General features: G+C 40.6%; 2 protein-coding genes and 1 long non-coding RNA gene across 3 annotated transcripts; 1 reads left to right on the forward strand and 2 right to left on the reverse strand.

The window, feature by feature from the left end:
- Positions 1-2,089: 2,089 nt before the first annotated feature.
- LOC122664737 (probable acyl-activating enzyme 17, peroxisomal) lies at positions 2,090-101,098 on the reverse strand. The gene is made up of 14 exons (XM_043860702.1): positions 100,797-101,098; positions 100,052-100,181; positions 99,707-99,975; positions 92,692-92,896; positions 77,056-77,096; positions 76,850-76,975; positions 67,544-67,617; positions 13,949-14,169; positions 7,227-7,321; positions 6,843-7,059; positions 3,067-3,192; positions 2,885-2,983; positions 2,586-2,798; positions 2,090-2,486 (listed from the first exon to the last, which is right to left on the reverse strand). The coding sequence occupies exons 1-14, from the start codon at positions 101,048-101,050 to the stop codon at positions 2,376-2,378; spliced, it is 2,181 nt and encodes a 726-aa protein (XP_043716637.1). The 5' UTR covers positions 101,051-101,098; the 3' UTR covers positions 2,090-2,375.
- On the forward strand, positions 62,597-77,812 carry LOC122664738. Its single transcript, XR_006333372.1, has 3 exons — positions 62,597-62,607; positions 65,786-65,800; positions 77,577-77,812. It is a non-coding gene; the product is annotated as an uncharacterized LOC122664738 (long non-coding RNA).
- Positions 101,099-115,189: 14,091 nt separating the features above from the next.
- LOC122665322 lies at positions 115,190-115,858 on the reverse strand. Its single transcript, XM_043861440.1, has 2 exons — positions 115,741-115,858; positions 115,190-115,621 (listed from the first exon to the last, which is right to left on the reverse strand). Exons 1-2 carry the CDS (start codon positions 115,796-115,798, stop codon positions 115,302-115,304), a joined length of 378 nt encoding a protein of 125 aa, XP_043717375.1. The 5' UTR covers positions 115,799-115,858; the 3' UTR covers positions 115,190-115,301.
- Between the last annotated feature and the right edge of the window lie 28,321 nt (positions 115,859-144,179).

The raw sequence follows: 144,179 nt of genomic DNA on the forward strand, positions 1-144,179 counted from the left end.
AAGGAACTTGGTCTTGCACTCTCTCAACCTCCAATCCTGTTGTGTGACAACATTGGTACAACCTATCTTTCCACCAATACTGTCTTCCATGCTCATACCAAACCCGTCAAAATTGACATTTAGTTCGTACAAGACATGGTTGCCAAATGGGAGCTCATGGTTCAATTCATTTCCACTCAAGATCAGCTGGCAGATATCATGACTAAACGTCTCTCTACTGCACGTTTTTAGTTCTTGCGTGACAAGTTGAAGATCTGATGCCTTGGATCCTCAACTTGAGGGGTGTATTGACAATATTGGGTTACCTAATGTAGTAGTCAACCAATATTCGGTAGCCCATTTTAGTCGAGATATATTTGGAAGTATTTTATATGTATCCATCTTCTATCTTTGTAAATCCAACTGATCATTAGGTTTTATTAGATCTCCTCGCTTTACTGTAATGCAAGATCAATACAATGAATCATTAGTTCCATCAGTTGGGAGACTCAATCTTTTTACCGAAAATTTACAAGCTGTTTTGTTTCACTCTAACTCTCTACTTAACTGGATTCCACAAAGCTCCAGTCTTAGCCTTCATGGGATTCCCAGAGTTGTTAATAGCGGATAGACAGTGAGGAATTGAGGATCAAAGCTATTCTAACATGACACGAGTGATCAGAGGTAGGGCAGCAGTGAAATCATAATTTTTGCTGGTATACTAATTGATGTATGCTTGTGTTCTATTCTGACATAGGAACACACCTTGTCTACAGATCTGTAACTAAGAACACTGGGCACTGAAAACAAAATTTCAAAGTAAATCTAGTTTCCACAAACCGTAATAATTAACTTTACCTCATCTTGTCGACTGTTGATATTAAGTAATTAACCCTAGCTTCCTGCAAATGCATTTAGTTCTGATTCTATCATGTATAGTCTTGACAGTAATCCACCTCATATTTCTCAAACAAAATTTTCCATTCAATTCTAAGGGTATGCATCACTCTAGAACATGGAAACAAATCTCAGTTGAAACTGAAGGTTTCGACCGAGACAACTTGGTTTTGCCGCTGACCGAGACGAAACCTTAGGGGAGTTTTAAAAAATATCAAGTTTCGACACTATTTTGAAAATTTCTATAGTATCGACCAATTTTAACCAATTTTGGCAGTTTTGACCAGCCCATCACATGTGAGTTTTACCAAAAAATATACCAGGTTCCGACCTAGTTTCGGCCATTTTTGACCAAGTTTCAGTTTTTGGCTGGTCGAAACCTAGGTCAGCACCAAATTCTATATCCTTGCTCTAGAAATACTCAATATTTAATGTCTACGCCAGGTTCAAACTAAGGCCCTCTAATCAAGTGCATGAAACTAGCATGATAACCAACTAAATAATTCAGAGGTGCTAATTACTAAATCCAATTGTTGGATTAATTTGATGGTGATTTTCTTTGTGGATGTTCCTTTGGAGCATAACCATGTCCTGTTCATGCATTTTAGTCTCCAAATTAATTTGGTAAACTTTTACTGCTCCTAACATACTTAAAAATCCTCTCCCCAAAACTGAATCCACATCAAATAAATCCTAGAGCACAAAGACCACCATTATTAAGAGTTCTGCATTATATTTCACATAAATCCAAATTATTCTCATAGCGGATGTTGAGAAATCTGATTTAAAGTAATATGTTGCAGCTTCAAATAGAGATTTAATAGATAATGCCTTAAATCTTCAAAAGGCTACAATGGATACACATGATCAGACATTTAAAAATCATCTGATACAGTAAATTTCTGATATAGACAATCTTTTAGGTTGCCTTCTCAGAACCAAATAGTGATGGGCTCATAATTCTTTATTTGCTTCCCTGGGCTTCAAATTCTATCAAATAGTCAAATTACTGTTGAACCACTGACTGCGTTTATTGAGTTCATGTTCAAAACTTCTCTTTGATAAATGCAGAACTCTATTGGAGATGACATTCTTTTACTTCCCAATGACAATTCCTTCGGTTGTCATGATCTTTACTTACAAACATATACCAGAAGAACTATTTATCTGATGGCACAAAGATTATCAAGACCTTTCTTTCCATTATATACAAGAATTAAATGGTATTATATTTCACAAAATTATATATTTTTCCTTCATCCAAAGCATTTTTCTGGAAATAAACTGAAGACCTACAGGTTGACAATAAGAGACAGGTTCTGCAAGCATAAATGCATAACATCATACACGAAAACTCTCTTTTATTACCCGAGGGCAAGGCGGTGCAGATATTTGGAGAATAAATCAGGCCTTACATATTTATTTGACAAGGTAGATAACAAAATGACAACATATTTTGAGTCCAAGGGCCTAGTCAAGAATTGTAGGAATATTTTCTATCATAATTTAGCACCTTTTTTGAGCTGGGAAAATTGCTTCCGCAAAACTCTTCTCATGACCTTATTTGAGGCTGTCCTTGGAAGAGATGGAACAGGCACAATACTTGAAACCTAAATGTATCACAACCTAAGGTCAATATATACATGCATACATAAAATTGCAACAGCTTCAGTTTTTATGCTACCTTGTCAAAAATCAAAACTCTTTACCTTGAACAAAGGATTCAGTCTTCTCTGCAGTGATGAATTGAATGACATTTTTAATTGATCCAATTTGGGCATTGCATTATTTGGATCCTTGAAAACAACAGCAATGACCAACTGCTCAGGCCCACCTCCTAAAGGTGGCACCCCAATGGCTGCAGTCTCAAGCACAGAATCATCAACTCCGTTACATATACGCTCTATCTCAATGGAACTTACCTGCATGAATCAATAGTAAAAAATTACATCAATTTTCAAGTACTATTTTGACAGAAAAGAACAAGTCCGATTGCTTAGATGCAGGCCTTGATGCCACCAAGATTCATTGTATCATCTGCACGACCGTGTGCCCGATAGTAACCCCCAGATGTTCGCTCAAACTCATCCCCATGCCTCCGGAGAACCTACAACAGGAAATCTTTAGTGGAACTTCAACTATTAAATGAAACCTCATTTTGTGTGGAGATGAAGAAGAAGAAATGTTTACCTTCCCATTCCAGATAGGCATTCCTCTGAAGTAGACATCATAATGATCTGCATTAAGTAGCACATGTGAAGCTCCAAGCATGACAGGACCAAGAGCCAGCTCACCAATTCCTGGTTTGTCTAGTGGCTACAATTAAGAGGAAGTTAATTTAACTTGTATAATTCATTAATTTATGTTACAATATGATCCAAGTTAAACACACAAACCAATGTCAACCAAAAATATTCTGCCAAAACCTAGTAATTCAATTCTTGTAAAGCAGTGTAGCATATTATAGTATTCTGCCTTGACTAGACATAATATTATAGTGATGTATCAGAAGAAAATGAAAATGCAGCAAGAAAGTTCAAAATCCATTAAAAAGCATTCAAAACAAATTTAAGTATTTTTCTCTACTGCAGTCGTCTAATAATTTAGTAACATCCTTGCTGCAACTCCCCGGGTTGGGGGGGGGGGGGGATAAAAATTTTCTGCCTGAAAGGAATATTTTGTCAGTATCCTACAAAGACAGGTTATGAATTTGCCAGTGTGGGAGAAGCATCGTGCCTCTGACCCAAATGGCAACTTCTTGGAAAAGTAAATGATAGAGGGACAAGGTGAATGTTTCCTGGTTGGCCCAAAATATCTATCAGATGTATGTTGAGGATGGGCCTCAAATTTTTTGCAGAACTAGGCCTCAAGGTTCCCTTTTGTCACATGCCAAGTTTCAGCCAATTGGAATTGGCCAAGTGGGAAAATAAAGCTTTGAAGATCCAGGACTACAGAGGGTGCAGTGGTGCACAAGCCATGGACTACAGCGAGGGTGCATGCAAACAGGGCAGGGGGGGGGGGGGAGGTATATAATTGATTTTGACTCTCAAATTTGAGACATGGCGAATCCAGATTACGCCTTGTTCATTCAATGGTCAAAATTGACACATCATCCTGCCACATGGTGCAACTAGGTGGGCCACAAGAGACCCTTCTCTTTACAGGACCATGAAAAAGACATTATGCAACCTGGTGATGTGCGTTAAATCATTTTCTTTGTATTTTGTTGCATAAATGGGGCACAATTTTCATCAATGACACTAGTAAATAATTGTTGAACTGACATTCCTACAGCTAAGACTGAGCTGGAAGCATTCAATGGAAAAATAACATATCCATTTGCACAGGGATCCACAATTTCAGTTTATATCAATGGTCAGATTTTGAACCCTTTATGAGTTTAGCAAAATGAGAGGATTTGGGATTATGCTCTAAAAGGCGATGCATATAGTAAATGTGTGAAACCCGCAATAAATTTGAATTTTCGGAACCTGTGTGATTTCGGGTTCTGGTTCAATGCCCATGCTAGCCTTTATATTGTGGGCTGTCTCAGTTGAAAATTCAGACCAATCTCGTGACCCGCCTATATTGGCATTTCGAACAGCCAACTAACTTAGTCTCTAATGAGTCTGAGGTGTCTAGCGGAGGACAACACATAAGCTTGGCATGCTAGATTTATAGCCTGCGAACCTCACTCTATTCTAGGCTGAATTATGGGTGAGAATTCCATTTTGTATGTATATATATTGTATTTCTACTTAAATAGCATTGTAGGGGCAGAACGGTAATTTTTTCTTATGGGACCCACATCCCCAGTGCGAAATCCAACTTCCCGCAGTTTACCCCAACTAGATTCCCGCTTATGCCACATGACATCACTAATATGACTTAAAAATAGGTGATTTAGTAAGTTAATTCTATGAGAATTAGTTTAGGAAAAACACTTTTATCAAACTACTTCTCTATGGACTGAACCAAATAGCCTCTAGTCAAGGCTTACTATATATACAATACTTAGTCTTAGGATTCATTTTACACCAGAACAGAATTCGATTTCAGCTTAGGAGCTCCAAAGGAAAGAAAGAAAAAGAAGAGAAAGGAAGGAGAAGGGCTTGGAGCTTGGAGCCTAGCATTTGGGGATCATAGTTGGAGCTTGCAATTAGGAGCTGCCATACCATTTCTACTCCATATTCAGGTAGGAACCTAAACCTAATTTCTGTTTTTAACTTAAATTCCTCCCTTCCCCTTCAATCTTTCGAGTTTACAACTATATTCAGCCCAAGACTTAGATAGCCTAACAAATAGACGGGTAATCCCCAAATTCCAAATACATTTGGGATCAAACAACCCAATTTATGGTTTCCCTCTTCCCCTAGACTTCTTTTCTTCAAATTGGGGTTGTGTATGTGAGGATCCATGACTATACAACTCAAAAACCCATTCTATTTTATGGACCGGATGGAGTTGCAGGTCTGAATCCGGTTGACCGGTTGGATCAGATCCTGAATCCGATTCACTATTTTATGATGGTTTTGAACCTAATTGCTAGGGGTTTGACCTAGGGTTTCTTCTATGTCTAATTTATATTATTTAATGTCTAAATAGGGTTGTTTACCCTCTCTCTGGTGAAGTCTGTGTTTGAGTTTGGTTTCTCTGTTGTCCAGTTTGTTCTACAACTTGAGGTACGGGAATTTGACTTTAATTTTGATGTGTTTATGATATTTAATTTCTGTTTTGTTGTGGCTGCCATATCATGCATTATTCTAATAACTCTAATCATGTATTTTTATTAGCTTTAACTTCTTTGCATTTGATGTACATGATTTTAGGTTGCGTATCCATGTTGCAATTGCATTGATTACTTGTTCTTAAAATTTATGATTTATGGTGATGTTACTGATAAAATTGCTTAATTATCTAATAAAATTCATTTGCCATCATGTTAGTTACATATGGTTAGGATTGGCATGAACCCAGTGCTATGACCCTTGCTATGACCCTTACCAACAGGGGTTGAGGTGTTGGATAACCGTGGTAGGTCCGATGTGTTCATACTAGGATGGGAATAAAGAATAGGGTTATCATTGGGGGTTCGCTAGGGTCCGATGTGTTCATTCCAGAACTGGCGGGTCCCCACCGTGGTAGAGTGGTATCGCTTGGGTGACCGACATCTGGTTATGTGTTTCCGGGACCGAGGATATCATACCTACTACAGTAGCACTTATACCTCATGAGACTTAGTACTGTTGTTAGAAGCATACTTAGATTTACAGTACTGTTGTTAGAAGCATACTTAGATTTAAGTCATTCATCATGAACTATATGCATCTGCTTGCGTGTTTCCCTTGCTGGGCTCAGTGGAGCTCACCCCTGTGGTTAACCTTATTTTTCAGATGATTCTGCTACTGTTGCCGGTATATCTGTGAGAGCTTCATTCGCTCAGGATCCTCCTACTACTCTTAGAGTTGAGACTCCGCTTCTTGTGGAGCACGATGTCTCGTGCTCGTGTGACGACTATGCCTTCTCTTGACTATGTCTGACAGTCCAAGCTATCTCCCCACTCTTTTGTTTTATAAAACACTTTTGTATACTTAACTTTATATAGATCTTGTATCTTTTTGTTTTGGGTTACTGTGTAAATCTTTCAATGTAACTCAAACTTCAGTTTTGTATATATAAATGCATTATCACTTAGACTTCTCTATTATTGCCATTATCGCTAGTATTTAAATTGCTTCCGCTGCGTTTAAATTCTGTATTGTGATAATTATTGTAAATAGGGTACTGCATTTGCAATCCTTGGGGATTGGTTGGATGTCAGAGACATCTAGTCACACTTGGCCCTTATGAACCGAGCCGGGGTGTGACAAAATGAATGTTCATAAAAATTTGCAGTTCAAAATTGGAAGTATACCAGCCTAGCTGCACATTTTAGACAACTTGATAAGCATATCCACAATACTTACAATAGGATTTCCATCATTGCCAAGGATAAAAAGGGTGCAACCCATAACAGGTGTACTAAATGCAGCCAAAGACTGAGGCTGCAACAATGAACCCGAAACAAATCCACCACCAAGCTCGGTACCGCCACAGTACTCAATGACAGGTTTGTAAAATGCTCTTCCCATCAGCCATAGGTACTCGTCTATGTTGGATGCCTCCCCAGTGGAGCTAAAGCATCTATGAGATTTCAAACATGAGCATAGATTTTATCAATCACTTTAAGAAGCCATATCCACAATTCTCATGCAATTTTATTGATCAAGCATAAAGATATCTATGCACTTACATCAGCAACCACACACTTCCAGGTTAATGGAAAAGAAATGATTGTTAGGTTGACTTACCGAATGGAAGACCAGTCAAAGCCAGCTGTGCAATTGGTATTTTTCCATGTTCTAACAATGCTTGGAACCACTCCCAGCATTGTTACTTTAGCATCCTACAGACAGTGCAGAAGAGATTCAAAGAAATTAAGGATTAAATGGATAATAAGGTGTCATAAAATCTCAGTAGAATACAAGATGAATAAGTGACTATGTAGAAATGAATGAATAAGATAGTCTCCAAGTTTCTTAGCATGTTTTCTTGAATAAAAATTCATTCTGTATGGAATTTGAATAATTGGAAAAGAAGTGCAAATGCTATTGAAAATATTAAAGGTTGAGTTCCAAATTTCCTTGATGACTCTTTTAGTTAGGGCATGTAAATCTGGTGAAAAGACCTGTACTCCTGTAGTATTATATAAATAACGGAGTGAGGTTTAACAAAAAAAATAGGTCTTAGATTTTTCCCAACAGGAAGGATTGCAGAGACCAATAGAGACAATATTATAAAGAAAATTAATATTTCAAAATCCACAACTCAGATCAAGCTGGCTTTCTGGCCCTTCAACAAGATGTACAAAACTTATAAACTCAAGGGAATCCAACAGCTGGATTCTTGTCTACGGATCTGTTTCAGAAACTAGAAACTTTGGATCCTAAATGCTAGGTACCCAGATATCTACAGATCAGGTCTGATGGTGATCAAACCTTGGTTGATTATCACACCCCAATAGTGAATAACTCCACAATAGTACAGACAGATCTGATGACCAGATTCTGTAGAATGATATATTCCAAAACAGAGCAGGAGAGCCCTACAACAGAGTATCCCCCGAATATAATTCTGCGGAGAAATCTGATTCTCATGATACTGATAAATCCCTTGTTACCACTGTTATATTACCCACAGATTACTCCAGCAAAATTGAAGATCAACAGCAGATCAGAAGCAGTAATTGATTGAGGATTAAATCAGAACTCAACTGTAGTTTCAGGAAATTAAAGGAAGAAATATAGTAGAAGAAGAAGATATGACTTGAGCTTCTCACCCAAGCCTGGATCAGCATCCCACTGACCTTGCAAAGCATCCCTCCTTGCAGAATTGCATCTCACAGTCACGGAAATCTGAATTTCACAGATTTGGGGCTTCAAGCCAATTTTATTCAAATTAATCGACCAGTAGGGCTTATGGCCTTACATATAAATAAAGCTGAAAGGATACAGAATACGATTGGTTTTAAAAATCTAATAACCTATCAGATTACTGTCTCATAACGAAATAAAGAAAATCTGAGTGGGAAAGCTCCATACGTGTGCTGGATGGAGATTTCCTAATCAGACCATGAAACTTAAAAAGACTCCTACTCGATTTATATAGTAACCTAATCTGATTACACTAAAAGCAAGGTTCGAGGTCTTGCCGAGATCTCGGTAAAAAACTTGGTTTTTCCATGTTCTGATACAAGACGTGCCACGAGTCAACAATAGTGCAAAAGCTCCGCCGAAATTTTGTTATTTTGCCAACATGACACAAAGTCAGTTATATAAATACCATGTTTCGACTTTTCTCGGTCAAAATTTCGACCTATACTTGGTAAAATGAATTGTTTCGCCAATTTGTGAAGAAAACAGCTCTAAATCACTTATTTGCTCCAAATCTTACCAAAAAAAGCTTGGAACACTTGGATTTGATGCTCCAGAACATTTGGAGGAGATTTGCTGCCCAACAACCTTCCTTGGAGGAAATTTGAACTTGAAGGCCCGGCACTCATTCAATATTAGAATGAGCACATAGGGATAGGGGTGGCTTGGTACTTGGTAGTTGTTGGCTTGTAATATTAAATGTTGACCCAAAATATATTTGACTATATAATAAACAATGTTAGCTGAATGATTTATGAAATGGTTCATAATTTTATGTCTTTCATTCCTGTTGCTTATTTAAGTTGTTCTACTTGAATTATGTGTTCTAATACTAAAGATTGTGTGTAATAGGTCATATTAATATATATATACAGCGTACACTACCAACGTAGGGTCCTAAGTCAAACTACCATTTTGGGTGTCATTTTTGAAAACCTAAGGGTTCCACCATGTTTATAGGGGTCTAAAATAGGCAATCTTGCAAGTTCCATGACCTAATTAGGTCATATGGCCCCGAAACCAAGGGACGAAATTTGTAAAAAAAAAAAAACATTAACTCAGCCGAGAACTTGGCAAGTTACCAAGACAACTCTGTTTTTGGGCTGACCGAAACCAGCCGAGATACCGAGACCTCGAACCTTGACTAAAAGACACAAATAATAACTAAACTATGACCCCACGTCTTCAATTGAATAAGATCCTAAAATATAGAAATCTGACCCACGAGCAATCACAACTTCAACAGCTGGGCCCCACAAGAAGATCTCCCACACAAGCTGCACTGGAATTCATTGATTGACAGTCTTCTAATAAATTCCCATGAATGGCTGCTTCCCTGGACCAGAAAACCAAATGGTAAGGTCTGGTTTAAGTCTACTTTGGCCCAAGAACTGGTCCAAGAATAACCCAGGCCCACCATAGGCTACGCTTCCTTTTGTTTTCTAATTTCAATCTGCATCAATAAAGGGTCTGGGTCTCTCTAAATGACATCTCTCTTGAACTTTGGTTGTTCATTCTTGTAATGACTTTATTTACCCATCATTTATTCACTGCAGCTAGGGGTGGCAATTCCTGACAGAACATGCCAACCTGACATGAACCCGACCTGTAAAATTCCAGTTCAGGTTGAGTAGTTTTGGGCTGGGATCAATTTCAGTTCAGCAGACAAATGATACAAAAAAGGGGTCATTTTGTGTCAAACCCAATAACCAAAAATAACCCGTGTAATCATTATATCATTTTTTATGTTGTTCCATGCCATTCAATTTCAGATCACTTCGTATTGTCTCCTGTCATTTCTTGTCAAACCGAACACCACCCATTCCTTAATCATGTTGTGTAATACAACCCATTCATTAGTCATGTCGTGTCTGCATTAGTAGGTACCCTTTTTTTGTTTTCGTCATGTTCAGGTCTTTAGGATGACCCATTTAATTTTCAGTTTGTGTTATATTCATGTCTTCAACACAATCTGATCCATTGCCACCCCTATCTGTAGTACCTCAACTCAAGGGCAAAAGTGATCATTTAAGGCAATGAACAATGAACCAGGATTGATCATCTTCTCCCTCTCCAATATCTTCTCCTGCCTTGAAACCTTAAACTGTGAAAGTAGTCATCTTCCTCATCTCTTGTCCTCTTTGCCAGCCACTTTAAATCTTTACCTTATTCATGAAATCGTAAACCTCAAATCTGAATCTCCACCCAAGCAGGGTTTTAAGTATCAGTAGGTATCGTATCAACTGATATGTATCGGAATCAGTAGGCATTGATACAACACCTACATGATACGCTATGTATTCCTATAAAAGGTCTCATACCATATTGAACTGGAAGATACAATACGACACCCATCGGTACTTGAGGATACCATCGACACTAGCCTGAAAAACTTGCAAAACATAAACCAGAAACAGGTGGAGGAGGAAGAAGAAGGTGGAGCAGCAGCAATGGTAGCAGCCAAAGCCATCAGACTGGAAGAAAATTAACCTGCGGCCAAGACGAGCAGTGGCAACGACCACGACGGCGAGACGGCAGCGACCACGGGAGGTGGCAGCAACAATGTCACAACTTGCAAGGATGAAGAGAGCCTTTCTGTTTTTTAACCTTCACCACTCAATTGAGATACTTATAAATTATAAGGGTTCGGTCCTATATGTGCTCATGCGTAAGGGGATCAGTGCACCAGCACACCCACTTGGCCTTAGATTGGGATTTTTTGAGCCCTTGAAATTGGTATCAACTGATCAACTGATTAACATCCCTTGGAGATAAACTCATGGATCACGGGTTTAAACTGCCACCCAAAATCTAATATTTTTGGCCCTAAGCTAGGTTTAAAATCACGTTTTGTTTCGGTGTTTCGGTCTGACCGAAATTTCCAAGAAACCGTCATCGTCAAAATATGGTATTTTTCTACAAGTTTTGGTTGGCCTTTTGTGGGTGTAAAATGCCAAAATGACCGAGATTTCCAAAATTTCCGAAATGAGATGACTGAAATTTCCGACCAAAATTTTCAAAATAATGCATTTTTTCAATTCGATGTTGCATTTCGTTTCAACTCGACCGAAATACTCAAAATATTCGAAATTTCGACCGAAACAAAACGAGTTTTTGAACTATGGCCCCAAGTACTTATTTTAATAGTTACATTACTACACATGGCCAACTTTGATTGAGTATAAAACTGATAGGTAAATCAAGGTATCATGGGGTATACTTGTACACAGAATTTGGGCCCTAAATGATCTGTCGCATGGAGGATATTGGGTTTGACCACCTCACCACCCTACGTCCTATAATCGGATCATAAATAAGTTATTTATGGTGTTATACTTCAAAACTGCATTTTGCATGTATCCTAAGCATTTCCATGTGTTTCTTGACCATTTCTATGCGTATCTTTAGTGTATCCTGCGTCTCTTTGATGCGATACGTTTCTTAACTCACACTTCCAATATGATACCTAATACCAATACTTTAAACGTTGGTCCCAAATGGATTAATCCTCTCTGTGAATGGAAAGACTGATGTAGAGCTCAAGCAGTACCAGGACAAGTGCAAGGTGGCCCAACAGTGATGACTTGGGAATAGGCAGCCCAACAGTGACCCATGGTTGTTGGCCTAATTCTACCGTTGCATGGTGGGCTTGGTTCAGTTTCTAAAAGGCATATGTGGACCCTAGTGTGGAGACAATGTGTGCCAGTATATCTGCTAAGTAGCTATCTATATTATTATTTTTTTTTTTTGTAATAGATTTAGTTGCTAAGATATTAGCAACCAAGGAGTTTCAATTTTGGTTTTATTTCTTTCCTTTTTGTGTTTTAGCTCTAGATCTTCTAGAAAGTCAATATTTTATTGAATTGTAAGCTACTTAGTAGCAAAGCCTTACCATTCTTGTAACATATACTACTAAATTTATGGCTAACGGGACCTTACTTATTCTGGGGGGGGGTGGTAGAGTGGAGCCTCGAGAAGCACTGTTGAGAGGAAGATCCTTGGCCCCTCTTCATTCTCTACAGGGGTCTCTGCCCACATGGAAGCGGGGCAGAGATGGAGGAATGAGGGTGAATATTCCATTATGATCGACTTCCTGCCGTCACGATGGACAGCAGCAAAGGCTGGAACAGCATCATTAATACAGGCAAGGGCCTCTACAGGCCACGATTTTTGGCTATTCTCTTGTGTTCTTCTTTGAAGAATGCTTGCTACTGTGGTCATACAGCAGCTCCCTTGGTGATGAAGCTAAGGAATAATTGGTGGTGAATCCATTCACAGGACAGAGGTGGTGATACCCTGGTCATATCCCCTTCTTTTTTCCTTTATTCTTCAATTTTTCCTGCATACCCCTTGCTGTCGTGGGAGATTTCTGCTGCCATTTGAACTTCTGTTTGAAAAGTGCACATCAGTCCTTCCAATACCACCTCTAAGGAGTCTTCCATATTTGATCAACAGCCGCTGTCAGCTCTGCCCAGGTACAGCAGGTTGCGGTTCTGGTTTCTCTTTCTATTTTGTTTTCAAGTTGGTTCTTCTGTACAGCACCTTCAACCCATTGATTAAGAGCAAACTTGGTGAGTATATTCCTTCCTACCATATCTTCCATCGACCTGAATTTGGAGTCAGTATTGCTGATCTGAAGTTATTCAAGTTTCTCTTACTAATTTAGTGTTCATCTTAGTTTCTATTTTCTCTCCACCTACACTACTCAACTTGCCACCATTGGTTTGTGAAGATATTTTAAACGCAAGATCAGCAGTCTTAGGCCATCCTTTAACCAGATTTTGAGCCCCATCCACATGGCTGGTTAGTGGTTTGTGATTTATTGTATCTTCTATGTTCTGCGGTTCTGCCCTATTGCTACCTAAGCTAGGAACACTGCAATTCTGTCCTGTGGTTGTTTCTGTTCTTCTTAAAATATTATTTTGATTTACTAGAACTCATCATAGACCTTTGGGGATGAAATAGATGCTGGAGGGATGGGAGGTTGCTAGAGCATTGCAAGAAGAGAGATAGACCGCCAGAAAAGAAAATAAAGAAATGGAGGACAACCCAAATCACCAGAGGGCAGGTGCAGAGGCTGCGTAGCTGTTGAAATTGGTGTTCCTAACAAAATCATCAAGAGATGAGATGAGAGGGAGTAATAAAGATGCCATCGGGGAAGTATCGTGCACCTAAGAGGGGACGAAGGGGATAAGGATAAAATCATGTTATCCCATCACATAAGAGAGATTGTACAGTGAGCAGGAGAGTAAAAGGGTATAACCAAAATCAATATGACACTCCCAAGGTCCCAAGGTACCAGAGAGATAGAAAAAAAGGCACAAAGTCTAGCAGGTAAATTAAGAGGAATAAAGTTAAGCTCCAAGCATAAGCATATTTTTATTCTTTATCTTATATGCATTTTGTGCATCAAATTTAGAATTAAGAGGCTGCCAACTGATTGGTATTTACCCCACATCTACGAGTACATCAGCTGGCTGCCCATTGAAAACGACTGAAAAAACTTCGTATTGCAATCATCACCATAGTGCTCCTTCCGTAGAAGGTCAAACAGAAACAAAAATTAAGAGTACATTAACAATAAGAAAAGAAATTGCTACCTGTACAAATTTCGCAAAACCAGCACCAAGTGGGGAACCATGATATAAAGCCATGGAAGCCCCATTCAACAAGGAAGCATAAACAAGCCAAGGACCCATCATCCAGCCAAGATTAGTAGGCCAAGCAACAACATCACCTTTACGAATATCCAGGTGGCACCACGCATCAGCAGCAGCCTTGAGAGGAGACGCATGTGTCCATGGGATTGCCTTTGGTTCACCTACACACCAGGAAAAGGATACTGTTACATTGGAACTATAACCAAGGTTCCCCACAATAAACTAGCATTTATTTTCAGGTTCTTGTTACCGCCAGCGCAGTGGCACGGTTTCGAGTCCTGGGAATCAGCCTCTACGTGAAGGGGGTAAGGCTGCCTACCATCTACCTCTCCCAGACCCTGCGAAACGCGGGAGCCTTGTGTACTGGGTACGGCCCATTTTTTTATAGTACACTAGGATTGATGTGCAAAGATCTAGAATACAGTCTTTATGACGCAGTTGCCTTAGCCTGGCTGGACTGAAATGACCCTCTTTAGAGACCTAAGCCGAGATGCAACCGGCCCAATCCCGTTTTTCCAGTCCAAAGGGGGTTGGCAGTTGACATAAGATGTAATATTGCTTAATTTATTTTATTTGGGTGGAAGGATTATGTAGGAAATATTTTGGTAGTTTCTTTATTTGAGATGTTGCCTAGATTGTTTAGTTTCCATTTTACTTGGGATTCTATTATCATGTAAGGTAGTTTTCTTTATATTGATGTAATACAATGCAGAGAAGAGAATAGAATGAAATTGAATGAATTAGAGATTAGCAAAGAGTCGTTGTATCGTGCGAGCTTGTTGTTGGCATCAGGGTTTTAGTAATCGGTCCATATCGGTCTAGATTGGTCAGGTTTACCCCTGTTTTCATAAAAAACAATTAGGTTTTTTACATTTTTACCCTTGTCCGTAACGATCCACTGACACGGATCGGCCAGGAATTGGTATCAGTCTCCACCAATATCGATTCCTCAAACCATGGTTGGCATACATCCTCTCCCCCTAGTCCTTCCTCGATTTCTTCCATTCTTCTTCTTCTTCTTCTGCTTCTTCTTCTTCTTCTTCTTCCTTATGTTTGAGTGTATGCAATAATGGTACTTTAGGAACTAGTTTGTTGCCTAGTTGCCTTATATTGTAATTTCTCTTTTTTACCTTTTACCTCCCTAGGGAGGTGTATGTAATTCCTTTCATCTTATTTGAAGTAATATAAGTGTGGTAAAGACAACTCTCTAACATACAGTTCAAAATCTCACTGAAATTTCGATGGGTCCGAGACGAGATGGTAGGTCTAAGAGAAAAAATGCAATATTTCAGAAATTTCGGTCTAAAAAATGCACCGTTTCGTCAAGATTTCGGTCATTTTGTTTCAGTATTTCGCTCATTTTGGCATTTTGCACCCCAAAATGGCCAAGCAAAACTCCTAGAAAAAAAAAACAATGTTTTGGTGAAATTTCAGTCTGGCCAAAATGGCCTTCCGAGATGAGATTTAGTACTATGCTAATACATAAAGTCCCACCATCTTCTTTTCTTCTCTATCTTCATCAACCTTCTTCCTCCATCTTTCTCCTTTTTCTTTACATTCTTTAACTTCCAACTTGGTATCAGAGCACACTTTGTTGGTTTGAGAGTCGAGTTATCTTCTTGTTCCTTCATCTCTCTTTGGAACCCTAGGTTACAAAGGGGTTCCAAGGAAGGGATTCTTATGTGAAGTGTTTGAAGAAATCTTGCAAGGAGCATGAATGAAGACCATGAAGACACCAAAAGAACATCTTATTTGAAGAAATAAGCATTTGGAGCCCACCTCAAACAACTCCAGCAACTACCACGTTACCGCCAGCCTGTTTTGGTATATTTTTTTCTCCTTTGTTTGGCCAGTATTGCAGCTGAAATTAGGCTCATTTGGATCGCCCTAGGGTGTTCTTTAACCCCCCCATGGTCTTGCACCATGTTTTAGTTAGAATATGTAGGAGGTTTGATAAACAATGGTTTGCAGCTGAACAAGGAAGAAGAAAGGAAGAAGAGAAGAGAGATGAGAGAATCGTGAGTTAGGGAGCAATATCTCATAACACCTATTTACTTCACTGATAATTCTTTTGGAATTACAAAGGATGCCCTGAGGAGGTAAAAGATAAAAAGAGAAAGAAAGGTCAAATTACAACTCTGACTTATAATAGAAACAGAGACAAATATACCCCTAACACATAAACTCTAACACTCCCCCTCAAGCTGGAGACTAAATGTCATACATTCCCAGCTTGTATAGAAGAGTACTAAACTGGTTAGGGATAAGACCCTTAGTGAAAATGACTACCAGTTGATCACCGGTCTGCACAAATGGAGTACAAATACGACCTGAATCCAGCTTCTCTTTAATGAAGTGCCTATCAACTTCAATGTGTTTTGTTTGGTCATGTTGCACGGGGTTATGAGCAATACTTATAGCAGCCTTCTTGTCACAATAAAGCCGCATAGGTCCCTCATAGTCGAACCCCAATTCTTGAACCAATCACTTCAACCAAATGAGTTCACACACCCCATGAGCCATGGGCCAAAATTCAGAATCCTCGCTGGATCTAGCAACAACTGGTTGTTTCTTACTTCTCCGTGTAACAAGATTGCCATCCACAAGGGTACAGTAACCGGATGTAGATCGTCTGTCAAAAACAGAACCAGCCCAATCTGCATCAGTGTAGCCCTCTATCCTCATATGACTATGTCTGCATATAGGAGGCCTTTTCCTGGAGAGGATTTCAAGTAACTGATGATGCGATAGACAACATCTAGGTGTCCACTTTTGGGAGCATGCATAAACTAACTCACAACTTCAACTGGATAACTGATGTCTAACCGAGTCAAGGAAAGATAGATCAATTTCCCATCCAACCTCTGGTATTTCCCTACATCTATAAGAGGAGAACCACAGTCTTCAATGAGTTTGTGATTCGGATCAATTGGGGAGTTGGCTGGTTTGCATCCCAACATTTCTGTCTCTTTCAATAGGTCCAGAACAAACTTCCGCTGGCAAATATTGATCCCCCTCTTTGACCTTGATACTTCAATTCCCAAGAAATACTTCAGAAGTCCTAGATCCTTAATTTCAAACTGTTCGGCCAGATAAGATTTCAATCTCTTTATCTCATCTTTGACATTCCCAGTTACAAAAATATCATCAACATAAACAATAAGAGCAGTGACTGTACCATTTCATCTCCGGATAAACAAGGTGTGGTAGGCCAGACTCTGGGAATATCCATTCTTTAGAATGGCCTGTCGAAACCGCTCAAACTAAGCCTTGGGAGACTATTTGAGACCATAAAGTGCCTTCTTGAGGAGGCACACTTTCTCTTTTGCTGAAGGAGACTTGAAGCCAAGTGGAGGTTGTATATACACCTCTTCCAGACCACCATGAAGAAAAGCATTCTTCACATCTAATTGATATAATGGTAACTCTTTGTTGGCTGCCACAGATAGGAGGACTCTGATTGAGTTGTGCTTGGCCATAGGAGCAAAAGTCTCTTGATAATCAATGCCATAAAGTTAACTGTACCCTTTCGCTACCAACCGAGCTTTATATCTGTCCATTGTACCATCTGATCGGTACTTGATTGTATAGACCCACCTGCATCCAACTGGAACTCTCCCCCTGGGGAGATCAACAAAAGTCCATGTACCATTCTTCTCAAGAGCCATCATTTCTTCTGACATGGCCTTCTTCCATTTCGGGGCAGATATAGCCTTAGTAAGATTCTTGGGAATAGTGGCAACTGAGAGAGCAGTGGTACAGGCAAGACCTGTAGGGGAGATAGCATCATAGGAAACAAACTATGTAATAGGATTAGTGCAAGCTCTTTTTCCCTTTCTAGTAGCAATTGGGAGATCTAAATCAGAAGGAAGATCACCTGACTAAGGAGGATGGAGCTCAGGATGTGGCTCCAAAGAGGACAATTGGCAGGTCTTCTTCCCTTTACTCTTCAAGCATTCACCTTTTTTGTACTGAATGTAGTAATCTTTTCCATTACCAGAACCACTTCCAACAACAGCCCCTTCTTTAGATTTCCCAATATCAAACACAAATGAGGAAGTAGGCAGAGGTGGGAGGAAAGGGATATCAGCATTCTCTTCATTCCAACTATTCTTCCCTTGAAGAGGATGTTGATGAGAAGCAGTAAAGTAGGGTATAGACTCAAAGAAGGTGACATCTTTGGAGAGGAAGCGCCTTCGAGAAGAGGGATGGTAGCACTTATATCCCTTGGTGGAGGAAGAATATCCAAGGAAAATACATTTGAGTGCCTTGGGGTTGTTAATGTGCTTTGGGTACTGTTCACATGAACAGTGTCGTGAATAGTACCGTACACTGTTCACATGAACAGTAACTAGAAGATGAGAGTTGTTAGTCAGGGGTAGTTTGGGAATTTCTCTTGTGTGTTAGCTCTACCCTATTATTAATAATATTGGTGAAGAGGGGAGAACAATTTCATTCGATAGTTCTCCCCAAAGGATTACAGCCACTTCTCTTCTTCATCTTCTTCCTCTCCATCTTCTCCATTAAATCTGATTTTATTTACATGGTATCAAAGCTAGGATCTTAGGAGTCGATTCTACATCCTAGGACCTACTCGATTACTCTCAAATTGATCAAGACAGTGATGCGATTTTGAAGGCTTCACGTTTGAAGGTTTTCGTGACCACAGTTTGAAGGGGCTGCAGCACCCTATGCTTCGTTTTGGTGGATTTTGCTGAGACTGGTTCATGATTATATAAAGGAACCTAGTCTCGATTTTGTGGTGATTGCTTGATATCGATTCAGGGTTTTGGGAGGTGATTATTTTTTCGATTTCAGTTCTTCTTTTTGGTGGTTTGAAGGTTCTTTGTAAGGTTTTCCTTGAATCGATCGTTGCTGGATATTGAGATTGCATCAATTTTTTGTTCTAAAATCGATCTCTGAATTTTTCGTTGGCTGTTGGCAATCGTGTTTGCTTGCTGGTTCATCACTTTTGCTCAGTTTTTATTAGTTGTTGGTGAATTTCTGCATCGGTTTGCTTGATCGAGATGGGTGACCCAATTGAAGATTCTAAAGGTTTTATCTCTGAGGTTGTTTCGGGCTCTTCCAAATCTATTACAGAGAAGAGATTGGAAGGGGTAAGTAATTTCCAGCAATGGAAGAAAATTGTGTGGGTTGTTTTGACTGGTCGTGGCCAACAGAAATATCTTACAAAGGCCAAACGAAAGGATGATGAAGCGTGGGAAATTGTAGATGCATGCATTCTGGGACAGATGTTGAATAGTATGGATTCACAGATTGTTGACCTAGTGACTCACATAGATACTGTGAAGGAGTTATGGGATTACTTACATGTTTTGTATTCTGGACAGAATAATCTATCCCGTATATATGAGCTGTCACAGGAGTTCTATCGTGCTGATAGGAAGGGACGTCCGTTGACCCAATATTTTGCCGATTATAAACGAATGTTCGAAGAGTTAAATGCATTGCTGCCCATTAGTTCGGATGTGAAACAGATGCAAGATCAACGTGAACAACTTGTGGTCATGGGATTTTTGGGAGGACTGGGCCAGGAATATGACTCAGTACGCTCCACTATTCTTGGAGGAGATAAAATTGCCTCACTTGCAGAAACTTTTTCTCGCGTTCTTCATGTTTCTCGTGACAAATCCCATGAACCAGCAGCTGCTCTTGGTGAGAGCTCTGCCCTTGTTGCTTCTAGTCAAGGGAGAGGTAATGGTGGACGTAATGGGGGCCGTGGTGGTGGTATAGCTGGCCGTGGAGGTGGAAGAGGCAGTGGTAGTGGTAATGGTGGTGAAAATTCTGGTTCTGTGAAGACTTGTAATCACGGTGGTCGACCAGGACACATCCAATGCTTTTGTTGGAAACTTCATGGGAAGCCACCGCAACAGCAGTATGCTAATCCAGCAACTAGTACCGAGTCTCCTGCTACACCTTCTGAGGGTAAGTTGGTAAGGTTATCTGATGAGGATTATGCTCAGTTCACACAGTTTCAGATTTCTCGGCCTTCTACATCTTCCTCCACGGCTACTTTTGCCCAGACAGGTAATGCCACTGCGTGTTTCTCCACTTCTCGTCCCTGGATCATTGATTCAGGTGCTTCTGATCATATGTCTAGTGTGTCAGGTAATTTTTCTTCCTTTCGGTCTTCAGAGTCTAGTGTTACATTGGCTGATGGTTCCCTTGCCAAAGTCACTAGCACGGGTACTGTCAACCCAACTAAGTCCTTGTCCTTGTCTTCTGTTCTCCATTTACCTGACTTCCCTTGTAACCTGCTTTTTGTTAGTAAAATTACTAAAGCCTACAAGTGTTCAATGACCTTTTATCCTGATTCCTGTGTTTTTTCAGGATCTTATGACGAAGAAGATGCTTGGTAGGGGACGTGAGCAAGGGGGGTTGTATCATCTTGAAGACTCTCCTTCAGTTGCTTATTCCAGTGTTTTGTCTCCACACCAAGTTCATTGTCGGCTGGGCCATCCGTCTTTGCAGAGTTTATAGAAGTTGGATCCTCGTTTTAGTTCCCTTTCTAGTTTAGAGTGTGAGTCATGTCAGCTTGGAAAGCTCCACCGTGTGAGTTATCCCCCCAGAGTCAATAAACGGTCTGCGTACCCTTTTTCTTTAGTGCATTCTGATGGATGGGGGCCTTGGCCTGTTACTTCTAAGATGGGATTTACATATTTTGTTACTTTTGTTGATGACTATTCTCGAGTCACCTGGATTTATTTAATGAAAAGTCGTTCTAAGCTGTTTGCCATTTTTTGTGCATTTGTTACTGAAATTCAGACTCAATTTAATAAGAATATTTGTGTTTTACGTAGTGATAATGCCCTTGAATATTTTTCTGCTCCATTTAATTCTTTTATGGCTGACCGTGGCATGTTGCACCAGTCTTCTTGTTCAGATACACCCCAACAAAATGGTGTACCTGAACGGAAGAATAGACATTTAATGGAAGTGACCCGTTCAATTCTTTTTGAGATGAAAGTACCGAAAATCTTTTGGGCTGATGCTGTCTTGACTGCCTGTTTCCTTATAAATCGTATGCCATGTTCTGTGTTACAGGGTGGGATTCCTCATTCTCTTTTATTTCCTACTGAACCTCTCTTTGTTTTACCACCTAGAATTTTTGGGTGTGCTTGCTTTATCCGTGACCATCGTCCAGGTCTGTCCAAATTAGATCCCCGGGCTATTAAATGTATTTTCTTGGGTTATTCACGCACTCAAAAAGGTTATCGGTGTTATTCACCAGTTCTTTGAAAGTACTTTGTCTCTGCTGATGTTAACTTTTTTGAGTCCATTGCTTATGATGATACATCTTTTGTTTCCTCGGAGTTGGATGAGGATCTTCCTTTATATGTGGTGCAACGTACTATTTCCCATGGTCAACCGGCTGTTGCTCTGTCTCTGCCACCTCCGCCTCCACCTCCTCCTGTTCGGCCTGCCCATCCTCCTATTCGGTTTACATTTGTTTGGCGTCCTCGAGATGATACAACACCCCCGGTCTCTACTGATCCTCCAACTTCAACTTCGCCTGTGGATCCTACTCCTCAATTAAGTATTCCTTCTTCTGATCTTGATATTCCCATTGCTCTTCGTAAGGGTGTTCGTAGTTGTACTCAACATCCTTTGTCTCATTTTGTTTCTTATACAGGCTTATCTGCTAACTTTACTGCTTGTCTCTCTACTATTGAGTCTTATCCTACCCCTAAGTCTGTTTCAGAGGCATAATCCCACTCTGGCTGGAGGATAGCTATGGAGGAGGAATTGGCTGCCTTGGCTGAAAATCACACTTGGGACTTGGTACCGTTACCTGCTGGTAAGAAGGTTGTTGGTTGTCAGTGGGTATATGTGGTTAAAGTGAACCCTGATGGTTCTTTGGCTCGTTTGAAGGCACGCTTAGTTGCCAAGGGTTATACACAGGTTTATGGAGTTGATTATCTTGATACCTTTTCCCTTGTTGCCAAGCTTGCATCTGTTCGTCTTTTGATCTCTCTTGCCGCATCCCATCATTGGCCTCTTTTTCAGTTGGACGTGAAGAATGCTTTTCTTCATGGTGATCTCCATGAGGAGGTTTATATGGAGCAACCTCCTGGATTTGTTGCTCCAGGGGAGTCTGGTTTAGTGTGCAAACTTAAGAAGTCGTTGTATGGTTTGAAACAATCTCCCAGGGCCTAGTTTGGGAGATTTTCAAATGTTGTTCTGGAATTTGGGATGACTCGATGTGGCAGTGATCATTCGGTGTTCTATCGGCATAGCAAGGCTGGCAGGATATTTTTGGTGGTATATATAGATGATATAGTCATCACTAGTGATGATGTTGAAGGCATTAAGCAGCTTAAGTTACATTTGCAGTGTAAATTTCAGACCAAGGATCTTGGTAAGTTGAAGTACGATCTTGGAGTTGAGGTAGCTCAGTCTAGTAAAGGTATTTCTCTCTCCCAAAGGAGATATGTTCTTGACCTGCTTTCCGAAACAAGTATGCTTGGGTCTAAACCTTTGGATACTCCAATGGACCCAAATTTGAAGTTGACAGCTGATAGTGGTGATGCTCTTGATGATCCGAAAAAATATAGAAGACTTGCTAGAAAATTAAATTATCTCACTGTGACTCGACCGGATATTGCCTTTCCGGTTAGTGTAGTAAGTCAATTTCTGTCCTCTCCCAGGACGTTACATTGGGATGCTGTGATTCGAATTCTGAGATACCTCAAGAAAGCTCCAGGTCGTGGTCTACTCTACACTGATCATGGTCATGGACGTGTTGAGGGATTTTGTGATGCTGATTGGGCTGGTTCTCCTGTGGATAGGAGGTCTACCACTGGGTATTGTGTCTTTGTGGGGGGAAATTTGGTGTCCTGGAAGAGCAAGAAACAGCCAGTAGTAGCAAGATCTAGTGCACAGGCAGAGTATCGGGCTATAGCACAGGTCACTTGCGAGCTGATGTGGATGAAGTAGTCGTTGATTGAGTTGAAATTTACGAAGGAGTTACCTATATAGTTGTGGTGTGATAATCAAGCTACTATCCATATAGCTTCCAATCCTGTGTTTCATGAGAGGACGAAGCATATGGAGGTCGATTGCCATTTTGTTCGAGAGAAACTATAAAAAGGTTTTATTGCTCCACAACATGTTCGTACAGGGGAGCAACTTGCTAATATATTTACTAAGTCCTTGGGAAGTGTGAGAATTGATTATATTTGTAACAAGCTGGGCATGATTAACATCTATGCTCCAGCTTAAGGGGGAGTGTTAATGTGCTTTGGATACTGTTCACGTGAACAGTGTCGTGAACAGTACCATATACTATTCACGTGAACAGTATCATGAACAGTACAATACACTGTTCTCGTGAACAGTAACTAAAAGATTAGAGTTGTTAGTCAGGGGTAGTTTGGGAATTTCTCTTGTGTGTTAGCTCTACCCTATTATTAATAATATTGGTGAAGAGGGTAGAACAATTTCATTCGATAGTTCTCCCCAAAGGATTACAGCCACTTCTCTTCTTCTTCATCTCCATCTTCTCCATTAAATCTGGTTTTATTTACATGGGTCAAGCTTAGTCCTAGCAGATTTATTGATATAGCAGACACACCCAAATACCTTGGGAGGAAGAGGGAAGGCAGATGTTTGAGGAAGAAGAGTTCCCAGAGGGGATTTGGAGCCAAGAAGCAGAGTTGGCATCCGATTAATAAGAAAGGCAGCAACAAGAAGAACATCACACCAAAGGTCTTGGGGACATGCATCCAAAAAGAAGACTCCTGGTGACCTCTAACAGATGGTGGTTTTTTCTCTCAGCCACTCCATTCTGTTGAGGTGTATCAACACAGGCAATTTGGTGGATAATACCATTATCAATGAAAAACAGTTGGAGCCCCCCATACATGTACTCCCCCCCCCCCCCCCCCAATTATCAAAACGAACTATTTGGATGAGGGTACCAAATTGAGTAAAAATCAACTGATAGAAGTTCTTGAAAGCAACATAAACATCACTCTTTTGTTTCATAAAAAAAGTCCCAGTAGTCCGGGAATAGTCATCAACAAAGGAAACAAAATACCGATATCCAAGCAAAGAGGTAGTGGGAGCTGATCCCCAAACATCAAAATGCACAATATTAAAAGGAACAGTGGATCTATTACCACGATAGGGATAAGATATACCACAATGTTCAGCAAAATACATGGTTCACACTGAAAAACATGAGAAGAAAAAAAAATAAACAAATGAGGTAACTGTTTCCTCATAACAACAAAAGATGGGTGGCCTAAACGTTGATGCCAAAGCATCACAGATCCATAGTACTCCTGTCAGTCTGGCCACAAACATAGGACTGAGTAGCAGGCAAAATAGGCAAGACAGATGTCTAGGACTCAAGCAAGTAGAGTCCTTTCTCCTCACATCCACTGCCAATAACCCTCTTCATTACCAAATCCTAAAAGAGACAATGAGATGGAAAGAAAGTGACACAATAGTACAAGGATTTGGTTAGATGACTTACAGATAGTAGGTTAGTGGCAAAATTAGGAACATGAAGGACAGAATCAAGAGAAATAGAAAAAGTAACCCAAACATTACCCTTACCAGAGATAGAGGAAAGAGAACCATCGGCAACTCTAACCTTATCTCTAGCAGAGCAAATAGAATAAGAGTCATAAAACTAAGACATACCAGTCATATGATCTGTGGCACCAGAATCAATGACCCAAGTAAGAGCAATAGAGGGGACAGATGTAGGGCCTGTAAGGCTGAGGATGAATCCGACTCTGCATGAACCGTAGAAGAATGACCAACTCGGGACATCATCCGACTTAGTGCTGCAATATCCTCTCTGGAGAGGGAATCAGGATCAGGCTGTAGGGCAGGTGACTCAGTATCAGCTATCACATAGTAGGCTCTATCTCCCCCTGTCTTACTACTTCGGGTACCAGATGATCCACCACGCACACTAGGAGGCTGCCCATGAAGAGCCCAACACCTATCCTTAGTGTGCCCCAACTTTCCACAATGGTCACATTTAAAACTATCTCGATGTTCTCCCAGGTTTGGCCTTGGCCTCTCCCTCCACCTCTCTAGGAAATAGAAACAAATGCAGATCTCTCCAATGAGGGAGCAGTGTCCATAGATCCTCTTCTAGTTTCCTCACTTTGTAAGTACCTACACACTTCATCCAGAGATGGAAAAGGAGATCTCCCTAAGATTTGCAAGCGAAGAGGCTCATATTCTAGGTTAAGACCACCAAGCAAAATAAGGATCCTTTCTTTTTCTTGTTTCTTGTAGACCTTGGCCTCACCATCAGAATTGAACACTTGGAGATTGCTATAGTGATCATATTCCTCCCACAAGCTGATAACAGTGTTGTAGTAGTCAGATATGCTCCTATCACCTTGTTTAATATGGATGATTTTTTGGAGGATTTGATACACCTTTGCCGCATCACCAACTCTATCAAAAACCTTGGAGACACTGTCCCAGATATCTTTTGCAGTTTCCTTACTCATAAATCTCCTACCTATCTCAGGTTTCATGGAGAATATCAGCCAGGTCATAACAGTGGAGTTCTCAGTCTCCCACTTGAGGTAGCTTGAATCAGTTGTAGTAGGTGCCTTGATAGACCTAGTTATATATCCCAACTTTTCCCTATTACGCAGGGACAACTTCATGGACCGAGACCAATCCAAGTAGTTGGTATTGTTAGGCTTTACAATGGAAAGCTGGGTGTTGGGGTTATCAAAGAAGCACATGGTAAGGAGAGCACCACCTAAGCTGCCACTAGAAGCTCCCAAAGATCCACTAACAGTGGAGTCATTCCCAGACATCGTGGACATAATGCCAAACACTTCAAAGAAACTCAATATAGAGTCTTACACAAATGGGGAGGAACCTCAACCCAACCACACACAAAAAAAAAAAATAAAAAAAAAAAAGGCAGACAGCAAGCAAACCAGCAGCAAACACTTATTGAAAAACAAGTTAACAATTCCAATACCCAAAAAGGAGCAATCCATAGCATCCAAAGTCATACCAAAGAGTGAATCTTCCATTCTCGGTAGCTAACAATCATTCAAAACATCACAACTTCAAGGGAGAGCTTCAACAAGGAAGAAAAAAATACTGCCGGCAGTACATGTGCAACATCGAAGATGAGAGCAGTGCTCTCTAATCTGCTCCCTTCACCAAATGAGCCCTTGGGGGCTTGTAAGGGGACCTCTTGGCGACTCAAAAGAGCCAAGCCCCAAAGCAAACTAATCTGCCAAAAAGGCAGAATCGAAACAAGGGGAGGGAAGGCTGACAGTAACTTTGGCAGCACTTGGGATCAACCTCTAGGGCTTCAAACCATACCACCAGGCAAAGAACTCCCTCCATTCATCAAGGCTTTGAAGTTTAGACCATACTCAACGATTCTATGTAAGATATTTTACATGGTATGGTCTCTATGGAACCTTTTACCTTTCTAGGGTTCCAAAGAGAAGTACGGAAGCAGAAGAGCTAGGTCGACTCTCAAAGCTTGCTCTGATACCAAGTTAGAATATGTAGGAGGTTTGATAAACAATGGTTTGCAGCTGAACAAGGAAGAAGAAAGGAAGAAGAGAAGAGAATAGAGATGAGAGAATTGTGCGTTAGGGAGCAATATCTCCTAACTCCTATTTACTTCACTAATAATTCTTTTGGAATTCCAAAGGACTCCCTAAGGAGGTAAAACATAAAAAGAGAAATAAAGGTAAAATTACAACTCTATGACTTATAATAGAAACAGAGACAAATATACCCCTAACACATAAACTCTTAACAGTTTTTACAAGTTGGTACTCCACAACTCAATTTTCCCCTTGTTTTCAAGTTACCGCCAGCTCCTTTTTTTCTCTGTTTTACCTGTGAAATGGGTCTATGATACTTTGGACTGCTTGAAGTTGGTGACTTATGTTGTTTGAGCTTCCCTAGTGGTTGTATATGATGAAGCTATGCTTTGAAGGATTTGATGAAGTTGATTTTCTTTGAGATGTTTGCCTTGTTTGATTGCTGGACTGTGGTTACCAGTGTTTGAAAGGCTCTTTTGAGCTTATTTGGGTTGAGACTATACTCCCCATTTGAATTTGGGTGTTCACCCTACTTTGTAAGCTTGTTTCTTCATCATGTCTGGGATCAGTGGATTGACCTACTCAGGTGGTTTTCGACAACCCAAATACTCAAATTTCTCTTGTGAAGTAGGACAATACCAATTACTTAGACTAGGCACATTCGGTGAAGCTTTCACTCCGGAGTAGGGGGGAGCTAGGGTATGTTACAAGCACCATCAAAGCCCCACTCCAGATGACCCAGCATATCCAAAATGGGAGACAGAGATTCTACGGTTATGACTTGGCTTATCTTCTCTATGAAGCCTGAGATTGGAAGGAGATTTATGAGAAAGGTAACTACCAAGGACATCTAGGATAGTGTTTCCAAAACCTTTGACCGAGTTGGTGACTCAGCTAAGGTGTATCAACTTCTCCAGATGATCATTACAATGTAACAAGGGAATAAGTCTATTTCTGAATTTTATAATACTATCATTGGTCTCTGGGAAGAGTATGATCATTATAGGGATCTTTAACTATCCAGCCCAGAAGATGAAGCAAAGGTTTACCGAACTCTTGAGAAGGAGCGTGTTCTTATTCTTCTTGGTGGATTGAACACGGAGTATGAGCCCATCCATATACAAATCTTGAGCATGTCTCCTCTTCCATCTTTAGATGAGGTGTGTAGTTATTTGCAAAGTGAGGAGACTCGGAGGGTACCTATGGAACCTGCTTCCCCCCTTAAGCCATCTGCTCTTTCTTTTCGCTTCCAGAGAGATTGGCATGGTGGTGGAAGAGGCCAAGGGCCACCACGTCGAGATGACAGAGATAGCCCAGATGTAACCATTGTGGGAGACCTGGGCACAATAGAGAGAGGTGTTGGGCTCTTCATGGCCGTCCTCCTAGTACACGTGGTGGATCTATTGGTCCTCCTGTGATGACTGAGACTGATACTCAGGAGTACCCACCTAACATATAGGCTGATTCCAGCTCACTCACTAGGGCGGACATTGCAGCATTTTGTAGAGTCATGTCACACCTGGGCAGCTCACTTTCTACACCTACAGTGGCAGATTCCTCATCATCATCAGCTTTGCAGGACTCCACATCCGCTCCTACCCCAGCCCCATTTTAGGCCATCAACTCTGGTGCCACTGACCACATGATGGTACATCCCACTATTATGATTCCTACACCATTCGTTCTGGTAGGGATAAGGTCAGGGTGGTTGATGACTCCCTTTCCTCCATTTCTGGTACGGACAATATTCCTGCTACATCTTCCATTTCTCTTGATTCCGTTCTTCATGTCCCTAACTTTGCCACGAATCTTTTATCTACGAGTCACTTAACTAAATCCTTGATTGTTGTCACTTTTTTCCCTTGTCACTGCCTTTTTCAGGAAGTGATAAGAAAGGATATGCTTATGGTAGGGCTCGATCCTAGTCTGACCGCAGATAGAGCTGTTTGGAGGTCAAGGACCAGTGCAGCCAAACCCTTGTAGGGGGATGTTCCCGGGATGCTGCTTTGACTAATGCTTAGACTTTTTCCTTTAGTAATTTTATTTTATTTTATTTACCCCTTTTACTTCTTTTTTTTCCTTCTACTGCTCTTCTTTTATTGTCATGGCCCTTTCGGATCCATGTAGCCAACCCCATTTAGTTGGGATAAAGTTATTGTTGTTGTTGTTGTCTTTTTCAGGATTTGGTGGCGAAGCGGATTATTGGCAGTAGACGTGAGGAGAAAGGGCTCTATCCTCTTGAACCTCAACCACCTTTTTTGCCCACAGCTCAGGCCTATGTGTGTGGACGTACTGATATCAGTTCTGTGGATATTGTAATGTTATGGCATCGTCGTCTTGGCCATCCATCTTTTGTTGTAATGAGAAAACAATTACCTCATATATTTTCTTCTTTTTCTTCTTCCCATGTATTTCGATTTGAAACCTGTATGTTTGCCAATCATTGTCGTTCATCTTATCCATATCAGGGTAATAGATCTACCATTCCTTTTCATATTGTGCATACTAATGTTTGGGGGACCTTCTCCTACTAACTCTTTATTTGGCTATCGCTACTTTGTTTCATTTGTTGATGACTATTCTCACCATGGTTCGTGATCTCGGTATCGGCTGGATTGGATCGGATTGGGATCGGATCGGCCGATACGGATCGGGATCGCCCAAACTCGGGAAAAAATGACACTTTTGTCACTGTTTTCTTATTAAAAAAAACTAATTTTTTACATTTTTACCCATCCGTACATATGGATCGGATCAGTATCGGGATCTGTCTCAGCCGATACCAATCCGATCCGCCCAAAATCGGCCGATCTGATCCGATACCGCAAACCATGATTCTCACACTATTTGGACTATTCTAATGAAACATAAGAGTAATGTTTGTGATGCATTTAAAAATTTTTATCAGATGATTCTTACTTAGTTTGAAACTAGAATCAAAATTGTTCATTCTGATAAAGGGGGGGAGTACATGTTTGGTGGCCTCCAAAACTTCTTTACTGATAATGGCATTATCCATCAACTAGTTTGTGTTGACACACCCCAAAAAAAAATAGGGTAAATGAGAGGAAAAATCGCCATTTATTGGAGGTCACTCGGAGTCTTTTATTTGCCATGCATGCACCGAAGACCTTTTGGTCTGATGCTCTTCTTACTGCCTCCTTTCTCATCAACCGCATGCCTACAAAACTTCTTGGTTCCTAATCTCCTTTGGAAACCTCCTCTCCTTAGGTTTTTGCTTTCTCTCTTCCTCCCAAGGTCTTTGGGTGTGTTTGTTATGTTCATATTAACAAATCCTCTCAAACTAAACTTGATCCCAAGGCTCTCAAATGTCTCTTTCTTGGGTATTCCTCCACTACCAAAGGCTACAAGTGCTACCATCCTTCCTCCCATCGGTGTCTCCTCTCCAAAGATGTCACTTTCCTTGAATCCATGCCCTTTGCTCCTCATCAACATCCTCTTCAGGGGGAGAATAATGGGATTGAAAAGGCTATTGATGATATTCCCTTTCTTTCTTCCCTACCTATTTCTCCTTTTATGCTTGACATTGGGAAACATAGAAGTAGATGTGGTTGATATTGAGGATTAATCAGGTCTTGGTTCTGACAATACGAAGGAGTTAGATGTGTACAAAAGAGGTTGTTGGAGGAAGAAGACCTGCCAAGAGTCCTCTTTGGATCCACATTCTGAGCTCCACCTTCCTCGGTTAGGTGACATCCTTTCTCTTCCTTCTGATTTAGACCTTCCTATTGCTGTTAGAAAAAGAAAGAGAGCTTACACTAATCCTATAGCCCAGTTTGTTTCCTATGATGCTCTCTCTCCTACATGTGTTGCTTTTACTATTGCCCTCTCTACTGCTTCCATTCCCAAGAATATCACTGAGGTTATGTCTGATCCAAAGTGGAGGCAAACCATGTCTGAGGAAATGATGGCTCTTGAGAAAAATGGTTTTTGGAAATTAGTAGATCTCCCCAGGGGAAGAGTTCCAGTTGGATGCAGGTGAGTCTACACAATCAAGTATCGGTCAGAATGGTTGAGAGGTATAAGGCAAGGTTTGTAGCCAAAGGGTACAGTCAAGTGTATGGGATTGACTATCAGGAGACATTTGCTCCTGTGGCTAAGCACAACTCTATAAGGGTTCTCTTATCATTGGCAGCCAATAAGGATTAGCAGTTATATCAGTTGGATGTGAAGAATGTCTTCCTCTATAGTGACTTGGAAGAGGAGGTGTACATGCAAACTCCACTTGGCTTCAAGCTTCCTTTAGTTGAAAGGAAAGTGTGTCTTCTCAAGAAGGCACTATACAGTCTCAAACAATCCCTAAAAGCATGGTTTGAGCGGTTCAGGCAGGCTATTCTGAAGAATGGGTATTCCCAAAGTCAAGCCGATCACACCTTATTTACTAGGCAAGGTAATGGCACAATTACAACTCTAATCATAGTTCTAAAACTCGCCAATATCTCGGAAAACTCGAGAATCTCGACCTGGTCGAGACGAGTTCTCTTACGAGACCCAAATCTGCATGGTTTCGGTAAACTCAACCGAAATTTCGGTGAAATTTCGAAAATCTTAGATATCTCGACCTGCTTAAGAAGAAACTACTCGTTTCTTCTCAAACACTATGATGTGGAATTCATATATCATGCAGACGGAAGACAATGCACGTCGGTTCCATCGGACCATAAGTGGACTTGATCCAACATGTCATAGTTCACATCAATAGACAGTCACAGACTCACAATATTGTATTGTTGGGACATGGAAGACTATGGTGTCTATGACATATGTATGGTTCATTGTACTTGGGTGTCTATTTAATATGCATTGTTCACCCATCATTGTACTCTGTAGTTTTTACTATAAGTCCTTAAATATTTCTTAAATAATTATTCAATATTATATGTCTTCATCCATTATTGCATAATTTGTTTTATTTGCCCATTATGTTTCATAGCACTCAAACAATGTGTATAGGCAAATATTATATAAGGATTCGACGTTTACTGCCGACCAAGGGTGCAAATCCAAAGCACAAAATTGGGTGCTTTTTTTTTAACAATTTGAAGATTTAAATATGTTTATTAAGCCTAAAACAAGCTTCTCGTAAAGTTTCAAAGCCAACTATGGCCATTTTCCCACCGAAACCAAAAGACGAGATCTTTCCGATCTCAAGAATCTCAACCTGGTTGAGACACCTCCTCGAGACGAGTTTTTGAACCATGCTTTAATTGTCTGTGTTGACGACATTGTAGTGACTGGAGATGACAAAGCTGAGATAGCTAGGTTGAAGACCTACTTGGCTCAACAGTTTGAGATTAAAGATTTGGGTCCCTTGAGGTATTTCTTAGGAATTAAAGAGGGGAATCAACATATGTCAAAGAAAGTTTGTTCTTGATTTGTTGAAAGAGGCAGGGATGTTGGGCTGTAAACCAGCAAGTTCTCCTATTAAGCAGGATCACAAACTAGGAGAAGATTGTTGTCCCTCTGTTGTGGGGAAGCTCATCTATCTGTCTATGACTCGCCCAGATATTTCTTATGCAGTGGGAGTGGTGAGCCAGTTTATGCATGCTCCCAAGAGTGGGCACATGGATGTTGTACACCATATTCTCAAATACTTGAAGTCATCTCAAGGGAAAGGACTATTGTATGCCAGGCACAATCACTTGAGAGTAGAAGGTTTCATAGATGCCGATTGGGCTGGATCCATCTCAGACAGGAGGTCTACATCTGGTTATTGCACATTTATGGGTGGTAACTTAGTCACATGGAGAAGAAAAAAACAGTCTGTTGTAGCTAGATCCAATACAAAGGCAGAATTTAAGGCTATGGCTTATGGAGTTTGTGAACTCCTATGGTTGAGAAAATTGATCCAAGAGTTGGGGTTTGATACTAAAGAACTTATACGGCTCTACTGTGATAACAAAACAGCTATAAGCATTGCTCACAATCCGGTGCAATATGACAGAACAAAGCACATCGAAGTGGACCGGCACTTCATAAAGGAGAAGATAGACTCTGGCTGCATTTGCACCCCTTTTGTGAAGACTGGTGATCAATTGGCGGACATCTTCACCAAAGGGCTCACTTCTCTCCAGTTTGGTACCCTGTTATGCAAGCTGGGAATGCATGACATTTATTCTCAGCCTTTAGGGGGAGTGTTAGAGTTTATGTAATAAGGGTACTTTAGGAACTATTTTGTTGTCTAGTTGCCTTATATTGTAATTTCTCTTTTTTACCTTTTATCTCCCTAGGGAGGTGTATGTAATTCCTTTCATCTTATTAGTGAAGTAATATAGGTGTGGTAGACAACTCTAAAACACAACATTCCATCATCTTCTCTTCTCTTCTTCTTCTCTATCTTCTTCAACCTTCTTCCTCAATCTTTCTCCTGGTTCTTTACATTCTTTAACTCCCAACTCCTTATTCTTCTTCCTCTCCCTTTCTTCTATATTTTGTTACTGTTCATCGTACCTGCAGTGTTGTTGGACTTGGTCGAGTTCGTTGGAACTTCATTAAACACTCCATAGGACCCAACATTCCAGGAACTGGGTAGTACCCTTGAGTCAATTGAAACCCTAAACTCGAGCAATAAACAACTCGTTTGTTGTCAATTGATTTCTGGTATCAAGTGTATCTCTGTTTTCCTGCCAATGACTATCTTACCCAAGTTTATTTTATTGATTGAAATCTGGAGCAGGGTGGTTGCTGTTACCTGAGATTCAGTGGGCCTAAATAGAAACTAAAACTGACCAAGTTATAGAATACTCTAAACAACATAAACTAATGGCAACAATAAGATATAACATACTTAACTAAGGATTCTAACTTGACAATTTAACAACACATGGGACCCACACAATCTTATCTATATACTTAATCCTGTGAACAGAAGTAAGGTCTCAAATATGGGCTTATAAAAGAGCCCATTATATCAATAATCCCAAAATAAAAAACCCAAGAGCCATGGAACCCAACTATGGGCCAAAATGAAGTCTTTCTAGACCCAATTAAACAATCTTAACTGCATCATAATTTCAGACAGTTTTGTGCTCAAGGCTGCTAGTTTTGAACGGATTATATTGTTTGGTTTTGTCTTTGAACTACTTGGAGATAAGTGGGTTCTATAACCAGCAGCCCCTTCCTTATTGGCCTGCATCTCTCAATACACAGCAAAGAACAAGAAAGCCGGAACCTAGCTCTCATCATCTATCCTCCCACTATATATTCCCCCAGCCCCCCCCCCCTCAATATCCCCTTAACCAAATAAGCACGAAAAATTAGGGAAGATCTGGCTTAGGCTTGCCAAATTCAGTTAGCAATACTAGAATCCCAAATATTTCTATAAAACGACATCAGGTTTTTGTGCCTCCGTGTCAAAGGCTAATAAGTTCCTCAATATATTTTCAAAGCAATTTTTCCAATAATCCTGTCCATCACTTGAAGGCTTGAAGGTATGCTAAAGCAAATAGCATCTCCCACTTAATAATTAATATTTTTGTACACCTAGTCAGACCATCTAAACCAAAGGAGAAATTAGATTTCCCCAACAGATCAGCCAATATAGCCCTATCAACCTACCTTTTTTCATTCTGGAATATCTATACCCCTCTAATAAGGATTCTTGAAAGCCTACCACTTTCACTCTTCAAACCCAAACTGAATCTCATACGATTTGGTTCTAAAACTACAAGGCCAACCCAAACCCTAATAACCTCTCTTTGAGGTATTTTATTTCCTTTCACTCCCTATATTCTTTTTTTCCCCTTGGGGGGGGTAGGAATAAGGAATTAGCGAACACAGCCTTTAACTTAGAAAGCATAAAGGAAAAGGAAGGCCAAAGCTCAATTATGTTCTCCCGCTATGGTTACCCCTAAGGCCTAACCAAACCTACTTTTTGCAATTTAGTCGTTTTTAATCTTGAATCTTGTATTGATGAATTAGGTAGGGTAGAGATTCAACATCATTTCATCTCTGGATCTTACCAAGTTTTAGATTAGTCACATTCTGTTAACAAGATCAGAATTAGAGCTGAATGCTTGGATAGTCTAGACAGACCCCAAGCTATGTATTTATAATAAAGAGTCAAAAAATACATGGACAGAATTGTCCCTAACATAGCCGAAATGGCTGTACACAAAATAAAAGTAAAAGTCCAGAATACCCCCACGGTATTCTGGCCCATACAATCCAATACTCCCCCTCAAGTTGATGCATATATGTCATATACGCCCAACTTGACTAAAATAGGATGAAACAATTTGCCACTTAGCCCCTTAGTGAACACATCGGTTAACTGATCAGCAGACTTCACAAAGGGAATACAGATGAGTCTGGCTTCGAGCTTCTCCTTGATGAAATGTCGGTCAACCTCCACATGCTTAGTACGATCATGCTGGACAGGGTTATGAGCAATGCTAATGGCTGTTTTATTATCACAATCAAGGTTCAAAATCTCGCAAAATTTCGGCGATATTTCGCCAAATTTCGTATATCTCGAGCTGTTTGAGATACGATACCAATCCGAAATAAAAAAATACCATATTTCTACGATATCTCATGAGATATCGACGAAACAACATGGACTCACGATATATCGCGAGATATTGAAAAAGTCACTAAAAGTGTCACGTGTGGGCCTAACTTATACCATATTTCGCAGCTCTCGACCGAGGCCTGCTAAAACTCTGTTTTTCTCTCTTCTTCCTCATTTTTTGCTCTTCTTCCTCCCTTCCAAGCATCATCCAAGCATTGTTGAAGCTCCTTGTCGCCGGGAAGACGTCGGAGGGTCATCTAAGCTCATCATCCAAGCCTATTTTCACTATTTAAGGTAAATTCTATTTCTCTAAAACTATTTTTTTTTTAAATACTTTGTACAAATGTTGGATGTTGATGATATTAATATATGTTAGACACCGGAGGCCGATCTACAGCCTCACGGTGTCGAAATTTTTTTTCCATATGTATTTTTTTTTTTTTTTCTGGTTTTAAAAATTCATTTTCCTACAACTAAAATAGGAAATAATTAGGGGTAATATGACTTAGATGATAATGAATTAAATATATGTTAGACACCAATGGCCGATCTACGGCTTCACGGTGTCGGATTTATTTTTCTGCTCTTAAATAATTATTTTAATTTTTGAAAATTAAGAAAAATATATAAAAATTAAAAAAAAAAACAGAAATAAATAAGGAAAAATATGAGTTTTAAGTTTAAAAAATAATGAAAAAATATGAAAGTTATTTCTACATGTTTTGAAATGCATTACCTGTATATTATGTTTACTAATTTTCGGTTTTGTTGTGTTAGGTCAATACTTATATTAACATTATATATAAAAAATTGTTTTTAATTATGTGAAAAAGATAAGGGTTAGGGGAAAAATATTAAATAACTATACAAGTGTATTAGTAATCTAAAAGTGTCAATTGAAGTGCATCTACATTAAGTTTTTTAATTATTTGTGTTACTTACATTGCAGTAAACAAGTATCATTATGGCGGATCATGATAGACAACGTGCGAAGGGCAAACAAAAGGTGGGGGAAAGTAGTCAACAAAGGGGGCAAAGGGAACGAAGAGAACAGAGGGAACAAGAGAGACCAGCCAGCCAGCATAGGGGTGACATTGTATGGTTACATGACACTCCCATTGATGGGGATAAGAGAAAATCTATATGTAACTACTGTCACATGCAATTTATGGGAGGTGGGTCCAGTAGACTTAAACAACATCTGACTGGAGGATCTAAAGATGTTGTAGGTTGTCATATGGTCCCTACTGAAGTAGCTAGGGAGATTGGTGATAGTTTGAGGGGAAAGAAGAAGAGGAAGGCTGACAAGCACAGGATAAGAGAACAACTTGAAGATACAGTGAGGAGTTCGATGGGAGGAGGAAGACGATACCATGATGATGCTGATAATGAATAGGACATTGCAGTACCTGATGACATACAAACAGCAGAGGAGGCTAGGGATTTTAGGCAGACTATTTCAAAGAGTAGAGTAAGTTTTCAAGATGATCAGCAGAGACAGAGAGTAGGGGGTAGTGGAGGAGCTGGCAGTTCTGGAGGTTTTAGATCTTTTAATCCTTTTAGAAGATCAAAAAGTGTGAGGGCAGCCCCAACACCTCTACCAGATGCAGTACCACCATCGCATCTCGATCCTAAATTGCATAAGAAGAAAGGAAGCAGTCAACCCAGAATCAAAGGAGCATGGAAGGGGATGAAGGGATTGGTTAAAGAATCAATAGCTAAGTGGATGCTATACCATACCATCCAAGCAAACACTGCACAAGGCCCCCATTATGATACCATGATAGAAACCATTGTAGAGGCTGACCCAGGATTCAAGGGCCCCACCCCATATGAGGTAATGAATGTTTATCTACCTCAACAAAAGAGTGAGATTGATGAGTACATTAGTGAGATGAGGAGTATGTGGGAGACATATGGGGTGATTATAATGGCAGATGGATGGACTAGGCCTATAAGAAAGTCTATCATCAATTTCATGATTTATTGTGATGGGAGGACAGTGTTCCTCAAATCTGTGGATGCATCCAAAGAGATAAAGGATGAAAAATATATTTACATATTGTTAAAGAAAGTAGTGGAAAAAGATGTGGGTACTGAGAATATTGTCCAGATTGTAACGGACAATGGAAGCAACTTCAAGCTGGCCGGTGAGAAGATGATGAACAATAGTAAGTACCAGCTCTTCTGGACTCCTTGTGCAGCCCATTGCATTGACTTAATGCTAAAGGATATGGGAAAGTTAAAGTTGGTAAAGACTGTGGTTGAAAGTGCAAGACAAGTCACCAACTTTGTATACAACCACTCCTATGCACTCAATCTATTGAGGGAAAAATGTGGGGGTGACTTGGTTAGGCCTGGCATCACAAGATTTGCCACCAACTACATTGCCCTCAAAAGCATTGAGACAAAGAAGGCCGGGTTGAAAAGTATGTTTGCTTCTGAGGAGTGGTTTGGATGGAAGGGTTCCAAGACTGCAAGTGGGAGGGAAGCACAAACAACGATGTCATCTGAGGACTTCTGGACCAAACTAAGCAAAGTGGTGAAAGTTTTGGAGCCAGTAGTTAAAGTTCTACATGTTGCTGACTCCGCTTTGAAGGGCCCAACCATGCCAGTCCTATATGCTGCAATAGACTTGATGAAAGATAGTGTCTACAGTGTGGCTCCTCGCAGTAGCAAACACTTCTTAGATATCATCAATGCTCGCTGGTAGAATCAACTTATGCATCTACTGCATAAGGCTGGTGAGTAAATTTGTTTTATGTTTACTAATTCATAGTATTATTATTTACTAATTACCTATGTATTTGACAATACCTCTATTCTATATGTCATATTTCAGCATACTACTTGAACCCTAAGTATCAATATAACAATAGGCTTGGATTGGAAACTCAACTTATTGATGCTGTGAAACAAGTAGTGAAGAAGTTGGAGCCAGATGGTGCACTACAAGCAATTTGCAACAATGAGGTGAGTCTTACAATTCATTTGGAAACTCAACTTACTGATGCTTTCAAACAAGTAGTGAAGAAGTACTTACTAATTTTCCACATGGGTGTAGATCAAGGTATTTAGGGATGCATTGGGAAATTTTGGAACTGAGGCTGCGCTACAAGGCAGAGCACGTGGTGGTGCTAGTAATTCTTTTAAGTTTTAAATTACATACGTATTGAAATTTGAAAGTTGAAACAACATTTGACATGTCTTTTTTGTTGTAAACTTGTAATGCAGCTGAATGGTGGGTTTTGTATGGGGAATCGGCTGTGAACTTAAGAAGAATAGCAATTAAAGTCCTTGCCCAAAAATGTTCTGCATCTGGTTGTGAGAGGAACTGGAGTACCTTTGCACTCATCCACTCCAAGAGGCGCAACAGATTGGGGTCTCAACGTTTATCTGACATGGTGTATGTGCACTACAACTTGAAGCTGAAACTGCAACACATACGCATGGGACATAAGGGACAAAGGGGCACTATTGATCTCGCTGACATCTTTCAAGTTGACTCAGACGATGAGGACCCTATTGTGGATTGGGTGAGGGATAGAGGTGAGCCAGTGTTGGATGAGGAGGGAGGTAGGCCCGACCCCATGATAGCTTCTGAGATTGGTGCTGATGTGGATGAGTATATAGTTGACGAGGGTCAGATACATGCACGGGAAGCCTCACCCATACCATTCCAGCCCACTGGTGGCAATGTTGTTGATGATGAAGACTGGTCTAAGTCCTCAAATGATGATGATGGTGGTGGTAGTGATGGTGATGCTGGTGGTGGTGGTGGTGATGCTGGTGGTGGTAATGCTGGTGAAGAATTTGACGGCATACGAGAGCGTTGTGTGGTAGGCCAGGATATGGCGCCTGTAGAGCCACTCCGATTCACTGGAGAGACACAGTTTGATCATGCCACACAAAATACGGACCACGGAGCACGTGCCCCCGCACCCCCACCCTCAGGACGCTCCCTACAACCATACAGCAGGAAGCGTAGGGGTCGACAAACACAGTTGCAACCTGATCACATGGACATTGATGACCTATCTAGCTCTGTTGGTGGTTTGACTATGGGTGATAGGGAGGGAGGACCGACTGGACATTGGCGTGCCCCATCTTTTGACGCACATACCACTCCATTGGCTTCGGATTATGGTGCATCACAACCTTACGGTGGATATGGATATGGATATGGATCATCATCATATGGGCAGTTTACTGGGGTAGGGGACTATGACTACCAGTCCCAGTCCCAGGGACATACTGGATCATCTTTTGTAGATGACATCTTTGCATACCCTAGCGGGACTAGCTACCAACCTCACCAGCCATACATGCAGCCAATGCCAACGCCTCTTGCGCCGGCACCGACATCATATCACAGTGGATCATCTTCTTCACGGACTGGATCGATTGGTAACCCTAGTTTATATCCTAGGATTGGATACCTACAGTATGTTGATGACTCCATTTACATGACACTTGTGGATGGCTACACTCGTTTTTTCTCCGATTCTATACCATGGTCCACATATGTCCTTCAAACAGAGAACAATGGACGTCGACTCCAGCGGGGTATGAGTGGAATTGATCCAGGGAGGCACAGCAACTATTATTAACACTGGTAACTTATAAGTTGTAATTTGTGAACTTGTGAAGTTGTGACTTTGACACTTTCTGTATTGCCCTTAAGGCTTTAAGCATTTGAGCTATTGAGTTTTGACTTTTGAGTTATTGACTGTTAATGTATTATGCAGTTTATGAGAATATGATTATGAATTATGTCTTATGAGTTTTAATTAGTTTGTTTACATTTCTTTTGTGTCTTTAAGACTTTAACTGCCTAACCAATGTGTATTGAACCAAGGTTTATACATTAGGGTCGGCGACCGTATGTCAATCAAGGGTGCAAGCCCAAAACACCAATTTCAATTCATGTTTTTGCAATTTTATGGTTTAAATGTGTTTATTTATCTTAAATAAGGGTGTCCATGAAGTTTCAGGCCTAGATATGGCCAAATAACCCCCGAGATGGACCCCCGAAATATTGCAGAAAAAATGCAATATTTCGGCAATATTTCGCGATATTTCGGATATCTCAGTAGGCCCGAGATACCGATATATCGCGAAATATTAAACCTTGATCACAGTATAGCATCATGGAAAGATGGACAGCAACACCAATATCCTGCAACAATCCTCTAAGCCACAAAAGTTCACAGATTCCTTGTGCCAACGCACGGAACTCTGCTTCAGCACTAGATCTTGCCACAATATTCTACTTGCTACGCCATGTGACAAGGTTTCCACCCATAAAAAAACAATATCCAGAAATGGATTTTCTGTCAGTAGAGCCAACCCAATCGGCATCAGTATAAGCTTCAACTTTTAGATAACCATTAGGAGATAAAAGTATTCCTTTTCCTGGAGCAGACTTCAAATATCCCAAGATGCAAAGAACTGCCTCCATATGAGAGGAATAAGGATCATGCATAAACTGGCTTACCAAACTCACGGCAATGGCTATGTCTAGTCGTGTATGAGAGAGGTAGATTAGTTTGCCCACCAAGATAACGACCTTTACCAACAGGTTCACTTTCTTTCTCCTTGAGTCTTGTAGTAGCCTCCATGGGAGTATCTGAAGGATGACACCCTAACAGCCCAATCTCAAACAATAGATCTAGGATATATTTTCTTTGAGAAAGAAAGATGCCCTTTGAAGATCAAGCAACCTCTATCCCTAAAAAATATTTTAGAGTTCCCAGATCCTTTATTTCAAACTCACGGCCAAGGAAGAGCTTCAATTTGTTGATCTCATCGCCATCATTTCCGGTCAGCACAATATCATCAACATAGACTATGAGGATGGTTACCTTATCACCAACTCGTTTGATGAACAAGGTATGATCAGCATTGCTTTGCTTGTATCCCACAGAAACCATACCTTTTGAAATCTACCGAACCAAGCTCTAGGTGACTGCTTCAACCCATAGAGTGCACGCTTCAATTTACAAACCTTGCCCCTGGTGGTACCATTAGAGAAATCCGATGGAATGTCTTTATACACCTCTTCCTCTAGTTCTCCATGGAGGAAGGCATTCTTCACAACCAACTGCTGAAGATCCCATCAAAGATTCACTGCACAAGATAACAATACTCTTACAGTGTTGAGTTTGCTACTGGTGCGAAGGTGTCCTGGTAGTCAAGTCCATATGTCTAAGTAAAGCCCTTTGCAACCAAACGTGACTCGTATCAATCCACTGTTCCATCTGCCTTCTGTTTGACCACAAACACCCATTTACATCCCACTGGCTTTTTCCCTGAAGGAAGAGCCACAAGATCCCATGTATCATTTATGCTCACATTTCTTCTAGCATTGCTGCCTTCCACTTTCCATCTATAGATGCTTCTTGCCAATTTTTAGGAATGGAAACAGAAGAAAGAGAAGATACAAATGCACGAAAGGAAGCAGAAAAAGAACTATAAGAAACAAGCCGAGATATGGGATGCTGAGTACAAGTCCTAGTACCTTTGCGATGAGCAATAGCTAGGTCAGAAGAAGAGGTCTTACCAGGAGGAGAAGGATCTGAATCTTGAGTCGCCAACTGGATGGGTATTGGTGCTACAGTGGATTGAAGCTACCCTTTTTTGGAACATCTTTTTTGATAGGTGATAATTTTGGAGTTTTCTATTCTCTTCTGGAATTCACCAATGGTTCTCTGGACTGGAGTCAGCTCCCCCTGAATAGGTACATCACCACTACTAATTTCCATGGTCTCCCCCTGTAAAGGATTCCCCTTGGATGAAGGGGCAGCAGCCAAAGGGGGCTGGGCAGCAGCCAAAAGAGGCTGGGCGGCTGGGCAGAAGTCAAAGGGGGTTGGACAGCAACCAAGGGAGGCTGGGCAGCAGTCCAAGGGGATAAAAGAGGAGGAACCTCAAAGGTCAACACATCTTCACTAGAACTCTCCCCCTAAAGAGGTGGTGAAGAATAATATGAAAGGTTTTCATGAAAAATAACATCCATACTGACCAAAGTAAGACGAGAAGGGGGATGGTAAAACTTACAACCTTTCTGGGTTGGAGAATAACCCAAAAAAAGACATCGTAACCCCCAAGGTTCAAGTTTGCCAGAAGATTTAGTATATCTAGCATAACACACACAGCCAAACACTTTGGGGGAAACCACAAAGCAGGAATCCCCAAGTAAAATTGTAGCCGGACTACGGGAGTCAAGAACTCGAAGAGGCAACCTATTAATAAGATAGGCTGCAGTGAGAACAGCATCCCCCCAATATTGGGAGGGAACATAACGAGCAAACATTAAAGCTATGGTCACTTCTAATAAGTGGCGGTTTTTTCTTTCAGCCACACCATTCTGAGCTGGGGTATCCACACGACTAGTTTGGTGAATAATGCCATGATCAGCCAAGTAATTTTTAACTTGAGATTCTTTATACTCAGTTCCATTATCACTTCTCAAAATTTTTAAAGTAGCCTGGAACTGATTTTGGACCATTTTATGAAAATGCTGAAAACATAAAAAACTTGATTTTTTGTGTACATAAGATATACCCATGTGTTCCTAGAGTGACAGTCAATAAAAGAAACAAACCAATAATGACCAGAAAGAGAAGTTTTACAACTAGGGCCCCAAACATCAGGATGCACCAAATGAAAACAAGAACTCCTTTTATTTGAAATAGAATAACTTGAATGTGTCTGTTTGGCCAGAACACAAGCCTCACAAAAAAAAAATCATTTTTATCACAACCTTTTACTAAAGAAGGAAATAAATAAGATAACATGCCTAATGGGGGTGACCTAATCTAGAGTGCCGTTGGTAAAGTTCTGAAGAGACGAAGGAGTGGAGGAGGTGTTGTTGGTAGAGAAAGACAACCATCATCAAGCAGGTATAATCCACCTTGTAATTTACCACATCCAATCATCTTCCCTGTCACCAGATCCTAAAAAACACAGTGGGAAGGAAAAAAAATTACTTTGCAATTAAGATCACGAATAAGACTACTAATACAAAGGAGGTTAGTAGCAAAATTAGGAATGTGCAAAACAAAAGACAAAGTAAGAGAGGAAGTGTAGTTGATGATTCCCTTGCTAGAGATGGAGTAAAAGGGAACCATCAGCTACCTTGACTTTGTCTTTCCCAGAAGTGGGAGAATAGCGATGGAAAAGGCTAGAGGAACCAGTCATGTGATCTGTAGCTCCAGAATCTATGATCCAAAGATGGTAAGTGTTGGAATATGTACTCCAGAATACCGTGGGGGTATTTTGGTCTTTCAGGGTAGTTTTATTCTTCTTATATTATTAAGTTTATGTCGACTAAGTGGGTTTTAGTCCCACATCGCCTAGTTTAGTCTCTTTGTAATTTCCCTTCTATTATAAATAGAGGGGCTTACCTATCAATGAAACAACATTCTAAGCTATTATTTTCTCTCCTTCTCTCTTTCTAACCCACGATTCTGCCAACATGGTATCAGAGCTGGTATGATCTAGGTCAGAAAAAGAGAAAGAAAACCCCAATCCATCTCTTCAATCGATCTTCTCCCTTCTTCTCCCTTTCTCGGCTTCTCCTTCTTCTGTTTTTCTTCTTTTCAACCTTGTAAAGGGGCAGCACTAATGAGGTAAATACAGCATACCAATGATTTAGTTGCTGCCCCCCTCCCTTTCTACTTTTTTATATTAAAAAAATTATGTTCAAAATCTGCTGGAGTCATACTTGCAATATTGGAGCTGTCCAGAATTTTTTAGAGATCTGATTTCTACCGAATGAAAACTGATCCTCCATTGTTGGGGCCTCCTGTGCACCCTTTTCCAGCACCCTTCTACCCTATTCCATTGTCTTCCTTCCCTTTTTTCTTTCTATCCATCTTTTATTAACTTTTCCAACCCCATACCCAAATCGATCTCAACTTGTCAGGGTTTTTCAGAACCCTGACTCCAATCGATTTTAGGTTTTCCTTTTTCAGATGCAGCTGATTTTTTGGGGGTGATTCCCTATTACTACAAGCTCTACTCGACCAAAGTTTGAACTCATTCTGATGGCTGGATTTGTTTCTATAGCAAAATTTCCTTAACCTGCTTAAAACCCCGACTTTCAGGTTTCAGTTTTTGCTAATTTTTTGAGGGCTGATTACTCCAACTACAAGGACCACTCGACCTCAGTATTAGCCTTTTTCCAAGTGTTTGAAGACCCCTAACCCCAAACGATCTCCTTTTCAGGGTTTTTACAAAACCCTGACACATATCGATTTTAGGGTTAGGGTTGCTTGCTTGCTGCTGGAGTTTTTTGGAGGTATTTCTACTATCAAGAGAGGAAATTTACTTCAATTATTCATGGCTTGAAGAAGTTATTTTACACAAGATAGCTGCTGCCCTATTTTTTCTGCACTTTTTGGTGTTTCTACCACTTGAAGATCAAGTCTCAATCGCCAAGGAGATTGATTATTCGAACTGAAAATCCATTCCCGCAATTGAGGTCAGCATCTATTACCAGAAGACATCACCTTTGACAAGTCATCATCACTTTTGTTGAAGCCCCCTTCCCTACAATCGATCTTCACTTTTAGGGTTTTTTATAAAACCCTGACTTTAATCAATCTTAGGGGAAGGGATGTCCTCTCTTGCTGATTTTTTTAGGAGAGTTTTATAACCATCAGAGGAGTATTCATCCCATATTTCAGCATCATTCATCAGTTATATTTGGATAAAAATTCAGGTTCAATCTTATGGCTCAGTTTCTCCAATTATCAACCTTTTTTTTACTTGATCCTATGTGGCTGGCTGCTTCAACTACCTATGGATCTGTCGGGTTATTTGTCTTTTATTTGCTGGTTCTATTGAGCTTTACTACATATATTGCTGGTTTTATTAATTGGCTTCTGTAAGCATGACTGGTTGACATGTTACTGTTGCCTCTCATAGTTCGTAAACTCGTTTCATTTCGGTGTTTCGGGCTGACCGAAATATCTGAAATATTTGAAATTTCGGATATTTCGGTCGAAATTTTGCATTTTTTTGTTATGTTTCGACAGGTCATTTCGGTGGGTTTTAGGCCAAGTTAAGGCTTGAAACTTCATGGAAACCATATTTTAGGCTATATAAACACATTTAAATGTTCAAATTGCAAAAATAGTCACCCAAAGTGGTGTTTTGGATTTGCACCATTGATTGGCAATGTACGGTTGAATCCTAATGTATAACTTAGTTAATTACACATACACATTGTTTAAGACTTTAAGGACTAGAGAATATAATAAATTAATGATTAATAAGCAATTTAAACAAATAAATTGACTTGGAAGTTGGAAACATAAAGTGAACGACTCATAAGCCATAACTTAAGTCATAATATTAAGTGCAATAAGTAAATAATAGGTTAAGAAGATGATATCAATATGACAATATCCCCAATAATCCAATACAAGACAAGTAGTCATCTAGTGACTCAAATGTTTACAAATATTCTAATAATAATTACTCTAACGTCCAGGATTAACCGCACAAATAGTCCGATGGAACCGACGTCCATTGTTCTCCGACTGTAGGACAAATGAATGCCACGTCATAGTATGGGAGAAGAGACGAGTGTAGTCATCCACAGTGGCCATGTAAATTGCATCATCAACATACTGAAAGTAACCTATCCTAGGATCTGGGTCACCAAACTGTAAAGAAGTACTACCTACTGATCCACTATGATATTACGCCTCTAGGAGTATGTACGGGTACGACTGGTGGTTTGATAGGAAAAGATGTCATCTACAAAAGATGATCCACTACGTCCCTGTGAGTGGGAGTCGTACTCAAAACTAGGAATGGATAGAGAAGATATTTAATTGATCACCATACAATGTACATAACCCCTAATTTTTTTTTACATTCTTATTGTATGAAAATCAAACTTTTGAAGCAGAAAAATAAATAATATATATATATATATAGAAAAAAAATTTTGACACCGTGAAGTTGTAGATCGGCCTCCGGAGTCTAACATATACTAATTTCATCACATACAAACAAATATTAATCATGCTTCTTTCAAAAAAGCATTTTTAGGGAAATTGATTTTACCTGAAATAGTGGAAAAGCTTCACAAATGTGCTAATGGTGTGTTCTCCAGCGTAGATGCGGCGAAGATTCGAAGGCCGGTGCAAGAATCAGTAAGGAGAAGTGAAAGGATGAAGAACAAGGAGAAAAAAACCCAAAAAACCAGAGCTTGTTAAGTCTCAAGAGTTTTGGTATTTATAAAGCTACTTTTGAAAAAGGAATCTCGATATCTCGTAAGATTTTGATTTTGTCTCGAGATATCGTGAGATGGTCGAAATTTCGATCGAGTTTTTACATTTTTTTTATTCGAGCTACTGTTTCATTTCGGTCAAGTCGAGATACGCGAAATATTCGAGATCTCGACCAAGATTTCGCAAGATTTAGCACTATATTACCTCTATGAGGACTACTGCTGGCTGCCTTGTTATTGAGACTGAGTATCCTACTATTGGAGATCGAATTTCTTTCATTATTAAAGACTCGAATCTACTACCCTGGAGATCAGCTTATTTGGGATTACAACAGTGTGTTCCAAGGTTATTGGTTGCAACTATGAACCTGGTCAGTTCTGTGAAGCTTTTCTGGTTCATATCCGGCTTACTTTGAGAGCTCGATCCTAGCAATGTTCACTAATTCAGATCTGATCCAAGTTTTTTTGTTGAAGCTTCTTACATCAATTGCTGTCCAGATATTTTCGTCAGTTCTATTTAGCATGTGGGAGTTTATAGTTTGGAATTTTGCACACTGGTTCTTCCTTATGTGAAGATCGATCAAGTTTTTTAAGAATGGTGCCTTCTCCTTCTACAAATTAGACCTGTTTTTTTTATGATTCAGATCTGATCATTGGAGATTGGTGTTTTGGAATTAGTTTGATCGATTGAAAAAGGTTTTAGATTACTGTGTTGCTTAGTCCATGGTTCATTATCCCATTGCTCTTTTCACTTCACCACCTCCCAAAACATACCTTTGGCATATACCCATAACCACTTTGAACGATAATGTTATTCTCTAATTTGCCATTTCTTCCTTTTCCATTACCCTTAGCACATCTTGGAAAATTCTGGAATATTATGTTTTTGCCCCTATCACTTATAGCATCTATGTTATGTCCACGTGTACGACTACACGTGAGGGGGAGATTATGTACAATACACCTGCAGACATTGTAGAAGCAGAACTTGCAGGAACACTTGATGCAAAACATAGAAGATCAAAGTTTCCACTATTGCCATTGTGTATCTACTTTGTTATTGGGTTAAGTTTGCCGTAAGGGGGAGATTGAGGTATTAAAGTATTGAAGATGTTTGGTTATTGCCTGCCTATATGAGGTTCTACAGTTGGGTTGATTTTTTCCGCTGCTTGATCTTTTCTGCTGCTTGATTCATCTGCTCGCTATCCTAGTTACTTATCTTCAAGATTATCATTCAGAGATTCATCACTGGACAGCACTAGAAGATTGGTGAAAGCTGCCTTTTTTGGAAGACATTCCAGTCCCTGTTTGCTGATCGAGTCTACCCAAATTTTGAAGATCTATTTTTTCAAGTTCTTGAAGGTTTATTTGAGAGCTGAATTCATATGTCAAGCTGGATTCTACTGCAACTTAGTTTTTTTCCATTTTGTTCAAGTTGGGCATTAGTACCTTGTATGTGCCAACTTGAGGGGGAGTGTTAGCATTATTAGGAATTTTTTTTTCTTTAGTTCAAGCTGGATCTTCTTTGAGTTCTTTCTTTACTTATTTGTATAATCCAGCTTGAGGGGGAGTGTTGGAATATGTACTCCAGAATACCGTGGGGGTATTCTGGTCTTTTTGGGGTAGTTTTATTCTTCTTATATTATTAAGTTTATGTCGGCTATGTGGGTTTTAGTCCTACATCGCCTAGTTTAGTCTCTTTGTAATTTCCCCTTTACCTATCAATGAAACAACATTCTAAGCTATTATTTTCTCTCCTTCTCTCTTTCTAACCCACGATTCTGCCAACAGTAAGCTACTACAGCACAATGACAACCAAATGAAATACCTGATTGGGCAAAGTTTGACCCTGAAGGAACAGAAGAATTGGCAGTAGCGGATGTAGTAGAGGCAGCAACAGCGGAAGACCTTAGTACACGTAGGAAAGCCTGCAGATCATCCTGGGATAGACCAATGTCAGTAAGCAAGGCTGTAATAATAGCTTCAGAGTGATTTGCCTTGTTTTTTGTCTTCTTCTTGGCAGCCCGTTTAGCTTCAAAGTCGGCTGGTTTCCCATGAAGTTTCCAACATTTGTCTTTGGTGTGGTAATGTTTGTGACAGTACTCACAAACAAGGATTTAAGTCTCGGTGCGTATCGTATCGTCTCGGCCGATACGTCTCGGCATCGGTCGTGGTCGATACGATACAGGCCGAGACGTATCTTTTTTTTTTTAAAATGTAAATGTCTCGATCAGACGAGACGCATCGACCGAGACGATCGACCGGCGTCGATACGATACGATACGATCGATACGTATCGATACAAATGTCCGAGAGTTTTTAAAAAAATTTATTTTATTATATTTAAAAAACGATATGTATCGAGACGACTCGATACGTCTCGGTATGTATCGTTAACTTAAAAAACACATGGCCATTTCATCATTTTCACCCAAAACTCGATTTCTAGCAGTCCAGGCGGAAAAAAGGTCTTCCCAGCTTTGAGAAACCCTTCCAAAAACACATTTAAACTTGCTTTTTCGGTAAGATTTCTTGAGGGCTTTCAATTCTTTGCCAAAAACGAACTTAGAGGAGCTGAAATCACATCATTTGGTGGATCTAACAGCCTACATTCGAATTCAAAAGCTGTTCTTGAAGGGTTAGGTAAGTTTTTTGAAAAAAACTTGAATCTTTTGCTTTAATCTTTGATTATTGGTATGTTTTTTGGTATGAATCAAAGAGAATATGTTAAACAAACATAGAAATTGCATTCTTTGTATGCATTTACAAAGATTTGGTTTCAAATCCATGTTTCTTTGACCATTTTTACCCAAAACCGAAAATTCCTTCTTTAAAATGAAATTTTTTTTTTTTTTCTTCTTAACTTTAAAACAAATGGTAATGTTTATAAGATATGGAGTACATTATGTATAGATGTATGACATCCCAAGAAGATTATACATTTACCCTAAAATCTGTATTTTTTTTTTTTTTTTTTGGGTATTTTCTGAATTTATAAAATACTTAAAAAAATGTAAAAAATCTGATTTTTCCATCTACTCTTTCATTATAGTTTGATCAAATGTATAATTGGCTGAAATAGAATCAAAAACTTAGATTCATATATGTAGTATATTATGTCATTTTTTTTAATTATTTAAAAAATTAAATAATGTGTAACTAGTTGTAGAAAATATAAAAATGTTTAAATATTGTTTATGGCAACTTTGCTAGGTAGTAAATAAAAGAAGATGATGCAATGCATGACATGCATCATAATGTGTGTCTATACTTGTATAGTTGTATAAATAATAAATTATTGATTTGTGGATTTGAATATTGTTTAATATATATCTTATATAGTTATCTACTTTTGTTTGGTATTTAGGACGATGCCGCGACAACAAGACATTGGGTGGTCTTATTGTACCAAAATAAACAATAATAGATTGCATACACAGTGCAACTTCTGTGACACCCAACATCTTGGAGGTGGGGTAACTCGGCAAAAAGAGCACATGGCAGGAGGATATGGAAATGTTTCCAAGTGTACACAGTGCCCTGTAGAGTTAAGCAGGGCAATGCAAAAACACCTTAGAGATTCCAAAAAAAAATCCAAGCAAGCACATGATGATGTTGATGCATTGGTGAAAAATTTGATGGAAGATCTTGAAGATTATGAAGGATCGGATATGGAAGCAGAGGAGGACCCAGAGTTGGCATTGGCGATGAAACAATCAAGACATGAAGCAAAAGAGCAACAATGGAGAGCTGAGCAATTGATTAGAAGTCAATCAACTCGACCCAGCCAGGGCCCTGTAGATATTGGTGTTGGCTCCTCTTGTCGTCCATCTCTAAGTAAGGGTAAGCAGCCTGTTGGCCTTAGTAGAGCAACCAGTGTGAAGGGGATGTTTGACCGGTTTACAAAGAGTGGTAAGGGTAAGAGAAAGAAGAGCCCAGATATCAGAGACATGGATCCTAATGTCTATAGAGCAAGGGATGCTAGCCAACAGAGGATTGAAGAAAGCTTTCAACCCAAAACACTTAGTAAAAGGATAGGCAGAGCAATCTCCAGATGGTTCCACAGTTCTATGATTCCACCACATAAGGCCAAAGATCCCCACTTCAAGGCCATGGTAAAGGAGATTCAGCGGTGTGGGAAAAATGTTAAGCCACCCACACCTCATGAGATTGCTGGGCCTTACTTGGATGATATTGTCCAAGAGGTGCATGAGTATGTAGAGAGGTTCAAGGAGAAGTGGCCACTATATGGAGTGACCATCATGTGTGATGGATGGAGTGGACCAACAAGATTATCCATCATCAATTTTCTTATCTACTGTGATGGAAGGACGATCTTCCACAAGTCGGTCAATGCATCTAGTGAAATCAAAGATGCCAACTACTTGTACAAGTTAATGGATGAAGTTGTGGAGGACATAGGAGAAGAAAATGTTGTCCAAGTAGTAACTGACAATGCAGCAAATTTCAAGAAAGCTGGTCAGTTGCTTATGTTAAAGAGGCAACATTTATTTTGGACACCATGTGCAGCTCATTGCATAGATTTGATGTTTAAGGACATAGGAGAATTGCCCAAGGTCCAAAAGTTGGTTGGTAATGCAAGGAAAATCACCAACTTTATTTACAACCATAGTTGGGTTTTGGCATTGATGAGGAGTTATACACAAAGGGATTTAGTGAGGCCTGCAACAACAAGATTTGCAACAAATTACATTGCAATTGATAGCCTCATTTCCCGAAAGCATGGGCTGCTACAGATGTTCACCTCTACTGAGTGGTTGACTAGCAATTATGCAAGGTCTGAAATTGGGAGATTTGTTCAAGATCTTGTTACCTCCTCAAATTTTTGGGCTGCAATGGGCCGACTTTATAATGTTATGATGCCACTCTTTTGTCTGCTTCGAGAGGTTGATGGGGATAAAGAACAGACCATGGGTAAGATGGTAGATGCCATGGGATGTGTGAAGAGAAAAATACATGAGAATAATCCAACATCAAACAAGAAGTATTTGAAGATTATATCCGATCGATGGGAAAATATGTTGGTTCAAGATGTTCATTGGGCAGGTAATCTTATAAGTATATGACTTTGGTTTCATTTTAAACACTTAGTAGTTAGTAAGTTACTATTTATTTATTTATTATTAGAATTTCTAGGTTTCTAACCATCCATTACAAACCATGTGCAGCATATTATTTGAATCCGGATATCCAATACTCCAATGATATAGGGTGTAGACCGGATCTATTGCGTGCCCTAAGGAATGTTGTGAACAGAATGGAGCCAGATGTAGCGAAGGCCACACTTGCCATGGATGAGGTTAGAACTAAATTAGTTGTATAAATGATTGAAACCAAGAATAGAGTGATTGGTGGAAGTGGAACTAATATATTTTTTTTTTTAATACCTCTCTAGGCTAAGTATTTTCGGGAGGCCACTCGTGGTTTTGCTGATAGAATGGCTATCCATGCTAGGAGCACACAACGCCCAGGTAAGTTAGGTTTACCTAATTTATTATATCATTTAAAATTTGTTTTAAGGTTTTGTCTTTTAATATTTCATTTATTATTGTGCAGCTAATTGGTGGCTCAATTATGGGGGTACTAGTGCTCCACACTTAACCCGAATTGCAATTCGAGTATTATCCCCGACGGCATCCTCTAGTGGCTGCGAACGTAATCGAGTACATTCGGGTTGATACACACCAAACCCGGAATCGTCTCAGTTATTCAAAGTTGGATAAGCTAGTGTATGTCCATTACAACATGAAGCTGAAGCTTAAATATTTAGAGCTGGAAAGAGAAGGAGATGATGTAGATGTCAACCCAATCAACATCAACCACCTACTTGACGATGAAGATCCAGTTAGAGCATGGATAGAAGATACCGATAAGGTATTGGTGATGGATCAATTAAGTGAGGATCGCCAGACAACCAAACCTGATCCAGTGATAGAGAGCATCATTCAACAGATGGATGAGGATGCAACACAGCCACCATCACAAGATCCTTGTCCTAATGTTGAAGAAAATGAAAGTAGCTCTGAAGAAGGTTTAGTCAGGAGGACGACGTCAGGTCATCCGTATGGAGGAACTCAACAACATGTTGATGATGAGGATGAAGACGACGATGGTGATGGTGATGGTGATGGTGGTGGTGGTTCTGTTGTTGCTACTCCTTGTCCTAATGTTGAAGAAAATGAAAGTAGCTCTGAAGAAGGTTTAGTCAGGAGGACGAGGTCAGGTCATCCGTATGGAGGAACTCAACAACATGTTGATGATGAGGATGAAGACGACGATGGTGATGATGATGATGGTAGTGGTGGTGGTGGTGGTGGTGGCCATGGTGCTGGAGGTAGTGGTGGTGGCCATGAGGCTTCACAACATCGTGCTGGGGTTCAGTTCACATGTGAGGCAGGATACACACATACTACCCAAGATATGGATCTTGGTGCTGAGCCTGCTAGCCATAAGACTTACTCGCGGAAGCCGCATAAGGGCAAGTCTGCCAAGCGCTCCCACAATCCATATGATAGTGATGTGCTTATGAGTGGCATGGAGTCACTTAGCATTAGTTCTGATTATGCTGGTGCTTCATCAGACCATGGGCATTATGCATCAGGTTCTTCTTCAGGCTATGGACATGGGGCTTCTGTAGGGTATGGAAGTTATGGATACGGAGAGAATCAAGCACAAGCACAACCTAGTCTTTGTCGTGACATTAGCCACTCCAGGAAGCAAGTACACGATTCTACTACGAGTGGGAGAGTCACTACCATCAGTATTTTGACTGGGCTCAGTATTGTGCTTATGTTCGGACAGTACACAACATCATCCTAGTCGCTCCTATTGTTAAAGACCCTTACAGAAATGACTTTGATCCACCCCGACATTCTTCATGGCAATAGAGTGACTCTATATGTAAAGAATTTCATCATTTAATCTTTTATAACAATTTCAAAGTGCTGCACTTGTCTGGTTATTGATTATTCACAATTCTTAGTATATATGCATGATATATGACACAAACTGCTTGTTTATATTGTTTTTTGTGTCCAAAAGTGTATTTTCATGTGTATTTTGATCATTTTCATGCGTTTCTGCACCGATCGATACGTATCTCCGATACGATACGATACGATACGTCTCTTAAAATCGCCTGACCGATACGATACCCGATACCGAGACTTAAATCCTTGCTCACAAGTAACAGTTCCTGGAGTAGAATTACCAAGAGAGAGATTTCCAACAAGTGCAATAGGAGTCAGGGCAGCAGCCTGTAGGGCTGATCTTTCAGTAATAGGACGGTGTAACATAGCAGCCCTACGGTTTTCTTCCGAGGAGACCAAGGAATAAGACTGTTCAAGCGTGGGAAAAGAAAGATTGCCCAACACTTAAACATGAACCTGGTCATACTCTACATTCAACCTTGCCAAGAAGTCATAGACCCTGATCTTGTCCACATGTTTCTTATAGGCAGCAATGTCAGTAGCTGTAGTAGGGTGGAAATCAGAAAAGTAGTCCAATTGTTGCCAAAGGCTGCATAGAGTAGCATAGTATTTAGAGACTGATAATTCTCCCTGAGTAGTATGCAAGACCTTCTTCCTGAGTTCATAAACATGGGCATCATTGCCAAGCTGCCTGTATGTTTCCTTGCAAGCCAACCAAATCTGAAAAGCTATGTCAAGGAGAAGAAACCCATGTGCAAGGTCTGAAGTCATAGAACCAATCAGGTATGACATGAGAACCCCATTGTTGGCAAACCACCTAGTTTGAAGAGGACCAGGTTCAGCCGGCATAACACTGGTGCCATCAATATGGCCAGTAAGGCCACGGCCAGCAATGACAAAGGAGGCAGACCGAGACCATAGTAGGAAGTTTGAGCCATCCAGTTTGATGGGATTAGGAGGAAAATTGTGATATTTTGTTTTGCCTTGGCCATCATAATCAGAAGTAGTAGTGGAAGTAGTAGAGTCACCCATAATTGCAACAGAGAAGCCAAAATCGCAGAGAGAGGCTGTGATGATGAGAAACCCACTAAATACTCTAATATAATGTCCAGAAAGAGGAGAGACTCTTTGAAAGTGTTGAATAATGTACACCAGAATACTGTGGGGGTATTCTGGTCTTTTTAGGTATTTTATTTTGTTATTTATGTAGTGCCTAGCTATGTCGGCTATGGCAGGGGTATTATTGTCACACAGTATTATTTTTCACATTATAAATATAAGCCTTGGGCTGATCACATTGATCATCCAAGCAATTCCATATTTCAGTTTTGTTAACATGGTATCAGAGCCTATTTCTCTTATCTAGGTTACAAAACTTCCCCTCCCTCTCCATCGTTTTCCTTCCTCTCCATCTTCTTCTTCCACTCCTCATTTTTTTTGGTTTTTTCCTTTTTGCTTAAGGGCATCACTAATGAGGTGATCAGATGATCTAGCTGCTGCCCTCTACATACCTCAATTTATGTTCTACAAGATTGATTAACATCTGCAATAGCTGCTGCCCTGTTCTTCTCTGCGATTTTTTGGAAGCCCTCTCCTTGAAGATCAGACATACTTATCATCGGAGTTTGATTGTTCACCTTTGGAGGTTCCTCTCTCGCACCATTGGACAGCAACTACTGCAGCCCTACATTCAGCATTGGAGCTCTCTTCCCTCAATCGATCTTACTTTCAGGGTTTTTTTCAAAACCCTGACTTTTCAATTTTGGGGTTTTAGGTTTCGGCTGTTGCTGATTTTTGGAGGGTGTGTCTCTCCCACCACACAGAGTACTCGACAAAATTTTCAGCCTCTTTCAGATTTTTTTGAAGACCCCTAACCCTAATCGATCACCTCTTTCAGGGTTTTTCAAAACCCTGCAACTTAATCGATATTTGGGGTTAGGGCTGATTGTGTTGCTGCTACCAAGGGGTTTTTCATACCCTATCTTCGGCTGCTTCTTCTAGTATTTTTGCCCTACTTATCATCATCATGCCGGACTCTGATATTACCACAGCTACTTCTGACAACGATGGTCAGACTAGGTCTGATTTTCTTCCATATGCTGCTGCCATTAAGCTTGATGGTACGCACTATTTGATTTGGGCCAAATCTCTATCCTTGACCGTGGCTGGTAGGGGACTCACTAGCCATCTTACTGGCACTACCAAACAGCCCACTGAGGAAGGTGCTGCCCGTACTAAATGGGCTGCCAACGATGCTATAGTGATGTCCTTTGTTCTGAATTCTATGCACACTGACCTCTCTAGTCAGTATCTCCTCCTTGACATTGCTACTCAGATATGGACTGCTATCAAGGGAACCTATGGTCGATCAAGAAGTGGTGCTCAGGTTTATGAGATCAGGAAGACACTCCAAAACACTACTCAAAAGGAGTTGTCTGTCACTAAATACTATGCTGCCCTCAAATGTTTATGGTAGCAATTGGATCACTATGCTCACTTTTAGCCTACTACTACTGCCGACATTACTGCCTATCACTCTTATGTGGACCAGTTTCGGGTGTATGATTTTCTGGCTGGCCTTAATGATGAGTATGATCCTATTCGGGTACAAGTTCCAAGTTCTTGGTCAGGTTCCTTTCCCCACTTTGGAGGAGACCTTTTCTTATGTTCACAGTGAAGAGACCCGTCGGGCTGCTATGATGGTTACTCCTGAAGTTGAGAGATCAGCCTTACAGACTACTAGCTCCACCCTGACTCCTTCATCTGACAGTATTGCTGTTGTTGCTGCTACAGCCAAAGAATCTGTGAAGTGTGATCATTGCCACAAACCGTATCACACTAAGGCACAGTGTTGGAAGCTACATGGGAAGCCTGCTGATTTTGAGGCCAAAAGTGGTCGTGCTAAGCCTAAAAACAAAGCCAATCACACTGAAAGTGTAGCTCCAGCCCCCACTGCTGACATTGGTTTCTCTCAGGAAAAATTCCAAGCTCCCCGGCGTCTGTTGCAGACATCTGCTGCCAATTCAGGCTCCTTTGCCCGTTCAGGTATTTCCTTTGCTGGTCATTACGCATCGGTAGTCTCCACTCCTTGGATTATAGACTCCGGTGCCACTGATCACATGACAGGTTCTTCTAGCCTCTTCAATACATATTTTCCTGCTTCCGGTAAAGATAAAGTCAAAATTGCTGATGGGTCCCTCTCCTCAATCTCAAGGAAAGTATCCATTAAATGTTCTCCTTCTCTTACATTGTCATCTGTGTTGCATATTCCCAAGTTTACCACTAATCTTCTCTCCATTAGCATTATCACCAAATCTCTGAATTGTAAAGTGACATTTTTTCCTACTCAATGTGTTTTTCAGGAACTGGACTCGGGGAAGACGATTGGATCGGGTAAAGTGCATGGCGGATTGTACCTGCTTGATGGCGACCCTGCATCTACCCAGGCATTACCTTCTAGGCTCTGTCACCCTGCATCTTTCTCTTCTGAATTACACAAATGGCACTCTAGACTAGGACATCCCCCTTTAGGTACTTTATCCAATTTATTTCCAGCATTAGTTAAAGATTGTAATAAGAAAGACTTTTTTTGTGAGCCATGTGTCTTGGCCAAACAGACACGTTCAAATTATCCCATTTCTAATAAAAGATCTTCCTTATTTCATGTTGTTCATATTGATGTGTAGGGTCCTAGTAGAAAGGTTTCTCTTTCCGGTCATCGGTGGTATGTCACCTTTATTGATTATTATTCTAGGTTCACTTAGGTCTACCTCATGCACACAAAAAATGAAGTCTTTTCATGTTTTCAGCATTTTCACCAGTTAATTAAGACCCAATTCAATGCCACTCTTCGAATTTTGAGGAGTGACAATGGGACAGAGTATATGGAAGGTCAGTTCCAAAAATACCTTGCTGCCTATAGAATCCTACATCAGACCAGCTGTGTTGACACTCCAGCCCAAAATGGTGTGGCTGAGAGGAAAAACCGCCACCTCTTAGAGGTAGCTAGGGCCCTTATGTTTGCCCGCAATGTCCCTTCCCTTTATTGGGGGGATGCTGTCCTTACTGCAGCCTATTTAATTAATAGGCTGCCCAGTCGGGTTCTTCATTCCAGACCCCCTGTTGAGCTCCTACTTGGCTCTTCTTCCTTTGTTGTCCCCCCTAAGGTGTTTGGCTGCGTCTGTTATGCCATGGATACCAGGTCCCTTGGTAAACTTGAACCACGTAGTCTCCGCTGCATTTACTTAGGTTACTCTGCTACTCAGAAGGGGTACAAATGTTATTACCCTCCATCCCGCCGGACATTGGTTAGCATGGATGTCATCTTTCATGAGAGTGTTTCCTATTATGTGTCCCCACCTTCAGGGGGAGAGTGTTAGTGAAGATGTGTTGACCATAGACTCTCCACCTCCACTCCAGTCTGTTTACAATGAGCCTGTACCAGTTCGGCCTACTCCTAGTCCTCCCTCTGAGTCAGGGGGAGAGGTCCCTATACAAGGGGAGACCATCCCTATTCAGGGGGAGCAAACTAACCCCGTCCAGACTCCTGTCCAAAGAACTATTAGTGAATTTTAGAGGAGTATTGATGACAATACTGTGAAAACCTATGCAAGGAAACATAAGTAGGTTCAATCAACTGTTGCTCTAGTACCCATCTAATTGCCGAACCTGGATCCAGAACCTGCCTCTCCACCTGGTAATGTTCCTTCTCCTAAGTTACCTATTACTCTTCGCAAAGGTGTCAGGACTTGCACTCAGCATTCCATATCTCATGTTGTTTCTTATGACTCCCTTTACCCATCCTTTTGTGCTTTTGTTTCTTCTCTTTCTTTTGTTCATATTCCTAACAATTGGCAGGAAGCTCTATCAGATGGAAAGTGGAAAGCAGCAATGATGGAAGAAATGGAGGCCTTGAAGAAAAATAACACGAGGGAGCTTGTGGTTCTTCCACCTGGGAAGAGAACAGTTGGATGTAAGTGGGTGTTTGTAGTGAAACAGAAGGCGAATGGCATCGTGGATAAGTATAAGGCACGACTAGTGGCCAAGGGGTTCACTCAGACATACGGCATTGATTACCAGGAAACCTTTGCACTTGTTGCAAAGCGGAATACTGTTCGTGTGTTATTATCCTGTGCAGTCAACCTTGGATGGGATTTGCAGCAACTGGATGTAAAAAATGTTTTCCTAAATGGAGAACTGGATGAGGAGGTACACATGGACATTCCACCAGGGTTCTCTTGTGACAAAAGCCAAGGTAAAGTGTGTAAACTGAAATGTGCACTATATGGGCTGAAGTAGTCACCTTGAGCATGGTTTGGCTGGTTCCACAAGGCTATGATTCTGTGGGCTATAAGCAGAGTAATGCTGATCACACACTCTTTATAAAGAGGGTTGGTGAAAAACTCACTGTTCTTATAATCTACGTTGATGACATAGTGGTTACTGGCAATGATAGTGATGAGATCAGACAGTTGAAAACCTTACTTGGACAAGAATTTGAGATTAAAGATCTAGGAAAACTACGATACTTTCTTGGGATTGAGGTTGCCAGATCCTCTAAGGGCATTTTTCTCTCCCAAAGGAAGTATGTCCTAGACTTATTAGCTGAAACCGGGTTGTTAGGCTGTCACCCTTCAGATACTCCTATCGATCCTACTGTTCCTCTCAAGGAAAAAGAGGGTGAGCCTGTTGATAAAGGCCGGTACCAAAGGCTTGTAGGGAAGCTGATTTATCTCTCACATACTCGTCCTGACATTGCTGTTGCCATTAGTACTGTGAGTCAGTTTATGCATGATCCCTACTTTTCTCATATGGAGGTTGTTCTTCGTATTCTGCACTATCTAAAGTCAGCTCCTGGAAAAGGCATTCTTCTGTCTGCACATGGTCACCTACGGATAGAGGCATATACTAATGCCGATTGGGCTGGTTCTGCGGATCGCAAGTCTATCTCTGGGTATTGCTCCTTTGTAGGTGGAAATCTTGTTACTTGGCGTAGCAAAAAGCAAAATGTAGTTTCTCGTTCTAGTGCCGAAGCTGAGTTTCAAGCTATGGCACAAGGTATTTGTGAGTTACTCTGGCTCAAAGGTTTGCTACAAGATCTTGGCGTTCCTATTCGTCTTCCTATGATGTTGTACTGTGACAACAAGGCTGCAATCAGCATAGCACACAACCCAGTACAGCATGATCATACCAAGCATGTTAAGGTGGATAGGCATTTCATCAAGGAAAAGTTAGAAGAAGGACTGATTTGTGTTCCCTTTGTGACATCTGCTGATCAACTTGCTGATATCTTCACCAAGGGATTGTCTGGGAAATTATTTCACCCTAAGCTAGTCAAGTTGGGCATGATAGACATCTTTGCTCCAACTTGAGGGGGAGTGTTGAATAATGTACACCAGAATACCCAGAATACCCTGGGGGTATTCTGGTCTTTTTGGGTATTTTATTTTGTTATTTATGCACTGCCTAGTTATGTCGGCTATGGCAGGGGTATTATTGTCACAGTATTATTTTTCACATTATAAATATAAGCCTTGGGCTGATCACATTGATCATCCAAGCAATTCCATATTTCGGTTTTGTTAACAGAAAGATTATCAGATGTGCCTCCAAAAATCAGCAGCAACAAACATGTAAATCCCTGAGATCGATTTTTTCAAGGTTTTGAGAAAACCCTGATGGTGTTGAGATCGACTTTGGGAAAAAGGCTGTCAAAAAAACACTTGATGAAGCTGAAATTAGGATCGAGTGGGCCTGTAGGACTACTGAATCACCTTCCAAAAATCAGCACCAACAGAAAGAAGTACCCCGATATTTGCAGGGTTTTGGGAAAACCTGAAAAAATTCGATCGAGGAGGAGGCCTTCAGAATTGCTGGCTGGAGATAGAGGCTTGGCTAATAAACTGCCGCAGGTCTTGATCTTCAAAGAGGTGGAGAGATTCCTTGTAATGGAGATTGAATCAATCCAAAATATGAAGTCTTCAAATTTCGCAGGCAGAGAGCAAACCCTTATCAATCAGAATTGTTATAGCATGGAATGAGGTGATGGAGGGCAGCAACTGGATCTATAGATCACCTCATTAGTGCTACCCTATGAAATAATAAGGAACAAAAGAGAAAAAAAGGAGAGGAAAGTGAGATCGAGAAAGAGAAGAGAAAGAGGAGATCGAAAATGGAGGAGAGGAGAGCCCTAATTCAAAACCTGCTCTGATGCCATGTTAACAGGATCAGAATTAGAGCTGAATGCTTGGATAGTCTAAGAAAGACCCCAAGCTATGGATTTATAATAAAGAGTTAAAAAATACATGGACAAAATTGTCCCTAACATAGCCGACATGGCTGTACACAAAACAAAAGAAGTAAAAAGTCCAGAATACCCCCACGGTATTCTGGCCCATACAATCCAACACATTCCACCCTTTGGAGGTGCAAAAAAATCAAGGTGGGACAACTAGTGCAATAAGCTGATCCCCTGACAATTTTGTGTACCTTGACTGTTCTCCATTACACAATTATAGTGATTAGAGAACCAGCATATCCGGTAGTGCAGGGTAAGAATGAACAGAAGGCGACTAACCAATCTCTCTTGGAAACCAGATGCCCGGAGATGTTTGATTTTTGCTCGGCTGCAAAAAAGGTCAAGATATTAGCCGACCGGCTTACTGACGGACAGGAACTCCACGAGGGCAACGGTTAGCTGATCTACGACCAAAGAAGCAACATCACTCGCGCCGTTGTGCGTTAGCATGCTTTGACGCGTTAGCACGCGCAGCAAGAAAACGTATGCACATGTGGAGTGAGCCATGCCGGGGAAGGAAGATCCCGGTTAAGAAGAAAGTGGATATGCCGGTTCTATGTCTGAAATAGCCGATTTTCGCGCCCATTTATAGTTGGGGCATTAGCGCTTCTCTTGCTGCGTTAGCGCAACGGTGGTCGTAGAACAGCTAGCCGTTGCTTGGTTGCATGGGCGTTAGCCCGTTTATATAGCGGTAGGCAAAGGTTGTCCCAATGCCATTTCTTGGCTCTATATGCATGATGGGTGAGAAAGCTTAGCTCGAAGAGCTTTCTCCGCACAGGCTACACAAGCCTACACTAGGCGCACTCTCGGTTTCATGAGTGTTCATGTTTGGTTCGGGGCAATGCATCTTCTAATGATTGTTCCAGAGTCAGTTCGTAACCAAGCTATAATGTGAGAGAGACGCAAGGGTGTTCGTAGATCAGCTCGAACACCCGGGAGGCTCGACTCCCTACTATTTAACCAACTTTTAACATTTTTAAAAGTTCGGTCATCTATTTGCTATTTCTTTCCACATCACAATGAAATCCAAAATCATGACTGATCTACTAGAACTATCAATCTTTACATAACATATGGTATATCAGAATTCGATGTAACTCTTTACAACTTCCAATTGAACATTTAATAGTTTATTGTACTAAGACCAATGATTTAATTAATTAATATATAAAATAGATAGGAATGTCCTCTATGCTTTACAACCAAACACCGGAGCTTTGCGAAAACCATTAAGGAAACCACAAAAGTAACGGCCATACAAAATAAGCCCCTTTGATTTTTTTTTTTTTTTCTAAAATAACAATACCACTAAACTCTGCACAAGTAGAAACCGCCTAGAAAATTGTCTCAACTTCTGTTTATGATGCCCAATTCTCTTGTTCTTTCTCAAAAGACCTCTCATTTGTGGCCTGCCAAATACTCCAAATTACAGGCCCTAGTGTCACTACCCATAACCTTTAACCCTGGATGGGAAAGCCAGAGTGCACCACAACCTGAAGAGGAGAAAAAACAAAAAAAAAAAAAACATTGGAGGAACCCATGTTGTTACACCTGTAGACCTAAGCATCTCTCTCCAAAGTCCAAATCTCTGTTCAGAGGATAAAAGACAATAGTAAGGGACGAACAGTTTCAGCAGCCAGGAGCCAAATGAGGAAGACATTTGGGAGCAGATACCCTGTTAAAAAATAGGTGATCAATGGTCAAGATACTATCCATGTACGTAAATCCATATATATATATAGGGAAATTTACATCTACCACCCCTGTGTTTTCAGACAATTACATCAACCACCCCTGGAATTTTAAAAAATTACATCTGTACCCCTGAGTACTAACTCTGCTAGTTTATTTTGAAAAGACAATTTTGCCCTTTTTATTTGTTTATTAGGGAAATTTACGTTTACCACCCCTGTGGTTTCAAAAAATTAAGTCTGCCACTCCTAGAATTTCATCTATTTCACAAACCTCCCTTGTATTTTGAAAGATTTTTACAAATGTACCCCTACCGTTAGATGAGAACAGTTAAGTGATGATGTCATTGCCCAAATATTAACTAAATGCCTGTAATACCCTTAATGAAGGTGCTTTTACATATTTACCCCCATTTGTTTGAAACACCATCGTCTCAAAAGGGAAAGCCGTCGCCCACACATCCTCTGCAAAACCCCCTTCATCCCAATCCCCCACCCCACGCTATCACCATTTCACAAAAGAAGAAAACAAAGATGATAACCATTTTCAAAGCCCACAAAACTTGGGGCTAGTGGTGATCGTCAGGGAACAGGGAATTAGATCTTAGCAGCATAGGAGTCCTTTGGTGGAGCACCATCGGTTTAGAGGTCCAATCAAGTTGAAACTCGGTGGTGCGATGGCGGATGATGAGCCAGATGATTAAGGAGATAGCACCCATGATGACGATTACCGCGATGATTGTGATTGTCAGGATGCAGAGGAAGGTGTCGCGTCGTTGCCGCCACTGGTCGTCTGAGGACGGACCTAGGTATGGGTTGTAGTATGAGCTTGGGACTGGCAGTGGAGCTGTGTATGGGTTGTAATATGAGGCTGGGACTGGTGGTGCAGTTGCATATGGGAAGGCTTTGCCACCAGAGGTGTTGGGGTAGATCAGGTGCTCTTCTTGCTTGGCATTATTGTACTATCATGGTTTTAGAGATGCGACCACAAAGTTGTTGCTTTGATCGGGGGTGCAGTAGGTAGGATTGGAGACCCATCTGGGAAAAGCTTAGAAAGACCAGAATCAGATATTGAAACATTAGAGAATAACATGGTAGGGATTCTGAATACAGTTACTAGGATTTTAGGTAGAAAGACTTCGATTTCAACAATAGGTAATGAGAAAGAACTGATTTCTGATCTTGTTGCAGGTCAAAATCGTATAGCTTATCTGGAGCTCTGTTCACTGCAACCTTGTGGCGTAGGTACTCACTCGGCTCAATACAGCTGAAATCCGAAGACTTAAGAACTCAAAAATCAAGCGTAGCACTTCCGCCGGAGCAGCAGGTGGTCGCATAATGGAAGGCCGTCGGCTCCCAACCCTTATCCCTCTAGATAACAAGGTATGCAATGGTAATAAGGGTGGATGGGGTGAGTTTATTAATAACAAATAAGAAAGGGTAAAATGTCTTTTCAAAATAAAACTAACAAAGTTAGCACTAAGGAGTCAGGAGTACAGACATAATTTTTAAAATTCTAGGGGTGGTAGACGTAAATTTCCTTAATGTAAAAGAACCTTCATTAAGGGTATTATGGGGATTTAGTTAATATTTGGGCGATGACATCATCACTTAACTGCTCTCATCTAATGGTAGGGGTACGTTTGTAAGAATCTTTCAAAATACAGGGGAGGTTTATGAAATAGATGAAATTCTAGGGGTGGTAGACATAAGTGTTTGAAACCACATGGGTGGTAAACGTAAATTTCCCTTTTTTATAAAGAAATTAAGTAGGATATCCTTTTTTTTTTTTTTTTTTTTTTCCCTAAACAAGAGGGCTCAGCGCCACGGTAAGGTTGCTCGATTGTAACCTGGTGATCGCGGGTTCAAACAAGGAAACAGCCTCTCCACAAAAAATGAGGGTAAGGCTATGTACATATGCCCCTTCCCAGACCCTGCAGTAGCAGGAGCCTTGTGCACTGGGTACACCCTTATCCTTTGTGCCTAAACAAGTTGCTGAGGAAAACCAGAAAGTGAGGCACAATAGCTTGAAGTTGGGATGTAAATATGAAAGAACCTGACCCTCCCACTTCCATATTTTTCTCTCACCATGCTTAATTTGTTCTCAATGAACTGATTCAAGAAGACCCAACGGAGATGTTAACACAGAATTGATCTCGAACCAGTAAAACTAGTGAGTGATCCATCACAACAGGATCACATATGTGGTTAAGAATAAAAATCTTCCAACAATTTTTTTTGTTTGTTTCCATTTACATATGAAAGAAGAAACAAAAGGGATATGGCTTTGGATTCACCACTAAAGGCCTGCGGAAATGGAATCACCACAACAGAATCTGATTGGAATCACCATCAAGAGGGCTGGAACTGCATCACCACTGTCCAACGGGATAGCATCACCACTGCACCAACAAGGCTGAAGCCAAAACTCACTTCATTGCATCATGCCTGGGCTGCTAACAGCCTTATATATATATATATATATATATATAGAGAGAGAGAGAGAGAGAGAGAGACTTGTCTTAAACTCAATTGCAACCATAAAAGAAAAAATAGAAAGTAAAATAAAATCAGAAATAGGATTCTTCCCTCCCATTGTAAGATAAGAGGAAGTTCCCTACTCTGGGAATGCTGGAAATAAGCTCTACATAGGAAAGGATTTTATAAGATTAATCCAATCCTATTTATATCACTAAATGAGGAATAAAATAATATATAAATCTAAAAGAGACCTTTTCCACCTCTTGGCTTGCTGGCCAAATTCCTAACTTTTAGGATAGAAACTGCAGATCCTAAATCTTCTCCCAATGGGCCCACCAGATTGCTATCTTCAATGAAATAAAAATCACCACCCCCCAGCTCTCATTGACTGAAGGTAAACTCTGAAAATTTTGCCTTTTTATAAAGATTCCTACAGCCACCAAATCTTCATTTAACTGGACCCAGTAGAAGACCTTCAACCAAGACTGTTTGTGGACTGAAGAGTGAGTTTCCTATAATACAGGAAAACTGAAATGCCAGCTCCATTGGAGAGAATAAATAGGAAAGGCAAGTCCAGCTTGGGCCCACACATGCTGGAGATTATGAATTTCAAAATCCCCATATGTGAGCACTGAATTTAAGTAAAAAAAACTAGTTCAGTATTGAACCAGATCAGACCACAGAAAATCTCCTCTTCCTCCCTACGATCTGCATCACAAAACAACCTCCTGCAGGCCTTGCTGGTGAAAACAGGTTATATCCCCTTTCTTCCCTTCCACTTATTCTCAGTTTCAGCAAACTTACATAGTGTTTGCATGGGTCATATCCAAGGTAATCTGAAACTCAAAAATCGATTCCATTCTCATTGGTTTAGTTCATTTATTACTCATTCCATATTCTGCTAGTTTTATTTCTCAGTTTCAGTCCTTGCAATAGCAACTTCTGCCTCTTTAATCTCAGACTTCCGTAAAAAATTCCAGCCAATCTAACCGTTGAATCAAGCCCAATTTTTGATAAGTTACCCCCCCCCCCCCCCGCTATTGGGTCTACACTTGTCCAAAAGTGCAGGTTCATCAGATCTGGAAACTGGAAGTTAACTCATGTTTTAGAAAGTTACAATTTTCTGGTTATCTAAGTTTCTATTTTCTGTCCATCTTGTTTACTCTTCATCGACCAGTTTTTCAGCCTCATCGGTTGGCTGGTTCTTTAGTTATTGATCTTCTCTATTTATCCCTTTTTTCCTGCAGTTGTTCCTGTTCTTAAAAACCTTATTTTGATTTACTAGAAGTCTAGAACACATCGATGTATATTGAGGAACCATTCAATCATTAAGACAGCCCATTTTAAAACCGCCCGAGATCTGTCATTTCCCTGCCAAAAGAGGTAGTCAGCCTCTGTTGCTTTGTTATTCAAAGCTAATAAAAAATTAGGCAAAACCAACCATAAGAGCCCACACACCATACAAAGTATCATGCAGATCCAGCTTTACCTTACCAATAGAGATATTTAGCCTCTGTTGCTCTGTTACTCAAAGATAGGTAAAAAATGTTGGGGGAACCAACCCTAACAGCCATGCAGCACAGCAAGTATCATTCAGAAAAATGAAATGCATACCATATTCACACCTCCACTTAATTCATCTTGATTAGGTTCTGAAATTTTGTCACATTCGATTAGAACTCTCACCTTTTTGTTGGTAATAATTTCACTAACAATAAAAGTCTTAATAGAAGAGATCCAACTGCAAGTCTCTACTGGTGGTGGGTTCATGGGAAGGAGAGAAGCCAGAAGGAATAAAAGAAGCACTGGGAGAAGAAAACAGGAGCAAGATGATACTAACCCTTCCTGATTGGATGAGAGTCCTCCAAATGGGGACATATAGATAATTTCTTTAGAGTTTTTGAGGACAAAATTTTCAATGGGTGCTAAAGTAGTTAGCCAACCTTTAACCTTCTCTTCTCATTGTTTTCCGTATTGGTTTTTGACTGACTTGCCTTCACTTCTCATTGTTTTCCATGTTGATTTTTGACCGACTTCAAAGGAATTAGTAACACAGATTTTGTTACACATTGGAAAAAATATAAACATAATCAGATGTAACTCAAAGTTAGTCCTATTTGGCATATATCACATATATACACATAAATAAGTGAAACCTACTTTTTAGAAAACTAAATGTATCTGACAGCAGTTACTTGTTAAGATAATACTGATTATCCAAGCTTTCCGAATTCAGCGTAGCTTGTCAAAAACATTACAAAATTTCATAATAAGAAGAGGGAGAAAACTAATTGATTAACAGTGGAAAAGGCTTGAAATATATGACGTGAAAAACAAAAAGAAATGATAAATACTTCAACTAGTAATAATTAATACACTTCAAAGAAAATGGTTTTTGATGTACAACTGGCAGGATGCTGCAAAAGCCAATGATTTAGATTGCATAAAGATGCATATAGTACTTCATTTTCCCTCATTGATAGCAGAAACATAATATATATAAAAGAAGAATAGAAAGCCACACAAATAACAAAAATCATAAAATGGAGGGAAAAAAAAGGAAAACTAAAACATGAAAAGATAAACAAAAACAAAAGGCAATCAACAGAATTTAACCCTCAATTGAAACAATACAAACAGACAAGGAGCTCAGGCTACGGAAAAATCAAGGAACTGAAATGAGGTCCAAAACACTCCCAATAGGAAGGGACAGCAACTCAAAAAACCCATAGGATATTTAAAGACAACAGTGCAAATTACCTGTTGTTCCAGATGAGAATAGGATATTTGTGAATGCATCTATAGGTTGCTCAACTGCAGTGAATTCACCTTTTCTGCAACAGCACAGGTTTGGCAAGAAGTGATCAGTAACACCTCTTAGAATCAAATCTTCTATTATATTTGCTTCCCCAATCTATAGACCTACTTAAGTAAGAATATAATATAAAGAATCTTCACAAAATTGTTACACTAGAGCATTTTCAGATCAAAAAAGCAGGACTATCACGAACTACATTAAACTTCATCCGCTTGTGCAAAGTGGCAGTAAGAACATTATAATCTTTCTTGATGCAATTTCCTTTTCCATCTTTCTTCCCTGTTGTTAGTAAATCAGAGATTAATAACCAGATCAGAGCATGGAGACAAGGAGAAGAAGAAGAGGTTTCCGCAAGACCCGAAGGAGGAGAGAACCTGCGGACAGAATTAGAGAATCTGCCGCAGGTCTGCTCCCTTATATAAAAATAATAAAATGTAAAAAACATAAAAGGACAAGTATGCCCTTACATAATCGACCCTACTAAGGACAGAAATAAACATAAAAATAAAGACTGTTTTGCCCCTATAATAACAATTCTCAACACTCCCCCTCCAGCTGGAGCATAAATATCACCCATGCTCAGTTTGCTACAACACGACCGAAACCCAGGAGCAAACAAGGGCTTGGTGAACACATCAGCAACTTGATCAGATGAGGAGACAAAAGGAGTCTCAACAAGCTTCTTCAAGACGGCGCTCCAAACAAAATGACAATCCACCTCTATATGCTTGGTCCTCTCATGAAAGACCGGATTACTAGCAATATAGATGGCTGCCTGGTTGTCACAAAACATCTTCATAGGGGTTGGAACAGGAAACCCCATCTCAAGAAGGAGAGACCTAATCTACATCAACTCTACAATAATATGAGCCATGGCTCTATACTCCGCTTCAGTACTGGACCTAGCAATAGTGGTATGTTTCTTGCTTCGCCACGTAACCAGGTTTCCTCCAACAAAGGTATAATACCCTGTAGTAGACCGACGATCATTAGCCGACCCTGCTCAATCTGCATCAGAATAGGAAACAAGCTCCATATGTCTATTTGGCCGATAAATCAATCCCTTCCCAGGGGCTCCCTTCAAGTACCGAAGAACCCGAACTGTTGCATCCCAATGAGACTTACATAGGGATTGCATAAACTAGCTGAGAATCCCAACAGAATAGGATATATCTGGCTTAGTGACTGTCAAATATAGAAACTTCCCAATCAAACTTCGGTAGGCATGTAATCCTTAAGACCCTCACCATCATCAGAGCCAAACTTGTGATTAGGATCCATAGGAATGTCCACTGGCTTTGCAGCAAGCATAATAGTTTCAGTCAGGAGATCTAAAACATATTTCCTTTGGGACAGGCTAATTCCCTTTTTACTACGGATAACCTCAATCCCAAGGAAGTAGTGAAGATGACCCAAATCTTTAGCTTGAAAGTACTGCTCTAAGTAACTTTTCACCTCCTTAATCCCACTCTCATCATTTCCTGACACAATGATATCATCAACATAAACCACTAGAACTACCAACTTCTCTCCTTGGTGGCGAACAACTACAGAATGGTCTGAGAAGCACTGAGTAAAACCACAATCAGTCACAACAAAACTAAACTTTTCGAACCATGCTTGGGGGGACTGTTTCAGCCCATAAATAGCCTTGTGTAACCTGCACACACGTCTACTATCCTCCCCCTGAGCAACATACCCTGGAGGTTGCTCCATATAGACCTCTTCAAGCAAGTCACCATAAAGGAAAGCATTTTTTATGTCCAACTGGTATAAAGACCAATCAAAATTCACAACAAGTGATATAATAAAACGAACAGAGTTCAGTCTAGCCACAGGAGAGAAGGTCTCAAAGTAGTCAACACCATAAGTCTAGGTGTACCCCTTAGCAACCAGACGGGCTTTAAGCCGCTCAACAGATCCATCAGAATGATACTTAATAGTGTACACCCACCGACACCTAACCAGATCTTTACCAAGAGGTAAATCCACCAACTCCCATGTATGTTGAGTCAGCAAGGCATCCATTTCCACATCCATAGCATTCTTCTAAGCAGGGATAGTAAGAGCCTCAGTATGAGTGTGAGGCACAGTATAAGAAGATAAGGCAGTAGCAAGGCTATGAGGACAAGATGGAAGATGGGACAAGGAGACAAATTTCTCAATTGGAGAGGCAACTAAAGACTGTTGAGTACATGAACGTTTACCTTTCCGAGTGGTAATTGGTAAGTCATCAGGAGCTGGATTAGCTGGAAGGGCAGGAGAAGTAGGTAAGGTTAGATCTCCACAAGAGGTTGAGGAAGGTACAGTTGCGATGTAGACGGGCCAGGCTGATCTGAATGGAGCTGCCCAAAGTGCCTCTTGCGCCGGTACACCTGTAGTGGAAAAGACAAAGGAACAATGGCGGGAATAGGAGGAGGGTCAGACACAGCTAATGGGTCACTAGACACTGTAGGTTGATTCAAAAAAATAGGAGGTACCTTCAAAGAAGGTGACATCAGCACTAACAATTGTTTCCTAGTAAGAGGGTCATAACACATATATCCCTTCTGGGTCCTAGAGTAACCCAAGAAGATACATTTGGTTGACCGAGGGTCCAATTTATCACCATGGAGATGATGATTATAAACAAAACAAACACACACAAAAACACGAGGTGGCAAAATAAAACTCGAAACATCTGGAAACAAAACAGAGAAGGTGATTTGTCACCAAGAACAGATAATGGCATTCGGTTAATCAAAAAACAAGCTGTAAGAACTGCATCACACCAAAAATATTTGGGTACTTGCATATGCAACATGAGGGCTCGGGCAACTTCAAGTAAGTGTCTATTTTTTCTCTCCGCTACTCCATTTTGTTGAGCATAGGAGCAGCTAGTTTAATGAATTATTCCATTAGTAACACAAAAATAGGATATCTCAGATTGAACAAATTCCAAAGCATTATCAAACCGAAAGACCTTATAGAAGCATTAAACTGTTTTTTTATTTCATTGCAAAAATTCGGAAACACAGTTAAAAATTCTGATCTATCCTTTAAAAGGTACAACCAAGTAGTTCTGGAATAATCATCCACAAAAGTCACAAAATAACGAAAACCATGTCTATTACTTACCCAACAAGGACCCCATACATCTGAATGCACTAATGAAAATAAAGAAGTACTATGGGGCAAAGGACAAGAGGGATAAGTAGCACGATGATGCTTACCCAACTCGCAGCCCTCACACTCTAATTTATTCAAAGTCTTAACCTGAGGAAAAACTATCTGTAACCAAGATAAAGATAAATGGCCTAGCCTACAATGCCATCTAAAAGGGGACTCTTCACCAACAGTAGTAGCTGCAGTTAAAGCAGAAGGGGCAGCACCACTCAGATAATATAGCCCATCTCGTTCACACCCTCCACCAATCCTCTTCCTCATGTGAAGGTCCTGTAAAACACCGTAAGAAGGGAAGAAAGTCACTAAACAATTAAGATTCTTGGAAAGTTAACTCACAAAAAGAAGGCTTAAAGAAAACTGGGGAACATGTAAAACAGAGGGGAGGGAAATATTAGAATCAAGACAAACAGTACCATAACCGGTAACGGGTGTGGAGGAACTGTTGGCCACAATAACAGGAGGGGTATGGGAGTCAAATGAAATAGAGCTAAAAATTGATGACTTACCAATCATATAAGAGGAAGCCCCTAAATCAATGGTCCAGGGTGTGGAAGTGGAAAAGAAAGCAGCAGGTGTACCTGCATGAGCCAATGTGGCAGCAGTAGTAGATGCCCCAGCAGTGGAAGTAGATGCCTCTAGAATATTGATAGGAGGCATGAGGTGTTGCACCTCATCACAGAGGTTGGTAGAAGAATCTCCCACGGTCGAACCAGCCTTAGCATCATTAAGAGTAACAAAATCAGTACCATCTTCTGGAGCTGCATGATTGGCCAAGTTTTGAGCCCATTCAGGCTTCCCATGCTTGGACCAGCAAGTATCAACAGTGTGATTAGTCTTCCCACAATAAGAACATAACCGGGCTGCTTTATCACCATGTTGCCCACCAGAATTTCAACCACCAAAACCACGGCCTCTACCACGGCCTCTAGTAGTACTAGTAAAAGCTGAATTCTCCTTAGGGTTGGTTTCAGGCTTGGAACTAGGAGATACGATGCGTTGGAGTCGGGAGGTGTCATTCAATGTGGGGACAGATTCACCAGCAAGAAGATGTCCCTTTACAGCCTTGAGGCTAGGATTCAACCCAGCCAGAAATTTAGAGACAAAAAATTCATTCCTTTGGGCCTTCAACTTCTCAATATCAGTGGTAAATGGCTGGAAAACATTGAGTTCTTCAACCATGCCCTTAAGGCACAGCAATAATCTTGGAGGGATTTGTCCGACTGTTGAAACTGAAATAATTTTTCATAGAGCTCGAAAATCCGGGTCATACTCTTCTCTTGAGAGTATGATTCCTTGAGGTCATCCCACACCCCCTTAGCCATGGTGTGGAACATTATATTGGCAGCAATATCCAGCTCCATGCTGTTCCATAACCAAATAAGTATGATAGCATTCTCCTTATTCCAGGTGTTGTAATCCTTGGAATCAGGTTCTGGAGGAGGAGAGGTAATGTAGCTAATCTTGTCCTTAGCTATAATGTAAACCCGGACAGCTTGTGCCCACAATAAGTAATTAGAATTCCCCTTCAACTTGATAGAGGAAATCTGAACATTGACGTTATCAGAAGTCTTCGAATCAGCCATAGTAGGTATCCTTCACAAATCGATCAGAGCAGCTGCCTAGGGCAGCAACCGATTGTGAAGTAGGTAGAAGATAAGAAACCAGTAGCTTCTGATCACATAAAACTCTCGGCAGCAAGGAGAGTAGCACCAAACAAGCAGCAATACCAACACTGAAGAAGCCAGCCAAAAAAGAAAATCGACCTCAGGTTTTTTTTTTTTTTTTTTTTTTTGAGAAATCGATGTTGGGTATTGGTAGAAAAATAGAAGGCCCTTGATGAAGCACCAAACTCAGTCACTCCAGGTTGTAATGGCCACCAGAAGAATCAAACATAATAGGAAAGAAGAGCTGAATCGAAGAACTCCAAAAACCAAGCCTCCAGAAAAAATCGATTTGCAGGATTTTCCTTCTTTTTTTTATCCTGGCATTGATTTAATAATCTTCAAGAACCAGATATGTAGAACTCCAAGAAGCCATGAAAAGAAGAAGTAGCAGAAATCACTCCATTAATATTCAGAAAGGAGTGGTTTTAAGCCACAAGAAGTACAGCTATAGGTGGCTGCACACCACAAGAGAGAATCGCAAGAAAGAGATCAGCAAAGGATCCGGGGGGCGGGGGGGGGGGGACTCTGATCTGACGAAAAAAGCTCTGATACCATGTTAGTAAATCGGAGATTAATAACCAGATCAGAGCATGGAGAAGAAGAAGAGTTTTCTGCAAGACTCAAAGGAGGAGAGAACCTGCGGACAGAATTAGAGAATCTGCCGCAGGTCTGCTCCCTTATATAAAAATAATAGAACGTAAAAAACATAAAAGGACAAGTATGCCCTTACATAATCGACCCTACTAAGGACAGAAATAAACATAAAAATAAAGACTGTTTTGCCCCTATAATAACAATTCTCAACACCTATTATTTTATGATTTGTGTAATCTAGTCTTGCCTTTAAGTTTCAAAAACTACCCAACTCAGCTAGCTATATTGCAGTATTGTAACAGTAAATATTATCAACAGAATGCTGTACATTTACAGCGACTCCACTTTTATTTTCATCAAAAGGCTAGGAGATTAAATACCACGCTCCCAAATTCGATTTCCACATGGCAATATGTTACAAAAGTTGCTGACTGTTAAACTCTGGAAAACAAATTTCCCATAAAATATCTCATCAGCAAAAAGTACCAATACTGAGCTAATTTTCTCAATCTTTTAGAGAAGAAGTTGAAGACAAGGAAAGGGGAGAAAGAGAGTCCAGTGGAATGTGTTGGGAGAGTCTTCTCAACTCTCCCATACATTCGTTCACTTAACGTAGAAATGGAAATTACATCCTTGCCCCCCCCCCCCCCAATGCTAATAGCCTAATAAAAGGCAGGTAAAAGGTAAAAGGTAAAAAACACATTATATCAAATTACAACATAATGGGCATGTGCCTAATACAACCTTATTAATCTAACAAAGCGATGGCCTGAGATGAAGTAATTAGAAATCCAAAAAAACACTCCAGAATCTGCCACAGCCTTCAAAGTATCTTCAATAGTTCCAGCACTCCATGATAATCAAAGAACATGTAATGGAGACCCTAGTTTGTTATCATACTATCATTAACTAGGGCCTAAACTTCATAAAGGCAGCATTAGGTTATTGCAATCAACAAACAAAAAACTCTTTAGACTATCAAAACCAGGATCAATGGGTGACTGGTTTTAAAGCTCTGGTACCATGTCTGATACCATGAAACAAGAGAGAGAGCTTATCAACCAGTCAACCAGAACCAGAAGAAGAGAAGAAACAGAGAGAGAGAGAAAGGAGAAGAGGCGATGGAGAAAGAAGAGTTGGGAGGATAACTGATCCAGCGGCAGAACCAGTGTGTATATACTGCCGCTGAACTGTTGAATATAGTTAAGAAGAGAGGATGGGAGAAAATAGATTGTCTTGTCAAGGAGACAGAGGCCACAACTTTACTTACAATATGAAATTGTTACAAATATGAAATGATTGACATAATCCTAATCAAGCACAATTAACAAAATTAACATGTACAAAATTAACCTAGACACTATAATGTATCTAGTCCCACTAGGAGAAGCAAACCAGGGCTGCAATTCAACAAGTACATTTATAATGTGTGAACTAGGAAGAATTACATTCAAAAAAGAAAACCAAAGTCAAATAGGAAACTACCTAATAAGCAATACAAGCCAACCACAACTAAATCTCTCTCACGATAGGGACACTCCCACTAGCGTGAGTACATCCCAATACAACTACTGCCAGCAACACTAGAAGGTCCAATAGGGATGAAGAAGTAGGGATCACTGAAGAACGGTAACTAGCATCAGCCACATGAGCCTGAGAGCGTGTGGTGCCTTGCATTCCACCATGTCCCCCTCTCTTGGGATGTCCATGAAGCTTCCAACAGGTTTCCTTGGTGTGACATGCACGGCCACAATAATCACACTTAACCGGCTCCTTACCAGAACCAGCCAGTTAGTCACATCAAGCTGAGGAGTAGAGACGAAAGCTGAACGGGCAGGAGTGATACTCAGCATCATAAGGGACCAATGGCATTCTTCATGGTGAACCAGATCGTATGCCTCAAGTAAGGTAGGAAACTTGACCCGGCTAAGAACTTGGACACGGATCTGATCATACTCAGGGTTCAACCCAGTAAGGAAGTCATACATGCGTTCCATCTTGCGCTCAGTCTGGAATATGCTGGCATCTGTGGAGTCTACCATGGAAACTGGATGGTAGAAGTCTAGCTGCTGCCACAAGTTATTAAGGGCAGAGTAATAGGCAGGGAGTGACAACTCCTTTTGTGTTGTTTTCCGAACCTGTCGTCGCAGCTCATAGATCTGTGCATAGTTGTTCGACTGTGCATAGGTGTTCCTGACAGCATCCCACAATTCCTTTGCCGAGTTCAACAGAACAAAACTGAAACTAATTGTGGGTTCCATGGAATTTAATAAAAAAGACATTACAAGGGCACCAAGGGCCATCCATGTATTAGCAACCCCAGTGTCTGACAGTTTGGGAATATCACCAGTCAAGTATCCCAAGAGGTCATTTCTCTGAATAATGAGCATACAAGCTCAGACCAAGTGAGGTAGTTAGACCCATTCAACTTTGTTGGTCCAATGGGGAGAGTAAGGTTATGGCCATGGGTGCCCAAACGGCCCACCGCGCTACCTTCTACTCCCCCTGTAGAGGTTGCTGAACTTTCCATAATAAAGAAGACATGGAGCACTCACTGACTGTAAAGGGATGATTTCAGCAGCAAAAAAGGAAGGCCAATAATCACCAAGGCAGCAAGTGAGGAAGTCAGCAACAAGAAAATATTGCTGGGCAGCACTTAGCAAAGCATCTAGGCAGCCGGCAGGGGTGTAGCAGCTGCTGGGAGGGCTGACATGGTGCCTATAGAAGGTTGGGAGAATCGATAGGGGTCCAGCAAGATACCGGCAGGGCTGATGGGGCCTGTGGAGGGCAGAGAGAAACCAGCAGGGGCAAATGAAGGGCCTGGCAGGGAAGGTGCAGGCAGACGAAGGCCCTGGAAGGGCTGGAAAGGCACGGCGCAGGCAGGGGGGCCTTGGAAGGCCCTGGAAATCTTGATGCAGGCTGGTAAAGTCCCTGTAGGACCTTGGAGTCACCAGTGCAGGCAGGGGAGGGCCCTGGAAGGTCCGGCGATAGCAACCAAAGCATTGGGAGGGCTAGCAGGCAGCGACGATAGCAGGGGTGACCCCTGGAGGGTCTGGCAGTGGCTGGCGGTACCAGAAAAAAGAGTCAGCAAGGCTGGCGGCAGGCCAGCAGGTGTTAGTGTTGTTAGAACTCATGTGATAAGGGCAGTTTGGGAACTAGTTTTATATCTAGTTGCCCTATTGTGTATTTTCTATTTTTTACCTTTCTTATCTTTTACCTCCCTAGGGAGGTGTATGTAATATTCTCAAAGTCTATTAATGAAGTAATATAGGTGTGGAGAGCTCTCTCTCACAACACACATTCTACCGAAATATTGTTCTTCTTCTTCTCTCTTGTCTCCTTCTTCCTTCTACCTCTTCTTCTTCCTCCAACTTCTTCCTCCTCTCTTAATTACTTTCTCAACCTAAAATCCAACTGCAGGTGGTGGCCAACAAGGGTGGTGAGAAAAAAGGGCTCTAGATGAGGGTGACATAGGCCACAGGGGGGCGGCAATGGAAAACACCATGGCGGCAGTGGCGGCATGCAGTAGTGGTTGGTAGTCAGTGGTCAGTGATGGTTAGCATGGTGCGACAAGGCGACCAAGGAGCCTGGACGCCATGGTGTCGCCTTGATAACTATGGTACATCCTAATACAACTACAGCCAGCAACACTAGAAGGTCCACAACTCCTATAGACCACAACTTAACAAAAACAATAGGCAAAAATGTGTGATAAAAATTTTAAAAATAAAAATGAACAAAGATATGGATGATTTTTTTTTTTTTTTTTTTTTTTTTTAGGGGGGGGGCGCGGAGGAAAGTAAACATACACATAACAGTGCATACTTGGAGTGTTTGACTCTGTCTATAAAAGCATGCCAAGACAGGTCAGAGTCACGCAATTTCCTGATGAAGCTAGAGCCTCTAGTAGGGACAACAATTGCTGGAGGTGATTGAGCATCAACAACTTTACTGCACCAGTCCAAGGCAAATCATGAGTAAACAAGGTAATAGATCTGCATTATTTGACACACATGGTAAAAGAAAGTCACCTATATAACGGTAGACTTTTGCCACCACGTGTAATAAAATCCTGACAACAAGATTCAAAAGATAAAAAAAAGTTAGGGAAATGTTTACTTTCTTCCGGACATTTGACACAAAAATAAAATAAGTAGCTAAAAATAGAATTTATTTTTTAATTCTTGAAGGTAATAGAGAGAATGAACATACACATGCAAGATTAAATTGTATCGACTGAAGAAGTTTTTTCTTTGTCTTTTCCTTCCAATTTTTTAATGGAAAACTTACCGAAACTGGTTAATAGAGACTAAAGTTAAAACTAAACGTTATAGGATAGAACTCGAATGATCCATGAAAGGGTTAGAATAGTCCATAAACAGGATTATACCCCCATGAAAATTTTTTGTAACTAATTAAGATAATCATCCAAGATGGGCTTTAAATATTACAAAGAGCAATTTGAGATTAAAGATCAAACTAGAAGACTAATCTTATCTGAGAACAAAATTCTGCTTACTCAACAGATGAAAACAATTAAATTAAATAGAAGCAAGATTTAAAGTATTGGTATCGGATATCGTATCAGAAGGGTGATTTTAAGAGAAGTATTATATCATATTGGAAAGACACAAGATACGCTAGATACGTATGGAAATGGTCAAAAACATATGAAAATGCTTAGGATATATGCAAAATACAGTTTTGAAGCATAAAACACTATAAATAAGTAATATGCAAAATATATCATGTATAAAAAGGAGTATAAAGTATGATGAGACAAGTGAATTCAATTGATTATATATATAGAAGATGAGATTTCCTACATGTAATAATACCAAATTTTTTAAGTGTCGTATCAGTACCTTAAAGATACAATACGTATCGGTTACTTTCGGCGGATACGAAAGGATACTTAAAACCTTGCATGGAAGAACACCACTTATCAACAAAGGGCATAAGTCTACCAACCTAAACGCTTGCAAGGTTTTTCTTTGTCTTGCAAATCACAGAGTTAACTCTTAAGTTTCATGCAAGAACAATCACCAGACTAAGAACGGAATATGCCAATAAGCAACAATTTTATGGTTATCTACCTAGGCAAAAGTCAGTATGCTAAAGGATGGGTAAGGCTGTGTCTGTACCTTCTTGGACATCTACAAAACAACATCTGTGTGGCATCTGTGCAAGAAATTACCACCACTAATTTCTGAAATCACGAAGGGTCGCATTATGTTGCAAACAGTAGAAACTAATCCCAAATTCTTGCAGCAAATCTGGTTCAACAGCTCAACTTTCAAGCGTAGTTGTCATGCCATCTAGGTGACCCATGGCATTGGAGGGGGCCTGAACGCAAAGCGACTAAGGTGCCCAGATGCCTTGACAACTATGACTTTCAAGAAAAATTATAGGGAAGTGGAGGAGATGGATTTATCAATGTATCATGTATGTTTCTAATTTCATTCTCCATTATAAATGAGAAATAATTTTTTTTTTTAAGGCAATAGAAACCTCCTCCCCTCCCTATTCATCTCATAGTGGATGTTGAGAAATCTGATTTCATATGAAAGGTTTCAAAATAGTAGAGGTCAAGAGTAAACCAACTTCAATGTGATGGTAGATACAATGATCTTCTTGGGTTCTTCTATCAACCAAGTGACAGTTTGTCAAAGTATTTTCGGCTCTTAGAGGCACTATCAAGGTTAAACTCAAGGAATAGCTTGTTCAGATTGGAGGATATTGCGAGATTGGAGCATTACCTATTACCTACCTAAATTGGGTTTCCATGGTGTGCTCTAATGAGATTCTAGGTATTTGAAATCTTATCATCAAAGAATCTAAGAAAGACTTGTAAATAGAAAACAAAGGCATCTAATGTTGGGTGGTGAATCATCCTAATCAGAAGTGCCTTGTCAACACGCCAATAAACATGTCATTGTGGAAGATGCCATGATCAGTCATCAGTAAGATGAAAAGGTGAAGATATGTTCTACGGGAGGGCCATGGGGAGAAAAGGAAGTTCAACATGGTCTGATGGGATTGAGAGGAGAAAAAAGAATGAACCACTGTTAGGCAAGTAGTTATGGAGGTTTAACAATTAAGAAGAACCTTGATGGAGGTGAATCATAGAAGGAAATTATGGAAACTGCAACATGGGTTGGGATCTGAGAAGAGTCACAAACTCATTTCTGAGAAAGTAAAGCAGACCCGGTTTAAATTTGGGCCAGTTTTAGTAATGGTTAGGGCTGGGACATTGTATTTGACCTTTATTATTGTAATGGGATGAAATATAAAGCCCAGAGATGGGGGTCCTAAAGGGTGCACGAAAATTAATATCTTATTATAGGGTACCTTTGCTAGAGTCGCCCAATCCTATTGTTAATAATGTTAGGCAACTAGAGTCCTTATTGGGAAAATTTAGTTAGGAGTTTTTAGATTTTCAAATCCTATATTTTATTAGTAGTTGAAGTTTTTGATGTTAGAAACTAGTTTATCTGCCAAAATCCTATTTTTAGAAAATTTGTTTTAAATTTTTTCTATAAAAAATAGATGTAACCATCCCCCTAAGATTATGGTATTAATGGATTAATTTATTTGATTTGGCAATGGCCTAGATGGCTTTTCTCTTCTCCCTCCTCTCGATTTGGTAATGGAATCTCTCTTTCCTCTTTTTCCTCTCTTTCTCTTCTCTCCTTCTCCCTCTCATTATCTTCTCTCTCCCCCTCCTACAACAGCCAGTTCCCCTTCTTTTCCTCCTATTTGTTCTCTTCCTTGATTGGGGCAGCACAACAGATTTCTCTCCTTTTCTTCTTCTTATATACTTTTCTACATTCTCTCTCACTTGCGAGCTGTATTCATCCCTCTCTCATCAGTGACATCCATTGTTCGAGAACTTGGTTTCGGACCCCAACCCGATCAGCCAAAAAACCGAGTAGCGCACTTTTTTTTAACTCGTTTGATGGTTTCGGTGGGGTTATGACCTAGTGAGGTCATGAAATTTGGTATACAGCCTATTTTGGGCCATTTAAATACAATGGCACCATCAGAATTTCCAAAATCAAAGTCCAAATAGGAGTTTGACTTCAGACCCTAGGTTGGTAGGCTAAGGCGTACTAATAGCCCTATTCTACACATAATTTAGTAATAGAAAACAATCAAAGCATACAATTAATGTAGAACAACTTAAATAAGCATTAGAAATGTAAAATACATCAATCTTAACATAGACCTCTATCAACTCCTCTTTCGTTCTCACTTGAATCACTTCTCACTTATACATCAAATACTAATACATCATTCCAATATTAAATACTAATACATCATTCCAAATTTCCAGTTCTATCATGCAAACAAGTGATGTGCAGGATCAAAACCTCAAGACCTCGGTTGACTCTTCCGAAGCAAGTTAGCTTCTATCTGTGACAAAGAGGCTTGCCATGTCATAGAGCTGCTGAAGAATCGCACGTACTCTTCCACACAATACATAAAAGTGGAGTTGTCAACAAACTGAAAGTACCCTACCTTAGGGTATGGAAAAGGCGGTTATGATATGAGATCGATCCACTACTACTGCCACCAGGCTGTCGAACTACCATCGGCATGTATGGCTGGGTTGGGACTGTGAATACGTCGTCCACAAAACCTAACTCTGTGCTCTGATTACCTCCATAGTCAAACTATGATGCAGAGTGTATTGATGATGGATAGCCAAATTGCGACTGCTGCTGTGGCTGCCCAAACTGACCATAACTACTATATTGGGAACCGGTGCTCCCCTGGCCATAATCATAGTCATACTGTATGGGGATTAGTTTAGGCTAATATTTTTTTATTCATTAATCACTTGTACTGATGGGAAACTCTAGTAGTAGTTCCACACATTTTTTAATTCTGTTTTGAAGAGTTTTAGTCTAGGATGAACTCCCTATCTTACAGTAGGAAGTTCTATTTGACTTGTTTTCCTATTTATATTTGGATATGATATGATTCCTATTGGCCAACAATTTCCTAAGGCAAATCTGAATCTGCTTATATTTACTCTTTATATATGCAATGGTTGTTAGCAGCCACCCCGCGGTTTTATGTTGAATGCAAAATTGGAATTCTTGTTTTCTCCTTTTTTTTTCTGACCTATTGAATGCTGTGGTGATGCAGTAATTTGATTGGTGGTGATTCCGACCTAGGCCTTGGGTGGTGATTTTCCAAGTCATATCCCTCTCTTCTTCTCTTCTTTATTTTTATGTTTTCTCCATCAATCCACAGAGCTTCTCCTCCCTACGCATGCTTAAATTCAATTTTCTGTTTTGGATGTTTGAAAGCTCATAGCTGCTAGTTTAATTGTTGACCATCAATATTTACTTGTCCTCTATCTTCCTGCAAGATCAATTCATTCTGGTCATCAGACTTAGTTCTTGAGTGAAACTCCTCATTATTTCCCAATCTGACCATCAAAAATTGGCTGAGATTTTGATGGGTCATTCCCCGTGTTTAGTAGACCATTGACCAGCCTTTGAAACCTATCTAAGTAGTGTGTTATGAGATATTGGATTGCTCCATATACTGATTTTCTCCTTTTTTTCTGGTTTCTGAACTAGTTTCTGGTTCTCTGATTTAAGTTCTGATTCAGCATATTAGCCTGTCAAATCTGCTGGTATTCTGCTACTATTATTTCAGTTTAAGTTCTCGATTGGTTGCAGATTTCTTTCTGCTTAAATAACCCATTGAATGTTCTGTTCTGAGATTTCCTATTCCTAGTAGGAATCTACTGTAACCTAGCATCCAGCCATTGGATTGCTTTGGGGTTTGGTATTATATCCTACCTATATGATCAGAATTCAAGCCTTCAACCAGGGTTTAACACAGGTCAGATCCCTCGATTTGGTTTTATCAGATTTCTCCTTAAATCTGGACAATTCTCTAAGTCTGCGATTCTGGGTTATTGCTGGTTTCTGGAATCCTTTCCCAAGGTGAACCCAACAAAATAAAGCCCAAGAATAAACTCACAGTCCCACACTACTTGGCCTAAGAAAGCCTCTTTTCCTGGGCTCTATAAATCAGCCGTAGTGTTAGGACAATCATGAACCCTCTTGAGAAAGGAAGAAATACCCCATGTTGCCGCCTTAAACAGATAGAAGTAATGGCTTGCACCATCAATCCCAATTTATAAGAAATTTGTTCACTAGGAGATTTGAGCAAAGTGTAATAGACATGTTAAAATCATAACTCCTAAATGAAGTTCCATTTGGAAGGAATGATACTGACAGAAGGAGATGGACAGAAACAGAAGCTGGCTTATTTTCAGTATGTTGTAATATGGGTTTCAAGGGTAAAAATGTCATAGGGGTAATATTGTCCTTGTTCCCATTCCAGAACATTCTTTCTCTTATTATAAATAAAGATCGGCTGTAGTCACTATGACACAAGCCATTATTCAAGGATTTCAACATGGCATCTGAGCCAAAAATCCGAGAATATGGGACCTAATATTCTTTTTCCTATTTTTCTCTTTCTTCTTCTCTCCATTGTGTTTGTGACCTAACAGCACCACCGCCTCCACCACTAACCTACCGCCAGCAGCCACCACCTCCGCCAGCAGCCACCTCTTCCGCCAGCACTCCGCCAGCCCTCCACCACCCTTCAGCCACCTCCCCACACCACCGCCACCGTCCCACAACCTTTCTTTTCCCTTTTTCTCTCGTGGGAGGCCTTCCCGAACCCTTGCACTATATTTTTCCCTTCCCTTGGTGGTGAGTTGACTCCCACCAAGGGCCTTTTTCCCTGCCATATTTTTCCCCCTATGCCATAAATCTTTTCTGATTTTTTTCTTTGTTATTGAGAGTTTCTCTGTGACCAGCCACCATGCCTGACCATTCTGAGATCACGTCTGCCTCCTCTGGCCATGACGGCATATCGCAGCGTGATTTTGTTCCTTTCCCGCCAGTCCCATAAAATTAAATGGGGCCAATTACCTGTTGTGGTCTCGTTTCTGCTTGTTTGCTATCGGTTCTCGTGGTCTCTCTAGCTACATCACTGGAACCTCTGTCAAACCTATTGATGCTGGTCCTAAACAAAATCGGTGGATAAATTCTAACTTCTTGGTTATGTCATATTTGGTGAATTCCATGGAGCAAGAGATTGCTGGTCGTTATCTTCTTCTAGATTCGGCAGCCAAGATCTGGAAGACAGCCCGAGACTAGGGGTGTCAAGAAAGCCCAATCGGCCCGAACCCGCCCTGAGCCCGGCCCGAACCCAACCCTGATTTTTCAGCCCGAAGGTCGGGTTAGGGTTTAGAAATAGCCTGACCCTGGCAGGGTCGGGTCGGGATCGGGTTGAGCCCAGCCCGGCCCTGCCCGACCCTGTATTGTTTATAAGTATATATATACTTTTATATATACAATATATAGATATTTATATTATAATTCTTCTTTATCCTAACACTAAAAAATGGAAAATAATAAAAAAAACACTCAAAACACTCAAAACCCTAAACTCGATTAACATTTCACTCACTTCTCATCTCTTTTCCTTCATGCGCCGTTTGGGGTTTGCTTCCAATCTTCTCCAAATCCCATCTCTTACCCTTCATGCAGCTTTTGCTGCAAATCTTCTCCAAACCCAAATGAAAATGAGAATCGAACCTTAAACAGCCTAAACCCCTTTCTCTTTCCCCCTTCTCTTTCTCTTCGGCCTTCCGCCTTCACATTCTGCGATTTCTACAAATTATCCCCATATCAAAAAACAATAGGAAAGAATCGTTGAACCTGAAGAAGTTTTGAAGTCTGAACTCGTTGAACATCTGCAGCTTTGAAGGCGATTCTTGAAGGTAAGTTGTAACAGAACCCCCGTGCGGTATCTGTCTCCTTTCCTATCGATTCTTATACCTATATTGCTACCTACTTTGCAACCCGTGTATCATTTAAAATAACCCATCGATTGAAGTTTCATACCATTTTTATTTGATTTGATTTGCTGAAGTTATTAAATTATCTCAGTTTTTGATTTTTTTCTTCTATTCTTCTCTTGGGATTATTCCTATTGGAACTTTAGAAACCCATTACTTGGGTGATTTCTATCAGTCCCCAAGATCCTTTCCAAGCTGCCATCTCATTGATCTTTCTCCAGGTATATACTCATTCAACTCTGGTTTTGACATTCTCTTTAATGTGTTTTTTTTTTTTTTTTTTTGTTCTGGACTGATCCAAGGTTGTTTAGCTGGTTTATGTTACAGAATCTTTTGTTTCTTTCTTAAAAACTTATGCTGTGATCAACAATGTAAATGAACTATTTGTTTTTATGTTTAAATGTCTCCATGTAATAAACATATGGGTACTGATATTGATCTGGTTGGTTTAACCTTCTTTAAATTTCAGTTTCTGATTTTTGATATGTCAACTATAATATAGTATTCTCTATTTTTCTTGCATTAGTTAGATCCTGGTAATTCTCTTTATTATTGGTGCAATTGATCTGTTTTAGCTCTCTACTATTTAGATACAATATTTTTATGGGATTAATTCATGGGATTAGAAACAAAAATCAGGGTCAATCAGGGCCACCCCGACCCTATCAGGGTCAATCAGGGTCGGGTCAGGTCGGGTTAGGGAAATCCCTGGCAGGGTCGGACTGGGTTGAGGGATTCTTAGGCCCTGCCAGGGTTGGGTTGGGTTAGGGTTTAGATTAAGGCCCCTAGGGTTGGGTTAGGGTTTAGGGCAGGCCCAGCCCAACCCAACCCATTGACACCCCCACCCGAGACACATATTCACAAGTTGGGAATGCAGCCCAGTGTTATGAGCTTTGCCAGAAAATCCACTTGACAAAGCAGTTGGAATTATCTCTATCTCAGTACTATAACAAGATGTGCACGATGTGGCAGCAACTTGATTTCTTGGGCACCTTCACTGCTACCTGTACTGTTGATGCCATTGCGTTCCGGAAATGGGAAAACGGATTACAGGTGTTTGATTTTTTGGCTGGCCTTAAGCTCGAGTTTGATCAGATTCGCTCCAATATTCAGAATCGGGATCCTCTTCCCACTCTTGAGCAAGCATATGCTATTCTTGCAGCCGAAGGTAGCCGCCGGACTGCCATGATTACTCCTGTTACTCAGGAACGTTCTACTCTTATTTCTGGCCCTGCAGCTCTTGCCCGTGGGAATTCTTCACGCTCTTCCAGTGGGGATCGTCCATCTGGTGACCGCCATCCTATTAAGTGTGATCACTGTGGCAAGGAATGGCACACTAAGTCAATGCTGGAAACTACATGGTCGCCCTGCAGACACTCGCGGACGTGGAAAAGGTGGTTCCAATCAATCCACTCCTGCTCGGGCAAATCAAGCAGCCACAGATGACCAGCCCTCTGATCCGTCTCTGTCCCAGGTTGTGGAAGAACTTCAGAATCTTCGGAATATGATGTCACGGCTGGATACATCTTCTTCCTCTGGGTCTCCTTCTTTGGCTACATCAGCTATTTCCTTGCCAACCGATCCTCCTACCACTTCCTCTACAGGTATTTTTGGTGGGAATAGCACCTCTGTCATACCCGAATCTTGGGTCATTGACTCGGGTGCCACCGACCATATGACAGGTTCTTCTTCCCTTTTTCTGAATTATTTTCCGTTATCTAGTCATCATAAAGTCCGTGTTGTTGATGGGTCTCTTTCCCCAATCTCGGGCAAGGGATCCATCAAGTGCACTTCTTCTCTTTGTCTTTCTTTAGTTCTCCATGTTCCTAAGTTTACTACTAATTTGTTGTCCATTAGTAGTATCACTAGGGACTTAAACTGCACAGTAATATTTTTTCCCACTCACTGTTTGTTCCAGGACTAGGAAACGGGTCGTACGATTGCATGTGATAAGGTGGTTGGTGGTTTGTACATGTTTGATAGTTCGCCGGCAGCATTGACATCACAGGCCTTATCGTCTGATTCTACTTCTGGATTGCTTGAATTAAATAAGTGGCATTGTCGTTTGGGGCATCCACCTTTGAGTGTCTTATCTACTTTATTTCCCGGTTTATTCAAACAGTGTAACCCGAATAATTTTTCATGTGATGCTTGCACTCTTGCTAAGCAAACTCGGAATGTTTATCTTATTTCTGATCATCGTAGTGTAACACCTTTTGGATTAATTCATTCTGATGTATGGGGCCCTGTTCGTTGTGTGTCTATATCTGGTTTTAGATGGTTTGTCACAATTATTGATTGTTATAGCCATACTACTTGAGTGTATTTGATGCATAGCAAGAGTGATGTGTTTGCTTGTTTTCAGTTGTTTCACAAAATGGTACAAACTCAATTTGATGCAAAAGTAAAAAATTTACCGTCTGACAATGGCAAGGATTACATGGATGGAGCTTTTCGGGCATATTTAGACACTCATGGTATTATTCACCATACTTCTTGCGTTAATACTCCAGCTCCAAAGCCGCTGTCCACTAGATGTTTTGTTGGGATCTTCCACATTTATTGTTCCACCCAAGATATTTGGCTATGTGGTCTTTGCTAGAAATCATCATCCTCATGGGAAGTTTGATCGGAAGGGGCTTCGATGCATATTTCTTGGATATTCAGCCACACAAAAAGGGTATAAATGTTATCATCCTCCCACATGGAAGCTTTTTGTCACCATGGATGTGGTTTTTCGGGAGTCTGAACCGTACTTCGCACCATCGGTACCTCTTCAAGGGGAGGATTCAAGTAATGAAGATGTAACTCTGATAGCTCCATTGGATGCACATGTACCCACCATTGAAGATGAAACTATTGAGTTGGAAGATGGGATTACCAGTCAAGAGCAAGCACTAGGACAGAATGGACAGCCTATAATTCAGGGGAAGTTTGGGGATCAAAGGAAAGAACCGAATCAGGTGCAGACCTTTGTTCGTGATGGAACTTTTTTTCCTCCTCAAGGAGTCTTCTTCCCTCCTCGTGAAGCTGGGCACAAAGAGACCACCACCAATGCACCCACACAATCAATACCTACTCCAAGTCCTAGTCATCCATCTAGTAAGCATATCTCTGATCCAAGTCTTGATCTTCCTATTGCAATCAGAAAACCCAAGAGAAATTGTACTCTACATCAAATTTCAAATTTTGTCTCTTATAATTCTTTGACTCCTTCATTCCATGCCTTTGTTTCCTCTTTATCTTCCATCTCTATTCCTAACAACTGCTAGGAAGCGATAGCTGAAAAGAAATGGAAGGCGGCAATGGATGAAGAAATGCATGCCCTGGAGAAAAATAGAACCTGGGATCTGGAATCTCTTCCACAAGGAAAGAAACCCGTTGGTTGGGTCTTTGTAGTAAAGCACAAGCCGGATGGGATAGTGGATAGATACAAAAAGAAATTGGTTGCCAAAGGGTTTACCCAAACCCATGGGATCAACTACCAAGAAACCTTTGCTCCTATAGCAAAGATGAACACTGTTCGGGTGATTATGTCTTACGCTGTAAACTAGGGCTGGAGTCTTCAACAACTTGATGTCAAGAACGCATTCTAGTTAGAAATGAGCTAGGATTGATTCAAGAGAAGAAGTAAGAAGGTAAAGGCTGAGAAGAGAAGGAGGAGAAGAGAAGAAGAGAGAAGGGAAGCAGAAGAGAAATGAACACAACCGTATGGGAGAGAAAATCGATTTCTCTCCCCTATATTCTTCATTAATCAACTGTTGGAATTACAAACAGCTCCCTAGGGAGGCAAAAGGAAAAAGAAGAAACAAGAGACAAAATACAACTTAAGCTAGAATACAATAACCAGTTACAGAAATACCCCTAAAACATAAACAGTTCTTACCTGGAGAGTTGGAAGAGGACGTCTATATGGAGATACATCCAGGATTTGCTTCACCAGAAACTCAGGGAAAGGTGTGCAAATTGAAGAAGGATTTATATAGCTTAAAGCAATCACCCCGAGCCTGGTTTGGTCGTTTTCATAAAGTCATGGTTGCCAATGGCTATAAACAAAGCAAAGCTGACCACACACTGTTTCTCAAAAGAGTGGGATAGCATATCACTATTTTGATCGTCTATGTAGGTGATATAGTGATCACTGGAAGTGATGCACAAGAGATTCAGAAGTTAAAGATCTACCCATAGTTGTCATGGCGTCGCCATGGCGTCCTGGCGCTGGAGAGGGCTGCATGGCGACCCTCTTTGATTTCTTCTTCCTGACTCTCTTTCCCTCTTCGATTTCTTCTTCCTGTCTTCGATTTCTTCTTCCCTCTTCGATTTCTTCTTTCCCTCTTCAATTTCTTTCGATTTCTTCTTCGATTTCTTCTTCCTGTCTTCTTTCCCTCTTCGATTTCTTCTTCCTGTCTTCTTTCCCTCTTCGATTTCTTTCGATTTCTTCTTTCCCTCTTCGATTTCTTCTTCGATTTCTGAATTTTCTTCTTAAAACTTGAGAAACAATAGAGAAAAAATAAAACATGGCTTGAGTATACATCTATTAACACATTAAAAATAGAGAAAATAAAAAATAAAACATGGTCGACATGCTCGCCATGGCAACGCCATGGCGGGCGACATGTCGATATATCGACGTGACACCCCTCCACCGACTTGGATCGCCGTGACGCCGTGACAACTATGGATCTACCTAGGCACAGAATTTGAGGTCAAAGACTTTGGGTAGATTGCGGTATTTCTTGGGAATAGAAGTTGCCTATTCAGCTAAGGGTATATCTCTTTCCCAGAGAAAATACACTCTTGATTTGTTGAGTGATACTGGGATGCTTGGGTGTAAACCTACCGATACACCATTGGAGCCCAACACACACCTGAAGAGTAAGGAAGGTGACCCTGTGGATAAGGGAAGTTATCAGAGACTGGTTGGGAGATTGATATATTTATCCCATACCCGACCAGATATTACATTTGCAGTAAGTGTAGTCAACCAGTTTATGCATGATCCTCACTCTTCACACTTGGAGGCTGCATATCGGATCCTAAGGTACCTGAAGTCTTCCCCTGGTAAAGGAATCCTATACTCTTCACACAACCACCTCCAGGTAGAAGCTTATAATGATGCAGATTCGGTAGGCAGCCCTGATGATAGAAGATCAACATCTGGCTATTGCACCTATGTTAGAGGGAATTTAACTACTTGGAGAAGCAAGAAACAGGTAGTGGTTGCTCGGTCAAGTGCTGAAGCTGAGTTTAGAACCATGGCACAAGGTATCTGTGAACTACTTTGGCTCAAGGGACTTCTTCAAGATCTTGGGATGTCAATTGATATTCCTTTGCAACTCTACTGCGAAAGTAAATCTGCAATTAGCATTGCTCATAAACCAGTCCAACATGATCGCACCAAGCATGTTGAGATCGATCGGCATTTTATCAAGGAGAAGCTGGAGCGAGGAGTCATTTGTATTCCGTTTGTTCAGTCTAGTGATCAACTAGCTGATATTCTTACTAAGACTATTAGCAATAAATTGTTTTGTTCTATTGTTAGCAAGTTGGGCATGTTTGACATGTATGCACCAACTTGAGGGGGAGTGTTGTAATATGGGTTTCAAGGGTAAAAATGTCATAGGGGTAATATTGTCCTTGTACCCATTCCAGAACATTCTTTCTCTTATTATAAATAAAGATCAGCTGTAGTCACTCTGACACAAGCCATTATTCAAGGATTTCAACACAGTAAATCATCTCTGGTCTCTTATGGGTTTGACAGTTATACCTAAGCAGACTATGGAGTAAGTCCTTTCTGCTTAGACTGGAGTCATTCTCATGGACTTCTTAAATAAGCTGCTGAGACAGAACAATCTACAGAGTACAGGATTTCCGTTTGGTAACAACTGTGCTGCTTTGACTTTGAAAAGATGAGGCGAATGCTTACTACCTGTTCCAATACTGGGAACAATCCAGTGATGCATGCTGCTCTTCACAAGACTCTGTTGGGAGCAACAGCCAATGCCTCTTGAGCTGAAGTATTTCTTACTACAATTGCCAAAAGGGGTATCCAATGGGAAAGGAAGGATTCCTGTAGAATGATTCTCTTTGCTAGCTGTTGGGGCATATGGAAGGAGAGAAACCAAGGGAACTTTGATATGCAAAAGAAAGAATCTTCAAGGACTTTGCAGGTCTATTGCATATGTTATCGAGGAGTGTGACAGAGCTACAAAGGAGCTCCTACGTGTTCCTTCTGATGCTTGAGGAGAGGATTTTCCAGCCCTCATATCTAATTAAACATCTGATGTTCTTATGCTCTTATATTTCTTTTGTAGCATATGTTTTGGACAGCGGACACTTACATCAGTCCTACACATTTGGGTAATCTTTCATACCAATGTACAGTCATCTAGAGAGAAATAAAATTTTGTTTCCATACTATAAAAAAGAGGGGTGAGAAAGGAAACAATAACTCTGCCTATAGAGGGCAATGTGCAGCAACCTCACCTCAAGAAATGGAGGTTTGGTCTCCCATAGAACTAACACAATTAACCCTCTGACTACGAGTGAATGGACAGATGCCAAGGCAGTAGTGGAGTTCTTGCGGAACAAGTACTAGTCGGGCTGAGCACCTTATTTCCCCCCCCCCTCCCCCTTCCCCAACTAGACCTTAACCTGTATGTAATTTCATCCTATGTAACTACGACTCTGTTAATATAGCGGCACATATAATTGTAACTACCATTCTAGGATTAGAAGGTCCAATCCCAGATCTTGGAAAAATCATATTCCAGGTTGGCTTCTGATTGTTCAGACATAAGATTAGAAGTGAAATTATGAGTTTCTACAGCTAGAAATGCTGATATATAAAAATATCAGTGTTTAGTACATTTCCTCCTATCAGTCATCAAAATTACACCCGGAACATCTTAAAGTAATTATTAGTGATTTAATTAGCTCTACAATGTCAAAACAAGCTGTGATGTAGATCAAAACCTGAAGAAGAAGAGGCCAAAACGCTGTTTATGTTACTGTTCACGTGAACAGTGTCACAGCCCCTTAATTTGGCTTGGTGAGATAATTACTAGAAGAAACCGTAGGGGCGGTTTTGTCAATGTCTTAAAGTCTTTTAATTGAATAGATGGAGACAACTTAAAGGGTGGGGACCACAGACTAAGGAGTTTGGCTGCACCTATTAAGCCATCTAAAGTGGGGTCCACATGATTCAGTTGAAGAGATTTGAAGGCTTTAGAATCAATTAGTATTTAGTAGTTTCTATTTTCATGTCAACCCTAGTTACTATTTTATTTCAGTCAAGTTAATTAGGAAAGTTTCTATTTTCTGTCTTTTCTTGAGAAGCAAGTTTTTGCTCCTATATATTTGTAAGGCTGTTTGATTTGATTATGATGAATGAAAATACTGCTTTGCTTTGCTTTGCTGCAAGTGTGATTTCTTCTCAAGTTGAGTGATTGACTTGAAGGGCTGAAGGAGCCTGGCTGAGAGAGCCTAATCCATCTATCCCCCAGCCTTCTATTTTCTATTTCTCCATCTTCTCTGCCTCTCCATCTACCCGACTGCTGCTGTGTTATTGTGACTACTCCAACCATTGAGAAGACCATTCGAGTGCTACTGCTGCTGTTCTTCAATTAAGGATCGAGCCATCTTGTTGCTGCCCAGTTTTCTTCCAGATCAGGTGCTGGGATTTGTGAAGTTCATATCTCTGCAAACAACCATCAGTTTTAGTTGATCTTTGGAGCATACAACCTTCCCACCATCACTTCCCTTCCATCCACTCGATTGTCACCCCCACCTCATTCCACAGCCTGAAACTCCCAAATTCCGCATACCTTCTATTTTCATTCCACCCCCATAACTTCACTTCTACCCATCAGAACTTCATCAAACTTGCAGCCGAGCCCTCTCTCCATGGATCCTTTACTCGATCCAAGTTTGATCATCATCACATGGCTGTTTTGGCCTGCAGAGAGTTAGTTTCTATTTTGGGAGTTGCTGTCTTATCTCCCAGCTCAACCATCAAAATCAATTGAAACTTTCAGCAGTGTTTCAACCCTATACAAGCATCATTCGATCCAAAGCTGAGAGAATTCCTTTGGCTGGGTTGGTTGATTTCATATACTTTCTAATTCTGCCTCTTGTTTCTATGGGTTTATGGGTTTATCAATCCTTCTGTAGAGTGGTTCTTAATTGAACCCCTTCTACATTAAGCTGTTCCTTCAAAATTATATACTAAAACAGAGAATTACCAAAATATTTATTGTTTATTATAGAGGACCTAAAAGGCTAGAACTGGATTGCAGATCAGGCAACAGTGAGTTATTTTCTATTTGGGTTCCTTGTCCAATGCGAGGATGAGAGGATAAAAATTATGCATACTGCTTGAACTTGTGTACCAAAGAAAGCTCTCATACATTTCCTGTATCATTTAAGAAGATCAAATATTACCAGGAGATTCACATAAACTTCATTCTGGACTTTATAATGGCCAAAAAGAGCTACAGATACATTACCCCCATCAAGGGAAATTTGAAAACAATCAAAACATAATAGAACATTAGGAAGTGACACCAAAAGTCTGAGCTCAATTTGTCATGGTTGGATCCTATAACAAAGCCCATATAACCCATCCAAAAATATATACCTCTTCACACAACAATTACAAAAAGAGTACCAAGATAAGCAAAGCAAAGTGCTATATAACTGATAAAGAAAAATTGGAAATTGCAGATTAGTTGGTTGACAAAGCTGCAATAAAATGGGAACCAACCTGAGTGAATATCACTTTTGCATCTGATATTTTGAGCCTTGTCGATATTTCATTAGGGACAAAGCTATCAGCAATCGATACCACAACATAGCCTGACAATACGATGGCTAGGTAGATAACCACAGCAGTGAGAGTCATTGGCATATCTATTGCAATGGCAGATCCTTTGACCAGGCCCAATGTTTCGAGTGCATATGCAACTAACCTGTCAGGACAAAAATTGGGAATAAGAATACCAAATAAGTGATTGAGTCATCTCTGTTTCAAAGCCCATAAGAAAATCTAACACTTTTTTTTTCTTTTTTTTTTTTGTTTTGATAGGTAGGCCCCAAGAAGAGCAAGGTTCTAAAACTCGGGTCTCTGTGGCATCTCGGCCCAGCCAGAAATCGAGACGAGTCGAGATCTCGCCAAGATCTCGGCGAGTTGCTGCATTTTTTTTTTTTTTGACTCGGACCCCCAACTCGGTGGGTTTTACACATATTTTGGGTCTGAAACTTGGAATTCAGTCTATTTCAGGCCATTTAAACACAATGGCATGCCCAGATTTCCCAAAAACCAAGCCCAAATATGAGTTTCACTTTGGACCATAGGTTGGTAGGTGACGAGTCGTACTAAAACAACCTACTCTACACATAACTTAATAATACATAGCAAATTAGCAATCAAAACATTCAAATTAGTACATATCAATCAAAACATTCAAATAAAAAGTACATTACATCAATGTTCTCTAAATCTCACTTGAAACCATGCAATCCACCCAAAATTTGAAGGAAAGAGAAAGAAAATGGAGCTAAATGGGCTGTTTTCCCTTTCTTTAGAGCTATGGGCAGAACTCGGCGAGATTTTCGAGTTCTGTCCATGTAGCTTAGTTTATAAAATGGGTTAGATGGGTGAAATGGGGTGAAAAAATGGGTCAAAACCCATATCAAGACCCGATACCGAGACTTCGCCGAAATCTCGGTGAGAAATTTTATTTTTATAACGTAAAAAATCAGAAAAAAAACTTCAAAATTGGACTCATTTGGCTGGGTCGAGACCATAGTTGTCACGGCGTCACGGCGATCCAAGTCGGTGGTCACGTCGATATATCGACATGTCGCCCGCCATGGCGAGCATGTCGACCATGTTTTATTTTTTATTTTCTCTATTTTTAATGTGTTAATAGATGTATACTCAAGCCATGTTTTATTTTTTCTCTATTGTTTCTCAAGTTTTAAGAAGAAAATTCAGAAATCGAAGAAGGAAAGAAGAAATCGAAGAGGGAAAGAAGACAGGAAGAAGAAATCGAAGAAGAAATCGAAGAGGGAAGAAGAAATCGAAAACAGGAAGAAGAAATCAAAGAGGGATGCCATGGCGTAGGTCGCCATGCAACCCTCTCCAGCGCCATGACAACTATGGTCGAGACGATACCGAGATCTCGCCGAGATTTCGCCGAGAAAGTGTATTTTTATAATGCGTATGGCATCTCGACTCGAGTTTTTGAAAAACCGAGAAACTCGGCGAGATCTCAGCAAGATCTCGCGAGTTCTCGAACCATGAAGAAGAGTTGAACTCATGACTTCTTAATTTTGAGGAATTTAGTCTTTGCCAACTGAGCAAATGTCAAACCTTGCTCCTGACTGGCTAGAATTTTGATTGAAGGACAGGAACCCCTGACCAGGCAACCAAGAACACTGTGGAGTATCACTCCAGTGATTTGGATTGATGAAGAAACCCTATGTGGATCATCCTATATACCTATCAGTAGGTGGATCACTGACCCTTGCAGCTGCACAGCTCACAGCATTATGTATGGCTTGGACTCCAGGTAATCTCTCTCCTCTCCATAACTGTGGGACCCACCCCTGGAAAAGTGTGTAAAAAACTCTAATTGGCTTGTGGGGACAATGCCCTAACCATGGGTCAAACTCCTGTGCAAGCCCCACTGAGATTCAGCCTTGTTGAAATCTCTGGGCGATGTAGACAAGGCCCAGAGACATCGCCCAGAGTGCAAAACAGCATATTAAATTGATTTTAAATTGTGGGGACCACTCATATTGGACATGGGCACCCTCCATAGGTAGAGGGGAGTCTGAGGGACCACCTCATACCCCTGGACCACTGTGGACCCCACCAATGTGCCCAGAATCACTGAGAATCAATTTAAAAACTCATTTTGAAAAAGGGCCTTAGTAGCCAAACAGACCCTAGTATGGGCTGGGCCTATAAATAGCAGTGCCATGGGTTCATTTAAACCCTTGGCTACTGTTCAAATCGTGGGGAAGGGAGAAGAAAGAAAAGAGAGGAAGAAGAAGAAGAACGAGAAGAAGGAAGGAAGGAGAGGTGGCAGCCTTGCATCCAAAGCCTGGATTCGAGCCTTCTCAGACCTGTGCAGGTATAAATAATACTGCTCCTACCTGCTGCTACCATTGATTCATATATTTGGATGATTTTCTGCTCTCTGGCAGCCCACAACAGCTGGGAATTGCCTAGAACTGCTCCAGATCTGCCATGCAAGTATGAAGCATGGAAGATCTGGGAATTTTAAGGAATTTTACAGATCTGTTCTACTGGTCTTGTAGCTGAAATCTGGCTGTGCATGGCTGCACTGCCCAGATGCACTGTTATTTGGCTGTTTGGAGTCCTAGATGCAAGCCCTGGCTGCATGGGACCTAGCCCTAGGTGGTAGCAGCCCTAGATTAGCATTTGATATGTAAATACAGCTTTGCATGTGACTGAGACCAAGTTCTGAGGCTGGAAAAATTCGTGGGTTACTATTCATGGGGCTGTCTGGGCAGCCTCTGGCAGCCAAGTGGTGGGCCCAGTGGAAAATCCACATGGACCAAAATGAAGATCACCCCTGGGGTCACCTAATACCCTAACATGCATGGGAAGATGATTTGGTCACTGCCCATAACCAACCACCTAGGAATCTCAGCCAGATCTCGTTTTGAAGACTCTGGGCGATGCACCCAACGCCCAGAGACATCGCCCAGTGAAGGAATTGTTGCTGTTTTGATGTTCTGACTTGGGGGACCTCACCCAATGGCCATGGTACTGTATGGGAAGGTGGGAAATTACCTAAATGCCCCTCCCTACACCTGTCCATATGAGGGAATGCTTGGGAACCCAAGTGGGCCCCACAGGACTTGGAAACCCTGCCTGTGCTTGGTCCTGCAGTACTGTCAAGCTGGGGACAGCACTGTAAGCCTATTATGACCTAGGGTCAGGTACTAATACTGTAAATGACCATTTTACCCCTAGGCCACTATCTCTGGATGATGCACCGGGACATAGGCCTAAGGCCCAGTGCAAGGCCTAGAGAATTCCAAGTGAAAACAAACTGAACACCTGGCCAACCCAGTGAGCTTAGGTTAACTCTAGGACCACCAGAGATAGATTGGAATATTAAAATGACAATTTCTGATTTATATGTAGGATTTGATCCCGCGCTCGAGGCCTGCAACCAGACTGCAGTTGGAACTTAATTTGCAACCGAGTTCTTAGAACCAGACCCAGGTGAGTGAAGTATTATCATATATGTATGTGTAACTTGTGATATGTGCGAGTTAAGAATCTTAAATTATAAATGTTGTGTTATCTAATTTTGTTCAATTACTCAAATTACTACACATTGACTGTCTGTTAATCAACACTGTGAATTTTATTTGATGATTGTGAATGTTAGACTAGATGTTGTAGTCGGCTTGGAAATGAGGCATGTGGTAGCCCGTAGAATGGGATACGGTTGACACCGCCCGACTCATACGATGCCATATAGACATGGGGTTAGAGTTTCATCACCCGTGCTACGCACCCTTGCCAACAGGGGTTAAGGTGTTGGATGCCTGTGAGGATGACCATATGTGTATATGAGAAAAGAAAGAAAATGAAAAAGAAAGAAATGTGTTTGCACCGGAATGGTGATTATGGGCTATAAGCCAGGAAAGAAAAGAAAAGAGAAAAGTGATGGATTGCCCTACAAGTTAATCACAGAGGGCTGATCGGGCTGACCTTGGTGAACGAATGCAGGAGCTGACTGGTCCTCTCCGACAACTCAATGGGTGTATCGCGGGACGGGATAACCAAACCCGCACCAGGGATACATGTATTGGGGATTGTAGTAGCACTGACCTGACTTAGTTGTATTGTTAGGTGGCTAATAAATAAACTGGACTTGCATATCATGTAGGAACATGTGGATTATGGTTGCATGTGCATGCATGATGATATATTTTGCTCACGAGCTCAGTGGGACTCACACTCTGTTATACATGTTTTTCTTTAGATGATTTTGCAGATCGATGCCGTTGTGGCATAGAGGCTCATTACGAGGAGGAGAGCCCTGGTTATTATGATGATATTGGTGTTGACCCCGACGAAGGTCGTGCCGATGATGCGTGCATTCTCGGTGGTCATTAATGAAGACCGTTGAAGAGTGCACTTGATGCTTTTTGTCTTGGGGACTCCTTTTTGTTTTGTTAGGAGTTTATCCTCATCTTGCTTGTGGTTTTACTGTAGTTTTCTTACTTTCTTTTTGGGGTTGAGACAGCTCACCCTGTTTATATATGTATGTATTTTCTTTGGCTTTTTATTCTTGTCAGCTTTACTCATCAGTTTGTGGGTAGTTTAGGGAATGTATCAGGACAAACACATGTATGTATATATATATTATCATCATTTCCCGTATCGCTACGCTTCTCTTTGTTATTGTAATTGTAGTTTATCTGCAGCACTCTGATCTTACCTGCAGTACTGTGATGAATGTGGGTCCGTGAATGTAATAACTGCTTCTAGATCCGTGGGATTTGGCGGATTGCCGTAACGCAATTCGGGTCACCTACCTAATCCTCCCAAGGGGTGGTTTGGGGTGTGACAGCCAACCCCTTGGATCTAGCACTTGGCCCTAAGAAAATTTAGCATTTTTTCTATAGATTCATTAGAGCTTCAGCAAATGGTAACTAGATATACAATGGATTCTATCATTGCATAGTTCATAAGAAATTATAGGTTTATGCATGGTTCAAGATCTCAGAAATAACAGAAAAACAGCAAAAAAACTCGACCGAGATCTCGTGAATTATCTCGGTCTCGGTCCAACTTTAAGTCACTTAAATACATCCTCTTGGCAAGTCGAAATCTCACTCTCTCTCACCTCTCTCGGTGTGCTATGAAGGGAAAACACCTATTTGGTCTACTTTTTTGGCAAATCTCACCTCCAAGTTGGGATCAAAGGTTGTAGATGCAACATTGAAGCTTCAACATCTCTCTTGGTAGTTGCATTGCATCTCAAGAACACTGTTAGGTAACTATTCATCTCAAAAACAATTTTTTTCACAGAAACATGATCAATACTTGTTTGTTGATTATGTATTTATTATATTTGATAATGTCCACCGATCTATGGATTGAAGGAGGTGGAATTATTTTCTGTTTTTAAATTATTTATTTATTTTTCTGTAAAATAAAATGATTTTCTTCCAAAAAACTCATTGTTTGGAACTCAATTAAATAAATGTTAGACACCGTTGGCCGATCTACAACCTCATGGTGTCGTTTTTGTTTTTAGTTAGTAAATTTTTTATTTTAATTTCTGAAATTTAAATATATTTTATAAAATTACCAATACAAAACCCAAAAAAAATTAGTGAAGAATATCTGTTTTGTTTTGAAAATTATTTAAAATTAATGAAAGAATTGTTAATGCATTTGAATATGGGAAGTGATGATTCTTGTTTCATCCATTATAAATTTGTATTACTTATGGTATGATTATTTATGAACAAAGTTATTGAAAATTATTTTTAATTAAGGAAAAAAGTACAAGAGGTAAGGGCAAAATAGGAAATAGTTATATGATTTATTTAGGACTTTGAAATGATGTCAAATAGCTAGTAATGTATGCATTTGTTGATGTAACAGTGTGCCAAGGTTTAAAACTGTTGCACAATGGCTGAGGTGGAGGTGGAGATATAGCATGGCTGCATGGAGAGTCAATGTCAAATGACAAGAAAAAGTCAAGAAGTAACTATTGTAGAAAAATTCCAAATTCTAAATTCTAGAGGGGCTACCAAATTAAAGCAGAATTTGGCTGGTGGGGTATAAGGATGTGACCAAATGCACACAAGTTCCTTATGTGGAGCAACAGAGCATGTCTAAACACTTGAAGGGAGGAAGATTAAGAAGGCAAAAAAACAAAAGGGAGAAGAAGAGTTTTATGAGGCAATCTTAGAGACAGCCACAAGATGATGAGTACATGGCCACGCAGGAGGATTTTGAGTCACAGGCAGAGTGGAGAAAGTACCAAAGAACCCTTGCTGAGAGTCGGATGACAACTGAGATGGAAAGGGTTAGGGCTACAAAGATGTACAGAGGAGCAGGCGACTTTGGTTCTAGACTAGCTGTTTCGGATGCACAACCGGTAGGGGAGAGGAGGAAGAAGGAGAGACGAGGGGATTTGCCTTTTAGGAGAACCCAAAGTGTGAGGGGAGTTCCACCCTCATCCCCACCCCCATCCCCACCCTTCAATCCTGATGATCCCATTGAGATTCTTTCACAGGATACCCTTAGGTACAGTCAGCAGGACACCACACAAAGAACTATAAAACAAACATGGGGTGGTTGGAAAGCGAAAGTAGGTGATGCAATGTCCAAGTTCTTCTTCTATCACAGCATCCCAGCTAATGCTACTCAGGGGAAATATTACCGAGCTATGATTGACAATGCTGGGAGGGCTGGCGCAGGAGTGAAGGGGTCCACTCCATGGGAATTGATGAATGTTTATTTGCCCAAGAAAAAGTAGGAGCTTGAAATATACATCAACTCAACAAACTAAACCTAGCACAAAGTTATATTGAATGTTTGTCACTGCTGGTGCAAGTTTAAGTAATTACGTAATGCAGTACTGTGGGTCTGTGACAAGTATATCATCTTAAGAAATTTTGAACCTTTCAGCACTGACTTGATGATGCAACAAGAACAGAAACTCATGAATACATGACAGTAATCATAATAAAAATGAAATGTAACATACCAGACCTCAGAACGCAATTCCTCAAGCGTCATTCGTTTTACAGGTAGATCATCTTCCCCTTCATCACGCCATATGACTGCTATATCACACGCATTCCTCCTCCCATTCAAATCCAAACAATTACGAGATGAATTGAAAAATGCTCCTGGTAACCATAGGCCTCCAGGATGAGATAAGTGACATTGCTCTGAGGGAAGCTCCCGTAAAATGCACGATGGAGGTACTGAAAAGGAGATATCCATCTCATCCAATACCAGTTTCCAATAGACCTAATAAAGTAAAGTAATTAATAACTCACCATCTGCCAAAAATAAGATTGAAAGGAAAAAAACCTAGTAGTGATACCTCAGGGCTCAAGACGGAAAATTTCTGAAAATCAGAGAAGCTGTAGATGGGATCCCTGTATCTCAAGCCAAGCAACTCTCTTCCATGCCTCTCTAGAAATCCGCCAACATTGGTCATAACCGCATTCTCCCTGCCCATACATCAGCAATTAAAACTATTCAGTAAATTGTATCGCCTACAAAAGATTACAGAATGAATGACACGAAGATGATGCATCTTTTATATATAACTTCCAGCTTTAGGTTAGAAACGTATTCCCCTTTTTCTTTGCAGTGCCTCTAAAAATCACTCAATGGCAGAGACTAATTCTAGAAAATGCATATTAATAAGAACTCCAGAACTCCTTTCCTTTTGGAAACAAAGTAAAACTTCATAATTTCTAAACTCATATTTCCCCGAATGAGGAGGACACGTATCCAAAGAACATCTTCTACAGTCCAAAAAAAATATATTGATTAATTTCTCCATTTACAGTAAGAATGAATAAAATTGTTCAGAAAAATAAATCGTGATCAGGGTATTGATTTAGTTAGGACAAAGGAATACAGAAATTAACGTAAAACGATGACTTAATAATGCTATTAACAGTGGAGGTAAATTTCAATTTTGCAGAAAGTGGTTTACAACACATCCGTTGCATAAGTTGAGCAACTTCAGGGTCAGATGTTTGGATTCAAAAGGAATTGAACACCAAGTCATGAACAGAGGAATCAAACTGAGAAGCAGAGTTTAGTGAGGAGTTTACGGATTGGGAATCCAAGCAGGAGGATCAGAGGCGAAGTCCTTGTAGCATCCGTAATACATCATCTGATGAAACGAAAAAGGGAGGTCAGGGTTTAAAAGGCTTTCACTGATGTTCTTCCATGTCTCCGCCGTGGTGTTCCCGTAATTTCGAATGATATCAGTGAGATATCTATGGAGTTCCTCTGCAACTTTGGAAGAAATTCCGAGAGCAGCGATATCTTCCACCGTTATACAATCTAAGCTCTTGAACGCCATGGACTCTCTCTCTCTCTCTCTCTCTCTCTCTCTCTCTCTCGTTCTTCGGATGTAAATGTACTTCTTTCACTAAACTGGAAAGGTAGAGTAGTGTTTAGGTGTATAGCAGGCGCACTTACAACGGTGTCTTGAGATTACCTGATCACATATTCGATAACAACAAAACAAATAAAGCTGACGAGGCTCTTCCTCTGGTGCCTTTCAGGGCACTTACATCGGTGTCTTATCACGTATGCGTATTAGATAATCCTTTTGAGCTGGCGCGACTATTCCTCTGGTGCTTTTCAAGGAAAACACTTTAGGTCTCGGTCCCTCTTTGATCCTTCCATAAGAACGGACTTGGAACAGCATCTCTTCTATTATTTTTGATTTGGAGAAATTAGTGATTAAAAGGATCGGTGATGGCACTACTACTTTCTTCTTGTATGATAAATGGATCCCACATCTGTCAGGTAGTTTCGTTTTGTTACACCACTCCCCTCTTTCTCACACAGAAAAAACTACCTTGGTAAGTTCTTTTATTCAAAATAATAATTGGAACTTCTCTTTGCTCAATTCCTATATCAATCCATCTATCTCTACCTCATTTAGGTCCATAAGCTTTTCTAATTCACCTGACAAATGGTGCTGCATTAGAGTTATGAATGGTATCTTAACTACCAAAGTAGCTGCTCGTGCACTTACTTCTTTTACTACTAATATTTCTTCTATTGAAATTTCTTGGTGGAAGTTCTTTTGTAAATTTTCAATTCACCCAAAATTTCAAATCTTTATTTGGCGTTTACTAAATGCAGGATTACCCCCCAAGGCCACTCTATTGAATTGGATCTAGTTTAACACCACTTGTGCTCTTTGTGGGACTGGTGTTGAATCCTCATGGCACCTGTTCTTATCTTGTGATTGGGTCAAAGACGTTTGGGCGGGAGATCCTTTGGGCTTAAGAACCGATTCTATAGATCTGGAGAACATAAAGTCTGTCTGCTTCCTCTTTTTTCTTTATTTTAAGACTGATAAAAATATGTCACTCTGGTTTTTTACTGTTTTTTTCATTACATGTTATTTCATCTGGTTGGTTAGGAACAAGGCTGTTGTGGCCTTGGGACTGCCTGACCCAGTTTGGGTTCTGAACAGGGTCAACAACTGGATTGCGGATCTAAACATTTGCCCCCCCCACCTTTCCTTCCCTGGTTGTATCCGATAATGATGATGCATTGTCAGTTCCATCTCTGTCTTTTCATATACCTCTTTTTAATTCACCTATTATAATATGTGCAGGATACTCTAACACAAGTATGACTACAGTAGGATGGTCCTATGTTTTTTTGGTAGATGGCAGGCTAAAGTTTTTTGATACATGAACTATTTCTAACAATGCTGAACTAGCAGTAGTTCTTTTTGCGATCCGCAAAGGCTGTGATCGAGTGGCCTGCATTGGGTTGAAGATTAAAGAAGTGTGGGTGGATCAAAAACTGGTTACCGATACTCTTCCATCTCCTACCAAATGCCCTTGGTTGTGGTTTTTGTTCAAAGATTTTCTATATATCTCTAACCATACACAGGATGTTGAGTTTACTATGGATGGTGATAAGTTCTGTCTAACTTTAGTTAAGAATATGGCAAAAAATGCTTGCTTGAACATATGTACAGATGATGTAAATTAATTTCCCTTATGTAATCCACTTTCTTTTTCTCATCAAAAAAAACAAAAAGCTGAGTGGCTCTTCCTCTGGTGCTTTTCAGGTCTTTCACTCACCCATGGACTATTTTTGCTAATCAAGTCCCAACTCCCAAGATAAATTTACATTAGAGATGGTGACGTAATGATAAAATTTTGTGTTTTTGTCACCATCTCTAATTTTATATGGAATGCACAAGGAAATAAGATTGAAGATTCAAAAATAATGGCTCAGTGTTTCACCTTCCATCTAAAGGATGTCTTTACCACCTCTAATCCTCTAAATACTGATTTTATTGAGTGTTTATTTTTCCAGGTTCTTACTCTTGAAGAGGCTTTTTTCATCTGTTCTCCTCCTTCTTTGGAAGAGGTCAAGAAGGTAGTGTTTTGTTTCGGTCCCCTTAAAGTCCCAGGATCAGATGGTTTTCAAGCCTGTTTTTTCCAAAAAGTTTGGGATTTGGAAGTTTCGATTTATCCCATACAGGGTCTATCATACTCTAATTTATCTTATTCCTAAGACTTATTCTGCTTCGAAAGTGGGTGATTTTTCTTTTTTGGTAATGAAAGTGGGTGATTTTAGACCTATTAGCCTTTGCAATGTGACTTATAAAATTTTATCCAAATTGGTGGCTAATAGACTAAAATTATTCTTGAATGCATTCATTTCCCCTCTTAAGGCAGCTTTTATTCCTAGCAGGCAAATCACTGATAATATTGTTGCTGCACGGGAAATTTTTCATTTTCTTAATCATACAAAAGGTAAGACTGGCTATGTTCCAATTAAGATTGATATGTCTAAAGCTTATGATAGACTTGAATGGGATTTAATCATCTCTCTGCTTAGATTTTTAGGGTTTGGAGATAATGGGGTAGTCTAATTTACTCCCTTATCTCTTCAACCTCCTTTTCCATCAAGATGGATGGAAGTCCTTTTGATTTCTTTCATGCCTTTAGGGGAATTCGTCAAGGATGTCCTCTTAGTCCTTATCTGTTCATTGTTGTCATGGAAGTTCTTTCTAGACTTGTCTCTGCTTATCGTGAATAGAATTTGTTTCAAGGTATTAAGATCTCTCGATTAGCCCCAGAAATTTTTCAGCTTTTATTTGCTAATGATATCTTCATTTTTTGTCGTGCTACTCAAGAGGACTTACTGACTATTAAAGCAATTTTGGATCACTTTTTGGATCTCTCTGGACAAAAAATTAATCTCTCCAAAAGTGGAATTCATTTTAGTCGAAATGTTCCTCCTAGGGATAGGACATCTCTTTATTCTCTCATCGACATAAAAGAAATGTCAAGGGATTTTGTTTATTTGGCTACTAATCTGTTTCATTGCAGGTCTAGAGTAAAAGAATTAAGTGGGATGATTTTGAAAATGCAAAGGAAACTCTCTCTTTGGAAGTCCAATCTTTTATCTTATGCAGAATGTAATGTGTTAATTAAATCTGTGTTAGCCTCTACTCCTGCTTATTTGATGAATTGCTTTTTGTTTCCTTTAAAAATATGTCGGAATATTGATTCCATTTGTCTCAATTTTTTGTTGGGGAACTCTGGAAAAAAGAAAAATCGTTCTCTCATTGCTTGGGATAAGATGTGCACCTCCAAATCTCGAGGGGGTTTGGGTTTTCGTTAGGCGGAACATCACAACAAAGTCTTGCTTATGAAATTAGGGTGGAGGTTACTCACTGATACTTCGCCAATTTGGTCTCGAGTTCTGAAAGCAAAGTATTTCCCCAAACTCTCCTTTTTTTATCCTAAAACCCGTGTGAAAAAAGGGTCGTGGGTCTGGAACAGCATTTCTCATATAATCCATTCCCTGGAACGGATTTTAATAAAAAAAATTGGCAATGGTAAATCTACCTTCTTCTGGACTGATCATTGGATTACCTCTCATCATGGTTGTCTACTTGATTCAACTAAATTATCGATCTCTTTGACCGATAGAATGAATAAAGTTGATTCTTTTTCTATGGAGTCTGGCTAGAATACTTCCGTTTTAAATAATTCGCTACCTTTGAATATTTCATCTATGATTCATAAAGTAAATTTGTCATTGTCTGATGACAGTTGATGGTATACTTTGGCCAAGAATGGTATTTTTAGCACTAAACTTGCTGCTAGGTCGCTAAATTCTATTTCTACTAGCAGTAATTCTTTTTTGTCCCCTTGGTGGAATTTCTTTTGGCAGCTTAAGATTCACCCCAAATTTAAAATCTTCTTCTGGAGTGTGCTAAATGCAGGACTTCCAGTCAAGGCTTTTCTTTCTAAATGGTTCCAGATCGACCCTTCATGTACTTTATGTGGAAATTGTGTTGAATCCTTTTGGTATCTATTTCTTTCTTGCGATTGGGTTAAACATATTTGGGTGGCGGGACCCTCTGGAATTGAGAACTGAGTTTTTGGCCAATGATTCTCTGGAAGATTTCTGCCTTATTACATTTTTCTCTCATAAATTAGATAAAAGATCTTTAGTTTGGTTTTTTGGAGTGTTTATTATTACGTGTTTTTTCATTTGGACCGTCAGGAACAAGGTTGTTATTGGATCAGAAAAACCCGATCCTCTTTGGATAGTTAAACAGGTTAAGCGTTGGTTAGTTGACTTGAATTTAACCCCCCCTTCCATTTCATCTCATGATAAATATTTTAGAATTGAGGAGGACTTTATAGTTCCTGTTTTTTCTCCGTTACCAAAACTTAGTTATCCTTTTTTAATTTGCACAGGATACCAGATTCCAGGAGTAAATTTGGCCGGGTGGTCTTATATTTTCCTGATAGATGGCAGATTCATCTTTTTGGCTGCAGGACATTTGGTATCTTCCACTCTTTTGGAACCAGAATTAGTCAGTATTCGGTCAAGCCTTGATCTCCTTCCATCTCCAACTACGTCTCCTTGGCCTTGGAATCTTTTAAAAGACTTGTTATATATAAATAGTATAGCTCAAAATATCTCCTTTGACAATAAGGGAGATCCTTTTTGCATAGTTATTGCCCTTAATTTAGCTATACATGGGCAATCTAAAAACTCTGTATATATATGTCATTTATTTAAGTTAATATTTTCTTTTTTACCTTAAAACAAAAAAAAAACTCCCAAGTCCCAATTAAAGTGTCAATTTGGTCCAGACAACCCGAGCATCAGCAGGGTGGGAGTAGGCTGGAATTTTCAGGCCCGAGGTTAGGCTGGGTTGGGCTTGGGCTGAGGTCTTGGACTGAGCCCGATCCTATGTATAATGTATATAAATAAATTACAAATATATATATATAGACATCACTCACATTTTTTATTTTTTAATTCACCAACACCATCCACACACTTTATTTTTTAATCTATCCACACCACTCACATTCTTTATGGGTCTATTTTCTCTTGATTTAATATAACAGGATTATCAATATTTTTTTAAAAATGATTGGTGTTGATGATGTTTCATTTCTCTCATTTTTTTAGTGCATATAGGGAGGACACAGATAGAAAAGTATAAGGCAACCAGGGTCAATCAGGGTCAGCCCTACCCTAAAATGCCAAAATTTAGGGGTAGGCTACATGTCAATTAGGGTCAACCCAGCCTAATCAAGGGCAATTAGTGTTGTTTGGGTTGTGCGACTTGTGTCTGATAGGTCTCGGCCTGGGCTGAGGGCTGGTCTAGGCCTTAGTTGAGTTAAGAGAACTTAGGGTTGGGTTGGGGTTTTAACAAAACCCGGTCCATTCCAGCCCACTGACACCCTTACAACTAACTAGGGGTGCAAGTTTGGCCCTATCAGGCCAAACCTGCCCTGGCCCGTCTTAAGCCCGAACAGGGCCAAGGCTGAGATACCAGGCACTAAGGGTGGGTTAGGGCTTAAAATTTCTGGCCCTGAGTCAAGGTCGGGTTGGGCCAAGGTTGAGGCCTCGGGCTGAGCCCAGCCCGGCCCAGCCCAACCCTTTTTTAAGTTATACTATAAAATATATATTGACATGTTTGTGAACAAGTGCCTAGCATACTTGGTAGCTTGTGGTGCGTAAAAACCCATTGCTACCAAGAGGTAAGGGTGTCAAAATGGAACCGAAACCAATTGTCGGAACCGGAACTAACGGTTTGCAATTGAACCGAACTGCACCGTTTAAAAACGGTGTGATTTTGATTTCATAGGTTCTATTACAGGTTCGGTTTGATTCAAAACCGGAAAACTGCCGGTTAACCGAATAGAAATCGGATAGAAAATCGTGATTATGAATTTAAGAATGGTGTTAAGTACTCTAAAATATTAGGGCTCCTTACTTAGATTTTTTTGAATTTTAGTTTAAGTGGTAATTCAAGAAGGGGCAAAAGGTTTTAGTATGAGCATGTCTTAGTGGACTTTGTTAATGAATTGAGTGGGGTATGAATTAGTGATGTCCTCAGGTTGGTTTTGCGATATTTTGCAGCCTTGAGTAATCACTTAAAATTGTCATTGCAACTAACATGTCTAAGTGAACATTGCCTAGAGTTAGATGTGTATGAAACAATATAATTTCTCCCACATAACAAGGATATGAAAAATAAAATTAAAGGCTACAAAGGTAAAACCGGTATTACAAACCGCATGTAAAACGGATAATGAAAACCGAATACAAACCGCTAAAACTGCACCGCATATAAAACGATTTTGATTTTGGGTGATTCTTATCCGGTGCGCTTTTGATTTATACTTTGCAAAATGTGCACCGAACCGGAACCGCATCGTATAATCAAAATTGCACCGTTTGACACCCTTACCAAGAGGTCTTGGGTTCACATCTTACCTCCCCCCTAGATTTAGAATAGAGTAGGATTATGGTATGTTATATATATTATATATTTTCAATGCCACACATATTTTGTCATATAATATATTATATATGAAGAAAATAATTGACAAAATTGATAGTTTTCTCCCCGACCAGCCTAACTTAGTCTAATCCATGCATCTCTCTCTTCCCCCACTCCATGATCAGGGCCAATCAAGGTCAGCCCAGGGCGGGTCAAGATTTTATTTTCCAGGCCCTATGTTAGGGTCGGGCCGGGCCTGGGACCAACTAAGGGGACTCAGGGTTGGGCTAGGGTTTTAAATAGCCTGGTCCAACCCAACCCTATTGCAGCCCTATAACTAACTGACTAAAGGATCAATTTAGGGGCGAACCAATAAATCCATCCATTAAGTTATTGGTCCGATAATGAAATTAAAGTTTAGAATCAAAATTTTTTTTTTTTTGGTTGGAAGTTTAGAATCAATTAGTAAACAAGATAGCCAAATAGGTTGTTTCAATAATCTATTTCTCAACAATTCCAAAATCAAAAGACCAATTAAGAACCAATAGGAACCAAACCGTCAAACCTGTTTAAAACTTAAAAAGCAAATAATCATATGGGAAAAATGTTCTATGGGGGGGGGGGGGGGGGGAAGGCGATGCCCAAGCTCAGACACAGTGGGGGGCATGAAAGGCGGAAATCCTGCCCCCTGAGATGCCAACGCACACGCTCTCATTGGCTGCCGCACCCGTAGGGCCTTTGCGCAGCTGCGCTCCCCCTAATCATAAATAATATAAAATAAATAAATTTTTGTAATCATTACCCCCATGTGATTGTGTAAACTACTTAAATTTATTACCATATTTAGTAATCTTACATTTTACATTTAATTTTTATTATACTTTTTAAAACAAAGGGAATTGGATGCAAAGTAAAGTGGAATTTTATAATCAAATATGGAATGATTTGGAGTTAGTGATACAGTCACATGAAGTAATGATTACAAATTTTTTTTTTTAAGTATGAAAATTTCACTTTCCTTCCCTTTACTTCCCCTTGCAAAAAAAACGAAGCCTCTAAAAAAATTTTGAATGAAAATTTTTTTCTTCCATTTCCCACATATTTTACATGGAAACATGAAATTAGGGAGAGGGATGGGTATGCAAGTGGTATATTGTATGCCAGCACCCAATGTCCCTATGTGTCAAAGGGAAGAAGAGAAAGATACACATAGGGTGCAAGCATACGGTATACCGCTAGCATAACCAGCCTTTTCCCATAAAATTAATTATTAAAAACAAAAAAAAAGAAAAGAAAAAAGAAGAGTATAAAAAACCAGAAATTGAAACTTTTCTACATGTCCTTTTTCTTTTTTAATTCTGTTGGGTGATGTGGCCACATTGCCCTTATCCAACGGATTCACAACGTCTATATCCCGCCATTGAAGAGATATGGGGAGAATTTGGGGGCGATTCCGCATTAAGGAAAGAGCCATGGCGCTCCATAACAATGGTTCTCTATGGACTTCTATAAATAAGGTTTTAAGGAGTTGGAAACTAATACGCCGAACGATGACGCAAATGGAGCCCCAAAAAGAATCACTTCATCGTTTTCTTTACTCTACTGTTTTTGTCCTTCCTCTTCTTTCTTTTCTCAGTATTTCAGATGGAGTCACCTTCGGTCGTCATCGGCACCAAGCTTTCTCAACCCAAGATTGGTATCAAAGCTGCAAAAGATTATCTTGCGTTGCCAACGTTTTTGTCTCAACCCAACCTTGCGGCCTGCTTCATCTTCAACCTAACCTCCAATCGGACTTGCCAAGTCCCATTGTCACAATGCCACCGCTACACATCAACCACCGAAGGTATTTTTTTCCCAAACGGCAACACATGGAGTGAGAGAAAACTCTTGTCGAAAGACCAGATTTGTTGTTGAAGCTGTCGCTATCCATCTGCTCACACCGACGACAAACCAGATTTGTTGTCAAAGCCATTGTGCATTTTTGCCGTTGTTCATCTGCTCAAGCCTAATTCATTTGAACCCAATTGTTGTTCACTTAGTGAATCAATGGAATGTTTGACATGAGACATGTCTTGATAAAATTGGCTAAATTGCTAAATCGAAAATTGATCATAGTCATTGATGGAATATCCAATGGATTGATTGGAATTTTTTTTGGTATTAATAATTTTATGATTTTCTGACATCAAATTTAAGTTATTCGAGGTGTCAGTGACATTGCCGAAATTACATTGGACGTCAAACAAAGTTTGTTGAGGTTGGTACGATCTTTTAGTCTTTGTATGTGGGCTTAGTTCTTTTGGCCTAGTTACATGGCTATTCAAGCTAAGTGGCATGTGTATTGAATGATGCCTAATTGATCGAAAATTAATACCAACTTTATGGATATTTGGAAAAATGCTCAAGATTTATTTTGTGTGTATTTGTATAGAACTATTAGTTAGATTTCTTGAGTTAATCATATATGGTTGTGAAATATGAAATTGATTGTGCAAATGTGGTTGATTCATATATTTGGCATATGGAACTAGAACACCCTAGAATTAAAAAAAATTTGATGAAATAAATAAATTGGGTTTAGTTCTTAAGTTAGTTAAAGTTGAATACCATGCCTGTGAACTTTGTTTAACTGGCAAAATGACCAAAAAGTTTTTCCCAGTGGGAGTGAAAACAAAGGAACTCCTCAGAGTTTTACACTCTGATTTTTGTGGGCCGCTTAATGTGAGTACCCATAGTAGAATGATTTACTTCATCATGTTTACTGATGATTTCTCAAATAAGGGTATATTTATTTGATCAGTAGAAATTTTGAAGCCTTTTGAATGCTACGGACATTATAGAATTGAAGTGCAAAATCAGTTGAGAATGAACATTAAGGTTCTAAGAGTTGTTCGTGGTATAACTCCATTGAGTTTGAGAATCAAGTGAGGAACACAGAATTATCAAACAAAAAAATATATATATCTTTCACACCACAACAGAATGGTGTAGCTGAAAGATAGAATGTATCACTACTCAATGTAGTATGTTGTATGTAATCTTTTTCTACTCTTTCCAAGATGTTCTGGGGAGAGGTAATTTACACAGAAAATATTTTCTGAAAAAAATTCTCACTAAGTCTGTTGAATCTTATTCCTAGGAACTATGGATAGATAGGAAACCGAATTTAGAAAACCTAAGAAAGTGGGGATCAGTAGCCCATGTACTAATACCTGTGCCATATAGGAATAATTTGGATTCCAGAACTATCAGATGCAAGTTCATAGCATATCCAGAAAGATCAAAACCGTATAGGTTTCATCATCCTGGAAAAAGGAATTATTGAGAGTCGTGACGCGGAATTTCTAGAGAAATTAGATGAGCAACCGCCGAGGGAAGATCTTGGACCCCACTATGATGTTTGTTTGAGTTAAAATAAAACCGCAAGCGTACGGGTCAATCGTAGCTACGGGTCGAACACGAGGAGATATATGCCACTCTATTTAACTAACTTAAAAGTAATGCAAAATGAACCAAATTAAAGTGTTAAATTAAACTAATTAAACTAACGAAAATCAATGCATCCTAACTCATAAGCATCTAACAAAATTAAGGGATTAAATCGGCGTCCTAACACATGAGCATCTAACCTATCAAACTAAAGCGAATTGAAAGGAATAAAAATGCAGCCACACATACTAACCACATAAAAAGAAATAAGGGAATAAAAATGCATCCATAAACCACAACCATATAAAATTAAAATAAAAGAAATAGAGGGGGAAGAAGAAGAAGATAGAGAGAGATAGAGGAGATGGAGAATGAGATTGAGAGTTTAGATAGTAAAACCTGGATGTGCTTGCATGAATGTAAAAGAAAAGCTTGAATACTTGCATAAACTTACCATGGCCTCCTCTTCTAAATCTTCAAGTCTTGTCATCAACTTAAGAACTTAGACTAGAAGGCTTAAAACCTAAACTAGAATTAAGAAATTACAATCCAATTGAAGACTTAAATTGAAATTAAAGCATAAACTAAACCTATTATAAGCATTAACTAAAAATTATAAAAGCAAACTAGAACTTAGAAAAGCCAAAAATCACAAATTAGAAGGAGAAGAAGAGAAGAAATTTCACTAAGTGAATGAGCAAATTTTTACAAGAGAGGTAGGGGGTATTTATAGGTGGAAGAGAGGAGAAGAGAGAAGATGGAAGTGTAGGAGAAATATTCCCTAAGAAAAGAGAATATTCTCTTCTCTTTCCTCTTTTACAATGCCTTGAATCCTAAGAAAAAGAAAAAATAGAAGAGAAGAAGAAGAAGATTGTTTACATAGAGCTTCATTTCTAGAAAAATAAACTTCCAATTTTAACAAGTCTTCCTTTTCTTTGTAGATATCTTTCCAAGCAATAAAATCAAAGCATCTTTGATTTTTCAACCTTCCATAGATGAGAAAATATAAATCTATCCCAAGTAGAATTTGAAGTGCCCTTGAGAAGTTGGAGGAGAGAGAGAGTAAGGGTGATGACTAGGATTCCTTCAAGAATAAATAAAATATCCATTCTGTCATTCAGAAAACGTGGAGCATGGGGTGCTTATATAGGTCTCACCATTGTGTTCCTTGCGAAAAATCACACAAAATAGACCCAAATTTCATCCAATTCGGAGTTGGGGAGCCCAAGATATCTCAAGTTGAAGTTGGACTGTCCAGAGCCTTCCAAATGGAATCTTTCGGGTACAGTAAAGTAACTTCTGATAATTTCATTAAGGCCCCTAAAATCCGAACTTCCGTTTCACTTTGTTCCCATCCGACTGTCAATAATTATAAATAAACCCCTGCAGACCATTTTCACGCATCGTTACGAAGCGGCCATAACTTCTTCGTTTCAACTCGGAATTAAGTGCCGTTTGAACCATTGCGAAGCTGACTCGATGGGCTATGCATCCATTTATACTTCTAAAAAGCTTAAAAACATCTCCTTAGCATCATCTCCTTCATTTTCACAAGAATTCACCTAAACCCTGAAAAGCACAAGAAAGCACCGAGTAACTCTGTCCAATGTGGTAAAATGTATAATTTATGCCCTAAAATTTCACACATAAATGTGCTTATCAATGTTGACTCTCAAGATGAACCAGGAATTTTTGATTAAGGAACTCAAGGTCTTGGAGATCAGGTTGATCCTTAAGAACAAAACCCATAACTTAGGGTAAGTGGGAGAAAAAAGACAAGAGCACCCCCAACTTATTTAGATGACTACTACCTTTTATCTGTGTGAGCCGTCTTGTCACACAGTTGACACAGATGTGGGGACACAGATGTGGAAGAAGTAGTTGATCCTCTAACCTATTGTGAAGCGATAAAATCGCGAGAATCAGGTGAATGGTTGAATGCCATGCAGGAGGAAATCAATTCCATCACAAAGAATCAATTATGGGAACTGTGTCCTACCAAAGGGTAGGAATGTCATAGATTGCAAATGGATACTTAAGAAAAAGTACAAAGTAGATGGGTATGTTGATAAAATCAAGGCCCAATTAGTCACAAAAGGTTACTCCCAAAAAAGGAGGAATAGATTACTAGGAAACTTACTCACCGGTAGCAAAATTTGCCTCTATTGGATTGATATTGACACTAGTTGCACATCTGGACTTAGAATTGTTTCAGATGGACGTGAAAATCACCTTTGTAAATGGTGAGTTGAAAAAGACTATATATGCGACAACCTGAAGGTTTTCAAGGAATGTGACAGGAAGATAAAGCATGTAGACTTAATAGAGTCTTTGTACGACTTGAAACAAGTTGGACATTTGTGGAACAAGTTGGTCAAAACGATCCTTAAAATAAGGTTTTGTGGCTAACAAGTTGGACATTTCTATATACATCTTAAAGAGTAAGAGTAATTTTACTATTCTATCCTTGTATGTTGATAACATACTGCTACCTGAAAATGACTTGAAAATGCTGAATAGATTCAAGTATGAATTTAGTAATTGATTTGGAATGAAAGATATGGGGAAAGCATCCTATATCTTGGGAATACAAATCTTGAGAGATAAAACACAACGTATGTTATGAAAAAATACTTGAATTTTGTGATGAAAAATTTGGGATGCAGAATAGCAATCCCTTGTCAATATCAATTGTATTGGGAAAGGCTTTCATGAAAGGCCACTGTCCTCAAGAAGGACAAGAAAAGTTGAAAGTACTTAGGCTTAAGCAGTAGGTAGTTTGTTGTACGCTATGTTGTGTACATGACCGGATTTGGCCAATCCAGTCGGTTTGGTAAGTAGATACCAAAGTAATCCTTGTTCTGCCCATTGACATGCAATGAAAAGGAAGTACTTCAAAGGAACTAAACACTTGAAATTGTATTTCCAAGCGGAAAAGGCTTGAGGTCATTGGAAACTCCAATGGTAACTTCGGAGGTAATAAAGATGACTATAAGTCCACCTCTGGTCATGTGTTTATATTTGGAGGTGCAGCTATTTCTTGGGGAAGCAAGAAACAAGGGTGTGTTGCAAGGCACACTTTGAAAGAGTACATTGCTTGTAGTATGGCAACTACTCATGCAGTCTGGATAAGACGATTTTTATTGAAATTTGGGCTGGATCTTGTAAATGAACCAGTGGAAATATTCTGTGATAATCAATCGACAATAAGCTTTGATACATAGTGGCGCAAACAGCTCGAAGGGAAAACATGTAGAGATACAATATCACTATATACGAGATATAGTAGAGAATGGAGAAATTAAAGTAACCTATATACCTACGAGCGATATGGTAGCCAATCCCTTGCAAAGGGAGTTTGTGCGGAAGCCTATATTAAGCATGTAAATTTAATAGGACTTAGAACAATCTATGTCTGGAATTAGAACTTAATGTTTGGAACGTTGATGGGACTTGGAGCAGTCTAAGTCTGGAATAGGAACTGATTGTTCGTTGTCATGATAATGCAAATGTTATGATGGAAATATAAACTAAAGGATAGTAGTTCCTAAAAAATTGGGAACAATAATGAAATGCAAATGGCAGTTCCTGGAAAAGGGGACGAAAATGGAAATATCATGACAGATGTTCACGGAAATGGGAATTTGAAATGCAAATGTAATTCCTGGAAAATTGGGAACAATAATGAAACTTGAAATGCAAATGGTAGTTCCTGGGAATGGGAATGGAATGGAAATTTCATGACGGAAGTTTCTGGAAATAGAAACATGAAGTATGGATTCGGACAATATGGACAAATGGGAGATGTTGGGTGATGTGGCCACATTGCCCTTATCCAACGGATTCACAACGTCTATATCCCGCCATTGAAGGGATATGGGGAGAATTTGGGGGCGATTCCGTGTTAAGGAAAGAGCCGTGGCGCTCCATAACAACGGTTCTCTATGGACTCCTATAAATAAGGTTTTAAGGAGTTGGAAACTAATACGCCGAACAATGACGCAAGTGGTGCCCCAAAAAGGATCACTTCATCGTTTTGTTTACTCTGCTGTTTTTGTTGTTCCTCTTCTTTCTTTTCTCAGTATTTCAGATGGAGTCACCTTCGATCGTCATCGGCACCAAGCTTTCTCAACCCAAGAAATTCCACCCGTTTTGCACTTAACCAAACAGAGCTTGCAACTCATGCATTGAAGTGAGAAAGGGAAAAAAAAAAAAAAAAAAACTAGAAGACATCTATCCTTAAACATAAGATGCACCAACATTGAACAGAAGAAACTATGCTCAGTTTTATTTATTATTAAGCCTTAAGGTGGAATAGTTACACATAAGATTGCCCCTGCACAGATCAGATCAGATCAGAAGAAACCTTGAGAGCCTTTTAGCAAGTCATTTTTGCATGCACCACAGTGAAGGGGAATGGTTTATCCCATAAATATTTGAAGTAAGTTGTTTGGTGTTCACCAATGGGTTCTCCATTGAGGAGGATGCATTTGGTGCTATCTTGGTTATCATGTTTGAACAAGAAAGGATCAATGCTCTCAGCTGTCTGGAACCCTTTGCAGTAGAGTTTAATATTTCCTTGTTCACATTTGCACTCATTAGTTACAGTCACCACATACTCAAGTTTCCTTCCCATCACTACTCCTGTCATACTTTGAGTTAATTTAAGGCTATGAATGGAACAATATCCACCAAATCCTGTACAAAAGAAAGAAACAAAATAGATTTTTTGTTTTCTTGGTAAAGGCATGAAATATGACCAGAAAAGCAAACTAAAAAAAAAATAAAAATTTCACAAGATCTAAAATGAAACTCACCCTTTCCAAGATGACTGAATATGAGAATTGCATAAAAGATTTTGAGAGCAGCAACCATTGTTGAGAAATTTGTTCTTGATATTATTTTCTTTTTGCTTGCAAATGTAAAGGAGATACCTCAGCTTCTACAGCCTTCTTCCCATTTTATACTTTCAGATATTAATTGCTTGTCGTATCCTAATCTCTTACATTACTTACGATTGGATACATTACTCAATCCATAGTAGTTAAGGGTGTCAATCAGTTCGTTTCAAGATACAACATGTGGAAATTGAAACCGAATGAGAACATGTGTTTCCAAACCAAAATCGAACCAACACAGTTCGGTTTCGATTTGTTTTTATTCAGTTTTAACCTTGATTTATATTTGGTTTGGGTCCTTAATTTAGATACTTGGGCAAACTTTTTACATTTTTACAACAAAAAAACCTCTTGTTTGTTAGAGACATAATCCTCTAAACTTTTTTCAAACATTAAAATAGAATAAAATTTATCATTCATGTTGACAAAAATATTAAAAAATATATAATTTATTCGATTCAAAAATGGGTAATTTGGTTTGATTTAAAAGTTTCAATCATAAAATCGAAATTGAATCAAACTGACGAAAGATTTCAGATTTTGAAATCAAAATCGAACCGATTTTATTTGATTTGCTTCAATTTTAAACAGCCGGATCAATTTTCAGTTTAGATTCTAAATTGACACCTTTAATTGGTGGTGGTGCGGTTTTACATTCTTGGTTCTCCACACCTTTATTTTGGGTAAAAATGCTCTTTCATTTTTTGTTCACGATTTCTAAAAAGCAATACTTTACAGCAAACATAGTGTCACTATTACCCAAATAAGGTCAAATGAATGAATGGGTTTGCCCACCGTAATACTTGTGAGCCCAATTTAATAGAATCAAACCATGTAACAAACTTTGAGAGGAATGGATAAGATGGAAACGTATGGGTTTTTTTTTTGGTGAATATGAAAACGTATGGTAGTTTCTATATGATAACAACAAATGGTGTAAGTAATATTTCTTTAACAAGTATGGTTTGCTTCCTACGTTGGATTGACTAATCCACCAATCAAAAAGTAGTTCACGATTCTTTTAAACAAGTGTTTGTTTTCCTACATTGGATTGATAAATTCACCAAACAAAAATTGGTTGAACTTGTTTATACTAATTACATTGATAATTAGGATAATGTCAAATTCTTTCAAATAAGTGTTTGTTTTCTTACGTTGGATTGACAAATCCATCAAACAAAAAATGGTTGAACTTGTTTATACTTTTTTTTTTTGGGGCTAGGAATCAGAAAGAATATATTAAAGAAAGAGGGATTTACAAAGAAAGAACCTGGGCATACACAAGGGTTACAAAAAAACAAAGAGATAGCTCCATCTTCGGCAATGCCATCAACAGGGCCAGCCAACCTCTATAAACCTATGAACAAAATTGATATATGTGCATACCCAGAATATCCCTTTTTAACTCTTCCTGAATATGTAAAGAAAATCTAATGATTGATCCCGATACACTCAAAGTTGCAGTGTCCTTTGATATAAAAAAATCAGCTATTGGGTTAGATTCTTTGTGCCAGCGAGTGCTTCTCAATTTTATAGATAATAATAGGGGCTGAAGGCTTAACCATTCTTGCCAAAGAAACCAAGTGTTGCGTGTGAAAATCTCCGTCGCCCGGTTCGCCCACGGATGAGCCTGCAAAAACTGAGTGAGTGCAAGAGAGCCGGTGTGGCTCCGGCCAAGGACTCTCCAACACTCAAGTCAGGTCTCCAGTGCAACAGCGTAACAGCTAATAAAAAGTGAGATGAGCGTTTGAGCTCCATACCTGAGTGTTTATAGAGGGAGATGAGGCGGTTGGAGGAGTCCTAGTATGGTAGGAAGGCTCTATCCCGTTGCGCGGAGTGGAGAGTTATTTTCGGGGTCAGACTCCTGTTAAGGTAAGAGTCCATATCTAAGTGCGATTCCGTATCGCAATAGAAATGTGTCTCAATCCTTATCCCACGATTCTCAAATTGTGCTGACGTGGCTCCGCGATTCCCGGTGAGCGGTTACAATGGCTTTTGTGGAGGGCTCGGCCTCCGTGGTCGGCCTACGAGCTCGGCCACAATGGTCAACCTCAGAGCTCGGCCTCAGCCTCGGCTGACAATGGTGAGGTTGGCTCGGAGTCGATGGCCGATTTGGGTGGCGCCCAGTGGTGCGGGTGCTCGGCACACAAAAGATAGAATGCCAGATCTGTCGGTGGTTGGGTTGGCCCGACTCACACGGCTCGATTCGGTTATCGGACTGTCCTCAGCTCAGCCACGTGGCAGCTTTTGATTGGTGATGTGATTTATGCCTTATCACAGGGCCCCCCACTCATCAGGGGTCGGCACGGCATTGATGAGTGAAGTATTTCGGTCTGCTCGGCTGTCCCTCATTGCGGTTGAGCCGAGCTTGCTTTGTCGGGGATTGGACGTTGTACGGTCTGACAGTTGGGGTGTCAGTGCCACGTCAGTCGGAGTCATTATGGCAGGCTCGGGAATTCGAATCGTCTTTTGATCTGGGCCATTGGATCTTATTGAGTTCTTCTCGACCGTTGGATCTTCTCTGTTCAAAGGCTATAAGTAGGCAACTCTTCCTCATTCATTCTTCACTGTTTCAAGTTTTTGACTGCTTGGCTAGCTCGGATTCTTCAGCTCATTCAGTGCTCGGCGCTCTCAGCTTTCTAGTTCGTGCTCAGCTCGTCTCCGAAGCTTCTTCAACCAGTAAGTCCCCTTCTGCCCATTATGTCTGTTGGTAGTAGTCACGCGGGCGAGGTGTTCACTAGGGCGGCTGAGGGTGCGAGTCCGAGCCAAGAGCTCCCTGCTCGCTCCCCACGATAGACCTGTTGGGCTCGAACTCGGACGAGCCAACCGTAGCGGAGTCGAGGCAGGCCAACGTTGCCGAGCTTCCCCTGCCCATGGAGTCCGGCCTTGAGGCGCAGCCAATTCCTGAAGACCAAGCCGAGGGCTTAGGATCATCTTTGACAGATGACGAGGAGTCGGGTGAGGAGAGTTCTTCCTGAGGTGGGGTTGGCTCGGTCAGCTTGTCCGCTGACGCTCTCGAGCCTAAAGAAGGAAGTGTCGGCATTGTCCAGAGCACATTCACTGATGCCGACCTCCAACGCCTCAGGGCAACTTAGGCCATCTTTGAGCACATCAAGCTCCGAGCTCCTAACCCTGGGGAGATGGCTTACTACATTCGGCCTGGCGAGGTGGCCTTGTACGAGATGCCCTTCAGGTATGCCTTTAGGCTTCCCGTGCTTGACCTGGTGGATCAAATCTTGGACCATTTCCACCTGTCTCTTGGTCAACTGGTGCCGAACTCATGGCTGTCCGTGTACGGCTTCCACGTCCTTTTCTGTGAGATGGGCCGAGCTGCAAGCGTGGCTTTTTTTTCTCGGCTTTATTTCCTGAAGAAGTAGTCGGAGAAGGGGTGGTATTATTTCACCCACCACACTGGGAAGAGCGCAGCCCTGAACCGTTCTCTCTTTTTTTTTTTTTGGTGTTTTTTTTTTGTATACATAAACAAGTTGTTTATGAACTCATTGGATACTTCCTTCTTTGGAATGCACACATGACTCAACCCCTTTCTTTAGAAGCACAAATTCTATTGACAAATGGTTTCATTACATGAGAAAGGACAGAAAAACAAGTAAAGATAGGAACATTGGATTGATATCACTTATTTACAACATTTTTGGGATAACAGAATCACCACTTCTTGTGTCAACATCTCTGGAGTTCTAAAATTCTTCAACTTGGGTTGTTCCTGCCTTGGAGATACTAAGGAAGGGATATAAAAACTGGTGTGAGTCAGACTCATGAATCTCACGTAATTGCACCCGGGTGTTTCTGATTTTTCTACCTCGGTCTTCATCCAAGGGCAATTCCATTGGATTTCTTGAACATTTCTTTCTTCCAAATACTTCTTCCAGTCTTGGATCTTGTGGAATTCTGACTTTTCCCTTTTTATTTGATAATGCATGGGTCGGAGGTGAGGACATGGAATTGGTGCTACCAACTTTAGTTTTTCCATCAACCACATTTGGAATGTTGCCGGAGACCCATGAAGGAAGTCTGTTCTGTATTTCTGAGACTGATTCATGGTATCAAACCCTTTGAACATTTCTGCTAAAATGGTGGGAGCGATGTCACATCCTCCTTCAATCTGCTTAACTACTTCCGCAATCATTGGAGACATGTCTTTTCCTAGAGATGCTAACAGGTACCTCCCAATCATACAGAATAAGTATGCCTTCTTTCTGCATCTGATCTGTCCTTCTTCTTCAAACCTATTGTTGTTGAAGATTTTCACAACTTTTAACGCATCCACCTTGTCATAATTCAGAACTTGCTTCACCTCCTTCTTATTCATGGCGAAGAAATCTTCCAAGTCTTTGAAAAGTTGTTCTTTCTTCATGGTTGGGAGGAACAATTTTCCTCGAGGGGGTGCCATCATGCAAGCCCGAAATTCTTCAATGGTCGGAGCCAGCCAGACTTTTTCAAAACGAAATGTATGTAATTGGGGATTCCAGCACTTTGACACTTCCCTTAGTAAGTTATGATGGAGCTTAAAACAACCAATTCTTTCCAGTACTGTCAGATGGTGATCTTCTAGAAGTGTAGGGTCATCTATATTCATCCGGAGAGTCCACTGGCGCAACTGTTCGTCGAGCCCTTCTTTCTTTGGTCCCCTCATATTACCTGCATCAAGGATCGGGTTAGCATTTTGTGACATAGAATGAATAAATCCTTTGTTAATAACCAGCTCTAGATGACTCTACACCTAAGCTAGGTCAAGGAATAGAAGGCCAAATGGCGAGATTTACCCATATGTGCAAGGGACGCCGGCTGGCAAAGTTCATGGGAGGAAACCAACACAATGCCCTCTCTTTCTCTTTTTTTTTGTTTTTTTTTTTATGAGACCGTACCCGAATACATCAAGTTGCCTATGTATCCCTTGGGAGGAATCAGGTCGAACATAGTTCAAATTGCTTCACATATCTCAGACGAAGTACTTCTTTAACTGGTCCATGTTGACCAATCCCCAAAGATCTTCTCCATCAAGATCAGAGAGTTGGACTGCCTGGCCTGGCAATATGGTCTTGACTTTATAAGGTCCACTCCAATTGGGTCAAAATTTTCCTCTCGAGTCATGAATTGGAGCTCGTTGCTCTTTAAGGATCAAATCTCCTTCTTCAATGCTTCGAGTGTGGACACCCTTATTGAATGCCCTACCCATTCTTTGCTGATATTTCTTGAGATTGTCCATGACCTTCATCTTTTTTTTTATCCAAGAGATTGAGCTCTTCGTATCTAGCCCTTACCTATTCCCCTTCTGGCAATTGACTATCAAGTAAAACTCAAAGAGAAGGGACTTGAATTTCTACTGGCAACACAGCTTCCATCCCATATACCAGAGAATACGGGGTAGCTACGGTAGAGGTTCGGATAGATGTCTGATATGCCCATAAGGCCAGTGGAAGTTTCTCTGCCCAGTCATTATATGCATCAGCCATCTTTTGCAGTATGACTTTCATGTTTTTATTGGCTGCTTCGACTGCCCCATTAGTCTGTGGATGGTAAGTAGTAGACTTATGCCTCTTAATGCCGAATCGGTTACAGAGTTCTTTCACTTTTCCTCGGAAATGCAAGCCTTGATCGGAAATCAATTGCTGAGGGACACCGTATCTACAGATGACGTTCTCTTTTATGAATTTTGCCACCTTGGCGGAAGTTAAGACTGCATAAGATTGAGCCTCCACCCATTTTGTGAAGTAGTCGATGGCGACTAATATGAATTGATGGCCATTTGAAGCTTTCGGAGTTATCTTACAAACTACATCAATCCCCCAAGTAGAAAATGGCCAAGGGGCATTTAATGAGTGTAACTCTGTTGGAGGAATATGAATAATATCGGCAAATATCTAACATTTATGGCATCGCCTTACGAAGATAGCACATTTAGCTTCTATAGTGGCCCAATAATATCCCATCCTGAGAATTTTCTTGGCTAACATCCTTGCATTCATGTGTGATCCGCATATTCCTTGATGGATTTCTTCTATGATGGTTTGAACCTGACCCTCATCTACACATAATAACTGGATGCCACCATAAGACCTCTTATACAACAAGTTTCCTTGGAGGATGAATTGAGTAGCATATTTTCGCAAGTGCCTCTTCTCTCTTTCTGAAAACTCTTTAGGGTACCTCCTTTCCTTGATGTAATCGATCACTGGAACATACCAATGCCTTCCATCCTCCGTGAGTGCATTGACTGGCTCTCCATATGCTGGGTGGGTCCTTCTTTCTATTAGGAAAGGCTGGATCTTGTCCTGAGTATCACATTCCACCATGGACGCCAAAGTGGCTAAAGCGTCAGCGAACCGATTACTATCCCTGGGTAGTTACTCAAAAGAGACTTCCTTGAAGCATTGGATCAGTTGCTCCAAATAAACTTGGTAGGGCTTTAACTTCTCATCCTTAGTCTTCCATTTTTCTTGTATTTGACAGATCACAACGGAGGAATCTCCATAAACTTTAATTTTGTCCACCCCTACAGACAAAGCCATTTCTAACCCAATAGCACAAGCTTCATACTCTACTATGTTATTGGTGCAACTGAATTCTAATCGGAAGGCCATCAGCAAGTAAAAATCATCTGGGGTTATTAGTAATACCCCTGTGCCAAATCCTTTTTGATTGGTGGCTCCATCAAAGTACAATTGTCACCCTTCATTTGGTTCCGCTTCTATGGAGTGCAAATCTTCATCTGGGAAAAGGTCATTTGTTGCTCGGGAATCAACTTCTGAGGGAAATGCTGACAGATGGTCAGAGATTGCTCGCCCTTTCACAGATGTTTGATTGACATAAGTTATGTCAAATTTTGATAATAGCAATAACCACCTAGCCATCCTCCTTGTCAATGCTGGTTTCTCGAAAAGGTACTTAATTGGATCCATTCGTGAGATCAACTTGACGGGATGTGATACCATGTAATGCCTTAGATGCTTAGCTATCCAAACCAGGGAAGTGCAGGTTTTCTCCATAGGAGCATATCAAGTTTCATACTCCAATAATTTCTTGCTCACCTAGTAAATTGCGTGTTCTTCTCCATCCGCCTTGCAACTTGGGCCATCATTGATCCGGCCGCTGCTTCTCCTACTGACAAATATAGGAGCAAAGGTTCACCGAACACTGGAGGGACAAGTATTGGAGGAGAGAGTAGACACTCTTTGATTTTCATAAAGGCATCTTGGCATTTCTCATTCCACTCTTTCGGCTCTTTCTTCCTTAGGAGTTTGAAGATAGGTTCACAAGTGGATGTCAATCGAAATATGAACCTGCTGATGTACTGGATGCGGTCTAAGAACCCTCATACCTCCTTTTCTGTCCGGGGTGGTGGCATTTCTGTGATGGCCTTTATCTTGTCAGGGTCTACTTCTATTCCTCTTTCGCTGACAAGAAACCCCAGCAGTTTTTCTGCTTTGGCCCCAAACACACACTTCTGAGGGTTGAGCCGTAGCTTGTATTCTTTGATTCTTTCAAAAAACTTTCTAAGGGCTGCAAAATGGCCCTGTCGGTCAACAGATTTGACTATCATATCATCTACATATACCTCTACCTCTTTGTGTATCATGTCGTGTAGGATAGCCGTGGCCGCTCTTTGATATGTTGCCCCAGCATTTTTCAATCCAAAAGGCATCACTTTGTAACAAAATGTTCCCCATGGTGTGGTGAAGGCGGTCTTCTCCCTGTCCTTCGGGCACATATTGATTTGGTTATATCCTAAGAAACCATCCATGAAGGACAGCAGAGCATGGCCTGTGGTATTGTCCACCAAAATGTCAATGTGGGGTAACGAAAAATCGTCCTTAGGGCTGACCCTGTTCAAGTCACGAAAATCCACACACATTCTGACCTTCCCATCTTTCTTAGGGACTGGGACAATATTGGATAACCATTGAGAGTACTGGGTTACTTGGAGAAATCTTGCATTCCACTGCTTGATGACTTCTTCTCTGATCTTCTCACTCCCTTCCAGCCTCATCCTCCTTAATTTCTGCTTGATTGGGCGAGCTTCCGGATATGTTGGTAATTTGTATTGCACAATCTTTGGATCGATGCCAGGCATATCCTTGTAGGACCAAGCAAATACTTCTTCAAATTCCTTGAGGAGAGAGATCATTTGGGATGTTTCATCATTATTGAGAGAAGAACCAATTTTTATCATTCGAGGGCATTAATCGGTCCCTATATTTATGGGATGGGTGTCCTCTCGGACGGGTTGAGCTCTTCTTTGCTCGAATTATTCTAACAGATTACGATGTTCTAAGACATTATCATCATCAGAAGAATAGGAAGAAGAAGAAGAAGGAACATACTCGGAATCAACAATTTCATTCATGATAAAGGGAAGAGTACAGACAGACCCAATAGACTGGACACTTCCATGGGACTCAGACACAGACTCAGGGACAGACTTGGATAGAACTATGCTAGAGCTAGTAATAACTTCAGACTCATTAATACGGAAATCTTCCATCATTCTCGCCCAATTTGCTATGGATCCTTGGAGGGGTTGTATGAGAAGATGTGGTGATGGTCCCTCTTCCTCTTCTTTAATGATCACCGCCACTTCGAACAGCTCGCCGATCCCACGATCTCCTTAAGCTTCTTTCTTGCTGGCTTGATCCAATTCCATGGCCACCCAATCCACTTCATTCTCAAAGAATATTTCAAGCCCTGGTAGACGTTTGCCCTGCTCTTGATTGAACCATGGTTCTTGATTTCTACAGTAAGGGAAGTTTTCTCCCTCCTTCATGAAGTACCCATTCAGAGTCTTAAAGTATGGAGTACCATTTGCCATACTGTATTTCCATCCTGATGCTTTCTTCTTGGGATCCTTCGGATTAAACCCTAGACCTTGACGGTTGGTATTGGCTTGTATCTTTGGGAATGTTGGTATCCCTTGTTGGTTCTTTCCTAACCCCAGTCTTAGAAAGCACTTCATCTTTTTCATAATCTTTGTAGAGGCCTTGCTCCATATCATCGGGAAGTTCTCTAGACTCCAATCTTCTCCATTTGCAGAGGTAGTGCGAATGTGGCCAATTTCAAACCCACCCAGCTGTACTTCCTGTGAGGGTGAACCACCTACTTCAATATTGGCCAAAGTGTACACCATTTCTGGGTCTCTGAAGATGGTAATCACTTTCTAGTCATGTATGAACTTCAACTTCTGATGAAGACTTGATGCTAAGGCTCCTGTTGAGTGCAGCCATGGTATTCCAAGCAACATATTGAAGGATGCTTGAATGTCGATGACTAGGAAGTCTATGATAAAGTAGGCTGGCCCGATTTTGACATTGGTGGTAAGAATCCCAATTACCTCCCTCCTGGAATTGCCGTATGCCCTGATGGTTTGACTAGATGACTTCATCTTGTCTAGAGATAAACCTATGCATCTTGCTGCTTTGAGAGGCATTACATTGAGGGTGGACCCATTGTCTATCAGAACCCGGGGAACTTGATTCTTGTTACATTCCACAGTAATGTAGAGTGCCCGGTTGTGATTCTTTCCTCCCGGGGGTAAGTCCTCTTCTGAGAAAAAGAGCGACTGAATGGCATAAGTGGCCCCCACTATGTGAGATAATTCTTCAGGTCCCATTTCTATGGGCACTTGAACCTTGGTGAGAGCTTTCAAAACAGCTTCTCGGTGGGTTGGTGACGCCAGTAATAATCCCCAGAATGAGATGTTGGCTTGGGCCTTCTTCAATTGGTCTAGTACTCGGTTTTCTGGCTCAACAACCACCGTTGATTGGCTAGCCCGATATTTTTCCACTGTCAAATCCTTATTCTTGAAATTTTGGCCACTCCTGGTTTCCGCAACTTCTGACTCTCTTCCTTTGATGACCAACTTGACTGGACAAAAGTCACCATCCTCTTCGTCACTATCAGTGATGATAAGCAGACCCTTGAGACAAGTTCGGATTTCAGCTCCCTCATCGGACAAGGCCATAATAGACTTCTGGGCTTGATCTAGGATTTCCGATAGGGTTTCTTGCTTCCTAGCCACTTATTGGACTGTGTGAGAATCTTTTGGTATCAACTGGCTAATGGCATAAAAAGCTTCCAAAGCCGCTTGGTACATCTTTCTTGCTTCCGCCAATGACTTATAAAAGTTGCGATCCTTCCTTTCCCCTTGAGAACCTGAACTTTTAGAACTCTCTTCAGGGCTTGAAATAACTAGGTGGATGTTCCATGTTGGGTCATTAGCTGTTCCTTCCTCATTGACATGACACATATGGAAATCATCATGCGCTCTTGCCCACGCACGGTATTCTCTGTTGCCCCGATTTGGGGACGGAGGAGTCCCACATAGGTCTTGTGCCAGAGCTAAAGTTAGCTTTACAGAGTTCTCCAAGTGATGGATTTCTTAAGGGAGTGACCACTGCTCTTTGACGGGTTCCAGCTGTTGAAGCTCTTCTTGGTACTTATCATCCAAGACCACCATTCTCATAAGCATTTCCTGGATCTTGTCTACATCCCGATGGATCTTGTTCACCTGGAATGACAAGCCCATGGTGCTGGTCCGCAGATGTTTTCATACTTTTCCAGACGTGTCCTTGGTTACCAAGGTTCCTCATCCTCTCTTTCTTCTTCCCCTTCGGACTCTTCATCATCGGATTCTTCTGATGCAGATTCCTGCTCCCTTTCATCTTCTTCAGATGATTGTTCTTCTTCTAACCGCTCTTCCCTTTCATCATCAATGTCCATAGGAAAGATGCCTCTGGTGGGGTCACTCTGAAATTCCCCGAGATTGATATCATTGATCCATGCGTCCCGTGTTTCACTTCTTCGAGGTGGGTCCGGATAGGAGAATGAATCCAAATACAGGGCCAGATCTTCAGGAGGGGTTTCAAACAGGTCTTGAGCCAAAGCATTAGCTAACCAAGTCATGTTTTGTAACTCATGGAGGGTCCGAGCGAGTACATCCCTCTCATTTGGCATCACCAATTTCTCACATCGTGCTGCGAAATTGTTGCACACGAGGTCTGGGAATAGAGAAGTGGCCTTGTAAAGGATCTCTTGAGTATTGGTGGAAACATCCAATATATCTGCCACCTGGTAGAATACATTCATGCTCCAATGCTTGAAATCTTCTCTAGACACGGTCCAATCACTTCTGGGGACTTCTGGTAAGGATATTTCCTCGTCATCCCTGCTTTCGTCCTCATCTGATGATACGGGTTGGATGAGATTGGTTGGGTCGCTGTTATCATCGCTCTCGATGTTATTCATCTAATCCATTGCAACCACTCCTTCATCATCCATCGTCAGACTCTGCTCGACATACTCTATCCATTCCTCATGGATTTCTTGGTCGTCCACCTCATCTGAGCTATCGTCAATATCTGCCCCTATATGGATAAGAGAGACTTCTTCTGACAAAGCTTGACCAATAGCCACTGCTGAGACTGCTTTGAGGAGTTGGGGTGTGACTCTGGTGATTTCATTTCCTTCTTCTTCTTTAGGGACCAGGTGGCATACTTCGGATGGTGAGAAGCCATATTTGCATAATGTCATCATTGACTCGAGACCTTCTAGCCCAAACTCTAGGAAATTCAATTTTCGGAGCCGATTGATGGATGCTATGCCTCTGTCGCGATCACATGGTTGTCCGCCTGTTTGGACATTCCTGTCACAGTTAGTTCTGGCGTAATACATGCAGACCTGCATCTTCTCTGGCCGTACTTACCGTGATTGCTCATCTTGCCCTAAATACCATGGAATGGGCTGGATTAGTGTAGTAGGATCTTGGAACGGTGCTTCTTCCTGCAACTTGTTTACTGATCCTGTAGATGATTCCAGAGAATAGGTCCCTTTCACCAGTGGTTGTGAGACTTTCCATGCAGGCATCGGGTAATCCGCCCAGGTGGCACCTTCTGACTTTGGATGATAGAAAGGGGAATCGGGTCGACCCACTTCCTGAGACATCTCCTATTGAGTTTGGGGTTCTTTTTCCTCTTTAAGTCTCTTGGTCAACATTACTATGTAGACATGTGCCTTCATTAGCTTCCTCTTCCCGACTAGGCCAATCAAAGCGGTACGATCTATATGCTTAGCATCTTCTTGAAGCATATTTACCCCATGATTGGGCAGAGAATTTGTGGTGACATTTGGTGGCTGCTTCTTTTGAAGTTCAATTTTACCCTCGTCAATCAAGTCCTGGATCGTATGCTTAAGAAATAGGCATCTATCAGTGTGATGGCCTTGCTGGTCATGATAACAACGAGGGTGTCATTCCTCCAAAGTTAAAAGTCCTCTTGGGTGCTTCGGGTTCAGTTTGGATCCAAAGAGGGGTGGATCCTGTGGTTACCACCTGGACTTCTGCGACTTGGTTGCTTGTTCCTGCTACATTTCCTCCTTTAGCTCTTGGACTCTTCCTTGCCGAATAGCTTCCTGAGGCCTCACGGGTCATACCCTGATTCTGCCTTTCTTTGAAGATCTTGTCTTCAATTTTCTTCCCAATCGTCATAAGAGCATCAAATGTCTTGATATGTTGGTAGTATATCTTCTCACGGTACTCCCCGTACAAATTTTCTAACAATATCTCGACCTGCTCCTCCTCAGTAGGGTGGTACCACATCTTTGCGGCCTTCTCTCTAAACCGCATGATGTAGTTTGAGAACTCTTCACTTGGTTCTTGCCTCAAGGTCTCCAATTCTCTCCGGGTAATATCCATCTCAGTATTGTATGAATATTGCTTAGTGAATGCCTTAACCACGGAGGCCCATGACTGGGTTTGAGTGTGATCGAGCTATGTTAACCACCTTAAAGCAGATCCGGCCAAAGAATACAAGAACGCCTGTCCCATTTGGTTTTCAAAAAGTCCCCATGATCTGGAAATGGTGGCGAAAATCTTAAGGTGTGCCCTAGGATCTCCCGATCCATCGAACTTGTCCAATTTCCATTCGAAATCTTCGGGGATTTTTCCTTCGAGAAAGAACACCAGGCCTTCCTCATCTTTTTCTTTGGCTTTGCCCTTGACAACCACTTCCAGTTCGGCTACTTTTTCTCTCATCTTCTTCTCCCTTTCAGTCTCAGGAGGGTCCGTAGGGTGACTGTCCTCCCCTTCTTCTACCAGTATGGTGATTGGAGTTTTGGGGATCACGGAGTTGGTTTTCCGAACTTCCTGCTCTATTGGCCCAGATATAGATCCGCCCTTAGACGGTTCGTTGACTAACTGCACTAGTCGTGCCACGAGTTGTCGCATTTCGGCCATGTCTGCTTGCAGCTTATCCACTCAATTTTTTACGTGACTTTCACACAAGTGGTCCTCCGTAGGATCCATGTTACTCACAAGTGATATCTCAGTTGATGAACTAGAGGAATGAGAAGAGGTCGGGGATCTTAAGAAGAATGGTGGGCTGGCCCGAGTCAGCCTTCCACCGCGTCGGATCTAGATGGGCAAGGACGGAATTGTGCTTCTACGAAAAAGAGAAGAAGATCTAGTTCAGGTCCTAAAAAGGAATAAATCTTATTCAGCAAAAAAAAAATTATTTTATTTCTCTTTTATTTTGCCATTTTGTTTTATCATATATATATATATATATATATATATATATTTATTTATTTATTTATTTTTTTTATAACATTTTTTTATTTTTGTTTGGCTCAAGTAATCAGAGCTGTCATCAGAGTTTCAGTTGGATCTCTCTGAATGCAGGCTTCGGATACCGTCATTAGCTAAGCATTTTTTGAACACAACATAAAAACAAACTGAAGAAAGATCCGAGTTATCGGGTTACTGACAATTGTGTTTGAGATCAACATGAGATGCTCTTATTTCGAGGGTCATGTAAGGTTCCATCATACGGAAGTGGACTTCCATATTTCTTTGAGGGACCATCGCGGGACTATGGAATTTCTTACCTTTGGTGGCATCTTGTATTGAATCTAGGTTAATCATCAAGTTACCCTAAACTCAGTCTTTCTTACAGCTAACAAGGTTAGTTTGTGTCGTACCCTAATCGTATATGGTCTATTTTCCTACATGATGCATGTAATGGGTGGGCTTCTATAGGACAGAACAAGGTCACCCTTGACAGAACCGATATACCTATCGCTCGTGGTCGCGAATTATAGGCACGTGGTTCTTTTAATATACCTGGCAAATAGGTCACACAAACTCAGAGTAATCGAGCTAGTGCCTTTTTTAAGTGGCAAAAGCACTCCACAGCACACTAGTGAATACCCTCGCTGGTGATTCTATACTCGTACAGTAAATATCAAGAGCTGTAGCTTCGCCGTGAATTACCCATGACTACTCATGAGGTCCAACGACTAACTACGGGGGTAAGAGCGGTTCCCATGCAGTGTGTGTGTGCAAGAGCGTGGTACAAGAAACGGCTATCATCCAATCTCAGAGTACTTAGTATGACGTGCCTCACCTCCCCGGGGGTAAAGGCACGACAGGGAGTACCCTCGCCGTTTGATTTCACTTCGAGCACTATGCATGATGCAGTTAGTATACACACAAGGGTTAGCCAGACAAACATATTATGGTATTTATTGTTATTTTTCTTTCTTATCTTCACACAAGAGTTTGGAAAGAACATTCTGTCATTTATTGGTAGCATCTATTTAGAAAGTTTGACCTCAAGTGGACGTTTGTCCACTTTGTCCCCAGTGAAGTCACCACTGTAAGTACCGTGGTCCTCGCATCTCTGACGAGGTTTCTACAGCCTTCTTGGCGACCGTATCATATTGATATGGATAATATTGTCAATGTATAATATTGATAAATGGGAATTGGGATCATACATAAAAATATACTAACATAATGTGAAGTCGCCACCTAAGGTTAGGGCCTAGGACCCATTAAGTGTAGCCCTATCCTTTGTGAACGGAATCGGGCTACGTGACTCCATACGGTCTGACCAAAGGTTTGGGTAAGGGGTCAAGTTACGAGTGTGGGAAGGTGTTAGGCACCCACCTCGCTCGGCCGAAGCCAGTCTCTCTGTATTGGATGCTACATAAGGACGAATGTTCTCTCTCTTTTATTACGGGGGCGGGAGATACTATGAACTACATTCAGACGTTATAAATTGAACTGGAACATAATAAACTATCTTACTTATATGAAAGACACAAACTAAAGCGAGGATGTACAAAATGACTACATTGAAACAACAAGAATGCAGTAATTATACCTGTACGGTTATATTCCCTTGGCTTAGGGGAGATGGACGAATGGACTGACTCTGATTCTTTCTGGGCAAAGCAATGGTTCTTTCAAGTGATTTGATGGGGAACAAATGTACAGAATAACGTCCATAACAAGGAGTTTTGATTGTTAGTCGTACATTGACGGGATAACAATGCCTATGAACTGAAATGCTCTACGCTCGAAGGGATAATCGAAGGATCTACCCACGCCAAAGAAGGATTCACTCACTCACGCTCTCATAAGGGAAAGGGGAGAAAGGAGGGTGAAAATGAAACAAAGAGGGGTGGAAATCACTTGGGGAGGGTCTCTCTACCCAGAATTCCTTGTTTTTTGGGGGAGGGAGACCCTCCTATTTATAGGGGAGGGGACCCCTCACCCTTGGGCCAGATAAGTCCTCCACGGCGCCATGGGGGACTTTTCCATGGCGCCGTGGGTGACGTCAGCAAGCTGATGTCACACCCCCTCATGGTGCCGTGGAAATTAGGTACAAGCCTCGACGTTGCCGTGGGAGCGCAGCACCTTTTCCCCTTTGTTTTTGGGCCTAAAATGGGCCATTTTGTGTTCAGAATGGTTCTTGGGCTTATGGGTTAGGTATAGTGCGTCGTCCACCGTCCATGTCCCATTGTCATCATCGCCAATCAGGGGGTGACAAAAATCAGTGTCTACAATGTTATTTCTAGAAATTAAAAAACAAAAAGAAAAAAAAAATTGCTATAATGGAAGTTAGGGAAAACGCCAACAGTTGGCTCAAATGCACAAATTCCAACCAGTAAACTGTGTTTTTGCTCCATCGGATGTATAGAGTAGTGAAAGTGATAGTACCTTGAAAAGAAATAAAGTGATCAAACAACACTAGGGAGAATGGATCTGGCTCCTCTCCAGGGAGTGCCCAATGAAGCATTCAATGGCCGGGCTGATTGGGCGTGCGCCGGGATGCTCACAGATACCCATCTCGGCATGGGCCCAGTAAGCCCAGTTGTTGGATGCTCACTGGGCACTCCATGGATGATGGGGTCATTGGAGAGGAGTCCAACGCACATAGATTGACACAGAGAAGAATTGTAGGTTTCAAAATTACCAGTTGCGGGTTTCTTGGGGTTTAAATAGTTGGATTGGTTGGATCGGCATACCCGTATCATTTATCATACCCGATCTGATCCGGATACCCATGTCAGGATCAAACAAGTATCGATACAGATCAGTCAATACCATCCCCATACCTTAAACCTTCTTTTTTTTTTGGTGAAAATACCAAAAACCATTGTATCACACTACTAAGGTGTCAATGTGTACCGAGCAAGGTTTGGAGTATCTTAACATATCCGCCGATACTAACCGATATGTATCTTATTTTTAGGGTACTAATACGATACACCATTACGACCTTAAAAAAAGGATCAACTGTATAGGGTCGATACGTAACTCGGTATGGTTGATACTTATCGATACACTTGATAGATCTCTTATAAACTATATAACTCACTTGATAGATCTCTTATACATTATATAACTCAATCAATGACTCAAGCACTTACTAAGAGCTCCTGTAAGGCATTGTAATCAATTATGTTTGGCAAAATCAACTTGATTCCTTGTTCCTACGGGCAAAAGAGACTATAGTAGTGTTGATTTCATCATCATTTGGTAATTAAACAACCTGAAATCAAGGATTGAAACTAGATTTGCACAAGAACAGTTTTCTATCAAAAACTTTACATTTTTTGCTCAAATATTTTATTTTATTTTTTTTGCAATGGATCACTAGGTTAGTAAAAAATAACCTGAATGATTGAATCAAACTAGTTTTTTTTTTTTTTTTTTTTTGCAATGTAGTGCGTTTAAACCCTACACCTTAGGGCCTATCCCCATCCTCTATTTCCCCCCTATTAAAGCTCTCCAATTCCAAAAATAAATAAATAAATAAAATGAAAATTTTTTTTTGTATTAGTGCAAGTAAGATTTAGCTGTAGCAACCCCTATTTAGCTGAGATTCTCCTAACTTGTTGGGTTGTGCATCTTTCCTCTTTCACTTTTCTTTTATTTTCCTTGTTCATTTGTCATTTTTCATTTTTAACTTCTCATCTCATTTCCCATTCTTCTCTTTCACTTCTCAGTGTTTAGTTTTTACCTACTTTATTTGATTGGATCCATGCAGCCGACCCCATTAAGTTGGTATAAGGCTGAGTTTGTTCTATTAGTACAAGTAAAAACTTCATCCTTCATAAATAATCAATTGAATGCACTTATCTCGTCGTACTTTGTTCTCCTATTTATACAAATTATATTTTACATATTATTTATCTATAGTGTTTTATGCGTCAAAATAGTATTCCACATGTATCCTAAACATTTCCATGTGTATCTTCGGAGGGAAAAAATTTGGCTGCAACCCTGCTCCCCCCAACGTAGGCGCAAACTTAGAATAATCCTTTTCCTCTTTGGTCTCACAAATACCCTCTTAGTTTTAGTATTTTCCATAATACTCTTATGGATTCCAAATCCCTCCTACAATTGGGGCAACAAGAACATAGCTGCAACCCGGGCAGCAACCAATTTTTGTCATCTTAAGAATATCTTATGTCTCTCTGATACGATATGTTACGTTTCTTAAAATCACATTTTCTATACGATATCCAATACCGATGCTTTAAACCTAGGTATCGAGTATCAAATACCGAAATTGATTCCATACCGAATTATCGATACCAAACCATACTGAATAAATTCGGTATGGTATAAATATGGGATATATGTATATATTCAGTATGATATTGATATGGATCATAATACTGAAAATACACCATACCGTATCGAAATACCTATTTTGATTTGTACCAAATAATATCGAACTAATTCGATATGATATCGGTATGAGATACCTCTACCGAATCAGTATTCGATACAATATTGATATGGGCATATGTTCAGTGTACCAAACCGTAACCAATTGACATCCCATAGTACGGCAAAGATCAACATCTCTTTTCTCGGGCAAGCAATGTGCCCTCCCTTGGGAGAATTGCGTTAAGAGCCTGATCGGTGGTTCAAGTCTCCTTAGCGACACCAAGTCTACATTTACTTGCTTTCCAAGAAGTGGTGCCCATGTGAGTATCATATTAATCCCTTGTGGGTCTTCTCTTGCCTCCTTGTGGGGTCCTGATGGCCAATAGGCCCTTGACAATTGCACACACAAAAAATGTGCCCTCCTTTATTATGCAGCCAGCGTCGTACCTATACGCATGGGACCCCACGTTGTCATCATGTGCGTATGGATAACATTCCACTATCCTGTTGACAACCGATTCCAATGAAAAGCAACACCTCATTTTTTATGGCACCCATTTTTATTGGATTAAGTAGCACAATACAACAGCCAAGAAAAATGAACTTGGGATGTAACAATACGTGAACTTGAGCCGGTCAGAAGAGAATTCCGCCATCGTGCGTGTTGTTTACTCCGCCTAGTGCGTGTCGCTTCTTAGTCGGAAGGAGTGGAACCTATCTGGGACAACCCTCACTTCCAGTCACTTCTCTTTTGGAGCTCTAATGGCGACATTCAAGTCGTATTTCATGTTACAGTTCCTATTACCTTTGTTGCTAAACCTTCTACCTACAGTTCTCATCTTTACATAAGCTTGCCTAGAACTATTCGTCCTACCTGTGTTGTTGGTGGTAACCTAAGTGAAAGTCATGATTAGCCTTTCTTTTCCTTCTTGCGTTTTCGTCTTGTCCTTTGAGGATCCCTCCATTGCCATCTCCAACGTCTCTCCGCTTTACAAATATGGTAATCTCATTATTCCCCCGAACCTGTGTTTCCCTCCCCTACCCTTGTCCTATTCCCTCTTCTTGTTTCGGTTTTTCTGTCCAACTCGATGAGTAACAGTGCTCCTCCAATGATATCAAACCCTCTCCTCCTTTCCCCACCTCTGCTGTATGATCCATCAAGGTCCCCCTCTCCTTCAGTTTCTTCACACTCAGAACTTCCTCCCTCCCCGTTGGAAGCCTTCAACGATTCAGACGATGATATCCTGTTAGATGAAGAAGTCGAGAATGAGCTTTCTCGTTTATGGGAAACGTCGTTAGTTGGTTTTATATTGGAGGGTAAACCCTTTCGCAAGCAGGCGGTGGCTGAAGGTCTCTTGAAAGCATGGAACCCCAGGTTTCGCATAGATATTTCTCCACTTAAAGAGAGGCATTACCTTTTCCAATTCCATCATGAGATGGATATGCTGAATGCCCTTAAGGAGGGTCCTTGGACCGTTGCCAGTAATCTTCTCCTCCTGGAGAGATGGAACAATGAACAACAATGGCAGTTCACTCACTGCAAAATTTGGGCCTAGCTCCATTCCATATCCACTGAACTCCAAGACCAGAACATCGTTCTCATGCTGGCACGGAAACTGGGCACACCTAAAGGTGATGATTATTAACGGTATACAATATGGAACAAAGATTCAGTATACTCGTGTAAGAGTGAAGATGGATATTAACAAGCCTCTAAAGTTCTTTATCACTATCAAACGGCAATCAGGTAGCAAGTCCACCATGGCCGTCAAGTTCGAGAGGCTTCCCATATTCTATTACTTTTGTGGGAGCATCGGGCATGAGGATCGTAGGTGCACTCAGATGTTCGAAGAGGTGTCACGACACCAGCAAGTGCATGGTTATGATCGTTCCAAAAAGTATCCGTTATCCCCTAAGCTCAGGTGGGGACAGAAGCAGAAAGCCTTTCCATCGGATGAAAGGTTGACACACAAAGCTACCATTATTCCAATCATAGAAGCAGATGCCCAGATCCAAAACCGAAGATCAGTTGCCGCTGGTGTGGAGGAAAGCTCAGTCAGGGGTAGCTCCACCGTCGCTGGTGCTGAGAGGGCCAACCGACAGCAGCCTGCTCACAATTCCCCAATCGTTCATACAAAGGCAATTTTCCTGCACTTCAGTACCATCAGGTGTCAGAAAATCAAGGTCGAAGGATACAAAGTGTTGATTCAACAGATAGCACCAGAGCACATGCCAGCCAGTAAGCTCCTCCTGCTCAGGCTCTAACCTTTTATGATACGTCACCTACCAACTCTGTAGCTTGTCACGATATCACATCTCCTTTAGCCCTTAACCTCCACACTCGCCAAGCTGAAACCTTAACGGGCCAATCAAACGTTCCATCATTCCATCTTCCATCTCCCATTCAGGAATTTCTCCTCCAACGCCCTGAGCATTCTGATGCTGTCATTTCCTTACTCCAACACATGGCAAGTATCTCTATTGCAGGGATGGGACTCTCCATGGCGGGTCAACATGTTGGGACCACTAATTCCAAATTACCTTCCTAAGCTTTCTCTGAAATCAAGCCTTCCCCAACTTGTCGATCTGCTTCCTAACCAAAACTATCCTACCTCTCTTTTCGACGTTTCCTCTGCCACCCTTGCCAACAATCCTGAAATTACCTTAGCCAAAAATCCATCTGATCCCCAGGCCCAGCCCTTTCTGCCTTTTCACAAACCCCAAGTATTCAGTGGTCCCACCCTCAACCTAATTCATAATCATCTTTCCTCCTTTTCCCTGATCTCTACCGAAACTACCCCTTCACTTTCCAAACATATTGGGGCTGGTAGAAAACTCCAGAGAGATGCTAAGGAAGCATCCAAGGCTAGACAACCACTCACCATCTCAGAGGCTTCAAGAGCACCCAGGAAACCTAAGCGCTCTAGGCTGACTAGGAAGGAAGGGAAGACCTTAGTCTCCAATGAGTCTGAAGGTTGTGGTGACTCTGACCAGATTATCCAAAGCAATGAGAAGCATTTTTTACAAGTTACACCTGTGGAGACTGGGGTTTATCAGTCCCACGGGTACTCATGAAGCTCATTTCCTGGAATTGCCAAGGATTGGGGAATCCTAGGACAATTCGTGCCTTGCGGAATTTTGTGAATTCCGAGTCCCCAAACTTTGTTTTTCTTATGGAATCTAAGTGTAATGCTAAGAAGATTGGTAAGCTTCGTCGACTTCTAAAATTTCAGAACTATTTTGCCAAGGATACTCGTGGTGCATCAAGGGGCCTAGCTTTGCTATGGCATCCTAATTATCAACTGACAGTCTTGTTTGCCGATGATAATGTTATAGACTCTGTCCTTTTTACCCCCGAAGGAAACAGGTTCTTTTTATCTTGTGTTTATCGTAAGCCGATGAAAGCTCGTAGGCAGACAGTATGGGATAGAATTATATCATTTGGTGCGGCTCGTCTTAAGGAGTGGATTTGCGTTGGCGACTTCAACTCCTACCTGGGTTGGCATGAAAAGGAAGGAGGGAACCGTGATGGAGTTCGTGACATTTCAGCCTTCAAGGACATGGTTAATCGATGTCAGCTTATGGATTTGGGGGCTAATGGTCTAATGCATACATGGAGTACCAGAAGAAGGGGGTCTGCAAATATAAGGGTCAGGCTAGACTGTGCCATGGCTAATTCAGCTTGGAGAATAAAGTATGATCATGCCGCGGTTTTTGTTAAACCAGCCTTCGCTTCGGATCATAACCCGCTTCTGGTTGATACTGAGGGAGGAAGGTCTAATGGGCCTCGACCTTTCAGGTTTGAGGCGGCATGGCTCCGTCACCCACAGTGCAAAAAGTTGATCTCCAAGGCTTGGTCATGCTCCCACCAGGGCTCTGCTGCTTCCATTCTTATGTGGAAACTTGATGAGTGCAAATCCTCTTTGAGGAATTGGAACAGGAACACTTTTGGCCATATCCAAAGGAAAATAGTGGCCCTCAAACAACAGCTTCTTTTGGTCCAAGGTCAACCGGATTCTTATCAAAGGCAGGAGGAGGAAAACCTTATTTCAAACCAGCTAGAAGAGGAACTTGCTAGAGAGGACATCCTTGTGGAAGCAAAAATCCAGGGTGGATTGGATCTAGGAAGGAGATCGTAATTCGGCTTTTTTTCATGCTACAACCATTCAGAGAAGGCAGAAAAATTGGATTCTAAAGCTCAAGTTGGAGAATGGTGAATGGTCCCAGTCGATTGAAGAAGTCTATGGTGAATAGTTACATTACTTTAAAGATATGGTAACCTCTGAAGGTGCTGATTTGTAGGCCATTCAACGGGTCCTTTCCCCTATTCATAATGTCATCCCTGATGATGTTAATGGTTCCCTTTGTGCAACTCCCACCGAAGAGGAGATTTCCAGAGCTGTTCGTGATATGGGACCACTGAAATCCCCTAGACCTAACGATTTTCCACCCTTATTCTATCAAAAATTTTGGGGGATCATTAAAGGAGATATCCAGAATTTTGTCTCTGACTTTTTTAGCACGGGTGAGCTTCATCCTACCCTCAATAGGACCTTTGTGTGTCTGATTGAAAAGATTCTAGCCCCTGATCGAGCAGAACAATTTTGCCCTATTAGTTTATGCGGTGTGGTGGTCAAGATTATCTCAAAGATCATGGCTGATCGTCTTAAAAACACACTCAAAGGTATCACCTCTCCTTTCCAAGCTGCCTTTCTACTGGATCGATTAATCTCGGATAATATTTTTATGACTCGTGAATTATTTCGTAATATCAAGCATAGGAAAAAGGGGAAAATATGTTCTTAGCTCTTAAACTGGACATGAAGAAAGCTTATGATAGATTGGAATGACCATTCATTGAAGCCACTCTTCTCAATTTGGGTTTCTGTAATCGATGGGTTAACCTTATTATGCAATGTATCTCCTCTGTGAACTACTCTTTTACTTGTGAATGGGTCAGAAAGGGGTTCTTTTGTGCCATTGAGGGGTATTCGCCAAGGGGATCCACTTTCCCCTTTTATTTTCATCTTATGTTCTTAGGTTCTTTCAGCTATTATCATTGAAGCCGAAGCCAATAACCAAATCCAAGGGATTAGGGTGAAGAACCGGGTGCCTCCCATCACTCACCTTTTGTCTGTAGACGACTGCTTGTTATTTTTTGAGGTGAACCTGCAGTACATTTTCAAGCTCACAGATTGTCTTGAGGATTACTGTCAAGCAAACGGGCAAGTGATCAACTGCCAGAAATCAAGTCTCACTTTCAGTCCCAATGCCCCTAGGAGATTCAAGGCTTGGTTTTCTCGTATTTTGAAGGTCCCCTACGGCAACGGCCCCTCCAAGTACCTTGCCTTCCCATTTGAGATAGACGTTTCTAAAGCAAAAGCCTTTAAGGACCTGACCATGAGAACTTGTAAGAGAATTCAGGGGTGGAAGAATCATCTACTATCAACTGAAGGAAGAGTTAAAGAGTTACCCTAATCAAGTCTGTGGCCTGTTATCAACCTTTGCTGCCTCTCACTTCTCTCTCCCGACTTCTCATCATAATGAAGTTCGGAAAGCTATGGCCAATTGCATTTAGGGTCAAAAGGAGTTGGAAAATAAAATTCACTGGGTTTCTTGGTCTCGGCTTTGCAGATCTAAGGAAAAGGGTGGTCTTGGTATTAGAGATCCAATTCTTCATAATAGGGCTCTCCTTTTAAAGATTGCTTGGCGCTTGTGGGCTGAGCCTGAATCCTTGTGGGCAAAATTCCTAAAGGCCATTTACTTTACTAGAGTTGACTTCTTCTAGGCACCTACTGGAAACAGCCCCTCTTGGGCTTGAAGAAGCATTATGATTGGGAGGGAAGTTCTGCAAAAGGGTCTTACCTGGCAGGTTGGCTCTGGGGATGATGTTAGTATTTGGCTTGACAATTGGGTTCCAACATCTCCATCATTTCATATTCTAAATCCAAAGCCTATGGGTTGCACTCTAGAAAATGTGGCTGATATAATTGACCCTCATAATAGAATTTGGAAGGAAGATTTACTTGTCAGATTTTTTCATCCCTCGGATGCGGAGAACATTACAAAAATTAAATTGTCCTTGTTTCCTCGTGAGGACAGACTAATTTGGGGAGCAGCCACGGATGGAAGGTTTTCAACCAAGTCTGCTTATCACCTCCTTTTGAATGATCCTGATATGCAATCAAATGGCCATGAACCCTCCTCTAGATGCCATGCTTGGAACGACATCCCATCTAGGGTTTGGAAGAGACTTTGGGAGTGTAAGTCTCTACCGAATATCAAGAACATCATGTGGCGAATTTGTGTTGAGGGAGTTGCTTCTTGTGAAGGTCTTCAATGCAGAGGTGTTGCCTTTGACCCTAGCTGCCATCGATGTGGGAGCGAGGTGGAAAGTTGTAGTCATCTTCTGTTCGATTGCCCTTTCTCTCGAGTAGTGTGGTTTGGTAGCAATCTCAGCTTTTTAATCCTACGCTGGCTTCTGTTATTCAAGGTTGGAGAGGTTTCACTTCCCATCAAAGGATAGAAGAAAGGAAGTTCTGTGCCAAATCTCCTTCATATGTTGGCACTTGTGGAAAGCCAGAAATGAGCTAATTTTTAATGGTATCCAGCACTCTCCTGTTGATTTTCTGCAGCAAGCTCAGAGAGCCTTTCAGGAATTTTGGGAAGTTGTCAATAGTCCTAAAAGGAATTCCCAGCCCTCTCAGCCTCGCTCTGAGTGGTCGTCTTCTTGGACTTGTCCTCCTCCTGAGTTCACTAAACTCAACTGTGACGCTGCGGTTCCGATTGAGTCTGCAAATGGTGGTATAGGCTTTGTCGCTCGAGATCAGTTTAGATCCCCCTTCTTCGCGTGTTTAGAATCTGCCTTGATGTCCAGCATTTTGATGGGTGAGGCCCTTGCAGTCAGACCCAGCTTTTTGTGGTCTATGGACGCTCGTGTCCCAAAGGTCATCGTGGAGTCGGATAACCTCAATCTCAACAATATTTCATCAACCTACCCCTTTGAGATTGAGGGTATTATCTCGGATATCCATTCCTTCTCTGTGAATTTCCTTTGTTGTAACTTTGTGTATGTTCCTAGGGAGATTAATGGCTTAGCCAACTCCTTAGCTAGGATGGCCTCATTCGTTACAAGCTGGACCAGTTGGCTGTGTTCCTCTCCTTGGCTCCTGAATTTGTGTAATCAGGAGCGCTTGGCTTCTGCTTGTCCCCCTCAATAAATTTGTTTCAACCCAAAAAAAAAAAAAAGTAACACAATACCTTATGCATTGCACGGAAAGTACGGAAAATAAAATTAGGGCAAGACATCGTTGCCTGGTCGTATCAGTCCTACACCAGTACTGGGGCTAATGAGACTGAGAGTACGCAAAATTTTGTGCACAACTGTGTGGATCTTTACCCCTACAATTCTCTGCCCGGCCGAGTTCCCCTAGTGCCCCTAACAAGGGGGCACAATGACCATTCCACCCCTGCCCGAACACTCTGCCCGGGTGGGGTCCACCCCCTCTTATTACAGGCACTAGGGAACTGGACCGGGTAGGGAATTGGAAAACTATCGCCCCCAGTACTACTGGGGGTGCTGTGCGCATCGTGCGGCGCAGCACCACCCATGTGTGCATAGTGGGTCCCACCGTGCACACATGGGCAGTGTTGTGCCGCACGATGCGCACAGCACCCCCAATAGTACTGGGGGCGATAAAGGTCTGTAGGGAATTACAGGAGATAATTCTCCCTCCTTTGTTTGGGCATAAAATCCATTTGATTAAGTAGCGTTTTTTTTTCTTCCATAAAGTTAATATAAAAAAAAGAGAAAAAAGGTTGTGTCGCCAATATATGAGACAATGGGAGCACATGCACAAGCATCCAACAAAGGTGGATTCAGGGGATGGGATTGACTTGTCAGCAATTCCCTGCCCATAATGCAAAAAATATTCAGAATTGATAAAATACTTCTATTTTCTTTAGTATAATTGAAATGAATAATTTATACTCAAAAAAAAAAAAAACATGAATAATGGGTTACTGCCCTCTTTCTAGAATAAAATGTCCTTTTATGTTTCCTTCAGGTGTTTTCCAACAAATCGTGTATTTGCATTTTGTAGAAGGGAAAGGTTCCCTTCGAACATGTACTAATTTGAGCAACGGAAGGTTCTCCCTTTTCAATCTTCCAATGGTGGGTTTTAGGAGAGAGTGTGTGGGGAGGAAGGCTGTAGTGTTTTCCATGTATTAAAAGGAATTTTTTTTTTTTACGTGAAAATAGATAGAATCTATGTAAGAATAAGGGAAAAAAATCCTCCAAGCCTAGTGTAGAGTACACTGGCATATTTGTGCTTCTCTCTATCCTTCTCTTCCTTAGATGAAATGACTTTGCTGCCCTCCCATATATGATATCTTATTTCATTAAAGAATATAGGACAATGGATCAGTGGTCAGCACTATTATTTTTGGGGGCATGGTGGACACAAAAAAAACTTGCTTTTGTGGGAATAATGATTGTTGAAACTTCTCTTATGCAAAAAAAAGGGCGAATGAGTTTTTGGAAAAAATTATACAACTTTGCACCACTATAAGAATATATTTAAAAGGAAGAAGAATGTTAAAGAATGTTGTTCCCCGCCCATGTCTGTTATGGCACTCCCTTTGGCTCCGCAGTTGAGCATGGACCACAATAAGGAAGGAGTTCGCTGATTGGTTATACAATCATTTTACGGACATTTTATGGGATAAAACACAAAAAGAAGATATAATCTCAACGATTGGTCAAATATGGGAATTTAATTCGGTTTCTGATCTCGTTGATCGGCAGACGAGAAAGCTTTTCTTCTTGAAACAAAGAGACCATCCGGAGCTTTAATTTTTAAAATAAGGGAAAACAAACACTAACCGGTAGCTAAGGTTAGCAAGGTTCCTACAAATCATTATCCTCTCCTGTAACTGTACAGTGGAGTACTGCATCGTACGGCACAACAGAGGCCATGTGGCACAGTGGGATTTACATGGTGCACATGGCCTCTGCAGCCGCCACACGATGCAGCACTGCACCGTACAATAACTGCATAGGATAAAAATTCAGGCTCCTACAATCTCACACCCAAACAAAAACCAATGATGCCTTTGTGCATGGGAAGACATTGAACGCCAGTGAAATAAAAAATCGGCATTATACCAATGCCTGTGTCTGCATATTTATTGGCTAAGACACTCGTCTAGAGGATAAAGGACCGGTTAGCATTCTCTTCCCTTAAAATAATTACTAATCAATATAATTCTTGAACTTTAAAACTACCAACAAGTGATTTTCACCGATTTAAAGATTGAAATGAATAACAATAGTATTTAATAGGAAGGCTTTGATACCGATTCTCTCTCTCTATATATATGCCAAATGTTCTCTATGCCGACAGGCTGCGCTCAGACACATGGGGGGTGAAATGACCACCCTAACACCCCTCTGAATGGTAGGCCTATGTGTCTGGCACAGGCTGCGCTACATTGCTTGAAAGACCTCTCCTTACTCGCCTTTGCTGGGTCTGAGCGTAGACAGGCGAGCAGAGGACAAGAACAGAGAAGCCCGTCGTTCTCCCATGGGTCCTAAGCAGCGGGTTCCAAGGACGATTCATGAACCCATTACCGTTCCAATTCCAATTCCAGCCGATTCATATACAGTTCTAGGATCATGGCCAATTCTGACACATCAACTCTGTTGCAAAGTCCAATTACTAGCAATCTCCAAACACCCATGAAACAGAACACCACCCATTCCCCCTTTTTGGGATTCTGTTTGTATCAAAGTAAAATTTATTTAAAAGTAAATAATTCACATAAAAGGTAAATAAACATTAAAGTTTTCTTTATACAGATTTTTACATGGAAACAAATAAGATAATAAAATCTGCAAACAACATTAAAAGGATAAAACAGGAAGAACAAAGCAAAAACAGGCTCTATGGAGTCCAATATTAATAAGATTAAATACATTGTAGTAGACTTTTGGTGAAACCATTACAGAATCAAGTAGCAAATTAACAACAGAAAAATCACCTTCAGAACCCCTAATACTATTGTCTATATCTGTTTGATATCTCATGTCATGCAAAAGCCTCATTAAAAATATCCTCCTCGCCTACAGAACACGTGATCTTGTTTATTTTTCTCACCATACAGAAGCCTGATCAAGATAATCCTTATTTCCAGGAGAAACATTGAAGAGTCTTGATACAATCTATCATCTTCTCATGTTATTCATGGTTGGTCACAATACCCAGAATTAAAAATTCATCAGAATGTAGAATCCCATAACCATCTTCTTCTCACTTCTGTAAGAGAACTTTAAAAACATTGCAATTTCAAAGAAATCTAAACATTCAACCACAATTAGATATAC

The sequence above is a fragment of the Telopea speciosissima genome, chromosome 6 (genome assembly GCF_018873765.1).
Source record: "Telopea speciosissima isolate NSW1024214 ecotype Mountain lineage chromosome 6, Tspe_v1, whole genome shotgun sequence".
Classification (NCBI taxonomy): Eukaryota; Viridiplantae; Streptophyta; class Magnoliopsida; order Proteales; family Proteaceae; genus Telopea; species Telopea speciosissima.

What these genes read in the sequence shown, in the direction of transcription:
- LOC122664737 (XM_043860702.1), bottom strand. Translation starts at nt 101,050, where the DNA reads ATGGCGTTCAAGAGCTTAGATTGTATAACGGTGGAAGATATCGCTGCT. An exon ending in CCTGCTTGGATTCCCAATCC is followed by an intron (nt 100,182 to 100,796) that starts GTAAACTCCTCA and finishes ATGTATGGGCAG; the next exon opens with GGAGAATGCGGTTATGACCA. An exon ending in GCAATGATGGAAATCCTATT is followed by an intron (nt 3,193 to 6,842) that starts GTAAGTATTGTG and finishes TCTTAATTGTAG; the next exon opens with CCACTAGACAAACCAGGAAT.
- LOC122665322 (XM_043861440.1), bottom strand. Translation starts at nt 115,798, where the DNA reads ATGGTTGCTGCTCTCAAAATCTTTTATGCAATTCTCATATTCAGTCAT. An exon ending in ATTCAGTCATCTTGGAAAGG is followed by an intron (nt 115,622 to 115,740) that starts GTGAGTTTCATT and finishes TCTTTTGTACAG; the next exon opens with GATTTGGTGGATATTGTTCC.